At 32.8% G+C, this 144,179-nt stretch overlaps 4 protein-coding genes and 4 long non-coding RNA genes across 13 annotated transcripts in view; 6 read left to right on the top strand and 2 right to left on the bottom strand.

The window, feature by feature from the left end:
- Nucleotides 1-10,867, bottom strand: part of LOC139511432 (organic cation transporter protein-like) — a 19,897-nt gene extending 9,030 nt beyond the window's left edge. For 3 of the 5 annotated variants that reach the window (XM_071298176.1, XM_071298178.1, XM_071298179.1), the window contains exons 1-3: nt 10,568-10,867; nt 8,987-9,147; nt 879-1,071 (exon numbers count right to left, since the gene is read on the bottom strand). In XM_071298176.1, coding sequence (XP_071154277.1) covers nt 879-1,071; nt 8,987-9,129 — 336 coding nt within the window. In that variant the 5' untranslated portion in view covers nt 9,130-9,147; nt 10,568-10,867. The remainder of the gene's footprint in view (nt 1-878; nt 1,072-8,986; nt 9,148-10,567) is intronic. The other 2 variants (XM_071298177.1, XM_071298180.1) reach the window with 1 other exon arrangement.
- A 16,684-nt stretch (nt 10,868-27,551) lies between these two features.
- LOC139511430 (multidrug resistance-associated protein 1-like) lies at nt 27,552-84,655 on the top strand. Its single transcript, XM_071298175.1, has 30 exons — nt 27,552-27,845; nt 37,410-37,589; nt 38,221-38,346; nt 42,133-42,261; nt 43,392-43,520; nt 43,865-43,926; nt 44,730-44,864; nt 53,516-53,755; nt 54,903-55,083; nt 56,470-56,790; nt 57,558-57,695; nt 59,453-59,599; nt 60,082-60,166; nt 63,231-63,300; nt 63,578-63,704; nt 65,121-65,297; nt 66,139-66,306; nt 66,955-67,141; nt 67,986-68,082; nt 68,401-68,497; nt 69,024-69,255; nt 75,012-75,322; nt 75,659-75,858; nt 78,289-78,409; nt 79,285-79,386; nt 79,731-79,874; nt 80,358-80,516; nt 80,789-80,955; nt 81,778-81,972; nt 82,452-84,655. Exons 1-30 carry the CDS (start codon nt 27,804-27,806, stop codon nt 83,230-83,232), a joined length of 5,250 nt encoding a protein of 1,749 aa, XP_071154276.1. The 5' UTR covers nt 27,552-27,803; the 3' UTR covers nt 83,233-84,655.
- On the top strand, nt 50,127-51,244 carry LOC139511431 (uncharacterized). The gene is made up of 2 exons (XR_011662022.1): nt 50,127-50,245; nt 51,151-51,244. It is a non-coding gene; the product is annotated as an uncharacterized lncRNA (long non-coding RNA).
- An 11,821-nt stretch (nt 84,656-96,476) lies between the features above and the next one.
- On the top strand, nt 96,477-121,470 carry LOC139510120 (vacuolar protein sorting-associated protein 16 homolog). 2 transcript variants are annotated; one of them, XM_071296424.1, is made up of 22 exons: nt 96,477-96,647; nt 97,870-97,961; nt 98,898-98,998; nt 99,632-99,760; nt 101,852-101,996; nt 102,505-102,623; nt 103,874-103,993; nt 104,321-104,376; nt 104,793-104,867; nt 105,009-105,103; nt 106,501-106,577; nt 107,131-107,256; nt 109,393-109,520; nt 110,095-110,239; nt 110,947-111,081; nt 111,606-111,714; nt 115,188-115,285; nt 115,919-116,023; nt 117,403-117,650; nt 118,384-118,480; nt 118,791-118,894; nt 121,247-121,470. In XM_071296424.1, the coding sequence occupies exons 1-22, from the start codon at nt 96,604-96,606 to the stop codon at nt 121,389-121,391; spliced, it is 2,493 nt and encodes an 830-aa protein (XP_071152525.1). In that variant the 5' UTR covers nt 96,477-96,603; the 3' UTR covers nt 121,392-121,470. The 2 variants fall into 2 exon arrangements, with proteins under 2 accessions (XP_071152525.1, XP_071152526.1); XM_071296425.1 differs by having other exon boundaries at nt 96,525-96,647; nt 99,505-99,760.
- A 5,822-nt stretch (nt 121,471-127,292) lies between these two features.
- Nucleotides 127,293-131,279, top strand: LOC139510131 (uncharacterized). The gene is made up of 2 exons (XR_011661837.1): nt 127,293-129,554; nt 130,527-131,279. It is a non-coding gene; the product is annotated as an uncharacterized lncRNA (long non-coding RNA).
- On the bottom strand, nt 127,330-137,429 carry LOC139510123 (heat shock cognate 71 kDa protein). The gene is made up of 8 exons (XM_071296433.1): nt 137,163-137,429; nt 136,319-136,519; nt 133,050-133,261; nt 132,426-132,631; nt 131,833-131,985; nt 130,815-131,370; nt 128,927-129,328; nt 127,330-128,070 (listed from the first exon to the last, which is right to left on the bottom strand). Exons 3-8 carry the CDS (start codon nt 133,255-133,257, stop codon nt 127,631-127,633), a joined length of 1,965 nt encoding a protein of 654 aa, XP_071152534.1. The 5' UTR covers nt 133,258-133,261; nt 136,319-136,519; nt 137,163-137,429; the 3' UTR covers nt 127,330-127,630.
- Nucleotides 137,430-137,953: 524 nt separating this feature from the next.
- Nucleotides 137,954-141,336, top strand: LOC139510477 (uncharacterized). Its single transcript, XR_011661889.1, has 3 exons — nt 137,954-138,303; nt 140,874-140,952; nt 141,207-141,336. It is a non-coding gene; the product is annotated as an uncharacterized lncRNA (long non-coding RNA).
- LOC139510476 (uncharacterized) lies at nt 138,543-139,755 on the top strand. Its single transcript, XR_011661888.1, has 2 exons — nt 138,543-138,801; nt 139,606-139,755. It is a non-coding gene; the product is annotated as an uncharacterized lncRNA (long non-coding RNA).
- Nucleotides 141,337-144,179: the final 2,843 nt, after the last annotated feature.

The following is a 144,179-nucleotide window of genomic DNA, read 5'->3' as shown; positions in this document are numbered from 1 at the left end:
CACATGTTGTATTCTATAATCTGAAACTAGGAAATTGTGAAAATTTTAAATAGTAAATGTTCAATAGATTAAAAAAAAACTTTAATTCTAAATATTTGATTAATGTTTGCGGCCTTCAATTAATTAGAACCAGTATTCAAAATGGAAATTTAAATGAAAAATTTAAAGACGCAGTTGTGTTTACAATAGTAGTATAGAACATAACAGAATTGTTACAGAAAATCTGTATTGTAGCACATTGGATGGGTCAAATCTTATTTCACCAGACTTATATCAAATGAATTTTGAAAGATACATCCGTTGTTTTGCTCTTTAAGTTGGTGTGTTCCTCACGGTTTAGTTTGAAGCCGCATTTATTTATTTCTCTTAATCGATTTACGACTTTTGATCAGGGGTAAACTACTGTTTCCTTTATTAGTCACACTTTGGTATAAATATATGTAAAATGAAAGAGATCTTTAATGTATTACAGAATGTCACAAATAAGGAATGTCGGAGTTTTAACAATCCTTTTCAGTCGGTATCATTCAACTATTAATCGAATAGCCTGAAAATTCAAGCAACGGTATTTTTCCGCACATTTTTTGTGACAGATATAGATGGGTTAATAGAACAGAGCAATATGAAAAGTCTTTTGAGCATATTATAAGATGGAAATACGCTTTGAGTATCTTTTTGGCCAGCTGAAAAGTTTACAACGTTCATAGAGCTATTAATCTAAATCGTCTTCCTCCTATTAGGCAACCCTGCAACAATTTGAAATCGTTTTTATTTCCATTATATGTTAAAGTTGACTTGCTTACTGTTTTTTCTTTTTTCTTCATTTTCTTGGCGTATGCTACATATTGATGATTTACAAAATAGTATATCTACTATACCTTAGATATGATGGTTTCTACAAATACACTTTGGTCATATACCCAGCTACTGCATTTGGTTTCAGATCCATTTATCATTATTGAACATTCTGTCGCATTATACCCGTGATCAGAAACTACTTCAGATGTATTATCAAAGTATATTTGTGTGTGTAGAGATTCATTTCCTTCCAGATCATGGGGCGTTTGACATCTGTGTAAAAAAAGTAAATACTATTCTTAGCAACACATATCTATTTTTCAATTAGTCAACAACTGCCAACTTCAGGTCTTCAATGATCTTTAACTTCGTACTTTATTTGACCTTTTTTTACTTTTTTGGATTCGAGCGTCAGTGATGAGTCTTTTGTAGACGAAACGCGCGTCTGGCGTTTATACAAAATTTAGTCCAGGTATCTATGATGAGTTTATTTACTACGTTCCAAATTGTTTGGACAAAAAGTAAAATAACAAAAGAACGAACTCCAAGGAAAACTCAAATCGGAAAGTCCCTTATCAACAAACTCATCACAAATAACAGGATTTAAATTTTATATTTGGGCCAGACGCCCGTAATCAAATTGCACTATCAAAAGCTCAAACACACCAAATGAATGAAATGAATGGAAAACAACTGTCATATTCCTGACAGGCATTACTATATGTAGAATCCAAAACATAGTCAATACACGTCTCCTTCAATACGTGTATTACTCGCTATATAAATACACACTTATTCAAAATGTTACAATCAGATATAGAACCTACAATAACATATCAAATAACTTATCTGGGATCTTATACAAATATAAGACCACAAAAGCATGTCGCTAGTGAGTTGAGACACGCATCGTTGTAAATATAACGGAATTTCATGCGATTATCATATAAGTGAGAGGTTTAGTGCTATAAAGCCAGGTTCAATCCACCATTTTCTACATTTCAAAATGCCTGTACCAAGTCAGGAATATGACAGTTGTTGTCCGTTCGTTTGATGCGTTTTGTCATTTGATTTAGCCATTTGATTAGGGACTTGCCGATTGCATTTTCCTCGGAGTTCAATATTTTTGTGATTATAATTGATACAAACTTAGATTCCCAAGACGGAACATTATCTAGTTCTTAAATGAACGTATTAATTAAAGAAACGAATATCAATTTGATGTTACCAACATTTGGTTTGTTTTAGTAATACTGGTGATAAACTTAAATATCTACTTAAAAAAATTGAAGGTCAGTTTTATATTTCAAATAATATATAGTCAGGCTGACCTTTTTTTTTAAATATTTTACTGCTCTTTTTATTTTTTTATCATACAAAAGGCCCCATCGTTTTGTACAGTTGTTAGGACAGGAGAATGCTACATCTGACTCACAAAAGAAAATAGTATACTCTTTTAGATAAAGAAATATGAAGAAGAAAAAAAATGGAAAATTCTATAAAAAAAATTCTTCGTGTAACACAATATTGTTCAAATGTTGGTGTTTATCGTGAGATAGGATATAGCCTTGTAACCCGACATTATCGTCAAGATGTTATTGTATTGGTGTAACCTTGAGGAATTTACCTGTTTAACATTTGCAAAAAAGCATGTAAATGATATCAAACTAATTATACAGCCTCAGGAAACGTAAATAGAAAATTGTCTTAGTGACTACTAGTGACCTTCTGCTGTCTTATTGTTAGAATAAAATAACTCATAAACAATACCAGTATGCCAGTCGCACGTTTCATCTAGAAATAATAATACTTTATTTCCGCCGAATCCGTAACCAAATACAGCTTATTAGATAAACTAATCATAAATACCAGCTACGGTAATCTATGCCTGAGGTAGAAAAGCCTTAGTATTTCAAAAAATCAAAAAAATTGTAAACAGTAAATTTATAAATATAACCATATCAATGACAATTCATGTCAGCACAAAAAATGCTGACTACTGGGCTTATGATACCATCGGGAAAATAAATCTCCATCAACAGTGGCATCGACCCAGTGGTTGTAAATAAACTCATCATAAATACCAGGACTAAATTTAGTATACGCCAGACGCGCTTTTCGTCTACAAAAGACTCATCAGTGACGCTCGAATCCAAAAAGTTAAAAAGGCCAAATAAAGTACGAAGTTGAAGAGCATTGAGAACCAAAATTCCAAAATGTTTTGCCAAATACAGCTAAGGTAATCTATGGCTGAGGTAGAAAAGCCTTAGTATTTCAAAAAATCAAAAAATTTGTAAACAGTAAATTTATAAATATAACCATATCAATGACAATTCATGTCAGCACAAAAAGTGCTGACTACTGGGCTTGTGATACCCTCGGAGAAATAGATTTACGCTATGTAAATATCCAATAGACAATATACAGTCTCGTTAGTTACGATTGAATAAAAAAAGTTTAAGACTGAGCAGTAAAATGTTGTTAAATGGTGCTTTAAACAATATTTTCTAAAATATAATGCAATATTTAGTCTTCAGCCAATCATGATGAAAGTTTATTTAAGATGCTCACATCCACTCTAATTTTAAGTTGAAGGTTGATGTTTGCCAATTGGCATACATACATGTACAACATCTCATTTTTATACGCCCGTCAAAATTTTGACGGGACGTATTATGGCATACAAATGTCCGGTGTCCGTCTGTCCGTCTGTCCGTCTGTCCGTCTGTCCGTCTGTCTGTCCGGCGTAAACATGTCGCACCGTAACTTGAGAACGACTTATCTAAATTTCATGAAACTTAATATAGTTGTTTTTTATGATGGTCAAATGATCTGTATACTTTTTGGTGAAAATAAGATTTAAACTTTTTGAGTGACGGCACTTTGTAACTAAAACAGGGGGGGTGGTTTTTTTTCACATGTCGCACCGTATCTCAAAAACGATTCTTGATTATTGCTTAAAACTTTACACACTTCTTAGTTATATTAATCTTAATATCTGTATACTTTTTGGTGATGATTCAAAATTTCATTTTTGAGTTATTGAGTATTTTGTAAAAAAGGGGGAGGGTTTTTTACATGTCGCGCCGTATCTCAAAAACAATTTATGATTATTGCTTAAAACTTTACACACTTCTTTGTTATATTCATCTAAAGATCTGTATACTTTTTGGTGATGATTCAAAATTTCATTTTTGAGTTATTGAGTATTTTGTAAAAAAAAGGGGGAGGGGGTTTTTACATGTCGTGCCGTATCTCAAAAACAATTTATGATTATTGCTTAAAACTTTACACACTTCTTTGTTATATTAATCTTAAGATCTGTATACTTTTTGGTGATGACTCAAAATTTAATTTTTGAGTTATTGAGTATTTTGTAAAAAAGGCGAGTTTTTTTTTTTACATGTCGCGCCGTATCTCAAAAACAATTTATGATTATTGCTTGAAACTGTACACACTTCTTTGTTATATTAATCTAAAGATCTGTATACTTTTTGGTTTGATTCAAAATTTTATTTTAGTGATATTTGTAAAAAGAAAAACAGGGTTTGGGGGGGGGGGGGGGTTCACATGTCCCGCCGTGTCTCAAAAGCAATAAATGGTAATTGCTTAAAACTTTCTCAAAAACTATTTATGATTATTGCATAAAACTTCCACACAAGACGTCGGGCGTATCATGCGCTCATGGCGCAGCTGTTTATTTTACATGTCGCGCCGTATCTCAAAAATAATTTATGATTATTGCTTAAAACTTTACACACTTCTTTGTTATATTAATCTAAAGATCTGTATACTTTTTGGTTTTGATTCAAAATTTTATTTTAGTGATATTTAGTTTTTTGTAAAAAAAAAAAACAGGGTTTGGGGTTTCACATGTCCCGCCGTGTCTCAAAAACAATAAATGGTTATTGCTTAAAACTTTCTCAGAAACTATTTATGATTATTGCATAAAACTTCCACACAAGACGTCGGGCGTATCATGCGCTCATGGCGCAGCTGTTTATTGTTTTAAAGAATAATCATTTCAAATTCTAGATACATTTAAGATTCCAGTCTATTCGTTGAATTGGAATTTGAAAATAATCTTGCCGTGAAAATATTCTAGATAAACAAGTTATGCTTTCTATCTCCTGATTCGTAACCACAGTCTCTACATAGAGCGTGGTCAATATGACAGAAACTTAATTTTATCACTAATTCCTTGTCCGGATTTAGCAATACGTCATGTCTCCTTTTTTAAAAAGCTCTTTAAATACGAAAATATGAAATATTGCCATGATATATAAAAGCCATTATTTGATCTAAATATTTGGATGGCTATACATTCTGGGTTTTTTTACAGATATGTTCGCTCAGTATGTTCGCTTCTAACACCACTGAAGAGACGTGTATGTCGAAATTTACACCTTGTGCAGTAAAATGGGTACATTTAATGTTTTCAACGCTGTTGCGTGTTCAAGGGTGTTTATGTGAACAGGAAGTGGAAAATCAAAGGAATTGAAAACGATTAAGAGGGGTTCAACCAGATGATACCACATCTTTTTATTTTAATTGTTTAACAATGCGACAAAATGTGTAATATACGGAATGTTGGACGTAAACTAGTGTAGCCTCCACTCATTTTGAGCTAACGAAAGTATTTGTAATATTTGTTCTGTTGGCTAAACATGCTAAATGTTAAGAAAAATATGTTGATGATATATATCGAAAATGTTCATGCTTGTTTTTTTAAATAAGTTAAATACAGGAGAAGGTATAACATATACTAGCCATTATTTGCACTCGGGATTAATCGCAAAAAAATGTTACCTAAAAGATTATTAAAAAATATCATCTTCTTTGAATCAGTGACATATTGTCTAAGGTCTTGGTTCGTATCTATATATCATGATAAGATCTCAAAGTAGACTTTCTGTGGCAGTTTTAGAAGTTTTAAATTAATTACAAGAAGTTTAAGCCCTTAGGGTGACAAAACATTGTCTTGTGATTTATGAACATCTGAAAAATGTTGTAATTTCAGAAAAGGATTAATTTTCTCCCAATCCAGGTCAGTAAAAGACAAACAACGTTTCTCCTGTATTACAGCAAAATTCATTACGTGTGTAGCTAAAGATAATATCTTGAATTACCTTGCTTGCTAGCTGAACCGTGAAATCATTATTAGGTTAGGTATACTACCCTCTGGTGTCATCCTGGTTTGCCCACTTTTAATTACATGTATATGTAAACATAGAGGGAATTGTTGTTTTAACAATTATAGTTTATTTCTGAATGATAGTCATGATTTTTACCTTTTATTTTACCTGTAAATTTTTAAAAGAATATTATATTCTGCTATTAAATTAAGGAAATTGTGCAAAACTTTTCTATATTTTATATATCTTTAGCAGGAAAATGTATTTTTATTTATAAAATGAATAGGAAAAATGTGCACTGAAAATGAATTATTATTCCAATTTATCACCAAATAGTTTTAATTATTGGTACATTCTGAAAAAAGTAAAAAATAAAAGAATGAAATTAAAGATTTATTAGAATAAATCTCATTTGAATATCTTTGACGTTAATCAACTTAATTTTTTTTTTAAATCTTAATAAAATACATTGTTCTGAAATTTAATATAAAAATATCAAATTAATTCTAACAACTAGAATATAAATGCAACTGTTCAGTAGCCAAGCTATAAATATGACACAATTTGAACAGTAATCTGCAACCAAGATAGCATTTTCTTTAAAATAACAACAACAAAAAAAACCAATTAAATATCTTTCAATTAATAATCATGAATGCTAACAACACCAGTTAGAACTTCAACTATGACGACTATTTATTGACTATGAGACAGCAACCAACAACGCGATACGAACAGTGTGGCCAGGGGTAAATGTGAAAGGCTGCTTCTTCCACTTCACCCCGTGTATTTTGGCAATAGGCACAGAAATGTGGACTACAGTCCAATTATAAAGAAAATGAAGACATAACTCAACTGATACGAGGGGCCGCAGTACTACCTCTTGTTCCACCCCACCTTGTTGAGGATGTTTGGCTATTGGAGAAGCTGAAAACATACTCGCTACAACTTCATTTACAGAATACATGACATAGTTCTGGATTTAAAGCTACCGCTTTCTATGGAATCACTATTACACAGAAGGACCCCCACCACAAATCACTGGGAAGGATGGCACAACAAACTTAAGAAGAGACTCAAACATGCCCACCCAATCATCTACGAGATCATTGAGCTACTGAAGGAAGACACAGGCACTAACAGAATGCAACATTATCCAGTATGCAGCACCAAAAAGACGACGATACAGAGTAATAGACATCAGACTCCAACTACTGAAAGACCGATACCAACAAGGACTCATCAACGTGGTAGATTACTCTGACGCAGCATCCCATCTTCTCCATTTGAACTGAACAATTAAGTGAACTATTGTAAATTGTGACTTTGTAAATATAATGTTTTGCGACTTTTGATGTATATTTAAAAGATTGTATTTCTCCTCATTTTACATATTTCCTTATGCAATGCATTTATAAAATTGACTTAATTTATTAAATTATGTTTGCAATAAAAGAGATCTTGTATTAATGTCTTTATATCATGAAAATCATTCAGAACTATAAAGACATTTTTGTAACTGAATATCATTTGTTTGTTATTTGTTGTGTGCATGTATGTATGTTGAATGAATTGAACGAATTTATATTAAATTATTGAGAAAAAATATTTGATTCTTTAAATAATTTTTCTAAAAAAAAATAAACCTGAATATATAGAAAACACTTACAATCTATATACCTAAGTTGGAACAGACTATACAATTGTATGCTCATTAAACCTTTTGTCTTTTTTGTTTTCTTAATAATAGATAATTGGTAGAATTAAAAGTGGGCAAACCAGGAGTAAACCTACCCTCTTTTCTGATTAGTCTAGTCTTACAGACATATAGATTGGTTATATGTTGGACTAGTCTACTCTTAAATGAGGATTATCGGATAGTATATCTAACTTAATTACTAATGACTTCACGATTAAGCTTGCAAGCAAGCTATCTTTTTAAAGGTATGTTGCTGTAAGATTAAATTAGAGTTATCTCTCTTTGTACAGTTGGTACCAGGATTATAATGTACAGCTGACGCCTGACCTCAACTCTAACAATATTTTGAAAAGATGTGTGTCGATCAGTGTAATATTTTTTTCTTGATAATATGTTTGTTAATAACTTATGACTTCTATGATTAGGACATTTATGTGTAATACATGTGTAATGAATACCGGGAGAATAAGCGGAAACAAGTTGTCACATCTTCTTTTGTTGTGGTAGAATTGTAAATCATAATTAATACTTAACAAGGAGCATGAGTTTTTAAGAAGGTCAAGAAACAAGTAATTATAAGCAATAAAACTAACCTTTTTTTTGTTTTTTGTTTTTTATTTTTTGTTTTTAATTTATCTAGATTTTTTGTTTTTTGTTTTTTGTTTTTAATTTATTTAGACGATCAACATCTATACATATTTGTTAATAAACAAATGCTTACGCATGTAACATTAAAACGCTAGCTGGTGATATTCTTGTCATATTTTATATAGTATCACACAATATAGAGCTACACAAACTGGCTTCATCGGGTGCATGCAGTCATGTAGGTAAACTTGGTTACAAATATGAATTATGTACACAGCTAACTGCGCTGTGTAAACAATAAGACGTCCAAGCCTTATTCGTTTGGAATTTTATCATAAAACTGTTCCTCATATTTTTAGTCCATCAGGTTAAAGAGGACATAGTGACAACAAAATTAAAACAGCTTATGAATCAAAGTATATCTTATCAATGAGGGTCTTGACAGGGGGTCTTCGTGTCTGTATTCTTTGGTTTTTTTTAAGCCAAGGCTGGGTACTGACATGAATTAAATTATATTTTTTAAAATAAATTCAAGATCATGAAATATTTTATTTTAATCAGTAAAAGCTTCATCTGGCAAAGTAAATTGACCGTTTTGTCACAGTTGTTTGGTTTAAATGCTTGCAAGTTTATTTCTGTACTGACGACTCGGGTGTTTATGGAAATACTCAGGTTTTCTAACCATTGTATCTCGGGCTTACCTGAAGTTTTTTAGGAAATAACATGCACATTGGAATGGCTATCATACAGATTTATTTTTTCTTACCTGTGTTCATGCTCTCCAAATGTAAAATTCATAGCAAATGTAGTCAACGCATTAAATATGGGTGCTATAGACAGGAGGACGATGATCATCTTTTGATATTTACCAAATCCACCAATTTTGTTTACAATGGCGTCGTATTCCATGTTTCTGAATGTATTTACCTAAAAATACAAATTAAGTCTTTCAAATTCAGTGTATCTAGCGTAGGCGAAGCAATTATTAAAACGTTTTGCTCTTCGCAGCCTTAATCCAATTAAATATGACATCTGGAAAGGCTTTGCCTAGTGTTATCCCGTTACGCCTTTGTGTGCTGCTGTAACGCCTTCCTGCGCAGGAAAGTCTCAGCAAAAAAAAAGTCTTTCAATACTTCATAATTATTTGGAATAAACTTTAGCCCATGTTATTGTCATAGAGAATTGCTATCTCGAGATTTCTTGTATAATGAGGAGAACTACTACAAATTCTTGTTCTAGTTTTTATCTTTTTTTTAATATACTTTGATATCTATTTTTATAAAATCGACCTCATTACACTACACACTTTATACTGTAACCATATCATACATATATTGCTCATATTTCATTTGATTTCTTTGTGTATTGTAGAGCTTATTGTTGGTAATATAAACGTTTTCACTTAGTTACTCTAGCTTTAAAAATATCTTCTATGGAAGTTAAAACAATGATATGTGCACTAAATGCTCGTTTTTGACTGTCCAAATTTAAACATTTAAATATCAAAATCCCGGGGGGGCCACTTCAAACTTTTTTAGGTAGGGGTGAGCAGCTGAGACATCAAGTACCCCACCCTTTTCATATAATTTGTTTATCAAAAATATATACCTTGTCATATATTAATGAACAAAAAACAGACCTATAGATATATTTGGATATTTTTCATCTTCTGATACATTAGAGTTTACAAAAATTTTGAGGTCCCGCTCATTTTACGTTTTTGTTTAGAAGCAACGCAGTCGCAATAATCACACATTGCTTTTCCAATAAATTCTTCACTCTTCTTTTTGCCAGTGCTATTTGCCCCTTTTATACCTTTAATTATGAAGAAATTTCAATTTGAAAAGACAATAGATAATGTTTTATCAGATAATTGTAGTAACACTTCAGATATCATAGTATCACTTTTACTGAGTTTACATTAATTAAAAACTGATTTGTCATTCCCGCTTGAAGGATGCTGACACTATGCTATGGAATTTCTTCTAATGTTTCATGTATGCAAACCTTTCAATGTTAATAAGGTGGAAATGTCAAAATGATTGGATTTATTGCTCCTATATCTAACCTCAGTGGAAATACCACATTGAATAAATAGAGTTTAATAGCTGATGCATTTACGACTGTGGTTTAACCGCATTAAAAATAAACAGGAACATTTGATTAGTTTCAGATACTTATAATATATATCCAGCAAGTGATAATATCAACCTATTGATATATTTAATCTGAATTTCTCACCCTTTTCATATATCATGAAGCATGAAATAGTGACCTATTCCAGCGGCTCATCCCTACCAGTCATTACATAGGAAGTGGCCCCCCCGAGATCAAAATGTTCACATACCTTATTCGATATCACTGTATAAACTACCAGTTTGAGGAATTATATGTGAAAGCGAATATTTTACACTTGTAACTTTTATTTAACTGAACGTCTAATATCCTATAATGGTCTGACAACCTCTGAGGTGTCCTCGGTTTGTAAAGATTTCAAGCGAAAAGATAGATTACATTCAACTTGTCATATGGCGGCTTTGTTAATAAATATAAGGCTCATTTTCAGACGCCACAGGAAGTAATAAACGAATCTTGATTTTGTTGTATTAGCGTTTCCACTCCACTACACGCATCCTACAAACCGGTACAAACTTGAACAAACCAGAGATCGATCGATATGAACATACAAAGCATTGCATATGTTTAAAAGTGTAGCTTGTTTAGAAATAAAAAAAAATAATGTTTTTCATTAATAGATACAGGCTTTTATTTTATATATATGTATATACATATATAAATGTGTTTGGTTTTTATATGTTTTATTTTTTTTTAACAAGGCAATGTCTTCATTTTCATCCGTTGTGTGTAATCTTTCCATCCATGACCATTCCTCTTTAAAAATTGTAATATGGGTTGAATTACATTTTATCTGCTTCATCTTTATTATACTTAAGGGTGTACTTAGGTGAGATTTTGGAATTTGTGTCAGCTAGATGTTTGGTTTCCATGGTGTTTTCCCTTCAATATAAGGTAACATATTTTGCCTCATAACACCCATTTGCCTTTTCATATAAGACTAAGGGTGCATTTGAAGGGACACTAGCTACGAGATATAGGTAAAAATCTAAAATACGATTGTTTTGTTCAATTGTTAATGAAAGTGAATAGTGTGAACTAAGCAGCCAGTATGGTTCAATCTTGTCAAAATAAGATAAGAAACATTGATGATGCATTTTTCACTTGAAAGTGAATAGTTCGACCTCATTGAATCCATATTCATGTGAACTTCAATAAAAAAATTTAACCATTTAACTAGAGAGATTAATAATTAACGCATGCACTGTCCGTGTTAAGTTATTTACAGGAAAAGAATGTCAACTTTGAAAGTGAAACAAAGGTTAATCATTTTATTGACTAGTTTGAACCACAAAAATCATTCTTAATCAGATAAAAACGATGATTAACATATTTTTTTAATCTATAATATAAAATAATACAGACCTAGAAAATCCAATTGTACTAGTCTATATACCTATTTGTATCTATGTTGATGTTAATATTCTTATATGGCCATCGGGGATCCACGGTCGTCTAGGCTAAAAAAAAACACACACAAAAAGAAGCTACGTTTTATCGAGCCTTTGCCCTGTAAATTGCTTGTTTTATACATTTTTATAATTTGAATAACAATTTTACATTGTTATAAATCAAATATGAGAATTTGAGTCAAATCGGTGAAAATGAATTTGAGAGCTAGCGTCCTTTTAATAAATCTTAAAAGGTCATTTACCAAAATTTAAGCAGAATCTTGATTTTCTTTCTTTGAAACCCACATAAAACAAATGCAAATTGAAATATAAGGTCAGGCCGAGTCAGCCATTTCCGGCCATATTTTAAGAAAAGGGGCTCCATGACCTACCTAATTTTGATTCTTAACCAATGCTCTTCTGGCATATAGTATCAATTTAAAATTTTTGATTTTTTAATTTCACTTAAGTACATCATTAAGATGAAGTTTGTGATTATCGTCTGTAGATCGTCCAAATTCACATTCGTGTGTGTGTGTGTGTGTTTTGAGGGGGGTAGGAGGGTAGTTAACTACTTCATACTTGGATTAATACATGTTAAGGATGTGTAACTGGCTAAAAACATCAAAAATAATTAGGAATGGTAAAGTTAATCATTAAATTTAATAACATTTATCTTTAAATTTGATGTTGAGACGTCTGCAAAACTGTGACAGATGCATTTGATAAAGGGGGTTCAGACCTATAATCCGACAGTCCTGAAGTCCGACAGTCCTATAATCCGACAATCCGATAGTCCGACGCGTAGTCACTTGTCTCTAAAAAAAAATTATGCCTATATAGACATGGAAAGTTTGCAAATTGATATAATTTTTCACACAAAAAATTATCAGTCAGTATGTATAGGTCACAGGCACTTGTCTCAGATTTTTTTTATCCCTTAATATAACACAAGGTACTTAACTCGCATTTAAAAAAAAATGTCAGCCGGTGGCGAAATTCCGTTGTATGCAGATTTCTCGACTGTCAACCCCACTAAAACTTAAACGAAAATTTAAATTGATTTATCTACACAATGGTGTGTATAACAAGCCTACTTTTGCTGTCGAAATCATCCGTAGCAATCCTACCTAAGTATGTCAATCGTAATAATAATTTCGTTAGTACTAAACGAGGGTGTTTCATGGTCGCGATGTGTATGGTTAGATAAATAGTCCTTTGATAAATGAAGCTATGCAGAGTTTTGGTTTTTAAATCATTGTCACACTAAAACCATCACGAGTTGGTTGACAGTTATGGAATAACCGTTTCACAGACGACATCAGATATGTTCCTTATGTCGTAACTAAAATACCCTTCCCTTTTCACGAATATGACCTACCGAATTAGACTATTTACCGGATTTGTAATAACATAAGCAACACGACGGGTGCCACATGTGGAGCAGGATCTGCTTACGCTTCCGGAGCTCCTGAGATCACCCCCAGTTTTTGGTGGGGTTCGTGTTGCTTAGTCTTTAGTTTTCTATGTTGTGTCTTCTGTACTATTATTTGTCTGTTTGTCTTTTTTTTTTAGCCATGGCGTTGTCAGTTTATTTTCTATCTATGAGTTTGACTCTACCTCTAGTATCTTTCGTCCCTCTTTTTTAACATGAACCTTGACAAAAAGTCTATAATTCAAGGTAATACATTGAAATAAAGTAGTCCCTAATCACATGTCAAAATCAAATGACAAAAACACAACAAACGAATGGACAACAACTGTCCATATTCCTAACTTGGTACAGGCATTTTGAAATGTAGAAAATGGTGGATTGAACCTGGTTTTGTAGCGCCTAACCTCTCATTTGTACAACAGTTTCATCAAATTCCGTTATATTTACAACGATGCGTGAACAAAACAGACATAATAAATAAAATAGTCAAAATATGGGTACAGCAGTCATCACTGTGTTACAATCTTAAAACAAACAATTTTACAAAAAAGCACAAAAGCATCTATCAAATTAAAAATACATTCATTGCTTCGCGTGTCTGATGTCAGAAAATTTATACCTCAAATAGGAAGAAATTTTGTCGTTCAATGTTTATACAAAACAATTTTATAATTTCACATGGGGAATGTTGGCATACAGGGTTAAAAAATCAAAACTATGTTAAAATTTATTTCAGAAATAGACTGAGATTTAAAATTGTCCAAAAGTTCTTTAGAATTTCTAAGAATCCACAAATGGTTAATACCACTACGCGATTAAAATAATTTTGTCGTTTGTCGTTCAAAGTATTTTCTAAAAGAGGGACGAAAGATACCAAAGGGACAGTCAAACTCATAAATCTAAAACAAACTGACAACGCCATGGCTAAAAATGAAAAAGACAAACAGAAAAACAATAGTAAACATGACACAACATAGAAAACTAAAGAATAAACAACACGAACCCCACCAAAAACTAGGGGTGATCTCAGGTGCTCCGGAAGGGTAAGCAGATCCTGCTCCACATGTGGCACTCGTCGTGTTGCTTATGTGATTACAAAATTTTAATCCGGTAAATAGTCTAATTCGGTAGGTCACATTTATGAAAGGGAAGGGAATTGTAGTTACGACGTAAGGAACATATCCGATATCATTTGTGAAACGGTTATTTCATAACGGTCAACCAACTCGTGATGGCGTCCGTAAAATTTACGAAGGGATGATTTCAACTTCACCATTTGGAACTCTTGGTTTAATAGCTTTCTTGTGAGCAGCAACCCTCTATCAAGAAAATCATGATAGGAAATGCAAGCACGGGAATATCGTATCAATTGGGAGATATATACCCTGTATGCAGGTGCTGCTGGAATGTTGCTACTTAGAAATGGAAAGTTCATAATTGGAAAGCTGAAATCATCTCTTTTGTCGTAAAGTTTTGTTTTCAACCGACCCTCATCGTCAATTTCTAGATGTAAGTCAAGATATGAAGCCGACTTAACTGTATCTGTAGTATCCTTTATCTCTAGTTCGATGGGATAGATGCGTTCCACATAGTCACAAATTTTGAATTGTTTAGTGAAAGAACATCATCTATATAGCGGAAAGTAGAGTTAAAGGATATTGCTAACTTTTTATCTTTCTTCCTAAGAAATTCCTGCATGAAGTCAGCCTCATAATAATAAAGAAACGAGTCGGCAAGTAGAGGGGCACAGTTTGTTCCCATTGGAATGCCGACAGTCTGTTGAAAAACACGTCCTCCGAACGTAACAAATATGTTGTCAATCAAGAAATCAAGCATCTTGATAATATCAGTTTCAGAGAATTTTTTGTTTGAATCAGAGTGATTCTTTACAAAGTAGGATTTATCCCTCCCTAATACAAGATACTTGTATCTACGTTGGCCATTCTTTTTTATGAAGCAAAGTAATACCAACTCTTTCAATATGTCTTTTAGTTTGGAATGTGGAATACTTGTGTAAAGAGTAGAAAAGTCAAATGTTTTAATACTGTTACAAGATGAAAGAGAGTTAGATTGTATGTACTCTAAAAGATCTTTGGAATTTTTAAGTATCCACATCTGATTCACGCCACCTCTAGAATAGGCAGTTTCACAATAACTTTGAAGCCCGTCTTTGATTGCTGATAAAATAGATGTTAATAATTTAGAAAGAGGTTTCGTGGAGCACTTGGAAGACCCAGCAATATACCGTTGTTTGTAAGGACACTTATGTAGTTTAGGTATCCAATACAGTGATGGAAGATCCAGTTCTTCATCTTTGGTTGAAATTCCAAAGGAACATAGAAAAGACCTATGATTATCCAGGATTTCTTCTTTGGTAAGTGTCGTGAGGGTATATGTTGAGTTTCCAAGTGAATTGTCAATACCTAATCCGTTTATCAAGCAGTTAATGTAATGACTTCTACACACAAAAACGATGTTATTTGGGGCTTTATCTGCGGGACAACAACATATTTGTCATGGAGGTCGGATAGGTCTTTTGCAACATTTGGGTCTTTAAAGATTGACGTAGCATGGGACTGCCTTAATCCATTCGGAAAGAGTGTCTACGTCTTCCTTCTCGCGCTTAGCCCATTGCCTGGTATAATCCTCGACTGAATCCATCAAAATTTTAAAGTTGTATTTTCAATTGATGGACTTAGGCTCACGATATTTCGGACCTTTCGATAACACATTTCGTAGAGAAGTGTTATTAACAATGTTAAGGTCACCGGTAATAACGTGGCCAGCAGGATTATATGTGAATTGGGAACTAGCACAAGTGCAATCAGGAGGTTTAGACTTATATTAGATCTATAACATAATGACATATAATAGAATAAAATTGAGAAAGGAAATGGGGAACCATAACATAATGACGGGATCTTTGAAAGTACGTTATAAGAACCAAAGAAACACAAAAAGTCGCATATACAAAACACACTAGCAAAAAATAAAAGATAATACAAACACATTGACGGGATGTATAAGTACCGAGCCACGTCAAATGGATATAACAGAAAACAATCCAAACATTAAAAGTATATATTTGGATCGTTTTCTGTTAATATTAATAATAGAGCAAAGACAAATGAAAGAACAATATAACACGTTGTTAAAATGATAAACAACGTCAGTACGCAGAATCTATACATCAAGACCATCATGTATTATTTGTGAAGTTGATACGGAATATTTATCAACAAGGTCTTGTTACCTTCCGACGAACTTTTTTAGAAAAAGGACGAGACGTTTTTTGACATACCGATCAACTTTCTGCTCAGACAATGATGACGTTTTACAAAGTCTGAGTAGGAGCTGCAAGCTCTTTAATATCGAATTAGTTGGGAAATGTATATCCCATATGCATGTGAAGTTACTATAACATAATGACATATAATAGAACCATAGCATAATGACGTTATCTTTTAAAGTACGTTATAAGAACCAAAGAAACACAAAAAGTCGCATATACAAAACACACTAGAAAAAAATGAAAGATAATACAAACACATTGACGGGATGTATAAGTACCGAGCCACGTCAAATGGCTATCACAGAAAACAATACAAACAGTAAAAGTAATATTAATAATAGAACAAAGACAAATGAAACTTGAGAACAATAGAACACGTTGTTAAAATGATAAACAACGTCAGTACGCAGAATCTACACATCAAGACCATCATGTATTATTTGTGAAGTTGATACGGAATATTTATCAACAAGGTCTTGTTACCTTCCGACGAACTTTTTTTTAGAAAAAGGACGAGACGTTTTTTGGCATACCTCTGGTTCATCAACTTTCTGCTCAGACACTGGTGACGTTTTACAAAGTCTGAGTAGGAGCTGAAAACTCTTGAATATCGAATTAGTTGGGAAATGTATATCCCATATACAGGTGAAGTTGGTATATTGCTACTAAGGTTGGGAAATTTATAATTTCAAAATTAAAATCGTCTCGTTTGTCATAGATTCTGGTACTGTCTGAGATGACTGTTTATGTCAAATTCGAGATATAAGTCTAAATATGAGGCAGAGAAAGCCGTGTCTGTTGTTTCTTTAATTTTTAGTTCTGAGGGATATATTAATTGAATTTTGATTTATTCATATCACTAAAATGGGCATTTATGATTACATCCTTATTGATATCTTCGATATGATGAGATTCCCCATTCAACTATACTTCACAAAGAAGTAACAAAATAGAATAAATATACTTAAAAGTACCAAAATATTATTTTCTTTTTCTCCTAAAAATCCATACTTAAAAAAAACCTGTTGTAGTTGTATGCTGTCTAGTATGCTACAATCAAATTTGTAACCCAACAAGATAAACAACAATGTTGGAGGGAGTTTTCATGTTGCACATGTAATTAACTACTTGTTCAGTAGCGGAAATTCAATAAACCGACCCGATGAAAGAAATATGTATTTTGATTCATCTTGTTTTAAATGTCAAATCAGATGTTTTGTTTATATCTTAGTTTTTTAGTAAAGCATCATGCCCATTTGAATTAAACTAATTATTCCCTCGCGCTAAGAATGTGGCCGGGCTATTCAACTTTTCCATTCTTTCGTCGTCCGTCACTAGGTGTTTTCGAAAACACGATACAGACACATTTTTCTCGGATACTACATGCAAAACAGAATTACTTCGTATATTTGGTCAGAAACGTGACAGTGATGATTTGTTACAGGTTTCAATGTATATAAAAACTGTCGTCAGACTGTTACCAAGTATTCTAATGAACAGAGTGACTGTCGTCAGACTGTTACCAAGCATACTAATGAACAGAGTGACTGTCTTTATAGTTGGTAAGTAGTCCATAGTCCTTCGAGAAAACAACATAATTAACGCGCTTCTCAGTCAAGTCAAGTAGTCCAGTTCATATGGCAAGTCCAAGAGTGCAGTCCAGATTTTATATTTTCCAGAGGTCACGCCATTAAATTTAAACAAGAAAAATGAGACCAATATCTGTGTTTTGGAGGAGTATATTAACTAAATGTTTATAGTGTGAATATTATTGCCTCTCTATACTTAGTAACGAGGGTAGCGAGAGAATTAACTGAAAATGTAATTTATAAGCTGGATATTACTTTGAATGCAAACTGGGGAAATCGCTCTAATGTTGACAGATTTATGTAAATAAGATAACCATCAAAATATATCACAATAAAATTGAGAATGGAAATGGAGAATGTGCCAAAGAGACAACAACCCGACCATAGAAAAAAACAACAGCAGAAGGTCACCAACAGGTCTTCAATGTATAGCGAGAAATTCCCGCACCCGGAGGCGTCCTTCAACTGGCCCCTAAACAAATATATACTAGTTCAGTGATAATGAAAGCCATACTAATTTCCAAATTGTACACAAGAAACTAAAATTAAAATAATACAAGACCAACAAAGACCAGAGGCTCCTGACTTGGGACAGGCGCAAAAATGCGGCGGGGTTAAACATGTTTGTGAGATCTCAACCCTCCCCCTATACCTCTAGCCAATGTAGAAAAGTAAACGCATAACAATACGCACATTAAAATTCAGTTCAAGAGAAGTCCGAGTCTGATGTCAGAAGATGTAACAAAATGACAATAATACATAAATAACAACAGACTACTAGCAGTTAACTGACATGCCAGCTCCAGACTTCAATTAAACTGACTGAAAGATTATGATTTCATCATATGAACATCAGGCACAATCCTTCCCGTTAGGGGTTTAGTATCATACCATCATAACATATATGAGAAGAACATAACCCGTGTCATGCCAACAACTGGTTTTTGAATAAATGTGTTTAGTTCCGATGCAAAGACCCTACAAGTGAATCAATATTAACGCCAAAATATGCAATCTTTAATGACCTGACAACAGTGTCCCTTCTTAATAAGTCTGTTCAAAAGGTTTTGTTAGTTTTTGAGGTGAATACTGACACCTTTGCGCTTTATAAAGAATATTTCCATAAAAAATTGGATGTGAAATACCTGAACGTATAAGAAGTCTGCATGTTGAGCTATATTTACGAATGATGTCCTTATACCGATGATAAAATTTAGTAAATGTTTGAGTCTGAGTCAGTGACAACTCTACAACAGATGTATCCATCGGATCGCCATCAATGATGGTGATACATGGCTGTGTACATAATGTATATACAACTCGTCTAAACATCAACCCAAAAATGTTAGATCTGTAAATTTGCTTTCGCAAATTGTTGGTTCTTCCCTCGCCGGGATTCGAGCCCATGCTACTGTGATATCGTGACACCAAATCGCCGGCACTGCAGCCGTCCCGCTAAACCACACAACCACCTGGGCTCTAAAAAAAAAAGAGCTTTCGCTGGCCGTGTGTTACCTTTCCTCGTCAGTTTTAATCTAGCGACGTACTACAGTACGTGATATATAAGGCATGAAGATGTTATTGTTACAGATCAGCTAAATTATCTATGTAAAGGATCCTACAAATTAATGTAATATACAGTCACAGAAAATAATTATATTTATAAGTACGTCTGAGTCAGTGACAACTCTACAACAGATGTATCCATCGGATCGCCATCAATGATGGTGATACATGGCTGTGTACATAATGTATATACAACTCGTCTAAACATCAACCCAACAATGTTAGATCTGTAAATTTGCTTCGCAAATTTTTGATTCTTCCCTCGCCGGGATTCGAACCCATGCTACTGTGATATCGTGACACCAAATCTCCTGCACTGCAGCCGTCCCGCTAGACCACACGACCACCTGGGCTCTCAAAAAAAAGAGCTTTCGCTGGCCGTGTGTTTCCTTTCCTCGTCAGTTTTAATCTAGCGGCGTACTACAGTACATGATATAAATTATAAGGCATGAAGATGTTATTGTTACAGATCAGCTAAATTATCTATGTAAAGGATCCTACAAATTAATGTAATATACAGTCACAGAAAATAATTATATTTATAAGTACGTCTGAGTCAGTGACAACTCTACAACAGATGTATCCATCGGATCGCCATCAATGATGGTGATACATGGCTGTGTACATAATGTATATACAACTCAACCCAACAATGTTAGATCTGTAAATTTGCTTTCGCAAATTTTTGGTTCTTCCCTCGCCGGGATTCGAACCCATGCTACTGTGATATCGTGACACCAAATCGCCTGCACTGCAGCCGTCTCGCTAGACCACACGACCACCTGGGCTCTCAAAAAAAGAGCTTTCGCTGGCCGTGTGTTACCTTTCCTCGTCAGTTTTAATCTAGCGGCGTACTACAGTACATGATATATAAGGCATGAAGATGTTATTGTTACAGATCAGCTAAATTATCTATGTAAAGGATCCTACAAATTAATGTAATATACAGTCACAGAAAATAATTATATTTATAAGTACGTCTGAGTCAGTGACAACTCTACAACAGATGTATCCATCGGATCGCCATCAATGATGGTGATACATGGCTGTGTACATAATGTATATACAACTCTTCTAAACACCAACCCAACAATGTTAGATCTGTAAATTTGCTTCGCAAATTTTTGATTCTTCCCTCGCCGGGATTCGAACCCATGCTACTGTGATATCGTGACACCAAATCGCCTGCACTGCAGCCGTCCCACTAGACCACACGACCACCTGGGCTCTCAAAAAAAAGAGCTTTCGCTGGTCGTGTGTTACCTTTCCTCGTCAGTTTTAATCTAGTGACAACTCTACAACAGATGCAGGCGCGGATCCAGAGGAGGGGGGGGTTCCGGGGGTTGTAACCCCCCTTTTTTTGGCCGATCAATGCATTTGAATGGGAGCATATAGCTGGAACCCCCCCCCCTTTACTCTGGGTTGGGAACCCCCCCTTTTTAAAATGGCTGGATCCGCCCCTGAGATGTATCCATCGGATCGCCATCAATGATGGTGATACATGGCTGTGTACATAATGACTCTAAAGTGCGATGGGGACGCTAAATTACGATAGTCACGCTACAGTGCGATGGTCTACGCTAAAGTACGTGGTTCCATACGCTATTTTAAAAGTGCGATTAACAGTTTTTTATACAAATTAAAAATGAGCTTACCGGAAAATATCTTAGGAATATTTGATTAACAATTTTTACACCATATGTCCATGACTTACGAATAATTGATTGAATTTAACCGTTCTTTGTCGGCTGAATCACAATGTTTATTTTTTTCGAGTGTTGGAAAAAGGACTTGTATCCTACAGTCGACCATTTTACTATATAAATACAAAACTGTATACGCATAATTGTCCTGCTTCTATTTGAAGCGAACGGATACATTCGAATCATTGTTTATGTGGCAGTTTACTTTGTGAACCCCGTTAAAATGCCGTCAATTTTAATGAAAAGTAACGTCGGTATAATAGAGATACATGTTTTCATGCGTTAACTATAAATTGTCTTCTAAAACATAAGTTCGTACTGTATATTGTAGAAAAATATGCAAAAGGAGAAAGCTCGGCGAACATTGCATTTCTCAGTCTCGTATTTAGATTTAAGCTTATGTACATATTCCGACAATGAACGAATTAGGGATTTTTAATTTTCAGACAAATGTAATAGGAGGTAGGTTGTAACATTAGAGTGAACGGCAATCTACACCAATTATCAAAATATTCAATACGCTCCGAATTTTTAAAAATTCATTTTACATGAAATATAATATTAGCAAAACATAAATTACCTTTATAGCAAATTATTACTTGGTCGGACTTGTTAATTTAGAAGCAATTACTTCCGCCTACCGATGTACCGGTAAATTGTATAGCCTATCACATATGTTATACCTTAGCATAATATAGGGTGCGACTTTTTACCCCAATATACCCCAACATACCCCAATATACCCCAATATACCTCAAAAAACAGTTTCAACATTATATTATTGAATAAAATATCATTTAAGGCATTTCTATGTTATTTTAACACCAATAATATTTTATTTTATAAATATATTTAATTCTAAATCACTTTTTTCATTGAAACTTGTTCTGTTCTTGTCAGCCGCTTACGATCACAAAATGACTTTTTACCCCAATATACCCCAATATCTTCCAATAAAACGTTTCAGTACAATATTAATGTTGTGGAATGATATTTTACCCATGTTTATCTCAAAAAACAACTCTATCACATTTGTGTGTATTTAGAAGCTTTTAAAACTCCAGTAAAACTCGATCACTGATAATGGTAACACTAAAGACCAGAACGGACCTTAAAATATACAGGGCAATTTTTAAATTGCTATTTCTTTTTCACTCCTCCAAATTTAAGTTTTATTCAATAACATTTGTATTTTCTTAATTAAATTTGAAATGTTTATCATACATCCATTAATGAAATTTTTTACTTATGTTTTGAAATATTTTTTCAATTTTGATTTTTTTTCTCATATTCTTGAAAATAATGCCTCAAATAAAATTTGAAAATGTTCTTCTACATGAAATAAGATTTTTAAATTTTCATTGAACAAATTATGTTTAATAATCACATGTTTAAAATTACGTAAACTTGGACGGACCAGAAATTACAAAGTTGGTAGTTTCAAATAAACTTCAAATTAAAAACTTGTAAAAAATAAAATTTATTAAATTCCATTCATCTAGACGAAAAAAATAATTTCTGATGCCACAACCCCGGCCTGAATGGGAAGATTAAAAGACTGGAATGGACATCAATCTTACGGTGGGATTCAGTTAAACTTGAGAACTATTTATTCAATGGATTGCTTTCTTATTTTAAAGTCGAGGCTAGTCATTTATCAAAATCAACCAAGTTTTAAAGGATTATATGTTTGTGATATCAAGGATTTGTATAGTTAGACTATACAAATCCTTGGTGATATATATATATACATATATACAACTCGTCTAAACATCAACCCAACAATGTTAGATCTGTAAATTTGCTTTCGCAAATTTTTTGTTCTTCCCTCGCGGGATTCGAACCCATGCTACTGAGATATCGTGACACCAAATCGCCTGCACTGCAGCCGTCCTGCTAGACCACAAGACCACCTGGGCTTCACAATAATAAAGCTTTCGGTGGCCGTGTTTTACCTTTCCTCGTCAGTTTTAATCTAGCGGCGTACTACAGTACATGATATATAAGGCATGGAGATGTTATTGTTACAGATCAGCTCAATTATCTATAGTAAAGGATCCTACAAATTAATGCAAGATACAGTCACAGAAAATAATTATATTTATAAGTACGTCTGATATATATATAAACTTGACCTAAATGATAACATTAAAAGACATCAAGTCAAGAAATTCCGTATATTTTGTTAATTCGTTTATCTTCATAATTTATTACTAATTCCAGACCGACTATGCAAGGGTTGTATAGTCAGCCAAGGTCGTAAAAAACTTCCATTTGTTGTCTCATTCCAGCCTTTAGTTAGGATTGAAAACGAGAAAAAAAAAACATATTTTTAGATAGGAGGTATATCTAAAAAGAAAAGCCTCAATGGTCCCGAATTCTCTATGTGCATTGAAAAGGGGAACCAGGAAATCACTCGAATATCATAAAATACTAACAAACTAAAAAGCATAAACACGATAAATTTTGAATCACTGGCATTTATAGCCACAGATAAGTACTCAGAATATGTCACACTGTGCCCTATGTAGTTTCCTTTGAAATATCTAAAGCATGGCACTGGCTGCGCGTAGTGCGGACCTATGATGTAGATGATATTTGTCGGCATCCCCCAATAGACTTATTACTTATCAATTATATCTAAATTATCGGGCACTCGTCTTATCAGCCGATAATTAATATACGATTTGACTGAACGTATAAACTCTCTAAACTGTGGCGTGAATATAGATGACTTCAAATTGAGTATTCTCTTGTACGCAGACGATATCGCATTGATAGCACCAGATGAGAACAGTTTACAAAGTATGCTAAACGTGGTGACAGATTGGTGTTCAGAGTGGAAATTGTGTATCAACATTAATAAGACTAAGATTGTTCATTTTCGACCACAATCCTGTAGTAAATCAAACTTTATATTCCAATGTTCTGATAAAGTAATCGATTATAGTGACAGTTACAAGTATCTTGGAGTTTGGTTTGATGAACATTTGACTTTTTTTTTAAACGCAAAAGAATTGTCAAAGGCTGCTAGTCGTGCGTTAGGAACGTTATTTGCAAAAGTAGTAGAGACGGGAGGTATGACGCATAAAGTATATACCAAACTATACTCCTCTACAGTAGAACCGATATTGATGTACGGAAGCGGTATTTGGGGCACAAAGGAGTTCAGTTGTATCACTGCCGTCCAAAATAGAGCTTGTAAATACTTTCTTTCTGTCGGAAGGCATACCTCAAATATTGCGACAAGAGGTGATATGGGATGGACATCGTGTTGGACTAAACAACGCATAAACTTTTGTCGACTTCTGTGCAGACTTTCACGTACTAATGAAACTAGAAAATCATATAAAATCTTCAAGTGGATTTCACGTCGAAACCAGATGCTCCGCAGGGCGCAGCTTTATACGACCGCAGAGGTTGAACCCTGAACGGTTGGGGCAAGTATGGACACAACATTCAAGCTGGATTCAGCTCTAAATTTGGATTGTGATTAAATAGTTGACACAGCATAGGTTTCTGACACAGAATGAATGTGGTCTAATGAACTTAAAAATTTTTTTTTGCCTTTGAGCAATTCACTATGCTGTTGAATATTAATCCTCTCAAAAAAATGTTTGAAGAAATTTTCTTTTTATTTATGAAATCTGAAATGAAAAAAATTGACCCCCCAATTTTTTTTTTCACATCCCCCTTTCCCTTATTTCAAAACTGATCTCAATTCAAATTTCTAATGAAGTTTGCAACAATAACTACTCATTTAAATACATCATAAAATACTAAAATGTAAAAAAAGTGCTTGTTATCACTGAATGGTAAAGATTGTTTTAATCTATCAGTTGGTAGTAAAACTGAATATACATTGTATATTGTATAAAACAATGATTTAAGTTGATTCAACTACTATTCTGGACAAAGAAAGATAACTCCAATTGAAATCCAATTGGAATTTCTTGCTATTGCACAATATTGTGCAATTAGATATTTCTTGCTATTGTGCAATACTGTGCAATTGAAAATATTTGCTATTGCACAATACTGCGCAATTGAAGATTTCTTGCTATTGCACAATACTGTGCAATTGAAGATTTCTTGCTATTGCTGAATACTGTGCAATTGAAAATTTCTTGCTATTGCACAATACTTAATATAATAATTTTGGATCCTGATTTGGACCAACTTGAAAACTGGGCCCATATCTAAGTACATGTTTAGATTCAGCATATCAAAGAGGCCCAAGAATTCAATTTTTGTTAAAATCAAACTTAGTTTAATTTTGGACCCTTTGGACTTTAATATAGACCAATTTTAAAACGGGACCAAAAATTAAGAATCTACATACACAGTTAGATTTGGCATATCAAAGAACCCCAATTATTCAATTTTTCATGAAATCAAACAAAGTTTAATTTTGGACCCCGATTTGGACCAACTTGAAAACTGGGCCAATAATAAAAAATCTTAGTACATTTTAGATTCAGCATATCAAAGAACCCCAAGAATTAAATTTTTGTTAAAATCAAACTAAGTTTAATTTTGGACCCTTTGGACCTTAATGTAGACCAATTTGAAAACGGGACCAAAAATTAAGAATCTACATACACAGTTAGATTCGGCATATCAAAGAACCCCAATTATTCAATTTTTGATGAAATCAAACAAAGTTTAATTTTGTACCCTTTGGGCCCTTTATTCCTAAACTGTTGGGACCAAAACTCCCAAAATCAATACCAACCTTCCTTTTATGGTCATAAACCTTGTGTTTAAATTTCATAGATTTCTATTTACTTATACTAAAGTTATGGTGCGAAAACCAAGAAAAATGCTATTTGGGTCCCTTTTTGGCCCCTAATTCCTAAACTGTTGGGACCTAAACTCCCAAAATCAATACCAACCTTCCTTTTGTGGTCATAAACATTGTGTTTAAATTTCATTGATTTCTATTTACTTAAACTAAAGTTATTGTGCGAAAACCAAGAATAATGCTTATTTGGGCCCCTAATTCCTAAACTGTTGGAACCAAAACTCCCAAAATCAATCCCAACCTTTCTTTTGTGGTCATAAACCATGTGTCAAAATTTCATAGATTTCTATTAACTTAAACTAAAGTTATAGTGCGAAAACCAAGAAAATGCTTATTTGGGCCCTTTTTGGCCCCTATTTCCTAAAATGTTGGGATAAAAACTCCCAAAATCAATCCCAACCATAATAGCTTTTGCAAAAAGACTTTTTAAACCTCGATGTTTTAATACTTCGAATCTTACCCTTTGGACCATCACACTTTAGCGTGAGACACCATCGTACTTTAGCGTAGACCATCGCACTTTAGCGTGACCATCGCACTTTAGAGTTCTACATATATATACATGTAATATAAATAAACGAGTCTAAATTGAAAACTACGTTCAAACCTATGATTGCGTTGGATAAAAACCGCAATTTTTATACGTGTGCATGTAAAACAAATTTCGTTGTAGTTGTCTAAATACAGCACAAATAACAGTTTCCAAAAGACCAAAAAAAGTGAAAAAGTATATTTCAACAAAACGCATTTGACTAACAGGTCGAACAACTGATGTTCTTTAACCCTGCTGACTGCCATTGGCGATTGCCAAATAAAATTGATCACAAGATGTTACAACTTTGAAAATGGATCTTAATATAAATTTAATACTAAACACAAAACAATTAACTTGTGGCCACGATGTTATGCCACAAACATAAGGTGTCAAGACCAAAATGACACAGACATTAACAACTATAGGTCACCGTACGGCCTTCAACAATGAGCAAAGCCCATATCGGTCATATCGCATAGTCACCGCTATAAAAGGCTCTGATAAGAACATATTTCACACTTTAGTAGTGAAAGTTCTTCAGTAGTTTTACATAATCTATTTTTCTAAAAATGAAATGAATGGTACGTCATTGTATATGTATATATCCTATCATTTTCCGATGCATGTATGCCTAATCATAGTTAATACAGCAGTAGTCGAAAAGATTTCCTTAGAATAGTCTTTTTTTTTTATATATTTTTTTTTTTTCCATCTTATTTTCTTTCAACAATGAAACTTCAATTAAAGCTAACAAACCAAATGTGCTCTATCTCGTTTAAAATTTATTATACAACCCAAGATACCATTATTCTCTATTCTTTAAACCCCTTCCAGACCCTCGGATCTATATTTCCCGCCATTTTATACTGGAGTTACTAAGGGGAGGAAACCTATGTAATAAACCAAAAAATAAAAACAAAAAATGGCACACGTGATAGTTTTTACCCCGTGATAGTTTTTACATATTTTTCGTGTAAACCAAGCGTGACATGAACTTATTATTTATGCTATAACCACAAGAAAGCCGATGCAGAAAGAAAGTATAAGTTCATCAGAAAGGGGACCGACAAGAGATGCATGAAAAAACTGCGGAGTCAAACTGAAAGTGAAAGTATACCGACGACAAAGAGAGATGTCAACATTTGAGGAATTTTGTGGTAATTCCTCATTCTGGGTAAAGTTACTTTTTATCATATCTTTAATTTGGAGTACAATATTTATTTGTTTGCTGACACTATAAGTCTTGTCTGATATCATGGATATAAATCATCTATGATCACAGGCACTAGACGTTCTGACAATAGTATAAAAATATTGGCAAATTTGCTTCCAATTGCCAATATTTTTATACTATATATTATATATATGGACACTATTTTCTTCCAATTGCCAATATTTTTATACTATTGACAGAACGTCTAGTGCCTGTGCTCAGTCATTCCCAAAAAATGGGTACAATTACAAAATTACAGTGTCGCCGGCAAATAACCACAAAATGCAAGCTTATCATATGTCACAGATAATCTTTTTCGTGTTCTAAGTGATTAATATGTATACTAAAATAAAATTATATTCTTTTGTGATGTAAATCGTAAATATATTTGTGTGATTTTCTATTCAATATACGGAAATCACACGAATTCCGAATGTCGCCAAGAAAAACTCCAAATGTCGGTGTGAATTAAAATACTTTATTTCATCTAAATCATGATTAGATTTGCACTTTTTATTTGACACTATATTGATTTTTATCCACAAAAATATTTTAGAATCAAAAGTTATAATATACACTTTGATTTACCCATTAAACCAATGTCGCCGATAAACGTGTAACCTACCGTAACGTATCTTTAGGTACAGTCAAAACATATTTAAATGATTGGAAATCATGCCCAAAGTGACTTTAAGCAAAGTTGATTCATCAAATTTTAAAATCCTGCCTTTAAATTTTATTGCAATGAAACGAAAAATGAAAAAAAATCTTCTTTTTCTCTTTTTTTCGATTGTCGCATATAAGAATCTAACCTACGTAACGCGTATTCTGGAACGCACTAACCAAGAACAAATCAAAATGATGATTATTTCATTGAAAGCACCCATAAAGCTTCCCAATAATCAGTTTTGAGAAAGCAACTCAACAATATTGTTACATATTTCCATGTATAATGTAAATAAAACTAACCTCCGTTTAAATAACCTCCGTGACGCAGTTATTTACAGTTAAGTTGTCAGACTTTTTTTATCAGTATCAGCGGCTGCTGACACTGCCGAAAGTCATTTTTTGTAGCAGACAGCATTTATTATAAAGGAAACAGACAAACAAAATACAGATTTTGAGAAAAAAAATGTTGTTTTGAGAAAGATAGGTTAACTTGTTTTTCCCCTATGATGTGAGCAACATTATAACGTTTAATAAACGTTATATCAGCCATTTTCTTAGATTTAAAATAGTCTACAACACAACTTGCGTAATTACGACGACAATCATAACTTTAACAGCGGTTTATAGCAAACATTTTCAAGATTATTTAGGACCCATCAATGTAACGGAGGTTATGCAAATAAAAAAATTCTAAACAAGCATGAAAACACGATCATACCAATAGAAATTCTTGTACATTGTTATAGATACCAAATCAGTCCATCAATTATCACTAATAAATATCAAAAGGTGATGTCAATCATAGACGACATCATTGATTTACGTTACGGAGGATAGAAATTTAAGGGAAAAAAGTTTTTTTTCTCTAACAGGACTTTACTCTTCTTCGATAAGGATTTACTAAGAAAAATGTGTAATTCTGTTGTCTTGTTTGTCATTTAATTCCAATATTTACATTCATTTATATGTTTGATGTTGGTAAGAACTTGAATTGTCCGTTATGGAGGTTTTAAATGTCGTTACGGAGGATAGAAATTTTCGAAATGAAATTATTTGACTCCAAAACTTCATAGTTGAGTATAATATATACATTATAGTGTGAAGGAAGATGGCAGCATCTGTATAGAGCTAATAAAATTAAGTTGAACATTATTCGGTTTAGGTAAAAAATATTTTTGAGTGAAAGTTCATGAATCGTTACGGAGATTTTGACAAGTACAAGTCCATTTGACTAAAAGAAACATATAACTTGATTGAAAACAGTTTTTTAGTTTGTAATGTCAATAAATTGTTTAGAAAAGCTATCATTAAAGAGTTAAGTGTTACTATGTATCAGTATTTAGATACTGGTTTGATATTAACCTCCGTAACAAAGATGGGGGTGTGGATTAATACAAGCATAAAAAATACATACAAGTGATTCAAAACATATATAATAGGGTTTTTCCTGGAAAGCTGTATTATGAAAATAAAATATTATACAGCATAACAGTTCATTAGTTTAAATTCATTACTAAATAAGTTGTGAAAACTACTAATTTGAATTATTCTTTAAACGCTATATTAATTCAGACCTTAAAATTGGTATTTGCTTTCAATATATACAGAATAATACGTATAAACCAGTGTGCTATGATGGTAAATGTTTCCCATTTCACATGAGCCTTGATTAAAATCTTGTGTTTTTCTCTAATGCAATTTTTAAGATGACTTTATACAACACTAACCTCCGATACGTTCATACTTACCTTGTCTAACAAAAAATGCTAAAACTTGAAAACAACTAAAATGGTGTAAGTAAAAATTAAAAAAATGACAGACTAGATATAGACACAGAAGAAAACAGCACTCTCTCTCTGCTCAGTTGAAATTTATTTTTCAACAGTGTCTACATTCGAATTGTACCCATTTTTTGGGAATGACTGTGCTATGATCATCTATTTTTTTTTTTTATTTGTATATAACTGACCATAACTGGTGTACAATAAATAAGGAAACATTTACAAAACACTTAATAGATCCTTAAATAAACGTAGGTGGGGAAAAAAACTGTCTAAAGAGGTGCAATTGTTGCCTTCTTTTTACACATTTGCTATATTAAAGTTTAAAATAATAAATTTGAACATAGTTGATTATGACTATAATATTCTATTATATTTTTGATTTATTTGATGTGACTTCTTCAATATAATATTCATTTAATGTGCTAGTAGGATCATAGTGCAATATATCAAGTAGATTAGCATATTTAAAGGCAAACATTTTTGGTACTTTCAACTGACAAATTCTGGGTGCTTATTTAGTCCAAAAGCAAAGGAGTATGTTCGATAAGGTCCTAAAATGGCCCCCTTTTTTAGCGTAAATTTCAAATTCGGATTTATCGACCAATATCAAGATAAATTATAGCTAATACATTGACTAGCTAGGATATAAACCATTTTGTTGACAATTTTACGTTTCTGCGTTTCATTATGACATCACAAGTTGTACTCATATTGATTTTTCACGAAAAAAATCAATGAAAATGGGTAAATTTCCATAGATTATTGGACAGGAAACATAGAGCACATACGTCGACAACAAAGATCTTTTAAAATAATGTTTATGAAGACATTTCACATGTCTTATTTGAATCTTAAGCTTGTCGACGCCTGCGCTCTATGTTTCCTGGTCCTTTATTTGGTTGAAATCTAGCTGATTTTGTCAAATTTCACCAAAATCCCTTATCTTGACCATTTTTGGATGTAAAAATCAACGTGTTAGAATTAAACTTTGACAAAAACAGTTCTGTTCAACATTCTAACATGTCTTTAAGGCAACTTAAAACATTTATTGTCTTGTAACTATGAACTTTATAATTGGGGCCAAATATGGCCCTTACCGAACTTACTCCTTTACATATGATGTGTTGCGGCGACATAGAAATACAAGGCGTCCATCTGTCTGTGCTTGTCCATTCAGTCAACCTTGATTACATTCTGACATGTACTATTCTTCCCAATTTTTTTATAAACAATTTCTTGAACTTCTTAATTTATGCTCCTTTGAAATACTGACTATATTATTTTGTTCCTAATATTGCTTTTTGTTATTTTTTATATGTTATTTGCTTTAATAAATTCCAATGTGTTGCATTATCCCAAAAAATGAAAACTGAAAATATTAAAAAATGGAATAAGATTGTGAAGACGTATCATGCCTCATCTTTTATGAAGGTCGTTAAAAACTTCCATATATATCTACCTTAAAAGAAAAATATTCAAAGAATCCAATGTTAGTTACTACATGTATTATCAATGATCCAAGTCCTTATGCCAAAAAAAATATTATTGATTCATGCTATTAACAATAATAAAAAAATTTGTAAGGGTTCCGCGGAACCCAGTGTCTCGCCTACTTTTGCTGAAAATCACAGGCTCAACAAAAATGAGGAAAAATATCAATAAAAATATTCCTTTTGATACTATCTTTTGATTGTAAGAAGCTTCTGTCCAAGTTTGGTAAAAATCCAGGATAGTTTATGAATCTAATAAATGTTTAAAAACTTTAACTGCAGACTATATGTAATTAAGTCCATTTATAAGTAAAATACAGATACACAGGTACAAAATATTAACAAAATTTCCTTCTAAATACTAGCTTTTGATCATAAACAAGCTTCTGTCTAAGTTTGGTACAAATTAAAAGTAGTATAAGAAAGTTATTAATTTTTTTTAAAATTTAACCAGAGTGAATGTGTTGTTTCCTGGCAGAAAATCTAAGTCCATTTAAAAGTAAAATACGGAAAAAACGGATTTATTTTTTTACAAAATTTACTTCTGTATATTATCTTTTGATCATAAACAAGCTTCTGTCCAAGTTTGGTACAAACCCAGGATGGTTTAAGAAAGTTATTAAAATTTCAAAAACTTTAACCACAGAGTGAATATTTGTGGATGCCGACGACGACGGAATGTATGATTGCTTAGTCTCGCTTTTTCGACAAAAGTCGAAGGCTCGACAAAAATCACAAATTTTCCGTTTGTCAATAACTTTTTGTTTACATACAAAATTAGAAAGTTTATGTCAGAGAATGTCAAGGTCAACCTATTTCTTACCAATATTTTTAGCTCACCTGGCCTAAAAGGCCATGTGAGCTTTTCTCATCACTTGGCGTCCGTCGTCGTCGTCGTCGTTAACAATTTTTCAAACATCTTCTCCTCTGAAACTACTGAATGGATTTGAATGAAACTTAGCATGATTGTTCCTTAGAGTATCCTGCACAAAGTGTGTGCTTCGATTTTTGATCCGTCAAAAAACATGGCCGCCGTTACTTAAAATAGAACATAGGGGTCAAATGCAGTTTTTGGCTTGTATCTCAAAAACGAAAGCATTTAGAGCAAATCTGACAAGGGGTAAAAATGTTCATTAGGTCAAGATCTATCAGCCCTGAAATTTTCAGATGAATCAAACAAACCATTGTTGGGTTGCTGCCACTTAATTGGTAATTTTAAGGAAATTTTGCAGTTTTTGGTCATTATCTTGAATATTATTATAGATAAAGATAAACTGTAAACAGCAAAAATGATCAGCAAAGTAAGATCTACAAATAAGTTAATATGACCAAAATTGTCAATTGACCCTTTAAGGGGTTATTGTCCTTTAATGACAATTTTTCACAATTTGTTCATCATATTTGCTAACTTTAAAAAATCTTCTCCTCTGAAACTGCTGAATGGATTTGGATGAAACTTAGCATGATTGTTCCTTAGATTATCCTGCACAAAGTGTGTGCTTCGATTTTTGATCCGTCAAAAAACATGGCCACCGTTACTTAAAATAGAACATAGGGGTCAAATGCAGTTTTTGGCTTATATCTCAAAAACGAAAGCATTTAGAGCAAATCTGACACAGGGTAAAAATGTTCATTAGGTCAAGATCTATCAGCCCTGAAATTTTCAGATGAATCAAACAAACCATTGTTGGGTTGCTGCCACTTAATTGGTAATTTTAAGGAAATTTTGCAGTTTTTGGTCATTATCTTGAATATTATTATAGATACAGATAAACTGTTAATAGCAAAAATGTTAAGCAAAGTAAGATCTACAAATAAGTCAATTTGACCAAAATTGTCAATTGACCTCTTAAGGAGTTATTGCCCTTTAAAGACTTTTTTCACAATTTGTTCATCATGTTGACTTACTTTAAAATAATTCTCCTTTGAAACTGCTGTATCAATTTCAGCCAAACTTAGGCTAAATGAGTTTTAGAGTTTCAGAGTATCTAGTGTAAATTTTATATTTCATTTCCTTGTATGTCAAGAAACATAGCTCCTATGGCTAAAATAGAACATAGGAGAAAATGATTTTTTTTTTGCTTTTGAAGAAAATAGGACGATTCAAAGAACATTTAAATAAATTGAAAAGCCAAAATAATCATTGATATGAGATTAAACCAAAAAAATTCAGGTGAGCGATTCATAACATTTTAGACAGCTGAATTACATTTGTACTTAGGTAAATAGAATCTGTGTTCCCAATTGCTATTTAAAAATCAATTTATTTGGATATTTAATGAATAACAGATTTTGGTTTATGTTTCTATTACAATACAATTTTGTTCAGTAGATTTTGCTTTCTGTTGCCTATTACATATAAGTACCAATATCAGGTAATGAGGAGAGCATGAAAGCAGGTCAATGCATTCCATTAGGTAAAATGACCTTCAAGTGTCCTAAATTCAGATTTGTTATAAAACTCAAGTTTGCATTTATGTAACTTTTTAAATCTTGACATTTTATTATACAAAATTAAATAGAACATGTAAATGTTATACATATATAAAAAAAAAAAGAAGAGAAAAACTTTTTGAATAGGATGAGACCGTCACATGTTCTCATGTGATGTTCTTGTCTGATGGTTTTCTTAAAAACAGTCATATGAATGTTCATTATTGTATAAAAATTAGTCTATTAAAACAAATTCTTTTTAATTTATGCTTGATGCAAAACAGCTAACTTATATAATTAAAAAAAATGAACTACCATATTTTTAAGTCAACTGATGTTAACATGTTACAGACCTGGATATATAATAAAAAAAAATCATTTACATGTACAAATATATGCATATTTAACTGTTTATTTTTCCAAAAGATGCAGATAAATTTACAAACAATTCAGGAACCTTATCAGCTGTTGTGATTTGTCACTTTTTGCTTTACATCTCAAGTGCTTGTGCATATACGTGTCTGACTGTATTTGTTGACTTTATTTGGCAAATTATCCCAGTTCACAGGGATTGATTTAAAAGCTGAAAAATGCTATACAAACTATATTGTTTTAATCCATCCTTTGACTTGAAACCATGCATTGGCCTCCATTTTTGTTTGTTATACATTATTGTTTAGGTGGTGTATGATATGTTTTCTTCATCTCCTGTTATTTACACATCATTTTAACAGAAATAGGTCAGATTTACCTATTTTTTAGGCTTCTTATTTTTTTGTATGTGTCATTTAATTTAGTCCTTCTACTTTTCTGTGGAAAGACCTATTGGTTTTGTTCTGATTATTTTTTTTCCCACCAATTTTTTTTCTTGCGCTGTATTTTTGTTTCAAAAGATGACGCTTATTTTTTTGGTATAGTCATAATATCATACAGTCTATACGCTTTTGAAACTGACCCTGTTTAACTGAACACTTTTCTGTGTAAGAGATATCTCCCCAAACATTGTTTTTCTTGGTATGAGATCTTCTTTGCAACCGTAAAAGAAAGCGACAACTTTATTTTTCTAAAATGCTCATTATATCCTCAGGATGTTACGTTTTATTTTGACAGAAGCTATCCTGAGACTTCATGAGAGTTATTCTCCCTTATGCATTTGATATAAGTAATATGCATATCTAACTGGTAAACTTTAAGTGATAGAGGCCTAGTTTTTTTTTATTTTAGGTCCTTGGTCCCAAAAAAAATAGAAAATTAGGTCACGGTCAGAGGTCAAGATCATATTTTAAATTTAGATTTTGGCTAATTTTCACTTCCTTTCAAAAACCGTATAAGATACAGACAACATATTATTACCTCATTGTTAGGTGCAACATGTTGTAACACATACATTTTGGTTGAAAAGCTATGCTTACATTAAATTGGAGTTTTCTCCCCTCTGATATTTAAAATTATGTGTGTTGTGATATAACTCATTCACCATATATAATAAAGACCTAGTGTCTTTTGATTTGAGGTCCTTGGAATATGACCTTCAAATTGAACTCAAGATCATAGGTAAATTTGACGTTCTTGATTTTGATGCTTGCTTTTAACTTCATAAGTATGCATGATAAAGCCATGGGACTCTTAGGTTGCAAGCCATATGACCTTTGAAAAGCTAACCCGAATTGATCTTGTGTAAACTGGAAGTAGCTTTTTTTTTCGTACATGTGTAATGTACAAGTGTAATGTACAAGTGTATAGAACCATATATTTTTGGAATCAATGTCAAGTAAACTTCAAATAATACCGGAAGTGAAAAATTTCAAACCGGAAGTAACAAATAATCTCCCTTATTTAAAAAAAAATGTCTAGAAACCATATATATTTTTGAAATCAGCATATCATAAGCTATCATTTAACGCTAGAAATGACATTTTAAACTGAATTTAATTATTTTTGAATCAAAAATGATCTTTTCAGGTTGAAATTAAATAAAGACCTTCAATTGTAATCTGTGTAGTACAGAGAGCTATTTTTTTTCCTAAAACATATAATTGTTGTCACAGACAGCTAAAAGTGTTTATTAAGCTGGGTTTAAGTTGCTAGTTGAATATATGTTAAATAACAGCTATAAGCTTGATGTGATATAGGGTTAATGAGATTTTAATGTAATGTTCAAAAGTTGGGACAAAATTTTGTGTAAAATTATCAGGTGTCAACCATAATAATAGGACCTTAACTTCCATTGTTTCTATCCTGTCAAAAGATGGACAACTTTAAACTATTTGAATAATGATTTAACTCAAGAAATTGAATGAAGTGGTCTGATATGGTAAAGATAGTAATTTTCTATATTTGTCTAAAGTTAAAAAATAAAAAAATAAAAAATTTGGGTACATCTTTCAGTTTCTCTTTGGGTGTCTATATCTTCAATCTGTCACTTTTCATAAAATGTTCCCTTTGAAATCACATAACGTTTTTTAAAACGAACTGGACCTTATGGGAATAAGTATAAAAGAGGGGCGAAAGAAACCAGAGGGACAGCATTGTTCTCTATTAACTATAAAGTTTGTGTCTGCTTTCCCATGACTAAAAATAGTTCATAACACAGACTTAAACACTTAACTGCTGTATTTGTCTTATTTATTGAAAACATTAAAAATCAGAGAAAATGCAGTGGTGGATTTGTGGATTTATGTTTAGGGGGGGGGGGGGGGAGAACATTTCTTGATCCTTCACTGAAATCTTAATTAAAGGGAAAAGGAAAAAATTATCAGAATGTCACAAATGTAAAACTACATTTTATTAATAACTACATACTTTATCAGAAGAGTGCAATATGAGTTATTGCCCCGTAAAGACATTTTTTTTTCAAGTTTAAATTAGAACTTAAGCTATTAAGTATTCATTATGACTCTTGTGAATAGTGATCTCATTGGCAATCATATCACTGAATCTCCATATTTTATAAATATGGGCAATTGAGTACAATCACAAAAAAAAATTGTAAATACATTATTAAAGTACCCCCTTGCATCATTTAATTATAAAACTGTTATTCTATTTATTTATGAGTCATGTTAGTTTAACAACCAGGTTATTATTTGGTTACAAATATATCTATATATATGTTTATATATTATGTTTTATCTTTAATAATTTCACAGGATGACACAGGATTTTCTGACAACAGTACATATCCAAACTTCACTAAATGCTTCAGGAACACAGTATTAGTATGGTTACCATGTGGCTGGCTTTGGTTAACTTTACCAGTAAATATTTATCTAGTCAGGACAACCAAAAATCAAAGATTGCCTGTAACTGCATTTAATATGTCAAAATTGGTAAGTTTACAATGGGAATTTCTGTGATAGTTAAAGTTGTTAGCTTGATCCTAATAACTTGTGATTGATCAATAATAGTTTGTATGAATTTTATATAACTTTCAATACATATCAGTTTGACAACTCTTTTGAGGCCATACCCCTAGGCAATAGTCCAGTTACAGAAAACTTAACATCAGCAATTTTGAATGTTAAGTTTGCTGCTTACGTAATATTGATAGGAGCAGTAGAACTGTACCTGGTGATAGATCAATGATATTTTGTATGAAATTGCATTGCTATCAATACATATCAGTTTGACAGTATTTTGAGGCCTTGGTCAGTAGGCCATGGTCCTGTGACTTTCAGTCAATTAACAATTTTCAAATTGATAAGCTTTCTGATTAAGTTAGTTTGATAGGAACTACAATAGACAATATCTTTTATAAAGTTACATTCCTGTCTGTACATCTCAGTTTGTCAACCATTTTTAGGCCCTACCCTCTAGTTGGTCCAAAGACTGAATTTTACATTGACAGACGAGACATATATCTGTGTCAACAGTTTATTCTACACAAAGTTTTTAGTATTCTGAGTTGTATTTCCTATTCACAAGTAATTTTGTCTCATTACTTTCTTTTTTTTCTTCTAGATATTAGTTTTAATATTGGTTGTCATGACTGTAATTGATACTGTAAGAGAAGTATCAGAAGAAAATCTCAGTTACACAGCACCTAATGTTGTCATTGTTACTGGCTTGATCAATGCTGTTTCTTATGTAAGTCAATTTTCATTTATTTAATTGATTATATTTAAAAAATAATTCATGGCAGCCATAGATTTGTTTTCATTTAACCATGGGTTGGTCATTTATATTCGAATATTTTACCCTAAGCGTTTTTCAATTCTTATAGGACAAATTCGGTAATTTCGTTAACCATGATAGCTCTATACATACGATACTGTTTTAGCTGTTCCATTTTACCCAATTTTGATAATATTAGTAATATTATATAATTCAATTATTATTTTTTGTTATCACATTTTTCACTTATATATTTTCTTTCAATGTAATTTTATTCGTTCTGAGGCGTACAAGAAGCTCTTAAACGCCTGGTATTTACATTTGATTTTTTTGTTTACAGAAACATACTTGTGAAGTCACCATGTTTCGTTGCCATGCTAAGACAAAACATCATTTCGCGGAATTTTCGTTTTATGAAACTTTACCATGAAAAATAAAATGAAATGGACTGATTAGTTTATTTTTCTGTAGAATAGAGATAAATATATTGTATCTGAATCTTGGCCTAAGTAAACTAGGTGCTTTGATGTCGAACATTGAGAATATCTGGCAGAATAAATGAGGGGGGATAGGACCTTTATCAGGACTTCGGGATCAGGTGGTTTTAAATTCGGGATTTCAGGATTGACCCTTTCGAGATCCGGGAATTCTTTTTTCTAATTTCAGGATTTCGGGATTTAAATTTATTTAAATTTGGGACCTCAGGATATCTTGTTTAAGCCCAGGTCTCAGGATCAGGACCCCTCCTACCCTAGCCGTTTTTGTGTAGATATATTTGATTATACTGGTTGACGATGATAAGTCGTCATATAAGAATTGATATTTTATATCATGACTGTTGTATTCACCCATCTATTTATATCATGAGCATGTATAATTAAGTGGTCTACAACTGCTTTGGAAGTTTAAGGAAAGTATTTTCTGCAATATCCCCAAAAATTAATATATGACAAAATTTGATACATATCTAATCATTCATTACTTAGATACTATTAGTTACATAGTGTGCTAGTGACCTAATACGGTATATATGGGGTCAGTAAATTCCATATGGGGTGAGAGCGAAGCTTGAATCCCCATATGGAATTTACTGACCCCATATATACCGTATTACGTCACTAGCACACTATGTAACGAATTTATCTTACAGACTATCTTAATGTGTAAAATTTAGACTAGTGACCTATCAAAATGAGCAAGTCTTCAATACAGTAAGCAATAACATGATTAAGAAACTACTTCCATTGATCCTACAAATACAGATGCCAACAATGACAACTTGTTGGATTTAAATGTGTTTTATGAATTTATTTCAATCTTAATCATCAATTTCTTTGTCTGTTGAAACCTTAGATTTTTTCTCAGTACTGTTTTGTTTTTTCTAAAGGGACGTAACACTATTACTAACCGTGTATGAAATAAGCCCAGCCTCCCTACTACCTTATATGGAATATAAAGGGACGCAACTCCACTGCTAACCGTGTATTGAATAAGCCCCGCCTCCCTACTAACCTAATATTAATATACACGGTTTCCACGAGGATGGTTTTAACCAATCACATTCCTAGAAATGTATAGGAGGTAAGATTAATGTATTTACACCTTTATTTTCATATTATTAAAAAAAACCTGATGTGTTGAAACTATATAGAAGAGTTATGCCACAGATTTGATAAATTTTAATATGATTCTGAAATTTATTTTGTACATACTGGTTGGTATTAATATTACATGTTTATTGACTATATACATATGTTTCAAATGGTATTATATTGTATTTCATGTACATGTTCCAAGTTGTATTTTAGTTAGAATACATTTTTTGTTTTAAATTATTTAAATTATTTTGTTTAAGATTTACCTGCAAGGAACCTCATAAGATAAGTGGTTACCTTTTGTCATGATTTGTATAATTTAAAGAATCTATCTATTATCTGAAATCTGTGATAATCTCAGTTAATTATATATAAATTATACACTTTTTTAGACGGGGTTGATTTAGATGAATTGACCTTCAATTCTAATCTTTATTTCAACATCTAGTTATCTTTTTTTGTAAGGGGAGAGGGGGTGGACATTTCTTTTCATTCAAGTTTCTAGACTGAACATTTTTTATTTAAAAAGGCAAAATTGTAGATTGATGAATTGTTACAAATTGGAAAAGTAGGGATGAGAATATTTCAATGTTACAATACAATGTCTTGACTTAAAACAGTTATAACAATCTACAAATGTATCAATACTAAAGATAAAGCTTAGCTAGAAACTTAAAAAATGCAAAAGAACTTTTCTGCAGATCATTCGACTGTTTTTCTTAAAATGGAAAACAAGGAAATGTCATTAATGAGAAGATACACATAATAACTGTCTTGTAAATTTTGTATGCTTGGTCATGATTTGTCTATTATCAAACTATTTATATCACAAATACTAGTTGTTGGTCATTTAGAGGTACATACCTAAAATGCTTTTATCCTGTTTATACTATATTGTCAAGGTGTACACTGAATATCATTTTACAAATAGTTTATTTGTATGGATAGTGTAATTTGCTATATGAATCGTGCACACAATACAATAAAATCAGTAATTATAGTTAAAGGTAAAACATTTGTACTGCTATATGATTAGACTTGATTCATCTGTCCTTAGTTTTCCAAAAAATTTCATTAATAAATTTTCTTTAATTTTTTGCTTTTCCAATGTACTAATATTTGTAAAAATAACATAAACCAAAAATTTGCATTAAAAAGCAAACAAAAGAAAAAAGTAAACAATACAAAAGATTTCAGTATGGCAATATGACAACCTATTACCAATATATAATTCTAAAGTTCTTTACCTTTGTAAGTAGACTTGTGATTGTTGCCCCCTCCCCTGTTAATAGTCCATTTTCAAATTACAAACTTTTGACTCCGGACTTTATATTTTTTTGACAGGTTACCTTCTCTGTGGTAGGACATCCTCGTTCCTCGGTCAAGCAAGAGCAACTTAAATAAGTAAACTCAAGATTTAAATTGGTACAATTTTGAAGGAAAGTTAACTGTTTAATGCATTCTATACATGGCTAAATCAATGGAAAAAAGTAAACATTCCCCTGAAATTGCACGATAATATAATTTTAGTTCTTTTGGTTGCTCATAATTGACAGAGTACCAGGATGCCCTACCACAGAGTATGTAACCTGTTGAATAAATGTAAAACCTGGAGTCAAAAGTTGGTAACATGAAAATGTTCTATATGTTTTCTGTGCAGTATATGCAAACTATATCCATACATACAATTAACAATTGGTATTTGAAAAAGCTGCAAATAATATTTTTGTTCTAAAGTTCTTTTACATATTGTGATTGTTATCTCCCCTGTTTAAAGAGTTTTATTGTTTTCTGTGCAATAAATACAATTTATATTCCTACATACAATTTGGAATATGAGAATTGGTCTTCCAACTGTTAGTATATGTATCTATAAAGTATATGACAAATCAGAAATTTTTAAAAGATGTAACAACATATTTTATTTTTAGGTTTTCCTGCTATAGAAAAATTGGTTAGAAACTAGATGTGTATACTTTTCTTTACAATTTCAAACCGTGAGTTAATGGGGACCACAGAAAATTTTATCACTATTCAATACAGAGAATGGCAATGCAATCTTAAGGGAAGTCATTAAGAGGGGAAAAAACTAAGAATATGTATGTACACTCTAAAAACGGTTTCTTTTTATTTTGGCCTTACATCTTCCGTATTTGTTTTGTAGGGACTGGCTGCAGTGTATACTCAGTTAGACAGAATACGAGGGAGCATAACATCGACCTCTTTGTTTGTTTTCTGGTTACTTAAGGTTGTGTGCAATATCGTTGACTTTTACACAAGAATTGTTAATCATGTAAGTTTTAATATGATCACATGTAAAAATATATAATGAGAGTGAGGCCAAGGAGTCATCTACTGTGGATTCATTTATTTTTGTGGGTACCAATTTTTCGTGGATTAAGGAAAACTAGCGTGTTTGTGGATATTTAATTACGTGGTTTTGATGAAGTCTACATAAAACTTATCATTCGTTGAACATTTAATTTTGTGGTTCATCTGTTACCACGAAATCCAAGAAAATTGGTGTCCAACGAAAATTAATGAATCCACAGTATGTGAATAATAGACAGGTGAACATTCGATCAGCACAGTCCTTCAGTATAGAAATATGATGGGGATTTAGTATGATTGCCAATGAGACCAAAAAGACTGAATAAGTTTTTAAATCAATCAGATTTGCTTTTTGTGAACGTCAAAACTTAATCATTTTAGTCCAGTAGAACTATAGCACACATTAAATTTAAGATGATTTGGTTTGCCTCTCATCAACCAGTTTTAAAGAACTATTGGTTGATAAAAACAACATTTGACTACCTTTAACCTGCATTTATAAATATTTTATTGGTTAGTGTTGAAGATCTTCAGCATAATTGAAGATGAAGTACAGCAATGAAACCTTCATTTAGTATTACAAAACTTAAAAATAGGTTCTTCATAATCAAGATGAAGTACAGCAATGAAACCTTCATTTAGTATTACAAAACTTAAAAATAGGTTCTTCATAATCAAGATGAAGTACAGCAATGAAACCTTCATTTAGTATTACAAAACTTCAAAATAGGTTCTTCATAATCAAGAGATAGCACAGCAATGAAACCTTCATTTAGTATTACAAAACTTCAAAATAGGTTCTTCATAATCAAGAGATAGCACAGCACCCTAATTAAAAAAATATGTTTCTTAATTCTTCTGATAAATTATAAGACACTGACACAAAAATTTTTTTTTTTTGCAATCAAAGCTACATTTGCATACTGGCAGCAGCAGCAGTTGCAGGAAAGACCCACAGTCCCATTGAACCCTCTAAAAAAAAAATCTGAATGAACTTTTGTTTAAAAAACAAACTGGAGACTTTGTTGAAAAAAATTATAACAAAAATTGTATTTGCTAACATGTTATTTATGATATGAATTTCTTTTGCAGACTTATGAAGAGAACCTATTTAGATTTATACTATTTTATATTATATATTCAATTCTGTTAGTGCAACTAATCCTTCATTCATTTGCTGAAAAACAAAACATTGTTAGTGAAGATGGAGACAGTCGTAGAGTAAGTTTGTCAATCAGTATTTCATGTAAAAGACAAGTTGGCCCAGTGTGTGAAATTAGCAAAAGACCCATTGCAAATGTCTATTAATTCTTGCTAAGGTCTGCTATAGGACTAGTGTTCATTTAGATTTACATGTATAATCCATGACAAATTTCACTTAAATGCTTATAAAACATTGCGAATGTTCTTAATATATTTTTCATTCAGCAAAAGTTCACTCTCATGCATTTGCTAGCAGTTTCAGTAAATAACAACATCAATAGCACTATTATATTTCGTCCTCGATCCACAAAGTATTGGTACAAACAAATAAATTTACAGTACTTATGAAATTTTATTTTCAGGAAAATTGTCCTGAAGAAAAAGCTTCTATACTCAATCTTTTATACTTTTGGTGGATGAACTCGTAAGTATGAACAAGAAATGGTGACTAATGAAATAAAAAAACTATATCAAATACAGAAGTGGCTGCATAGGGGTTAAAAGTTCTTTCTTTGACTGTGGATACAGGAGTTCTAAGTTTGTTATGCCCCCGCAGCAGAGGTTGATCTTTACGTCCCTCTGTACGTAGGTCTGTAAGTCCAGAAATTAGTTCCTGTTTTACTAATTTTTGTTTTCCTCTACCAAATGAAACTTGTACACAATGCTTATTACCCAAAAACACAGATTGAATTCTAATTTAAGTCGCATCACTTTTATCATTCTTGAGTTAAGTCCCTTTATAACATATGCAAGATAAGACATCATCTTTGTGTGCCATGGAAACATATTCCATTTATTTAGTGCTATGTATTGCAATGATCACCTAGTCCCTCCATTCATCTGTCTATCTGTCCAACAAATACTTTCATCTCTCTTTTCTCAGGAGCTATTGAAGAGAAAAACTTCATATTTGGTCAGGAGCTTGATATGGATGATATATTATGTGCTTTACTTGGGAGCTTGATAGGGATGATATATTATGTGCTTTACTTGGGAGCTTGATAGGGATGATATATTATGTGCTTTACTTGGGAGCTAGATAGGGATGATATATTATGTGATTTACTTGCAGACAATTCTGTTGATTGATACTGAATTCTTTAATATGTTTAAAAGAAAAATATTGTCTTCACATTTTTCTCAGCAAATATTTAATAGAATGATTTCATATTTGGTCAACAGGTTGACAGTAAATAATTGTAACACATGAGTTCTTTTTTTTAAAAGGATTATTGTAAAAGCTTATAAGAAGCCATTAGTAGAAAAAGATTTATGGCCTTTGATGTCTCGGGATCAAAGTCAAAATGTAGTGAAGACATTTGATAGTAACTGGAGATATGAACTTTCTAAAGCTCAGAGCAGGTAGGAAACAATTACAGTATGCCAATAATGAAAGTTATGTTTTACACCAATATGGCAATTTTATTTATAAAGCAAACAAGTTAAGGAATTGTCCATTAAATCTTTTGTTTTTGTCGAGCCTAGAAAGCTCGACATATTGGATAGTGATCCAGCGTCGGCATTAGCTAACTTCTTAAAAGCTTTATGTTTTAGAAGTCTGAAGACCTGGATGCTTCATACTTAGTATATAGATGACTAATGTTTCCATCAGTCACATGTCCAATGTCCTTGACCTCATTTTCATGGTTCAGTGACTTCTTGAAAAAAAAAAAAAAAAGATTTTTTGTAATGTTAAATTCTCTCTTATTATAAGTAATAGGATAACTATATTTGGTATGTGCATACCTTGCAAGGTCCTCATGCCTGTCATACAGATTTCACTTGACATTGACCTCATTTCATGAATCAGTGAACAAGGTTAAGTTTTGGTGGTCAAGTCATTTTCATGGTTCAGTGGTTATAGTTAGTTTTTGTGTTTTGGTCTGTTTTTCTTATACTGTATGCAATAGGTCAACTATATTTGGTGTATGGAATGATTGTAAGGTGTACATGGTCAACTAGATGTGGTGTATGGAAATATTTTATGATCTATATGTCAGTTGTGCAGGTGTTATTTGACCTTGACCTCCTTTTCACGATTCATTAATTGCTCAGTGTTAATTTTTGTGTTCTGGTCTGTTTTTCTTAAACTATAAGCAATAAGTCAACTATATTTGTTTTATTGAAAAATTGTTAGCTGTACATGTCTGCCTAGCATGGTTCATCTGACCTTGACCTCATTTTCATGGTTCATTGGTCAATGTTTAGTTTCCATGGTTAATGTTAAGTTTATGTGACAGTTGTAATAAAACTTTATATTTAGGACTATCAACTAGGGATGTCAAAAGATCTGAAATTTAATACTCGGATACTCTGTCATGATACTCGAGTACTCGCGAGTACTCGATGAATCTTAAACCTCTATTGAAAAGTTTAGATTTTAGGTGGGATGCAGTGTTTTTGTTAATGCCTTTCATAAACATAAGACAAAGGTACTACAAACATAGCTTGATCCTCTGTTTTTTATTGTGTCAATTAAACAATGAATTACCGACCGCCGTTTCTACAAATAACCTGTCATAATAGCAATTAATGTTTTTTTATAATACGACATGTCCATTAATTCAAATTACTTGTGCTTTTTCGTGTTGCTCAGTCTTACTTTTTCTGTGTTTTGTTTTTTACACTATTGTTTATCTGATTTCCTTTCTTTTTTTGAACCATGACGTTGTTAGTTTATTTTTGACTTTTGGGTTTGATTGTTGCTCTCGTACTTTTGCCTATCTTTAAATTGTAAATTAAACAACTAATATAGTTAAGTTTCAAATACAGAGTAATTAAATTAATTTAAATGTACATCTCATACCAATCACGTTTACATAGAAGTCTTGATTAACAAACAAAGGTAACTTTTTACGGGTTGTGATGAGTTAATTATTAATCCATGAAAGTGTTGATCCGTGTACAAACACCGTCAAAATTTGTCTCTAATCAGTTGCGTAGGGTTCACCGCAGGTCTCTTTGATTTTGTTCTTGTTTAGAAATATGATCTGGTCAACAAATTTCAGACGGAAGACTGTTTGACTTTCTATTTTTTGTAACAAGTAGTGCACTTGAAAAGAATCCCTCGGACGGAAAGGACATTGCTGGTACCACTATAACAAATAGTAGCCTCAACCCAGGAAACACATGACGTCCTTGCGACGTTATGTATTGGTCGCTGGAAGGTCATGGCTGACGTTACGTTAGTACGACGTTGTTGCAACGTTGTGAGAATGTAATTTTACGTCACGTCAGATACGACGTAGAACCGACGTCAGGACAACGTTATTATTGTTTTTAATAACGTTTATATTACGTTGTTGCAATGTCATATTGCGACGCATCTGTCACGTATCTGTGACGTTATAGCAACGTCGTCATATTTTTGGTCGATAAAGTATTAAGTTGATTTTTACGCTATTATAAAAGAGGAACCATGTTTTTGTCATCAATAAAACATCGTAATAACAAAAAAATAAATAAAAAATAATTGCAATATGTACTGTACATCGATCAAATAAATCACGTAATTAAAACGTTGTAGCAACGTAATTGTCGACATCCCTAAAATTTACAATAGCAAAATTTCTTCTTTTATTATGTACTAGATTTAATTTGTCTTGTTTGTATCGGTAGAACTAATGAACAATATTTGATATGAGGCAGGCATTACCTGTGAAAGGGGACAAAGTCTGTACGAATTTATTCATGTTAAAAAAAAGATACGGAAATACCGTAACGTTTCCGATTTTGGTTCCGTTGTTAGGGCTTTTAGTTGTGACGCTATTTAAGTGGTGACGTCATATTCAAAGTAAACGCCATTCACCAAGCCACTGCACTTAGATCCAACGTAAGTACATTTATCTGTATTCTTTAACTGTTCTTTTTTTCTTCTTACTTTTTATAAAGTTTCTATTATAAAGGAACAGAATGATGTTCCCGTAAAGTTTTGACGTCATAAAACAAAACATCTGACGTCACAATGGAAAAGTCATTGTCAAAAGTTAGAGCGGCCGGTATATATGTCAAAATACAGGATTTAGTGTTTCATGCATGATTTTTGTGTTCCAACCATTATCACTACCAGCGACGTCACAATGTGCAAAATGATGTGAGAGGTGAAATTATCTGAATCGTGACAATGCAGGTTTTCTTCGTATATATGTCGGAAAATATCAGCCGCTCGTCAAAAAGGTTCACATTGTGCCTCGGGGCTGATATTTTTACGATATCAGCATGTAGAAAACCCGATAATTTATACATATCGCACCACTATTCTGGTTTTACAACACGTGCATGATGTAATACATAAAACCATTTTAGAAGAGAGACATGATAGATATGAAATTAAATTTTGTTGTACTCTTGCTTTATAAATTATTTTAAAAAAAAACTTTTGCTAATTTCGTCTGCAGAAACCTTACACACGGGTAGCTAATTTGATTATAATTGAGGTCAGGATAGCGAGCTATCAGTGGTATGTATTTGCCATGTCATGTTAACTTTATACACAGACACAGTGATGGCATACCTTGAAAATAACTCAAGTGTATTTACAATATAAAGTCTTGTGCATTGAACTCATAAACTAAAGAACTGATAAAAATTTAGTATGAATAAATACAAAAGATTTTTTACAAAAATCAACTTTGTAGTTTTTAATTTCTGTGTCATTTTGGTCTCTTGTGGAAAGTTGTCTCATTGGCATTCATACAGCATCTTCTTTTTTATATTTATATTTCTGTTTTTAAATTAAGGTTATGTTTTTTTTTAATTACATATTTTAATTTTTATTATTATTTGAAAAATCCGGATAATTTTAAACATTTTTGACATTTTACTATGTTTTACAATTTGTATTTGTTAAATAGGTATATATTTGTATATAGTGTCTCATAAGCCTATGTAGGATGGGTATTTGTCTTATCTTACTATTGTGCAATGTATATTATATAATATTATCTGTATCTATAACATCAGTAGACGAGTATGTGACACTTTAATAATATAGGGTTATTGCATGAATATTGGGGAATATTGTCCCGAGTAGAATTTTATATTGCACGAGCTTGCGAGTGCAATATATGTTCTACGAGGGACAATATTCCCCAATATTCATGCTATAACCCTTTTATTGTATAGCAATATAATATTTGGAAGTAAAAACTGGTTTATACTAAGATTTTGACGTTGATGACGTCATGAATTTGAAGATTTATTGCACTAGTGCAATATTGGAATTTATTGCACTCTAACTTTTGGTTACTTTCTGTGGGACATATTATATTGCTATACAATAAAATAAATAATTATTTATAATTATTTATTTTTGCAAGGGACAATATAATTTACAAAAAAATCATACCACTACTCCTTTAATTATTATTATGTATATAATGACTGAATAAATAGTCAACGATTAATCTGTATTATATAATATATGTTCCAGACCGTATCTATAAGTTTTTGGACCGTATGCTTACTTTTTCAAAATACTCATACGGTAGAACTAATATAACATGTATAAAGAAGTTGTTCAAGTTTAATGCAAATGCATATATAAACAGATCAAGATAACTTAACTCTCAAATTTATATAAAAAAGTTCAAATGTAATTGAAATAAAAACTTTATATTTTAACTATTTAAAAAATTCGCGCTAATAAATCTGTCAATTTCTTGTATGTCTTAACATGTCGACCAGTAATACATTAATTGAATTATATGATCACTGAAATTGAAGATATCGGAAGAAAACATAATGTGGGAGGACACTATTTAGCAATTTTAGAAAAAAAAATGTAAATGCAAGGGAACATGCATGAACAGCACACATTTCAACTCAAAAAAAAAATACGTCCATCTAATTGTAATAACAATTTGCAATACTAAAAATAAAGATTGTGATAATGGTTGTCTAAATGTAAACCATATGATCCAATAACATTAGGTCAGCTCGTACTGGACCATACGCGTATACTCATACGGTCCGACCGCACGCGTATGATCGGACCGTACGAGTATACGAATATACGGTCCGAACCGTACTCGTACGGTCCAAATACTCAATGGTCTGGAACATATATATGGCAAATTTGTAAATGTAAAACATACATTTATGGTCATAATTTTCAATTATATTTTTTTTTTATATTTTGGCAGTGGCTTATTTGCCGGTGAAACAGTAATTATATGATATGATTATAATATCTCGATTAAAAGCGAGCTATAAATAGCTATAGCATAATTCAAAAGTAATGGCTATTTTGCCGGCGCTGACAATACTGTGAATTTGTTTTTTTTTACCGGTTCTTTGTGGAGTTTAAAAAGATATATCAGTCACAATGAAGACATGGAGTTTTTTCTTAAGATTTCCAAATTGATGAAACAAAATATTCTGTTCGAGTACAGGACAAAAAATATTCTGAATCCAGATTCCACCCATACCTTATAGTGTTAGACTTAAAAAAAAATAATTTGATTGATATCGTTGAAAAATTAAATAAAATTGTTTGCACTTCACTGACTCAAGCAAAAACCATGACCTTCCTTGAAGTTAAATTGTTGCTCCCTGACAGTCTACGGTTTATTTTTAAATTATATTTAATATCACTATGCAAATTTTATCAATGTCAATTTTTGTAGAGTCTTACATGAAGAACTACATGTTCAAGCTACTCAGCAAGGACATCAGATATTGAAGAATTGATTGGGGAAACCCTAAAACATACACCCCCAGAACCAGGCGGAACACGCTATATGGTAAGAATACCATTATTACCCCGTATAGTGCAACCTATATTGGAATATTTCCCAAAATTATTATTGTTTGTATTCTATGTTGTTGTTTTTTTTAATTCAGTACGAAATTGTTATTAGGCCTAAAATTTTGTCTTGTTCTGCTGTCTGTTTGTTCAAGAATATGCGATGGAATGGCAACAAGACAATGTATTACTTTATAAAATAAAATAAGTCTGGTTTTTAAGCGTCTCTCAGCTAGTGGTGGCCATTTTAACTGATTTAGCATGTTTGTGACACTGCTCGTGTAATCGTAGTTGTTGTGTACATAACGAGCAGCACGTCTCTGTACCTTTTCTAATTGTATCTGTTGTTCTTTCATATGGGGGTCCCAGACACTACAACTATATTCCAGTTTGGGTCTTACTAGTGCCTGGTATGCTCTTGATTTTGTTTCTGTGTATGATGTAGAATGTGACATTGACGGTTGACCCCTTTCAAAGAAACCACCAGCATGTACACACAACAATACTGCAATGCTTTAGACAACATTGATCTAGAGACTTCATGATTTACATGTATAAAGTTCTTAAATGTTAAAAAAAAAAAATTTCCCTACCTACCTACCCACCTGCTGATAGTGTGGGTCGGCTATGCCAAACACACAATTTTTTAAGGGTGGCCTTATAGATATGCATTTGTAACTAGCATTGTGAAGATCAAGATACTCTTTTGAGACATTAAATTAAGGGGAACATTAAATTTAACTGAATATATAATTATGTGGTTTATGTGTTTTTCAAGGAGATTTGGAAAGCCACGTCTTACACACAGCTACATAGATCTAGTATTTATTTGCAATAATGTTTGACCTAGAATAATTACAATTTAACTTTTTGTACAAATAAGTTTTTGTATTGTCATTGCAGGAACCAACTGTTAAGAGGACAATTGCAGCAGCTCCGGAAATACCACTACCAGGGACCCAGGAGAACATTTAAAATAAACAAAGTTAACGATCAATTCTTCACTTTTTGATATACAGATATAGGAAGATGTTGTGTGAGTGCCAATGAGACAACTCTCCGTCCAAATAATAATTTAAAAAAAAGTAAACCATTATAGGTCAATGTACGGCCTTCAACACGGAGCCTTGGCTCACACCGAACAACAAGCTATAAAGGGCCCCAAAATTACTAGTGTAAAACCATTCAAACGAGAAAACCAACGGTCTAATCTATATAAAATTAAAAAAAACGAGAAACGAGAAACGCGTATAAATTACATGAACAAACGACAACTACTGTACATCAGATTCCTGACTTGGGACAGGTGCAAACATTTGCAGGCATTATTTACTTTTCATAAACTTTTTTTTATAACTTTCATGGGTGGGTATTTAGCTAGCCAGATATTATATTCAGAACGTGAACATGCTTAATGAGAAATGTATACTACGATGAAATAAATTGAATATAAAAAAAGAAGATGTGGTACTATGATTGCCAACGAGACTCTCCACAAGAGACCAAACGACACAGAAAATAACTATAGAGGTCAATGTACTGCCTGCAACAATGGGCAACTCCCATATCGTATAGGCAGCAATTAAAGACAGGTTAAAGAGACCGGCGCAACATCCCTCTTATAGAGTAACATATATGATAAATGCATATTATTTTTACAAGCACTATCAAGAACTGCATACGAATAGGCAGACACTCAGCTATAGATGGCCCTAGGAATCATTTCTGTTATATCACAATTACTGAAACAGTAATTCGATTGAAGCTACAAAAAAAAGATGATGATGCAGAATATACGAATTCCTTCAGAGAATATAACCAACATATATGGTCCGAGAACACAATTAATTCGTAGTGCATTTCTTTTAGAACATAAATGAAAATTAAAAAAATCCCACCTGCGCTTTCTCAATGAAATTTTCACAGTGTGTTGTACTACTTTTGGGACAAATTATATCAAAATTATAGAAAACTTCATCGTCTCTAACTCAAAATATGGACAAATTTATCTTTAGGGCGTCTTGAAATCTTTTGACAGCTTCCGAAGTGTTATTTTTCAACCTTTTTCACCTGGACCAAATCACTACTTTCCTTTAAAATTCTGGACCCAAATTTTTTTACAGTGTAATTTCACCCCCCTACTTACAATTTGAGGCATTAAACATGGAGAAATAAACTTGGAAGGAGTATAATAATTAATGGCAAGTAACCCACTGTTAACAATAGGGACTATATTCGTGAACAACGAAAATCAAGGGACGACAATTGTGGTCTCGGACCATATCATCTAGAGATCACCTCATGGTCCCAAACACAGTTGATACTATGTGTTTGTATATACGATAATTTCTTGGCCAACTATAAAGCAAAATATAAAAGTGCAAGTATATTACGTCGACATAATGTGATATTAACGTTGTAGAAACGTAATTTTACGTTTTACGTCACCACAACGTTAATGTATAATGTTGCGATAACGTGATATAAACGTTGTTGTAATGTCAGGAATAACGTTGTAGAAACGTAATTTTACGTCACCACAACGTTGATGTATGACGTTGTGACAGCATCGACATAACGTGATATAAACGTTGTTGTAATGTCAGGAATAACGTTGTAGAAACGTAATTTTACGTCACCACAACGTTAATGTACGACGTTGTGACAACGTCAAGAAAACCATACACTTTTACGTAAATACAACGTAATAACCTGACGTCAATGCGACGAAAACATGACGTTGTCACGACGTAATTATGACGTAACATTGTTAGCTGGGAAGATAAACATATTTATGTTGTTAATTGATTTTATTTAGTATTACGAAGGGGGATATTTCAACGGAACTAAAGTGAGTGGAAATGTAAAGAGAAATATCTCAAGATTTAAAACAGGCAAACGAGTATCCAAGTACTAAAACTGTACTCGAGTACTCGGCCTTCCAAGCGAGTACCAGAGTACTCAGGTACTCGTTGCCATCCCTACTATCAACATAATATCAATGATTGATAAAGAAGGCGAGACATTTCAGCATGTGCACTCTTGTTGTTTAATAGACATATAAATAAGATTTTAATTATGATAGTGTTGTTAAATCATTGCATCATGTTTTTTTTGTTGTTGATGAAGATCAATTACAAAATTTTGAAGTTTGAAACAAATTTTCTAAAAATATTTTTAAGAGTTAAGTGCTTTTCTATATCCACCTGTATATTGTTGATGGTAGAATATATACCTTTTGATGATCTTCTGATTCTTTCTTATTTAGAAATGCCAGAGAGAGGACTCAACATGTGTATGATATTCAACAATCTACCTCAGAGACGGAGAAAACACCATTACTTCAAACGAAGCTGTTACCCACCAAAATAAATGTCCAAAAATCAACAAGACATAAAGGATCATTGTTCAAGGCCTTGTTTAATAGTTTTGGCTGGACTTATTTACTATCATTGTGGTTTAAATTTATATCTGATATTCTTCAATTTGTTGGACCTATACTCATTAGGTAAGTACATTTTATTTTAAGGAAGCTCGCTTGTCATGTTTAGGAATTTTGGTCAGATTTTTGGAATCCTCTGGTTTTATCCATTTGAATGCCTTAACAATTTTTTTCCGGATACCCCCATTTTTCTTTTTATAATTCTTTCACATATATAATGATAAGCTGTCTGTTAAAGTCTAATAACATTTTTATTATTTTTTAATAGTTTTTTAAGGACTTAAACTTGACAAAGCTATGAAAAGTCGAGAGAACATTTTCCTGCCAAAATTTCAATGGCTAATATCTCAAAAACAAGCATGGTGACCTATATATTTTTTATGCTTTTTTGTTTCCTTTATTAATCCCCTATCAATAAATGCTAGTGTTTTGAAAAGTTAATTATTTTGAAACTGAGAAGCCAACTCCCTTAACTGAAACTGTTAATAAAAAGAAAATAGATTTACTTACAGTAAATGATTGTTCACAGTTTATTAAAAAGGTCATTTATATGTTTTTGACAATAGTTTTTATAAAACTCAGATGTATACAAATATTTATCTTAAAATTGTAGCAATAATCTTGTATTTTAATTTTGATTTAGTTTTTGGGACTATATGTGAAACTAGTTTTTTTTAACATTAGTCTAAAAAAAAAATTGAGATCGGAAATGGGGAATATATCGAAGAGACAACAACCCGACCAAAGAGTAGAAAACAGGTGAAGGCCACTAATGGGTCTTCAACACAGCGAGAACATCCTGCAGCCTGAGGCGTGCTTCATCTGGACCCTTAACTAAAATGTGTACTAGCTCAATGATAAAGACTACCTCAACTACATGATTGTATTGACTTTCAGGTTTTCCAACATGTTTTTAACAGCTGTTATTATATGTAGTAATTGAAATTCAAATTTATTGAATAAGAATGCTAAATATTTAATCACCTTGCACTTAAGAGACTTAACTGTGGCATTCTACAGCAGTTTGTTAAAATTTCTGATCCCTTGAACAGTTTGGTTTGATAAAACAAATTGTAATTGTGTCAGAACTTTGAATGTCTCAACTGCAATAGGTGGAGAGCTGCAATTACAGTCAAGTCACATTAAAGCAGTTGTTAAATATATTGTTGTTGATAAATGTTTTATTTTAACTAATAAATTCCTTTTGCAATAGTTTTTTAATAGCCTATGCAGATGATCGTGATAACAAGCCATCATGGAAGGGCTATCTCCCTGCTGTTGGATTATTTGTCAGCGGAATGATACAATCTGTGTTTTATCATCAGAATTATAAGCTGGGAATGGCTGTCGGAATGAGGGTCAGATGTTCTCTTATATCAGCAATATATAAAAAGGTACGCTTACTTTGGTGGTAGAGTGGTCTATGTAATTAGGAGATAACTGTATTGTATTATAAGCTCTGACGGTATCAATTGGTGAAGTCAGTACATGGATATTTGCCGCAGGGAGAAAGAAGCAGTTAACAGCTAACAGTTGTATCTGAAGTCTTTGTCAAAACTGCACCTTTTTGGGATAAGAAACATTTTAGATAACTACAGTCGACTCTCGTTATCTCAAAGTCTGCCAGACCAGAGAAATATTTTTAGATACATGTAGTTTTACTCAAATGAAAACCGGAAGTTTGACAGACAAAGGGACACAAGTCTTGGTTAGCTTGGTAAAGCTAAAATAAATCTGGATGAATATGAAAAGGGGATTGATATTCTGGTATCAGATCCAAGTATTTGTATGTCATGGTCTTTCATTATTATAATAACATTATTTTTACTTATTCGGTTGTTTCAGCTACAATTTTTTCCTATGGTTTTTATCTGAGAGAGTAATTTTCAATCCATCTTAGCATTATTTAGATCATTCAAAGAAGACAAAAATTATAATTCTTAGATACAAGAGATTTTAGAAAATATAGATTTCTTTTCATTTTCTTTCATCTCACTCTTTCTTTTCAAAAGAAAATACAAGATTAAAGATGCCGATTGAGTAGTTTTTAGGTGATCAACAACGGAAGTCTTAATCCCCACTTTATACACATCAGTGTCAATCACAATTAATTGTTTTTGTAAACAGTTTAAAGACTCTGTCATGAACATAAACTTATATTTTTTATAAATTTTTTATAAAAGATAATCTTAGGTAAACACTTAAGATACTTGGAAATAGCATGTCATAAATCAATTTAAAATTTAGGTCGACTCAACTGAAATTTTGACTCATCCAATTTCAACTTAATAGTAGAAATACATACATTCATATGAAACAAAGTTCGAGACCATGTGAAAACTTCGACTCATCCTAAATTTCAAGTCAACCGAGTTCGAGACAACAAGAGTCAACTGTATTAGTTATATTACATGACTTACTGACCTTTATATTGTTTTTAGAATAGAAGTTAAACAACTTCAATTTTCCTGTCTTAACTGGTCTTAACTACAGTTAAAAGATTGCTGTCTTAACTTAATACATACATCCAATAAAAAGAATAAAAAGTACAGAATGATTACATACAAATCAGATCATAACTTTTCTAAACTAATAGAGAGATTGACATACTTTAAATACATACATTTTGTGATGTTTTTTGCACAAAAATAAATTTTCAGTATAGCAGATGCATAAATAAGCATTCATAGTTCATTGTTTGAATGTTGTCTAATTTAATATATGTTTCCAACATTAAATTTGTTAATATCCTACAATTTACCGATATGTTATAATTTTAGTCATTAACAATGAACAGTGATGCCAAAAAAGAGACAACTCTAGGTCAGATAGTCAGCCTGATGTCAGTGGATTGTCAACATTTACAGGATATGTTTACCTATCTATCCACCGTAATGTCAGTACCTGTACAAGTAGCTATCGGCATGTACCTCCTCTGGGGAACACTTGGCATTTCTTGTCTTGCTGGGTTAGGGGTACTGCTTCTACTGATACCGCTTAATTCCTTGGTGGCTGCCAGACAACTTACTCTCACAGCTGATGTTCTGGCTCTTAAAGGGGAGAGAATCAAATTGATGAATCAGATTCTCAATGGCATGAAGGTTTGTATCTCTTTTTCTGTCTTATAGAAATAGCAAAATTTCATACATTCTTTCATTTCAATCAAATCAGAATATAAATATAATGAGTGAAATACTTTTTATGCCCCACCTACGATAGTAGAGGGGCATTATGTTTTCTGGTCTGTGCGTCCGTTCGTCCGTCCGTCCGTTCGTCCGTCCGTCTGTCTGTCTGTCTGTTCGTCCGTCTGTCCCGCTCCAGGTTAAAGTTTTTGGTCAAGGTAGTTTTTGATGAAGTTGAAGTCCAATCGACTTCAAACTTAGTACACATGTTCCCTATGATATGATCTTTCTAATTTTAATGCCAAATTAGAGTTTTTACCCCAATTTCACGGTCCACTGAACATGGAAAATGATAGTGCAAGTGGGGCATTCGTGTACTGAGGACATTTTATTATGAAATACTGTATAATAGTTATAAATATTAGTGCTTTTTGTGATATCTATCTAGTTTGATTGTTACAATGTTTATGCATGAAGATTATGATTATAAAGTGCTGCACTATGTAAACTCTGACTTGTTTTAAAGTTTTTTTTCTCTGATTACTGAGTAGTATGGAGGAGTGGGTTTAAAAAAGTATATTTAAACATTCATTTGGGTTGTTTGAGTTTCTGGTACAAATAAATTTGTTTTAATGCATTTGTTTAAAAGATAAAGATAAAAAAAAATTATGCTTCCAATGAGAACTATTCCTTTAAGTGAAGTGTACTATTTGTTTGATTTTATACTTGAAATATATAAATTGTAGGTTTTGAAGATGTATGCCTGGGAGCCTTCTTTTACTTATCAAGTATCAGTGATCAGGAGAAGGGAGCTTGACAATCTAATGAAAGTTGCCTATCTGCAGGGAGTAGCAACATTTGGGTGGTTACTGGCACCATTTGTGGTAGGTCATCTAGAAATAATAATACATGTTAATTCAACCAAGGAAAGCTAACATTTTATTTTTTTACCTTTTTGACCATTCAATGGTATTTATTAGAAGAATTACCATATACTGTATTGTGCAATAGTGACATACAACATACAGATTGCAATTTTAACATTTAGGTGTGGGTTTTTTTTCTTTCAAAAGTAGGAAAATGTTTCTACCTGGTTTATAATATACCCTTTAAGAAACTATCAAATTCTGGATAATATTTTCAAAAGCATACACCAAAATGTTGCCATTAGCTAACAATGTTCTCAACAAATTACCATATGGTAAAAATTAAATTATTTAATACCCAAAAAGGTGCAAGCCAGGGCTGACTGTGCAAGGGCTGTATAGCCAGTCAAGGTTGTTAAAAACTTCCAACAATGGGAATTCAACCAATGGCATTACATTATTTTCATTTTACGGTAAAAACAATGAAATTCCCCACAATCCTTTAGATTCTGAAATGATGAATTGTGTACTTTAGCGGAATAGAATAAGTTGAAATTGTCACTTGTAGTGACATAAGGCCAATTAAAATTAATTGATAGATTTTCATCCCCGCCCGCCCCTCTGAAATCGCCCCGCCCCGAATTTTTTTATTTTATAAAATTTACGATTTCCGGATTATGTTCATTCCCGTTACCGGTAACCGTTAAAATCTCGTTTCATTCAATGCTTTCTGTTTTAAATTTTTTGTACCTCGAGTAAATCGAACCAAAATGATTAAGCCGACCTTTCCGCTGCTCTATGATGACAACATCATCTTCCGAGAGTGAAGATTGATAACGAGAATGACATAAAATATTGGTGTTACGAGAAAAACGCTGTTTCCAAGACTGCAAATCGCAGTATGTCACAAATTTCTGTGATTAGAAAACTGCGGACTTTTTTATTTATGCAATGACGTTGTCTCAGGAAATTTAAATGGTAAATGGTACCCAAAGCACAAGATTCGTGGAAACAATTGATACAGAAAACATGACTGGATTATAGATATTGAAACACAAGCACGAACTTGTTAGATTTATGACCGTTTATTGAATTTAAAAAGTCTACTAACATATGCGCATTTTATTTATGCAAGCTCTTTGATTTTACCCATGGCTGTCTTTTTATGTTGACAAACAGCAAATTTCCCAATACACCCAAATTTAAAAATACTCATTAAACAACAACTTTTTTTATTATTATTAAGTTCATGTTTTACATGATAATTATATTTCCATCTGGCATATAAAGTACCAACCCTATTATTTTCAACACTCTCTGAGTTTTCATTTTATTCTGTACTCATAATAATTGTGTTGCATACCAATGCATTTGCTTCATTTAATGGTAATACAAACCATTGTTTAGAAACCCAAATAATTTTGTGTAGGTAGTCTAACTGAAGAGAGTATTTCTCACACGTTTTTGTTGTTAAATTTTTAAAGCCGCAATTAGATATATTTATTTAAGGATTTGAAATATTATGTAAGATTCCTCATACTTGTGTATACATGATATAAGCTTATTATTACACTTGCATATATGAAGAACTCGTCACAAAAGGGTTTCATATGAAATAAAATTTAAAAAATAAAATCCTCCCACCCGCTCCATTATTTTCAAAAATTTGGATGAAAATCTACTAATTAATTTTAGTTGGCCTAAGTTATGAAATCAATGAATGCTTAAAAAATACTTTTTTCCACAATTTACGATGTTTTATATTGATTTTGCAGGTTGCTTTGGCAACTTTTGCCACATATGTCAACATCAGTGATGACAAATATCTTAGTGCTAGCAAAGCTTTTGTTTCTCTTGCCTTGTTCAACATTTTACGTCTGCCAGTCATCCTGTTAGCACAGTCAATATCTGCCATTATACAGGCAAGTTTAAAGTCATTCATTGTTTCCTGTCATACCATAGTTAATGACTACTAAGCATCTTGCTGTTTTCCTTTAGTCCATTTTTACCTCATGAATCAATTATAAATGGGGAAATGAAAAAAGGAAGAAAACTTTTAACAGACAAATCTAATAATTTGGTTTATCTGATAAGTCTTTTCACTTTAAATTAGATGTATGAGCATTTTGTTCTATTGATCTTAAATTATAATTGATTTTTTGCAATCAAAGGAGACACCAAAACGGGCAAGATATGTGAACAAATAAACAAGGTTGAGATAAGTATGAATTTTCCAAAGAATTTCTAGAACATTAATTGTTATCGCAGTACTTCGTTTTTGTAAAAACGTATTTATATTGTGTTTGCACCAAATTTCCATTAATTTATCCAAAAGTTTTTTTAAAATACATTGTTGACCTAAACTATAACAAAATTATTTAATTATATATATTATTAAATTTAGGGTAAAGTTTCTTTGAAGAGAGTTGGTAGTTTTCTGTCGAGTGAAGATTTAGATCCTAGCAGTACACAGCATGTCTTTGATACAGGTAATGATTATAAAGAGATTAAGGCATTCATTAAGTATTTTGTCTAGTCGCCTTTATTGGTAGGCTGTTTCTGGCAGCACCTGCAGGTTCATCAACAATATATAAGTTTGTGATTAGGTCAGTTAATGGAAAACCACTAGTAGGAGTTGTTCATTGATATTTGGTACATGGAGAATATTTTACCCTCAGTCATGGTCTATCAACTTTATAACTTTTGCAGAGTTTGTGTGTATTAGTTTGTGATTTGGTTGGTTTATTTGCCTTTCAGAATCTAATGCATCCTGGGTAATATTTTCAAAAATGTACACCAAAACGTCCTGATTGGTTAAAAATGTCATAAACAATGGAAATTTAACCAATGATGTGACGTCATTTTCATTTTGGGGTACGAACAATTAAATTACCCATGATGCTTAAGATTCTGAAAAGGCCAATTGGGAACCACTTGATGTAGGACATAGATATTTAGCATGCAACCTTATTAGCATTGGATCTTATTTCCATGAAGATTATTTGGCCAGCCCACTCATTCATTGTTCATTGACATTGAAAGTTTTGCTTAATTTAAATTTATTATTTTGTGATAAGGTCAGTTTATGGGGAACTGCTAGAGAAGGTCAATGATATTTGACATACAGTAGTATAAGCATTTGCACTTCTAATTTCCATAGAAATAATTTGGTAATGCCCCCTCATTGACTTTGACTATTTTGAATAACTTACAAATTAAAGTATTACTATTTAATTCAACATTTGCATTTTACTGTGAGAATAACAAAGAACACAAGACATATCTCTAAATTTACAGTTAAATTGATTGCTTGTCCATTCTTTGTCCTAACATTCTTTCTATTGGAGACATCCATAACTTGAAACCATCTTTTTTATGAAGAAAAAAAAACGAAAATATAAAAATATATATTGCAGCTGTGCTATTTGCTCAGTCAAATTGCATTTACCATATATTCATATATGATAAACAATCACTGACTGTATATCACCTTGTTAATGATGTTGACAATGTGTTTCCGTAGAGTTTTATTTATATCACCTTGTTAATGATGTTGACAATGTGTTTCCGTAGAGTTTTATTTATATCACCTTGTAATGATGTTGACAATGTGTTTCCGTAGAGTTTTATTTATATCACCTTGTTAGCTCACCTGGCCTAAAAGGCCATGTGAGCTTTTCTCATCACTTGGCGTCCGTCGTCGTCGTCTGTCGTCGTTAACAATTTTTCAAACATCTTCTCCTCTGAAACTACTGAATGGATTTGAATGAAACTTAGCATGATTGTTCCTTAGATTATCCTGCACAAAGTGTGTGCTTCGATTTTTGATCCGTCTAAAAACATGGCCGCCGTTACTTAAAATAGAACATAGGGGTCAAATGCAGTTTTTGGCTTATATCTCAAAAACGAAAGCATTTAGAGCAAATCTGACACGGGGTAAAAATGTTCATTAGGTCAAGATCTATCAGCCCTGAAATTTTCAGATGAATCAAACAAACCATTGTTGGGTTGCTGCCACTTAATTGGTAATTTTAAGGAAATTTTGCAGTTTTTGGTCATTATCTTGAATATTATTATAGATAAAGATAAACTGTAAACAGCAAAAATGATCAGCAAAGTAAGATCTACAAATAAGTTAATATGACCAAAATTGTCAATTGACCCCTTAAGGGGTTATTGTCCTTTAATGACAATTTTTCACAATTTGTTCATCATATTTGCTAACTTTAAAAAATCTTCTCCTCTAAAACTACTAAACCAAATTCAACCAAACTTCAACTGAATGATCAGTAGGGTGTATAAAATAAAGTTTGTGCTTTATTTTTTATTTCGTCAAAAAACAAGGCCGTCATGGCTAAAAATAGAACACAGGGTAAAATGCAGTTTTTGGCTTATATCTCAAAAACTCCAGCATTTAGAGCAAATAAGACAAGAAGTTAAAGTATTTATTAGGTCAAGGTCTACCTGTCCTGAAATTTTCAGCCGAATTGGGTAACTGGTTTTTCAGGTATAATGCCCCTGAATTGATGATTTTTAAGAAATTTTGCAGTTTTTGGTTATTATCTTGAATATTATTATAGATACAGATAAACTGTTAATAGCAAAAATGTTAAGCAAAGTAAGATCTACAAATAAGTCAATTTGACCAAAATTGTCAATTGACCTTTTAAGGAATTATTGCCCTTTAAAGACTTTTTTCACAATTTGTTCATCATGTTGACTTACTTTAAAAAATCTTCTCCTTTGAAACTGCTGTATCAATTTCAGCCAAACTTAGGCTAAATGAGTTTCAGAGTATCTAGTATAAATTTTATATTTCATTTCCTTGTATGTCAGAAACATAGCTCCTATGGCTAAAATAGAACATAGGAGAAAATGATTTTTTTTTTGCTTTTGAAGAAAATAGGACGATTCAAAGAACATTTAAATAAAATGAAAAGCCAAAATAATCATTGATGAGAGATTTAACCAAAAAAATTAAGGTGAGCGATTCAGGCTCTTGAGAGCCTCTTGTTAATGATGTTGACAATGTGTTTCCGTAGAGTTTTATTTATATCACCTTGTTAATGATATTGACAATGTGTTTCCGTAGAGTTTTATTTATATCACCTTGTTAATGATGTTGACAATGTGTTTCCATAGAGTTTTATTTATATCACCTTGTTAATGATGTTGACAATGTGTTTCCGTAGAGTTTTATTTATATCACCTTGTTAATGATGTTGACAATGTGTTTCCGTAGAGTTTTATTTATGAAGTCAATAAAACATACAGGTTCTCTGAAATTTAACTTTGTCCGATCCAAATTACAAAATGGTGTTTTTACCCTAAATATTTAATTTAGAATAGTATATAAAGAATAACCATACATTGTCTCGCAATATAAATGTTATTTTTACTCGGCTCTAAACAGTTAGAAATGCTCAGCACAGCCTCACTTTCTACCATTTTATAAGCCTTTTACAAAATATTATTTATATTGCACGACAATGTAAGATTATTTTATATATATATATGCAGTAAAGAAGACCACATATTTTTCTTTCCTTTTAGATTATGCCATTAAAATTCAGCGAGGTACATTTACATGGGATAAAGAAAATCCACAGTCTACACTGAGAGAGTAAGTAAAAAGAAGTAAGATAAACCTTTGAAACAGAAGAAAAACCATTGATCTATTAATGATTTAACGAATAAAGAAATGATACAAAACTTTAATGAATATATATCTCAAATACAATGACTTCACCAAATTATCATGTAAACTGCAGTCTTTAAGTAATTTTATTTAAAAACATGCAGGTGTTAATTGAACATCTGTCTATTCATAACAAAATTTTCAATCCCATAAGATTTTAGATGGGTTTCACTGTATTTGAATAGCACTCCCTTTGTTGTAGCATAAACCTTACAATACCTGATGGACAGCTGGTAGCAGTTGTAGGTCATGTTGGGGCAGGCAAGTCTTCACTATTTTCTGCAACACTGGGGGAGATGTTGAAAATTGATGGCAGTGTAGCACTTAAGGTAATACTTTTCTAATACTTTGTATAAATTGCTTATTTCTTGACCAATTTCAATGGGGAATTCTTGGGGTTCTTTAATATGCTGTATCAAACCTTGAATTAAGTTTTTTGGAATTTGGGCCCGTTTTTAAATTGATCTGCATGAGGTCCAAAGGGTCCAAAATTAAATTTTGTTTGATTTTATCAAAAATTGAATTGTTGAGGTTCTTTGATATGCTGAATTTAGATTTTTAATACTGGGTCCAGTTTTCAAATTGTTCTACATTAAGGTCCGGAGGTTCCAAAATTAAACTTAATTTGATTTCAACAAAAATTGAGTTCTTGGGGTTCATTGATATGCTGAATCTAAACATGTATTTAAATTTTTGATTATGGGCCCAGTTTTGGGGTCCAAAATTAAACTTTGATTTGAACAAAAATTGAACATATGGGTTCTTTGATATGCTTAATCTAATTATGTATTTAGATTTTTGATTTTTAGGCCCTGTTATCAAATTGGTCCATCCACATTGAGGTCAAAAGGGTCCAAAATTAAACTTTGTTTGATTTCATCAAAAATCGAATTATTGTGGTTCTTTGATATGCCAGACCTAACTGTGTTTTTAGATTTTCAATTTTTGGTCCCGCTATCAAATTGGTCTACATTAAGGTCCAAAGGGTCCAAAATTAATTTTGTTTGATTTTAACAAAAATTGAAATATTGGGTTCTTTGATATGCTGAATCTAAACATGTATTTATATTTTGGATATTGGACTATATTAGGTAAATTTAGATATTTTAAGTTGATTAGACCACATTCATTCTGTGTCAGAAACCTATGCTGTGTCAAATATCACAATCCAAATTCAGAGATGTATCAAGCTTGAATGTTGTGTCCATACTGGCCCCAATTGTTCAGAGTTTGACCTCTGCGGTCGTATCAATCTGCTTATGAAACTTATACACAATGCTTATTACCACAAAACTCAGATCAAGTACAAATTTGGGTAGCTTCACTTTTGCTATTCTTCAGTTATGTCCCTTTATAACTTTATAAGATGGGGCAAGCAGGGGCATCATCTGTGTCCCTTGGATACATTCCCCATTTAATAAGGTAACTTTCAAATCCTTTTCATATTCAAAAAGTACAATTTTTTGTCAATAGCCTGTATCAAAATATACTATTAAGCTTTAATGTTAAAACAAAAGATTATAAACAAACATTTATAGATATTTTAGGAGAATGATGGTTGTGGTAGTGTATATTATCAAAAAAGATGCCAGGTACATGCATACATCAAAGGAACAATAAACCAACAATACAAGGTTCCTTAAAACAAAAATGTTAAACAACGATTGATTACTTACTGAACATTTTTGAAAAGGATTTACTTTAATTGTAAAACTCAGACAGTTGATTTTACTATTTCTTTGAAGGGCTCAGTGGCATATGTACCACAGGAAGCATGGATACAGAATGCCACATTGATGGACAACATATTATTTGGAAAAACATTCATGCAAAAAAAGTATAAAAGAGTGCTAGAGGCATGTGCTATGACCTCTGACCTTGACCTTTTACCAGGCAGAGATCTAACAGAAATAGGTGAAAAGGTAAAATTAGTTAAACATGACTTACAGCACAGTAATTGTTATGGTAATACATACACAGTTGTTTTGACCAGCACTTGATTCCACAAATTGTAGATCTGATGGAAATATGTGTAAAGAATAAGTGTACTGGTCAAGACTATAATTTAGAAATCAGATGATGTGCTTTTAAAAGGAAGTTTCCTGCTCAGTTTCAAAATAAATACCTTTCCATAACACTAGTCTATATTGATAGGGGACTAATTGAGGAATCAAAAAAGACAAAAAATATAGGGGTCAATGTGCTTGTTTTCGAGATATTAGCCATTGGAATTTTGGCGAGAAAATGTTCTCTCTTGATTTTTCATAGCTTTATCATTGTCCAGTTAAATTAGTTCTCAAAAACTATCAAAAAATGAATAAGATTTTATAAGACTTTTACAAATGGCTTATAATTATACATGTAAAAGATTTATAAAAAGAAAAATGGTTGTCCATTGACAATTTTTTTCAAGGCATTCAAATGGATAAAACCAGAGGATTTTGAAAATCTGCCAAAAATTCCAAAACATGACAAGCAAGCATCCTTAAATGCAGAATACTTGTACATTTTAAAAGCAAGAAGAAAAGAAAACTAACGAGAGTTTCTTGCTACATTGAAGACCCATTGGTGGACTTCGGCTGTTGTCTGCTCTATGGTCTGTTTGTTGTCGCTTTGACACATTCCCCATTTCCATTCTCAATTTTAACAATGTTAAGGTTCTCCAAACTTGGTATCCAACCTCCAATACACAACCAGAGATTTCCTGGTCCAACTTTTCTCCGTTTAGTGCTACATTTTAAGCATATTTCTTGGATATTTTAGGGTATCAATCTAAGTGGAGGACAGAAGCAGAGAGTTAGTTTGGCAAGAGCTGTATATAGTAATTCTGATGTTTATCTGATGGACGACCCTCTAAGTGCTGTTGATGCTCATGTTGGCAAACATATCTTTGAAAAAGTAATTGGAAACAAAGGCTTGCTGAAAAATAAGGTATACTCTTTGTTACAAAAATCTCTATTTATTTTGATATTCCTGACAACCATATCCGTCAATGGATAATAATTCTCTGCAAAGAAATTTTTATGTATATATAGAAATCACCCTGTTTGTCCATTTTATTTGTAAGTACAAGTTCTCCTAAACTGGTGAACAGATATTGATGAAACTTTTAACAGCTGTACAACACTACCTGAGGATATTCATTAAGAAGTATAATCCTTTTCAACAGGGGAGATAATCAAATTTATGATATGTTGGTTGTGCTATAATGAGTTCATTTATAGTTTATGGTAGTTGTTACTATTCTTCAAACTATGAACTGTTGTCTCATCATATTTTACATGCCAATAATACAAGGTGAAGTGGATTGTGTCAACATCAAGTGACAAATATTACAGCCATATTCAGGGTAACGTATTACTGCTTTACTAACATACCAGACTTTGAAAATAGATCAGCACTGTCAGATTATAATGTGCTTGGTCACAATATATAGTATTTGATCCTTACAGAACACACTTTTATAACTGAGCTGATAGAAGATAGCAACATTTTTGACCCCCTTGAATGTTTTGATTTAAAATGTACTTGGAAACGGAAGAATTGAAAAATCCAGAATACATATATATTTTATTATAGACACGTTTACTTGTAACACATGGTATCCATTGGTTACCAATGGTAGACCACATAATTGTAATGACTAATGGTAGAATTACGGAAGTTGGAACCTATGAAGATTTAATCAACCATGACGGCCCATTTGCTCACTTTCTGAAACAGTATTTTATAGAAGAAAATGATGAAGCTATTGATGACCCAGAAAGTAAGTATTGTGAAAAATTAAGTGTTTAGAATAGTTTACTGCATTTTATTTGTCTTATGGAATGGCTGATTTCAGATTGACCTAATTATCAGGTTTTAACTCATGGAAATTAAAAACATAAATAGCCGTTGTGTAGGCTAATTGTTGAGTATAAAAAAAGAAATTGTAAGATGTATATTCAAATGGACAATAGCAGAATGGAATTTATCCTGAGCAAATATGATTTTAACTAACTTTTGTTTAGCAGACCTATTGCAAGATAGTTTTGAACAGGTTTCAGATTGGAAATTGAACCCATGGTTGTCTAAAATTGGGAATCTTTCAAATCATTATGGGTGTCTGAGACTGAATATCTAAGCCAAGGAATTACAACTGGAAATATTGATTGATGTTATTAAAGACTGGTAATCATTCTGGAGGGTGTCAGAGATTGAAAGTTTTACCTATGGTGTCTGTGACTTAAAACCTACTGTTGATGTTTCAGATTTAAAATTTTATTTAGAGAAGGGTGTCCAATAGACTGGAAATGTTGTCCCACTGTGTTTTAAATCAAGTGGAAATATTTCCAAGATTGTAAGTGATGTGAATATATGTAAAAAAAGAAGATGTGGTATGATTGCCAATGAGACAACTCAGTCCACAATAGATCAAATGTTACAGAAATTAACAACTATAACCCAGTTGTTGCTTATACAAAAAGTCTTTCATACCTACCCAGACCTAACAGGTTTTATATTCAATTAGTAAGTGACATTATATACAGTTGCTACAGTAGTATCAAATATTTTATTTACAATTTAACCTAAATTTTTTAAAATTATTATAACCTCTATTTTTTTAACAGTTCAACAAATAAGAAATATGATATTAGAACAAGTTGAATCAGTGACCTCAGATGGACTGACCTCTGATGAACCAGCACTAAGTCTGATCAGAAAACAGTAAGAATATTAATATATTGAAATGATTCTGAGGTTTTCTTTTTGTATTGTATAATGTACAGTTCTTGGTTATATGGACTTTTAACATTACAAAACCAGACAGAGGATAAAAGTTAAAAATAAAACTGCCTTTGATTCATTAGGCGGAAACATAATTTACAAAGGTGTTGATGTGGACCTACAATTTGCTTCATTGATATTCATGTATACTAAAATTCTTTTAACAATTGAATGAACTAAATGTTTTGTTTGAAGAAGTTAAGTTTGTAAAAAAAATAATTTAGAAATTCACACTTATTTAACATTCAATTGTTTAAGAAATAAAGAAATAAAGAAGAAAGAGTATATAGCAGAAACCCCAGCCTTGTTACTGCAGACAAGATTGACACATGATGAGCAGGCTGAGACTGGTGGGGTAAGATCATACCAGTAGCTGTCACCAAGGGTCTGAAAACAGACATATTTACCAGACAAATCTGAAAGAACTATGAATGAAACTATAATTTTGATTTCGGTCTCTTACAATCCAGGAATAAATTTGGTTTTTTCATTGGAATGGATTTTCTTTCAATGAACAATTTGCAGTTATGATTTAATTTAGTTAAATCCTTGTTACTTTGGAAAATGTTATATTTTATCATTATCTAAGCTTCTTCTTTGGCCTTAACCTTAGTTTGATAATTCTTGCATTGTGGGATTTGGTGAAATTTAATATCTTCCACTTTATTAATGGTACTAAATTTGAGATTAATGTGAAATATCTGTATATTATGACTCTTGAATTCGTGTTGATTCTATATAACTCCTATTATTGTGAAAATCTATAAAGTTCATTAGTTTGTTTCAATTGTTTTATTTTTTAGAATATTGCAGAAGAAATCTACCTAAAAACAACCAAATTATGGTACATTCTTTAATAGGAAGTTGGTGTTTTTTTCCAGGTAAAATGGCCAGTGTATAAAGCCTACACCAAAGCACTAGGGCTAGGAGCATCCATTATAGTAATGTTTGTGTTTTCCATGTACCATGCTGCCAGTGTATATGCTAACTTCTGGTTGACTTTCTGGACTAATGATCAATATCTGACCAATCAAAACAACACTGGTATGGAAAAGTTCATAGACCAAACTAACTACTATTTACTGGGATATGGGGTACTTGGTATTATACAGGGTAAGTCAAAAGATTTTTACTAAAGGGCATATGGTATTCAAAACGGGGTCGCCCCGATATTCCGACACCCCGTTAGTCCGACACTCCATTGGTCCGACACCCCAATAGTCCGACACCCCATTAGTCCGACACCCCGTAAGTCCGACACTTTTAACATAGATAATGATATATATATATAACTTAAACTACGCAAATGCATCAGACACTAACCTACCAACAACAAGAATACGAGCTAAAATCAATATAACACCATTAACAATCGACCAAAAGGGACTGGAAAAACTACTTAAAAACACCAACCCAAATAAAGCCTCTGGACCAGACAACATCCCAAACCGTATACTCAAGGAATGTGCTGAACAACTCGCACCCATCCTACAAATCATAATGCAATGCTCGCTAGACACAGGTGAACTACCAAAAGACTGGAGAGACGCAAACATATCCAGTATCTTCAAAAAAGGAGACAAACACCTGGCAGAAAACTACAGACCTGTATCCCTAACATCTGTCATCAGCAAAATTCTAGAACATATCGTATGCAGGCATATCCTAAAACATCTGGAAAAAAACAAAATCCTAACCAACTTAAACCACGGCTTCAGGTCAGGATACTCATGTGAAACCCAACTCATAACTACCATCAACGACTTCCTACAAGAACATGACAAGGGACATCAAATCGACGTAGGCATATTAGATTTTTCAAAAGCTTTCGACACAGTACCACACAACAAATTATTACATAAATTAGATCAGTATGGAATAAAAGGAAATACACACAAATGGCTTAAGAACTTCCTAACTGCAAGATCAATGAGAACCATCGTGGAAGGCGAATCATCTGGCGAAACAACAGTTGACTCTGGGGTCCCCCAGGGCACAGTCTTAGGACCAATCCTATTCCTATGCCACATCAATGACCTACCAGACAGTGTAACATCATCAGTAAGACTATTTGCTGACGACTGTTTATTATACAGAACAATTAAAAATAGCCAAGACCAACAAAAGCTACAAACAGATTTGGAACAACTAGAAATCTGGGCCGACAAATGGGGAATGCGTTTCAACGCCAAAAAGTGCTATGTTCTATCCATAAACAAAAAAGCAGACAAATTCTACACGCTTAATAAACACATCCTACAAGAAGTACAAGTGAACCCCTACTTAGGACTCCAAATCTCAAACGATCTGAAATGGAGCTTCCACATAAATAACATCAGCAAGAAAGCCAACGCCACCTTGGGCTTTCTTCGGAGGAACTTGAGGAACGTACCAGAAGCATGTAGGAAAGTAGCATATATATCCCTAGTAAGATCAACAATGGAATATGGGGCAACAATCTGGAACCCATACATGAAAGGGGATATTGACAAACTAGAACGTATCCAAAACAGAGGCATACGATTCATCAAGAAAAACTACAGGAGTCGAGAAACAGGGTCGATAACTAATATGAGACGCCAACTTGAAATGGAGACGCTAGAGGAAAGAAGACACAGCCTCCGTCTTATCCTGATTTACAAGGTGGTTGAGGGTCTGGTGCCGGCTCTACCAGCCGACAATTTTGTCATACCAGCAAGACCTAAACGAACAATAAAAGCCAAAACTTATTCAAACTGTGAAACTGACAATATTATCGAACGTCAAGTTATCAATAACACCAAAGGACTTAAAGTACCAAATAGCAACAAACCACAGTACAAACATTCATTCTTTGTGGAAACAACTATTTACTGGAACCAACTACCAGATAAAGTTGTGCATGCAGGTTCTGTAGAGGCATTTAAAACCGCTCTACAAGAACACCGCCCATAACATCGGCGCTCTTCTCCACCGTGTATAAAAGCCTAAACAGGATTCTACACGTACCACTACAGATACAGATACACTCAAAAACGCAATTGGCTTATGAATTCCTAAAAGGTGTTTCATATATCCACTTGTTGAAGCCTACCTGAAAATTAGCAAAATCATAAAAAACTTTAATTGAGGAACGTCGATTTTGTTACAATACTATCCTCTGATTTCTTAACTTTTACTTCAAATTATTATTTATGTTATCAACTACTCCTTAATTCTATTCAATGATAATCAAGCTGTTCATTAGACTCCGTGTAATATGACTATCATATGCTAATAAACAGGTACAGTTTTAGCTCACCTGACCTGAAAGGTCAAGTACTTAAGCTTTTCTCACCTCTTGGCGTGCGGCGTCTGTCGTCGTCTGTTCACTTTAACGAAAATCTTCTTCTCTGAATCTGAATGGCCCAATTTCAACCAAACGTGGCCACAATTATCACTAGGGTATCTAGTTTAAAACATGTGTCCGATCGATGACCACGCCTACCAAACAACATGGCCGACATGGCTAAACATAGAACATAAGGATAAAATGCAGTTTTGGCTTATATCTATGAAACTAAAGCATTTAGAGCAAATCTGACAGGTGTCAAAAATGTTTATTGGATTTAGATTTATCTGCCCTGACATTTTCAGACGAATCCGACAACCCCTTATTAGGTTGCTGCCCCTGAGTTTGTAATTTTACGGACATTTTGTAGTTTTTGTTATCATTATAATATCTAATATTTAATACTATTAATTATGATTTTAACCTTATTTTACATGATTCTCTAAGCATCAGTAAATGCAGGTGAGCGACACAGGCTCTTTAGAATTAGTTGAATTATGTAGTCATGAGGTGACAGTATTTATTGTCTATGTATGTTATAAACTACTAGATATAAACACAACTGGTGATAGTTTTCAAAAGGAAAATGCCTGTATAAGTACATGTACTTCCGTAACATTATGTTAATAAGGAGCATGCATACAATTCTTGTAATGCATTCGCGTGCATTATGGTCAATAAGACGACCCATGCATCTAGGTACCTGCGAACGCTATTATGCGTTATATTATCATGACTATGATATGCATGATTTTTACTCATATATATTTCTCAAGAAGTTTGAACATTTTGACAAAGAAATGTTGTATGCTCTTTGATTGGGTGGTTGTCGCTTTGACATATTCCCCATTTCCATTCTCAATTTCATTAAAACAAATATGCTCTTGACATTTTATTGGTTATATCAATATACCGTAAAGCGGGTTATTTTCGCGGGTGTAACAATTCACGATTTTCATTGAATAAGGTATACATGCGAATTATTTTGGAAGTTGTTATTTTGGCGGATTCATAACTTTTATCATACCTTTGCATGATCACTTGCGGAATTTAATTTGGAGATTTTATTCTATCCGCGAAAATTTACACCCCGCAAAAACAACCCGGTATACGGTATATGAAGCGATAAAGAACTGCATTTTGCATTCGATGACGTCAGCGTATGTAGATATGCGCAGCAATACTTGTTTAATGAACAGCTGCGCCATGAGCGCATGATACGTCCGTCGTCTTGTGTGTGAACTTTTATCAATTATCATAAATTATAGTTTCATACATATGGGGTGACATGTGAGAGCCCCCTCTTTATAAAAATAAAAATCAACAACTCTAAAATAAAGTTTGAATCATCACCAAAAAGTATACAGATCTTTACATGAATATACCTAAGAATTGTATAAAGTTGTAAGCAATAATCATAAATTGTTTTTGAGATACGGCGCGACATGTGACCTTCCCCCCCCCCCCCCCCCCCCCCCATTTTTACCAAAAAAACAAAAAGTATATAGATCTTTAGATCAATAAAACTAAGAAATATGTTAAGTTTTAAGCAATAATCATAAATGGCTTTTGAGATACGGTGCGACATGTGAAAAATTACACCCCTGTTTTAGTTACAAAGTCCCGTAACTCAAACAGTTTTAATCTTATTGAAAAAGTATACAGATCTTTTTATTATCATAAAAAACAACTATGTTAAGTTTCATGAAATTTGGATGAGTCGTTCTCAAGTTACGATGCAACATGTTTACGCCGGACAGACGGACATTTGTATACCATAATACGTCCAGTCAAAAGTTTGCATTTGACGGGCGTATAAAAACAAACACAGAACTGCCATAACATTACATTCAATATTTGAACCTGCATTTATTTTGTTGATACATTGTATTTTGATACCTTGCCTAGCTAGATGCTTTTTGTAATAATATACATGTACTTGGGTTTTTTTTCTTGGTTCCGTGAAACTACTATAATTGCACAATGTATACCGGTACCAAGTAGAATATAACGATCTTCTGATGAGACTTTCTTTGTAGTGTTGTTTATATCCTTCCAGATCACCTAGTTACATTTCAGGTTGTGAGTGCGATTTTTTGTTCTGAACAACTTTTATTTAATAGTCCAATTGAGTATGGAAATGGGAAATGTGTCAAAAAGAAAACAATCAGACCAAAGAACAAACAACAGCCGAAGGCCACTTATGGGTCTTCAATGCAGCGAGAAACTCCCGCACCCGGATTCGTGTTTCAGTTGGCCCCTTAACAATACTGTATAGGGATTGTTTTACTTGAACATTTGTATTGTCCTATTTTCTTATATACTTATAGGTCGATTTTTTGTTGCCTTTTATATAGATACTCTAGGGGTAGCCCTTGATCTAAGTCGCAAAATTCTTTAATTAGTGTTCACTTTTATTTCAAATACAACAGATCTATCTGATAGGACAACTGAGTTGAAGCTGAAGATTGTTGTTTGCATCAACCGCAATGGAGGGGTGAGGGGTAAGCAATTCCGTTCGAATAGCGGGTTAATTGACAAGTTTATTGATGTGGAAAGTGTGTGTTCACAGTTTCGGTATGCAAGTTATCTTATGTTGTTCCTCGTAAAGATAATGCTACAACTCTTTGAGTGGTCCATAGGTGGCCTGTTGCAAGGCAAAATTTCTGTCCCTATCCAATGTACCCTTATTTTCCAGTGGCAGTCCAAATTTCCCCGACCATCATCCCAGATGGCCTTTGTTGTGACAATACCTACCTATTGTATTTATTGTGAACTTGTTCTCCTCCTGAATATGCATGAAATATTTGCCACTGGACATTAAGCAACCAAAAATCAATCAATAAATCGTAAAGATAAACATTTACATAACAGTACTATCGATGTGTCCCTGGTTCCTCTCTAAAAACTGGTCTAACACTAGGTTCACAACTAGTAAATTTCTGTGTATCAGCTTACTACTATTGGTCGGGATTAATTGTATTGTCGGACTATTGGTGTGTCGGATCAATGGGGCGTCGGACCAATGGGGTGTCGGACTAGCGGGGTGTCGGACCAATGGGGTGTCGGACTAACGGGGTGTCGGAACATCGGGGCTGCCCCTTCAAAACATACAGCAATTTGTGGTAATACTAGAGCTTATTGGTTTTCTCTGCACTTGTATCAACCTGCATGGCATTTCCTTAAATTCGATATCATGGCCTTTTAATATCAAATGTGTTTTACATGACCTTAAAATTTTGAACTTGATACTACATGTATACCTATTTCATAATATTTGAGCTGAGGTTTAACTTAAATTATCATGTCATGCTACTAAATGCTTTAAAGTTTTAAAAACAGAATTGACTTATAGTGTCAAGCAGCAAAACCTTACTAATACTGTTCATTAAGACAGTTATATATATTCTTTATAGTGAAATATCTGCTGATCTACATAATATCAAGGTTAATTAATCTGACTTGCTGTGTCACTCTGTATATATCTATATGGGTAAATACAGGATGGGTTCCCTAAAGAAAATTGAAGACCCTATTTTTTGTTCTTATTTTATTGTAGCTGCCTTTGTTTTGATATATGCCACCCTAGTGTCAGTGAAAATGGTTCAAGCAGCTGGAAAAATTCATCAACACATGTTAGACAAGATAATGAGAGCTCCAATGGGATTCTTCGATACGACACCGCTGGGCCGTATAATTAACCGATTTTCAAGTGATGTAGAAATGATGGATACGGCACTGCCATTGACCTTCCGTATCACTTTGAACTCACTTTATCTAGCAGTAACTACAGTTATAGTCATCTGTATCAATACTCCAATAATACTAAGCACAGTTGTACCTCTTATGATCTGTTATGGAGTAATCATGGTAAGTATGGGGACAGAATTAGTTGTCATTTTACTTCATTATTTTGCTACATCACATGTATTTATTCATTAAAATTTTTATTTTATTTTATCATTATTCGAATTAGAAATATGGAGTGGGATCAATATTTATTTATGTTGGAATTCATGAATATTTTTTATCCAAAATATGATGCTGAAAAAATCTTTTTTATACATTATATAATAAAAAACATTTTTTATACATTTAGTTGGGAACCAAATATTTAAGAAAGGGGAAATATTGCCATTGCTAGTGTATTTAATTTGTTAATGTCATCTATCTGCTAACAATCTGTTAAAACTTATTTATTTGTAGAGATTTTACCTGCCTACCTCCCGTCAGTTAAAGAGATTAGAATCTATACACAGATCACCAGTCTTTAACCACTTTAGTGAGACCATAGCTGGTGCTATAGTGATTAGGGCATACAAAGCCTCAGAGAGATTTATGAATGAAGCTCTGAAGAGACTGGATAAAAATATGGTTTACTACTATGCTTTCTTCAATTCTGCAAGGTAATTTTAATGTATATTTTTAGTATTTAAACCTTTTAACTAAGACAATTGATGACAAGTGGACAAAAGTGGGAGATTGAATAATGCTATGTCTTTAACAGCTGCAGAAATTATGCAAAATTTTAAACTTCAGTCATTTGCCAAAAAACTTGTGCACAGTTAGTGAAATACTAGATTTTTACATTTGATTACAAAGAGATTACTTGGAAAATTAAGACTTCCATTGAAATTATAGGGATACAGATATGTGTAAGGCCAATCAGTTTTAGTTAAGGGTTGTCTATGGGAGGCCCCATCCATGACCATGTTTATTAAATATTTTAATCCAGGGAAAGGGTATGCCTCAAAGCAAAGCAAATACATTGATATATTCACCAGATGAACTAAAGTGGGTTTGGAGCTTGACATATTGTACAGACACCTGTTAGTTGTTGAACACTGCCCTCTGGATGTCTTGCATGTAGTGATTGTTTTTTTAGCCTTCGACTGCGGTTGAAAAAGCAAGACATAGCGATCCTACATTCCGTCAACGGCGGCAACAGTGTCCACAAATATTCACTCTGTGGTTAAAGTTTTTGAAATTTTAATAACTTTCTTATGATCATAAGATAGTATCCAGAAATAAATTTTGTAAAAAATAGTCCTGTTTATCCATAATTGACTTATAAATGGACTTAGTTTTTCTGCCGGGAAACATTAAATTCACTCTGTGGTTAAAGGTTTTAAAATTTTTATAACTTTCTTAAAATTTCCTTTATTTGTACCAAACTTGGACAGAAGCTTGTGTATGATCGTAAGATAGTATCCAGAAATAAATTTTGTAAAAAAAAGTCCTATTTATCCGTATTTGACTTTTTAGTGGACTTTGTTTTTCTGCCAGCTAACATTACATTCACTCTGTGGTTAAAGTTTTTAGATTTTAATAACTTTCTTAAACTCTTCTGTATTTCTACCAAACTTGACAGAAGCTTGTGTATGATCATAAAATAGTATGGTATTCAGAAGAAAATTTTGTAAAAAAAAAATCCTGTTTATCCCTTTTCGACTGATAAATGGACTTAGTTTTTCTGCCAGCTAACATGACATTCACTCTGTGGTTAAAGTTTTTAGAATTTTAATAACTTTCTTAAACTCTCCTGTATTTCTACCAAACTTGGACAAAAGCTTGTTTATGATCATAAGATAGTATCAAGAAGTAAATTTTGTAAAAATATATTTCCAGTTTTTCCTTATGTGACTTATATATGGACTTAGTTTTTTTTCCAGTTAACATTACATACAGTCTCCAGTTAAAGTTCTTAAAAAATTAATTACATTAATAAAGTAGGCAAGACACTGGGTTCTGTGGAACTCTTTACAAATTTGTATAAATGGATTGCTGTCTCAATGAGATATATATATACCACATATTTTTATTTAATTCAAAATTTAAAACTGCTAATACTTTTTAACCGGATTTTTGTGACAAAAATGTCGGTTATTGATTTGGGGATGTACGGCGGGCGGTCGGGCGGTCGGGCGGGCGGGCGGGGGCGGGCGGCAATCAAATGTTGTCCGTGCATTAACTCATGAACCGTTCAAACAAAGCTTTTAAAATTTTAATATGTTATTCCTGACAACTATACGAAGGTCAAGTTCAATAATGGCGATTTTGACTTTTACCGTTCAGGAGTTATGGTTCTTGAAAGATTGAAAAATGGAGTTGTCCGTGCATTTACGCATGAACTGTTCTACCAAAGCTTCCCAAATTTTAATATGTTGTTACTAATGAAAGAATGGAGGTCAAGTTCAGTAATGACAAATTTGACTTTTACCGTTCAGGAGTTATGGTTCTTGAAAGATTGAAAAATGGAGTTTCCAGTCATGTCCGTGCATTTATGCATGAACTGTTCTACCAAAGCTTCTGAAATTTTAATATGCTGTTACTGATGACAAAATGGAGGTCAAGTTCAATAATGACGATTTTGACTTTTACCGTTCAGGAGTTGTGGTTCTTGAAAGATTGAAAAATGGTTTTTCCCGTCGTGTCCGTGCATTTTCTCATGAACCATTCAACCAAAGCTTTTGAAATTTTAATATGTTGTTACTGATGACAAAATAGAGGTCAAGTTCAATAATGACGATTTTGACTTTTACTGTTCAGGAGTTATGGTTCTTGAAAGATCGTAAAATGGCGTTTCCATTCAGGTTGTTGCAATACTCATGAACCATTCAATCTAAGCTTTTCAAATTTTAATATGTTGATACTGATGTCAAAATGGAGGTCAAATTTGATATTGACGATTTTCACTTTCACCATTCATCAGTAATGGTTCTTGTGATATTGCCAGGACACAAATAAATGTTAATAAATCCGGTTTGCTGTCGTTGTGACAGCCTCTTGTCTCTAAATATAGTGATACTATTCAATCTATGATTCCTTAATTTTAGGTGGCTTGGTATCAGATTGGAACTATTAGGTAACATCTTTGTGATAGCAACAGCTTTGTTTAGCATTTACTCTGACTTGGATGGATCTTTTGTTGGTTTATCTGTTGTTTACGCAATTCAGGTTTGTATTTACATATGCAAATTATAGAGCATTATTTCTATATTTTAGTTTAGCTTTTAAACACATAATGATGTTTTTTCCTGTATAATCCATACAACATGTGTCATTTTGTCACAACCAGTAGCTTGAACAGTTACCTATCATTTTATTATATTTTTGAACATATATAAAAAAAAAAAAAATATTTTGGCAAAGTATTAACAAATTTTATCATTTTTAATTTACACACCCATACCACCTTTTTTAAGCATTAAAAAGGAGGATTGGGGAGTTGATATATATACCAAAGCAGTATTAGATCAAAAATCTAAACAAAAACAGAAAAAACATTTCAAAGGAAAGAAGATAAACAGGCAAAATACTACAGAGAAAACTAAAGACTTAGCAACACAAATACATTCAAAAACAAGGAGGGAACACATTTATTTCTCAAGTGATGACATAGATGTCATTTTGTCAGTCATGCAGATGTGCATCAAAGTAGGTTTGAAGAAAATGAAACTTCATTCTGAGGCAGATACCAAAATTATCTCCTTTTGAGAAAACATCATACAGTCAGTTGTAATAACAATTTCTTTAAAATATTAAAGAAAATTCACATTACCGTAGCTTACATAATACAATACTATTCATAAACAACATAGTATTTGGGGACAAACTGATAGTAGATTACACAAGGCTGATTTTATAATTGACCAACCTCAATTTTTATGCAGTGACCATAGTAGAGAGCGTGATAGTGATATATGAAAGCAAAGTTAATGCCTTACAAGCTAATTGATAATATTGATACTGAATTCACTTCAGGTCCAATAATGAGACTCATGACATTGTATTGTTTAAATACTGTACATATATGACATTGTATATTTTAGGCTACTTACATACTGAATCTACTTGTGATAAACATGAGTGACCTTCAGAGCAATATTGTGTGTGTAGAAAGGATAAAAGAATATACAGAAATTGATTCAGAGGTAAACATCTTTTCCTATTTACCCCATCTTAGTCATAGAGGATATTTATGGTACAATAACTTCCACATGTAAGTTAATGTAAGACTTCTAAAATTCAGTTCTCAAAAACTAGTTGACCTTCAAACCAATTATGCCAAGATGCATGTTTTAACACAAATCATAAATTAATAATTTTCTCAGAACTGCAGTGTGATAAAATAAGACAAATCGTTTTACAAATTCTGTTTTATATTCAATTTGGACCACTTTGACACCTCACTAACATTGTTAAAATCATCACTGATAAAATGAAAATTTAACCAACACAATTTCCAGCAATAAGAATACTTTAATAATGATTTTAGGCTAATTGGAGATCTACAAAGAAACCACCTGACAACTGGCCAGAGAAAGGTGAAATTATCTTTACAGACTTTAGAATGAGATACAGAGCTGGTACAGAGCTGGTTTTACATGGAATTAATCTAAAAATACATCATGGAGAAAAGGTAATGTCAAGGAAGAGGGTGTGTAGGAGGGGGTCTCGTCCAAAATTCCTGAGATAATAAATGCCAAATCCAGAATCAATGAAATCAGGTCCTGCATCATGATAGAATTAAATCTCAAAATCCTGAATTCATGACAATTTAATTGGCTGTTCCTAAATTCGTGGGCATTGTAGGGCTCAATTCTGATGTCATGAAAAATGTCTCTCTGCAACAGAATAAAAATGTATGAAATAGATAAGGCAATTTTTCTTAAAAAAATAAATGAAAGACAGTTTAATGGCAAGATCAACTGTTGCTTTACTCTATCTATATGATGTTCACTTCATGATGGTTGTAACAATATTTATAATTGAAACCAATGAGGCATTGTTTGTAAAAATAAATGAAGACTGTTTTATGACAAGTTCTACTGTTACTTTACTTTGTCTATATGATGTTCATGTTAAATTAGTTATATATTTATAATAGAATGTCATTATATAGATTGGCATTGTTGGAAGAACTGGAGCAGGGAAGTCATCATTAGCTTTGGCTCTTTTCCGTCTGATAGAGGCCGCCAGTGGGGACATCACTATTGATGGAGTCGATATAAAAAACATTGGTCTACATGATCTAAGAGAAAAAGTTACAATTCTACCTCAGGTAAATTAATAATTTACTGTTAATAGGGTTTGAATTATTGAGAATTATTAGTATTAAGTGTTTTGGTCAACATGATTTGAAATAAGGTTTTCTCATTTGACGTAATTTTGTAATTTGATGATGAAGTTTCTAGTCTAGGAAAAAGTTGTAAATCTTAAACTTTGATGTTATGTCAAGAAGCAATAAATATTACACTTTTTTTAGAAAATAATTTATATTGAATGTGGAAAAACTATTTTGTAAAAAAAAAAGGTTGTATATATATATTAAAGGATCCTGTCCTATTTTCTGGATCTCTGAGGCTCAACCTTGACCCTTTTTGTTGCTATGGTGATGATCAATTGTGGACTGCTCTGGAGCATGCTCACCTTAGAGAAAGTGTAAATAATTTGCCTGGAAAATTGGATTTTCAATGTGGAGAGGGTGGTCAAAATCTGAGGTGACTATATGAACAAAAGAATATGTTGAATATCATCTAATGAGACAGCAGCCCAACAACACACATTTATCATTCAAAATTTACAATATGGCATTAAAAATGACTAGTTGTTCGTTGTCTGATTATATTTTACACACATAATTCAATTGATAACAGCAGATACCTATTTAGGTATTGGGATAAACATAGGGTCATCCTTATTAAAACTTCAACTTATAAGTGATGTCACTGTAAAATAGGTTTTCATCTGATTGAGAGGGGCAATATAGGTACAAACATCATTGGATGATTTAGAGGGGCAATATAGGTACAAACATCATTGGATGATTTAGAGGGGCAATATAGGTACAAACATCATTGGATGATTTAAAAAACCAGGGCACAATTACCAGTTAGTATGTTGTTCACCAAAATCAAAACTTTTACATTATTACATTTTTTTTTACCTGGGGAACTGTATATATGACATGAAAAATAAGGAGATGTGGTATGATTGCCAATGAGACAACTATTCACCAGAGTTCAATAGGCAACTGAACTGCCTTCAACAATGAGAAAAACCCATAGTATTGTTGACCATAAAAGACTCGACAACAAAAAATTATGAAATATTTATAAATTAATGGTATTACCAAGATCATGAATATTACACAGAATAGCAATTTGGTGAATTTTAAACCTAAAACAAAAATGGATATAACTTGAACATATTTTAGGTTTTTGGCAAATGTTGAACTTGTGATGATGACAATAAAATCAAAGATTTATGTCTGCAAAGCTATGCTACAGATAACTCACAAGTTAAATTGTTATTGTTTACAGTGTAGGACAAAGACAGTTGGTATGTCTGGCTAGAACGTTACTGAAGGAAACCAGAGTTTTGGTTCTGGATGAGGCTACTGCTGCTGTTGATTTGGCTACTGATGATTTGATACAGCAAACAATCTTCAGAGAATTCAAGGATTGTACTGTACTAGCTATAGCTCATAGACTGAAAACCGTTCTAGATTATGATAGGTAATTCAAGGATTGTACTGTACTAGCTATAGCTCATAGACTGAAAACGGTTCTAGATTATGATAGGTAATCTCTATATTCTGAAGACTTCAAACCAAAAAATGATAAAAAAAAAAAAGTAAATCATGATAAAACACATGCCCTACTAATTTGTATTTTTTTCACTGCTGGAACACATTATTAATATAGCTTCAACTAAAGAAAGCTCTTCTGAATCTACTTTGTTTACAGACCTTTTGGTGTTTGTATACTCTTTTAATTTAAGGACTAAATATTAGCTTTCATCTTAAAAACCAACACAGAATGGAAAATTTTTTTTGGTTCTTAAACAAACATAGGTGAAAATAACTATCAAAGTAGGTGCAATTGGAGTATCCTAAAGTTTGTCATATCTGAACTTTATAGTACACAACTTTAAAAAAAAGTTTGCAGGTATGTAGTCAAGTATTGGCACTTTATATATTTTCACACTTTTGTAGAATTGTTGTAATGGATAAAGGAAGGATAGTTGAAGTTGACAACCCGAATAACCTGTTAGCCAATGAAAAGAGCATTTTTTATGGTCTAGCTAAGGAGGCGGGTATAGTGAATAATGGAAACGGCCAAGAGCAGTTGAAAAATTCCATTAGGTATTTGACCAATCAGCAACCAGTTCAAAACGTAATATCATCCAATAGAAATTCACATGACAACCAGATAGGAGATGTTATATCACAAAAAGACAAAGAAGATAATATGTCAGAAAAAAGTTCAAATGGTTGGTCTAGTTATTCAGGCAGATCTGGCAATGAGGGGAGTGCTGAATTATCAAATGGTCAAAGGAAAGACGTTAAACATTTTGTGGATAACATCTCTGTTGATTCAGTCAGGTTTGGAGATGTTACTATAGTTACTCCACAACAAATTTTACCTCCATCTTTAGAGAGTGAAATATCTGAAACTACTGCCGATTCTGAGACTGGTTCTGAGTATGGTGAATCAAAAGAGGAATTAGAAGATACAAAGAGAAATGATTCTGGCTCTGACAAAACTTTAAAACATCATGTACCAGTCAAACAAGGACGGTCCTTAGAATCATCATTGAATGGGTCAGAGAGTAAAGGCAGTAGTGAAAAATCTGAGTATTATTCAGCTGATTCACAATGTCCTGATGAACTTTTAAATCAACATCTAGTCCGGCAAGAAGGGGAGGCAACTCAAACTCATTCATTTGAGAAAGAGCCTCCTCATGAGAGTACAGAGAAGACAGATATGTGTTAATGTTCTTTATAACAGACAATATCATCACTTGGCAGCCTGTATCATCTGTTGATTTTACAGAAATATTACACCTGATTTCACTGTCCTAGTTGTACAGGAGGGGGTCTCAACATCAGATTAATGGCTAAGATTTATATTTTTACATGAAATCGTATGGTTCAAAATATTTTTTACAACAGTAGGTCAAATGTAAATTTGATCTTAATAGTCCTTAGATATATATAGTTAATGCATGCTTATGTTCGTAGTGCCATATAAAACAAAGATTCAGTTAATGAATGCATTGTATTATATAATTTTTAAACTCTGTTGTTGTGAAAATTAATCCATATTCACAAAAAAGTGTAATAAAAATTGAATGTCTGATGTGCTGATAAAGTTCCAAAGATTTTTTTGTATTATTATAATGATTAATTTTTTTTAACGTCCTTATTGTAAAATTAAATATAAACCCATTTTCAAAATGGACAAAAGGAGGAGATACACTAAGAGAATTAATTCAGTTATTGCAGAGTTTTAAGATTTTGATCTACAAATACTTTAAAAAAAAAATCACAAATTTATTGTAATCTTCACTTTTTCTACATTATGTTTTGGAATGTAGTAAAACTTTAATAAAAATGAAATACCATGTAGATATGAGCATATAATTATTTTAAATAATTATTCAACTTACTTTTTCTGGAGATTTCTCTTTAATACAGTCTTTGTTATTTGTGTTTTCCTCTGTTGATCAACGTTAAGATATGTCTTTTTTTAAGCCTTTGAACTTTGCAATCTAAAAAAATATGCAGTGGCAGATCCAGATTTTTTCATAAGTGGGGGCCTACTGACTACCTAAGAGGGGTGTCACTCCGGTCATACTTCAGTGAATCCCTATATAATCAATCAATTTTTTCAAGAAAAGGGTGGTCTGATTTGCAACTTGTAATACCAGCTCTTGTCATTTTCTGTCAGCTAAGCTATTTTACTAGTTATTGACCAAATAGTATTGGAAAGGTCAATTTTCTGTTGAACTAACTTGAAAGTCCTTTGTACAATTTAAACCACACTTTGTACAGTTACAGATTATGATGTATCAACTTTGCAGCTTCTAGGATTTTATGGAATATTCTTGATTATCTCAGAGTGAAGATAAAAAAAATCATATACATGAAGTTAATCAATTACAAGAGGGAGGAGTGTGATTACAGTGATATTTATCTTTCATATATAGTTTACATCATATCATCAAAGGTCCCAAACACAGGGTACACATTCATTTTGTCTCAGCTTATGTTGGTTAAATTTAACAATTACCTGTAATATGTGATAGTTATTTATAGAAATAGATATTTTTGTAAAGTATGTTTATTTAGATCTGTGTGTTTTTATATTTATTTAGCTTTGTTATTGTTGTTGCTTTTTTAATAAACTTTGAATTTATGATACTTTTTATCTTTTTTTTACCAGATATCAAATGTCAAGGTAAAAAAATGTGTGTTTTAGTTGACAACCCCATGTCGGTCCCTCTGTTCCAAACTGTGTCCACTCTTAGAGAACCGTTATTATTTCATACTTTATACTTGACATGTATATTAACCAACACCAGAGGGTGTGCCATAATGTTTGTACAACTTCCTAGGTCAAAATTCAAGGTCAAAAACTTTAGTTTCAGTTGACAACCCCATGTCCTATGGTAAAGACTGTGTGTGCTCTAGAGAACCATTATGATTTCAACGTTTATTTTTGACTTGTTTGTTGAACAACACCAGGGGGGGGGGGGGGGGGGGTGTCATAATGTTTTTATAACTTCCTAGGTCAAGGTTCAAGGTCACTTAGATTTCATTCAACAACTCAATGTCCTATGGTAAAGATCGTGTCTACTCTATATCTCGAGAACCACTATGATTTCAAAGTTTATACATGACATGTATGTACAACTTCCTAGGTTAAAGGTCTAGGTCAAACACTTTGGTTTTGGTTGACAACCCCATGTCCTATGGTACAGATCATGTCTTCTCTATATCTTAAGAACTGTAATGATTTCAAAGTTTATACTTCAACTCATATATCCATAAGTCACCTAGTGGTCAACAATGAATTCACACCATGCAGTCATATCACTATTATACTATGAAAGAATATTTATCAGTATAATCAAATTGCCCAAAATATCACTCTAACTTAAAAAAAAAAACCTTTGACAGTAGTAAAAGAAGTTCTCTATGTGCCATCCTTAGAGCAGATGGTGTACCATGAGAAATAATCATCTTAATAAAGCTTTCTACTACAACCATGATGAATGATGTGTATTACATAATGGTCAATAGTCAGTATGGTTCCTAATAAAGAAAATGATTGTTAGTACATGTAATTCTACATTTCTTATTCATTTAAAACATAATATAGTTTTACTGTGTCCTGTCTTGGCTATATGAGTATAGTTATATCATCTGTGTCAACAGATTCTATCAGCCTCGTAATTTAAATGCATGCTAAGCTTTACTGATTGTTAAAGACCGTATGGTGACCTATAGTTGTTAATTTCTTTGTCATGTTGGTCTCTTGTGGAGAGTTGTCTCATTGGCAATCACAACACATTTTTTTATAAATACAAGTAGCCGAAAAGAAGGGAAGAATGGAAGGCACGTTTGCAGCACCGAAGGAAATAGTTGTCCCTAAACAGGCTAGGATAAATGAATTCAAAGTTTAGTCACTGATGATCGAATTTAGCTCATCGAAATGCCTTTTACATCGACTTACATTTAAACAAAAATTGACAATGAGGGTCAGGTTGAGAACAAAACTACGAGAAACGATTTGGAGTTCATCTTACCAGAGACATATAATACAATTGTATTATATGTCTCTGATCTTACTAAATGTGAACTTTTAATTTTTTTTAGTAGCAACATATTCCTGTAGCGCCTGAATATTGAGTTCATATCCCTCAATTGACACGACATGCATTACCTTGTATTTTCAATCATTATTTTCTTGGTGAAGGTTTGCTCTTCAACTTTATACTTGTTTGGCTTTAAAAGATATTTTGATATGAGCGTCACTGATGAGTCTTATATAAATTTTTCGAAAAACTAAGGATTTTCTTAGCCCAGACATAGATTACCTTAGCCGTATTTGGCACAACTTTTTGGAATTTTGGATCCTTAATGCTCTTCAACTTTGTACTTGTTTTGCTTTATACTTATTTTGATATGAGCGTCACTGATGAGTCTTTTGTAGACGAAACGCGCGTCTGGCGTACTAAATTATAATCCTGGTACCTTTGATAACTATTTACACCACTGGGTCGATGACACTGCTGCACGGCCGACACTCGGCTAACCGAGAGATTGGTCGGTTAATCTATATTGAGTATGCGGCTATATCGGCGGTGGGTCTGTTAATCGGGTTGGCTAAAGTCTGTTAATCAGGTGTTATCGAGAAAATCATTGAAAGTTCAGCATGTTTCATTGTATAACTTTCTAAATATATTTTCATTATAAAAAGTATTCATGTCTAACAAAACAATTCAATGTACTGAATTCACTGGTGTAATTATTATTTTCCTAGCTTCGATGTACGATCTATAAAATGAAAAGGCGGATTACTCATCAATAAATTTATACACATTTTACACACATAAAATGTACACAAAATGACACATTGGTTAAATTTACTTGCATTCAATATTTTGAACATCGAAAAAAGAAAGGCATAATGTTTGTTAACCATATTGATATCATTGTGTGAAAAATCTACACGAAAATCTGTATTTTGGTGACATAAATCAATCTTTATTTAAAACCTGGTCTGTTAATGGGTCGGATGTATAAAATCCGGTCTGTTAAGAGTTATGAATGGCAATAAAAGTATAATTTTATTGCTATATGGGGTGTTATCGGATCAAATGAGTAGGACCAAGACGAGCGGTTAAAATATACGAAAACAACACATGAGCAATGAAACATAGCATATACGAAAACAACACATGCAATTGAAAATTGATAAAAATGGTTTCAAAAAGAGTAATATTAAAGTAATATTAATTTCATCCAAGAATAATCGCATATATCATGTTGATTTTGTTTAATTGTCATGAATGACACAAATTTGTCATCTACATTGGTAACCAGTATATAAATCAGAGATAAACGTCGTAATGTAACTAAACATCAGTAAGTAAAATATATTGGGATGACAAAATATGAAAAAATAAAGAAAAAATAATGAGTAAGATAAATAAAATGTAGAAAAAAATGACATAACAATTTAAAAAATACAGAAATAAACAATATCCCCAATCCGGACCCTCATGGTATACACGAGAATCTGGATGGAAACGCAGAATATAGAATAATATATAAGGACAGTAGAGAGTGATACATTGCTAAAAACGAGAGAAAAATAATACTTGTTTAAGAATACACACATGAAACACCGATGGCTGTTGAAACAGTAACGGAGGATTGCGATGTACTTATATTGGTGACAAATTTGCTTGCGTTTCCTATCATGATTTTCTTGATAGAGGGTTACTGCTCACAAGGAAGCTATTAAACCAAGAGTTCCAAATGGTGAAGTTGAAATCATCCCTTCGTAAATTTTACGGACGCCATCACGAGTTGGTTGACCGTTATGGAATAACCGTTTCACAAATGATATCGGATATGTTCCTTACGTCGTAACTACAATTCCCTTCCCTTTCATGAATGTGACCTACCGAATTAGACTATTTACCGGATTTGTAATCACATAAGCAACACGACGGGTGCCACATGTGGAGCAGGATCTGCTTACCCTTCCGGAGCACCTGAGATCACCCCTAGTTTTTGGTGGGGTTCGTGTTGTTTATTCTTTAGTTTTCTATGTTGTGTCATGTGTACTATTGTTTTTCTGTTTGTCTTTTTCATTTTTAGCCATGGCGTTGTCAGTTTGTTTTAGATTTATGAGTTTGACTGTCCCTTTGGTATCTTTCGTCCCTCTTTTCTAGAAGTTTACATGCGGACAACTATAGTAGCAGGTTAATGCCATTTTGCGTTTTAGTGTTTTCGCCTTACATATTCTTTATGGCGAAAACGCGAAATTGCAAAGTCGAAAACGCGAAAACGCGAAACCGATTTCTTGTTTTCGACTTCGCGTTTTCGCGTTTTCGACTTCGCGATTTCGCCTTTTCGCGATTTCGCGTTTTCGCCCTATAGAATATGAAAGGCGAAATCGCGAAAACGCGAAATGGACTTCAGCGGCCACCATAGACAATTGTAGTTCTCCTCTGCTCTTATGTAGAAAGGAACTAAACGTGAAACTTAAAATAACCAAATGTAGCTGCATTCGCTCCTTTCCGTTTACTTCTTTAGAGTGATTTGTAAACAACATATGATTAAGTAATAGAAGAAAAGAACCAATTGGATGATGCTGACGAATTAGGGTTTAACGCCCAGTGACAAATATCATGTTCATATGTGAACGAGAACACGTTATATGTACCCTGTGTTGTATTAGAAAGACACATAGTCGGAATTGAGAACGTGCTATTTCGAACAGACACAAAAATTAAGGCTGATTGAAAACGTCAATAAAAAATTCATGCATATTCCAGAGGCCAATCCATATCACGCTATATTGAAGTGACACACCCTTCAATAAAATGCAAAGAAAATCAAAATAAAAATGCTCTTTCTAGGATACTGTGGCACCGTATTGTCAATTTTGTTTACTCAGGAACATCTCATTCTTAAATTTTTCAAAAGGAAAATATAAAGGTAGCAAAATTATTGCCGTGGCTAAATAACTCTTAACTGACACAATTTTAATTGTCCAACCCATTTACAGACTTTATTCCCATAATATTCACTAAAACGTGGTATTATTCACGTTATTTTACAATTATGAAATATTTACTAATGTCAATTTATTTTTTTGAACCACAGTACTATTTTTTGTCCTTTAAATGATATCTAAATTTGTTTGTTTCGCCTGTTATTAAAAAAATTGCTATGCGTATAAGCATACATACACAAATATTCGAATTATTTGATAATAACCGCCATATTTCTGACTTGGTGCATGACATTTTTAATATAATAAATGGTGGTTTGAACCTGGTTTTTATGACTTCCCAAACCTCCTGCTTGTGTGGCAATGTTAAAATAAACTCATCATAGACACCAACATTGATATTTTGTTGTTACGCCAGACGCGCGGAACGCAAACCTCTACCAAAACTCATCAGTGACGCTCGAATGAAAAAAGTTATAAAAAACCCAATTAAGATACGAAGTCGAAATTCCTAAAAGTTTTCCCAAATACAGCTAAGGAAATCTATTCCTGAGATAGAAATGCCTTACATAATATGTCGAGAAATCGAGAAATCTATTTCATTTCCCGTTTTCGGTTTCGCGTTTTCGCGTTTTTGCTTTCTTGATTTCGCGTTTTCGCTTTCACGCTTTCCCGACTTCCCGATTTCCCGATTTCCTGATTTCTCAATTTCTCGATTTCGCTTTTTCGATTTCCCGATTTCTCGATTTCGCGTTTGCAAAGTGAAAGGAGAAACGCGAAAAGGCAAAAAGGTGAAATGACCGCTTCCAGCCACCATACAAAAATCTAAGTTTTGTAAACAGTTTATGTATAAGTGTGACCATATCAATGATAATTCAAGTCAACAGAGAAGTGCTGATAATCTCGGGTAATATTAAAAAAATCCACCAGTGGAATCGACCCTGTGGTTGTACATTGACTCATCGTAGATACCAGGATACGTGTATTGAAAGAGCCATGACATTTGTTTTTATTTACAGCTATTCATAGATTAATGAAAAAGTATATTGTACCCTGGCAGATGTTTATTTACTTTAAAACTGTTCAATTTCTTGACATCCAATCACAGCGCTCCTATTAAAGTTGACTTCCTTCTCCGTTTTCCCTTAAGGTAACTGCATTCGGGAAGATATCGGCGAATTAGTGTCTGGGAAGTCAGTAAATCATAAATTGCATATTTATGAAGATTTTAATAATGTAAGGGAATTTCTTTTTAAAAAAAGGTTGACCTTCACTTCTTTTAGAGTAAAACTTGGCCATTCAAGTATATAAAACATCATATTCAACTTTTTTTTTAATTTGAAGTTCCATTTAACTTTAATGAATGTAGAGAAATCAAAATGGTAAAATGCTGTTTGTTTATGTTTATAAATAAGCAACACGATCCGCGCCAAAATCCTGATATGGTCTCGGGTGCTCTGGGAGAATAAGTAGATCGTGTTTTTCTTGTGGCAACCGTCTTGTTGCTCATGTAAGTTCAAATTCGGCAAAAAAATCTTATTTGATGATGCTATATTTGAGTATATGTGGACGGAATTGTGGTTACGACAATTGAAGCATACGTCATTATCTGTGAAACATATATTTCATAACAGGCAACCAACTCGCACGTCATCCGTAAATTTTTCGAAAAAGGTGATATCAACATTACCACTGGGAACTCTTAGTTTAAATATTCCTTGTAAGCAACAACCATCTATTAAAGAAGTCATGATAGGAAACTAGTTCTGAAATGATGTTTCAACTCGAAGATATATCCTCCACATGGAAATAGGTAAAATAACAAAAATACCAAACTCCGAGGAAAATTAAATACGGAAAGTCCGTAATCAAATGGCAAAATCAAAATATCAAACATACCAAACGAATTGATAACAACTGTCATATTCCTGGTGTGGTACAGGCATTTTCTTATATGTAGAAATGGTGGATTAAACCTGGGTTTATAGCTAGCAAAACCTCTTACTTGCATGACAGTCGCATAACATTCCATTGTACTGACAACGTTGTGTGAATAAAAAAAACAGACACAATAGGTAAAAATGTCAACAATTGTGGTACAGCAGTCAACATTGCGTTATAATCGTAATCCCTATAAAACAAACAAATATGTAACAAAGAAACACAAATAAAACGTTATATGGACAAAGCACATTAGCAACCAACTCGCACGTCATCCGTAAATTTTTCGAAAAAGGTGATATCAACATTACCACTGGGAACTCTTAGTTTAAATATTCCTTGTAAGCAACAACCATCTATTAAAGAAGTCATGATAGGAAACTAGTTCTGAAACTAGTTGCGAAAAACAAGAATACAAAAATTAACCATTGCAGTGGAAGCGCTGTTGGAATGTTGCTAAATGAAACAAATTTCAAAGTTAAGACATTATAAGTTATATATACCGTCCTCGTCCTGGCAGATGTTTATTTACTTTCAAATTGTTCAATTTCTTGATTTTTTTTTAAAACTGAGTCTGTTTAAATACTTTATAACATATCAAAATAGATGAAAGAACTATTTCATTTATGCTTTGATTTTTTACCTCAATATCAACGTACTAATGATTAGTTAATTTGAAGTAAGGCTGACCTTATACTGAACGAAAATCGTAAAAGAAAAACTTATCTCTAGAGTTGTCTCCCATTTTTAGCTAACTGTAACTTTATGTTACGACAGTATATGTGGATACTAAAAAAAAAGTTTCAAAGACCTGTTAGGAAACATACAATCTAAGTCTCTTTCATCTTGCAATAGTATCTATAAATAATTTGAACTTTATAACCTTGCACTTTCAATGCATGTAAAAACAAATCGAAAGAATGGACCAAACTTTGTACCATTAAAGAATGGACAACATTTATTTTATGGACTGATAAATCATACTTTTGACATTTCAAGATGATTGATTTCTTGATTAAAAAATACTTGTTACGTTTTGAGGATATGTTTTTTTTAATCGGCATTCCTATGGGAACAAACTATGCATTTGTTCTTGTCGGTTTATACCTTTATGTATATAAAGCAGATTACATACAGAGCAGAATAGAAAGAATATTGTTAAAATTCAAGTTTCCCTAAAAATGTCCTCTTACTTGATAATTCAAAGTGGTGGCTAAGTTAAACACATCCGTATTCCATCGATTTTGAAATAAAGGTAAACACTGATGAGTGTTGTTTTTGCACCCCTATTTGGGACATTTTTTCCTATTGCATCTGTTTGTTTTGTTCACTCATCGTTGTCATTATAATGAAATTTAAAGCGACTGTCGTACAAGTGAGAGTCTTGGCGCTATAAAACCAGGTTCAATCCACCATTTTCTACATAAGAAAATGCCTGTACCAAGTCAGGAATATGACAGTTGTTATCCATTCGTTTGATGTGTGAGTACTTATAATTTTGCAATTTGATTAGGGACTTTCCGTTGTGAATTTTCCTCGGAGTTCAGTATTTTTGTGATTTAACTTTTTTCTGATACAGTTAAAGTTGTATCATAGTTTAACTTACATCTAGACAATGACAATAAGGGCCGTTTGAACTAAAAAAAACTAAAACAAATTGTCGACAACAGAGAGCATTTTAGATTCCCTTTTGCGAACTGTCCATTTCTAGAGACACATGTATACATGTAAGGATGAAGGTTGGTACCTATTAACGCGTTTAAACCCGCTGCATTTGTTTGCGCCTGTCTTAAATCAGGAATCTGGTGTTCAGTAGTTGTCGTTTTTTTATGCGGTTCATAAGTGATTCTCGTTTCTTGTTTTTTTACGACCGCAAAAATTAAAAAAAAAATTGGTCGTATATTGGTCTCACGTCGTCGTCGTCAGCGTCGTCCGAAGACGGATTGTTTCCGGATAATAACTTTTCAATAAAATTTTAACACAATGTTTATAACCACAAAAGGAAGTTTGGGATTGATTTTGGGGGTTATGGTCCCAAAAGTTTAGGAATTAGGGGCCCAAATGGGCCAAAAACAGCATTTATCTAGTTTCAGGACAAAAAGTTGTGTATTAGTTTTTCAATTGTTCTGAAATTGTACCACAATGTTTATTACCATAAGTTGAAGGTTGGGATTTATGTTAAGGGATTATTGGGCAAACAGTCAAGGAATTAAGGGCTAATAAGGGGCCAAAAACCGGCATTTTCTAGTTTCAAGACAATAACTTGTGTGTAACTGTATGGATATCTCTGAAAGTGTACCATATATTCAAGTTACAGGGAAGGCTGGGCTTCAGTTTGGGGTTAATTTTCCCGAGGAATAAGGGACCAAAAAAGGGATAAAAAGAAGCATTTTTCTAGCTTACAGACAATAACTTGTGTTTAAGTGAATGCATGGATCTCTATAAATTTTCACAAGAAGGTTCAATACCAATAAAGGAAGGTTGGGATTGATTTTTTTTGGGGGTGGGGGTATGGTCCCAATAGTTTAGGAATTAGAGGCCAAAAAGGGGGCCCAAAATAATCATTTTGTATTTTTCAAACAATAACTTATGTTTAAGTGTATGAATCTCTCTGAAATTAAAGCACAAGTTTCCATACCACGAAGGGATGGTTAGTATTGACTTTGGTAAATTATGGCTCAATATGTTTCGGAATTCAAAAAGGGGAAAAACTAGGTATTTCTGGTCAATGGACAATTAAGACAATTTAAAAGCAGTGTTAGAGAGGTAATTCTAAAACATTTAACATACAATGTTGGGTATGTTCGCATTAACCTCCCTTACACTACTTGTATATTATGTATAAAGAAATGTTAGGTTTTGAACTAAAAAATAGGGGGGTGGTAGTTGTTTTCAATTTTTTTCCCAAATTTCTCAAATTCAATATTTTTAAAAAAAAAGTTAAAAGGAGAAATCTTTAATTGCACAATATTGCGCAATAGATGTGTCAGATCTTGACATTTGTTTTGTGTCAGAAACTCGTTTTATGTCAAAAATTTGATCGCAATCCAAATTCAGAGTTGTATCAAGCTTGAAGGTTGTGTCCATACCTGCCCCAACTGTTCATGGTTCGACGTCTGCTGTCGTATAAAGCTTCGCCCTGCGGAAAACATGGTTTTTATATAGATTCAACCGTTGGTTTTCCCGTTTGAGTGGTTTTCGCTAGTCAATTAAGGGGTCCTTTATAGCTTGCTGCACGGTATGAGCCAAGGCTCCGTGTTGAAGCTCGGCCGTACTTTGACCTTTAATGGTTTACTATTACAAATTGTGACTTGGTTTGAGGGTTGTCTCATTGGCACTCATAACACATCTTCTGATATCTATGATCATCTATATATATTATATAGTATAATAAACTGAAAAGAGATCAAATTAATCAACATAACAAAATAGTTACATACAACTATTAATGGGTTCTTGAAGTCACCAGTGAATGTAATTTATAAACCAATTATTGGTGTGTTCATTTTCAACAATTTGGTGGTTAAAACAAAAGTCACAGACGAAAAGGTGGAAAAATAAATTACTGGTTTTATCTGTCCTGTGATGGCCTGCATAAACGTACAGGAATGTGTCCGCTAGTACTCTGCAAAATCTGGAAAACATGTAGTTCCAAGATATCTCTATGGTACGGAAGTACACTGAATTTGCACAAAAGCTGACATACTAGTATGAGCTAGAAAAACTTCAGAGAAAAATATTTAAACAATTACTTAGTCTACCCAACAGGACTGCATCCTCTGTCCTGTATATTCTCCTTCAAACTATCTCAGACATTAAAAAAAATCTTAAATAAATATAATTTTCCAAATCAAAAAGATATTATAGAAAAACCGCCATCAAAATACGAATGGAAAAAAAATGCCGAAAAGAGCCATTAATATATACAATTCAAACATTTTGAAAAAGGAATGCCGAACAAAAACAACAATTAAATACTTGTCATTCCAAGAAAATCCTACTGAAAACCCATAACATCTGGAAATCTGTCAGAAACAATCAGAATGACATTCGAAAAGCAGAAGTCAAAAGTAGGCTAATAACCAGAACATATATGCTTCAGACAACTACAGCAAAATTTATCAAAAATCCAACATCAGGGAACATGTTAACTCTGTACCAAAGCTGAAGAGGTCATTACTCATTTTTGCTGGAATGTGAGTGTCTGGAGAGTGTTAGACAAAAACAGATGAACAAACTTCTATCTGTAACCGTGTTAAAAGGGGGAGGTAATAGAGCTAATTATAAAGAGGTCCGGAGGATGTGCTTCAAATTATAATGGACTACTCAAAGTTATCAACATCTACTTTACATTATCTCATCTAAAAGCAGATGACCTCATAGAAATAGAAAAATGTTCTCAAAGTTTCTGTCACCAAATGCATAAGAAACGCACCGGAATTTTGTTTTCAATTTCCTTTTTTTTTCTTTTTTTTTTTATATTTTGAAATCTTTTAATTTATTAAACATGTGGTAAAACTGTTAGTATGATAATCCTAAATCATTTTAACCAAGGTAGATTTTTAAATGATGTATATAGCACATAATTTTAAAAACTTGTTTTTGAAATTCATAGTTTCACCTGTATATAAAGTTTTTTAAACCTAAGGAGAGGGAGGGTAGGAGGGGTCCTGATCCCGAAATCCCGGGCTTAAAAACACGAAATCCCGAAATCCCGGGCCTAAAAAAAAACGAATCCCGAGGTCCCGAAATTCGAAAAAAGAATTCCCGGATCCCGAAAAGGTCAATCCCGAAATCCCGAGCTTAAAAACACCCGATCCCGGAGTCCCGATAAAGGTCCTATCCCCCCTCTAAGGAGGCTCGCGGTATAAAAATTTCCGCAAAAAATTAAACATTTGTTTTTTTTCATTACAAATTTTATTTATTACACTATTAGTTATTACTTTAAGATATGGTACAAAAATCAACCATAAAAATCGATTCTGTTTGGCTTTAGATGACTTTTAAAATGTTTATAGCATTTAAAAAGCTCCAAAGTATCTCCCTTTGGTGCGAAAATGCCTTTTTTGCATTAAAATTGAAAATATCTTTTGTAACGAATCGGTAACCTACATGATTTTTTATTATTGTTTTCAAATACGCTGTACATAACTAAATAATTGTAAAATTTATGCGATTTCTGTAATTTAGTATTTTTTTTTATTTTGATATTACCTCTATTTCTCCTTATGATTAGTTCAACAGAAAAAAAAAGGACATTATAAAAAAATGTATGCTTCTTTCGGAGGCAGATTGTGAGCTTAAATGAACGGTGACCCCATTTTTTATTTCATTTTTCAATTAAGAATATGATAAAGTTCATTTATGAAAAAATATAGCGAAATCCTATATAAGAAAAAAAAATGTCATTTATACCCGCGAGCCCCATCACCACCTTCAACACTTTGTAAATATCCTTGTAAACATTTGATTAAGCATAAAAGCTATATCCCACGTGGGTGTGCACCGATATATAACGGAGGAAAACACCTGTACAGTACAGGACAGAACAGCCCTTCTCCTCACCCGAAATTGTTTTTGGTATTTTAATACTTATTTACATTGATGCAAGGGGCGGTTGGAGAAAGCAGAAGAAAACATATTTAGCAAGTGTCAAAGGGTTCTTCCTTAATGGCAACAGCCGACTGGAACCCTCTTGGGGACGTTTACTTAAGGTTATTCTTATATTGTTTGATTTAAATTTAAACTGTTCTAAAGAATGAAGTATAATTTGGCTTATTATTTGAGGAAACAATTTCCTAAGTTATTACTTTAAGGTTCATCATAAGGAATTGAAAAATATGGCCGTGTTTACACCTCCAAAATTACTATGAGTACAGACAAACTGGAACATCCAGGAAAGTTTTAAGGCATGGCAGGAACTAGATATATAAAAGTTATATGAAGTCTACGTTTCAGAAAATTAAAAACTTACCTGGATTTTGATGTTCATTTTTTTCCAGTCTGCAGAAGATAGCAAAATAAACAAACACCCGAGTTTCATTTGATACGGTCCGCTCAGTTACACAGTTTAAACCTGTTAAATCACCTATTGTTTACAGGTGTCTATTGTCCATCTATTGTCCATTTAAATCAATACTACTCACAACATTGATTATATGAGGGGAGCTTCTCAATCGTTTTCACTACTTAGTTAATTTTTGCACCTTCTGCAGGAACGAAAAAAAATGGATAGCAAAATCTAGAAAAGTTTATAATTTTCTGAAACATAAATTGCATTTAAAATTTATATATCTAGTTCCTGCCATCCCTTAAAACTGTTGCAGGTGTATAGGTTAGTCTGTACTCAGAGTAAAATTTGGGGTGTAAATACGGCCATTTTAGCCACAAGGTTATGATGAACCTTAAGTACACATACACCTTATCGCTATTTGACAGCCATTTATTGACATCACACAGGTTCTCGTAATTTTTTTACAACATAATACAAAATATCTGATGCCACAATAGAAAAATGATTGTTGTATAACGTCAATAGTTCAAGCAGGACAGATTCTCAGGTCAGCCGGCAATGCCAATAGCTACATGTAAAACTATAGTATAAGTGTATTAGAGCAACACTCCAACAGAGGCCGTAGGCATAGCACATTTTCAATAGAGCTTAGCTACGTCTCTTTTTTGTTTGAAATTCAAAAGGCCAAACAAAAAATATATGTCTGTTTAACATGTTTAAGGTTACATGCTTTGAAAAAATGTAACCCTCCTCCTCAGCAATATTACATCTCGTAGTATAAGTTACAAATGTGTATTCTTTTTTACTGGATTCCTGCTTTTGCATTATCATGATAATAGAGACACTCACCAGACAGTGTCAAAACTATGAAGCAGAAATTTGTTTACAACAGACAGTTAAATTATATTAATATTTATTTTCAGAAAGACTGAGCTGTATTCTATGGGATGGGCTGACATAGTAGATCTCAATAAGTTTGTAGCCGTGGCATCATGTCAGTATGGTGGCCCAATTGGTAAGTAAATAAAAAATCCTGTAAGAATATTTCATAATCCATTTCTACAGTTTAGAATCTATTGACCCACACATTGTTAATGGGTAATGTTGAGGTAATTTATTTAGATGTTTTACAGATTCCATTATGATTTGGTTGTCTAATACACATGTACATGATATATGGAATAGTTTTGTCACCCATTTGACCATACTAAGTTTAAGTTTGCCTTAGTCACATTCCCATTCTCCATGTCTGGTTTATTACTTTCACTGAATTCAACAATAAAGTAAATCACCATAAATTTACGTAACACTAGTCCATAAACCCAATGGTTGACACTATATTAGCAATGGACTAGAATTTTTTGAGCTAGCTGATGTAGTGATGAGTTTGAAGAATTAGTTTGAAACTTTTGTGGAAACACATTACATTTGCAATAAGTGGAGTTATAAAATTAACTAAACCTCAAATTTTTTAAGCAGCAGAAATCTAATGATTGGGGTTTTCTGTCCAGTAATCTAATGGTTGGGGTTTTCTGTCCAGTAATCTAATGGTTGGGGTTTTCTGTCCAGTAATCTAATGGTTGGGGTTTTCTGTCCAGTAATCTAATGGTTGGGGTTTTCTGTCCAGTAATCTAATGGTTGGGGTTTTCTGTCCAGTAATCTAATGGTTGGGGTTTTCTGTCCAGTAATCTAATGGTTGGGGTTTTCTGTCCAGTAATCTAATGGTTGGGGTTTTCTGTCCAGTAATCTAATGGTTGGGGTTTTCTGTCCAGTAATCTAATGGTTGGGGTTTTCTGTCCAGTAATCTAATGGTTGGGGTTTTCTGTCCAGTAATCTAATGGTTGGGGTTTTCTGTCCAGTAATCTAATGGTTGGGGTTTTCTGTATATTTTCAATCATGTTGATACCTGTAGCTTTATCTGAAGTTCTGATAGTTATGCATTTGTTTATAGCATTGTTACGAGATGATGCACAAACAGCTAGGGTACAGGTCAGCACTAAGCCAGTTATCACAACATATACAGCAGCTGGCTATCAGATAGGACAAATGAGGGTTAGTATCTATTTCAATTACAATGCAGAAATATATGACCAATCTTTTTTTTAAGAAACTTTTACAAAATGGTGGAAAGAGTTAAAATATTATTAAGCTTTGCTCTTTTTATATCACCAGGGCAAACAATGGTGAATCCGTGAACTTGCTGTAACAAATCCCTAGTAAAAACCCTGACATCAACATGACTACAATTCTGTTTGTTTATTCTCCTTCATCTTAGCTTATTGTTTTCTCATAGAGTTGGGGGGAAAATCATTTTAAAGATTTGCACCTATTCATAAATCAAAGCAGCTAAAGTATTTGGCCATTGTAGTAAATGTGTATTTAACTTGTAATACTTTTTTTGTATTTAACAAACCCTATGTCATGTATGTTGTGACTTGTAATTGTGTACATCTTTGTTCTTTTTGGGCTGTTTTGATAATTGTCTCATTGGCAAGCATAACACTCCTTCTTATATTTATACCTGTATCCTATATTTAACTTTGCCCTTGTTATTACAGTGGAACAGTGGACAGTTACAGAAGATCTGCTCTGTGTACAGGATGATGGTGTTGTCTTAGTCTAGATACCACATCTCCTTATATTTATACCTGTATCCTATATTTATCTATATCCTTGTTATTACAGTGGAACAGTGGACAGATAGTGAAGATGGGCTGGACAGTTACAGAAGATCTGCTCTGTGTACAGGATGATGGTGTTGTCTTAGTCTATGACTTCTTCCTAAATTTCAAAAGAACATTTGGATTGGGACAGGTAGTTAATTAACTTAATTTTACTAACTTTTATATCAGTTTGCTAATCTGAAACTCCTTGAAAACAGCATGACAGAAGTCCAATATGACATTTTTCTCTGTGATGAGTTTGTGCATCTGCAATATTAATATTTGATCTTAGTGTTATTTTGAGGTTTTCTGTACCTTATCATGAGCTCAAGTATTTGTCTTTATTGAATTTGCAGATTTCTCAACTAGATATATTGCTTCCTTACTTTTTGGGGAAAGACGGCTTCCCTAATGGGGTTGGCCAGAGTATCATTCCCTCACGTCAATCATTTTGTTTTGATAGTTTGGAAACCCCCTCAAAATGTCATACTGAAATTGATTACAAGGAGAACAGATTGACTTTAAACACATTTTTTACACATTTCCCTTCTGTTTCTCGTGAAATTATCGTATATTGAGCTTTCCCTTACACTATATACGTTTCTTTTACAGTCCGGAAAAATCAGTATTACGAAATATTCTAAATATATCTAACCTAGTGACATCATTGTTGGAATGCCACACTACACAGGGATATCCTTTATTCATTATAAAAATCATTCACAGTATTTGTATACTAATTAAAAATCCGTATTTGTTAAATGTAAACCTAATGATGTTTGCTGTAGTGTAGATGATTCACACACCAACATGCAATGCTTTAATCTGAGGCTATAATCAGATAATTTGTAGGTCAACTTTCGCGGTAAACAATGTCAATGGGGATACATGAGATTGGGGAGAGAAACGTCAGTTTTCATTGTTTCTGTAAAGTTCTGTTTTTAGAATCTTCCTCCAATTCAGAAGCACCTCAATTGATGAGTACATGTACACTAAAATCAAAGTAAATGTTTCTGAACACTTAAAATGTGACATTTAGTATATGATAAGTAGTCTTCTATATAAAAAAAATGTGTGTACCAACATAATTATTGAAATGGTTAAAAAAAAATAAAAAAAAAAAAATGTTGCTTTTTGTAGTTTATACCTATTGAGATTGGGGAGAGCAACTACAGTTTTCATTCTTTCTGTAAAGTTATGTTTTTAGAATCTTTCTCCAATTAAGGATCACCTCAATTGATGAGTAATTACCCACTAAAATGAAAGTTAATGTATCTAAACACTAAAAATGTCACATTAAGTATATATATGATAAGTAGTCATCAATTAAAAAATAATTTTGCGTACCAACATAATTATTGTAGTGGTCATTTTTTTTGTCATTTTTTCTTTAAATATTGCTTTTTCTAGTTTAAAGCTATTTATTCATGAATTTTACAAGTATATCAAAATGTGGGATCTGGAAACAAACTTTACACAGCTTATATCAATCATATTTGATTTTATAAGTACATGTATCCCTGTGATGAGAGTTGTAACTGGGAATTTTATCAATGGAAAATTAAAACTGAATAGATTTTTCAGTCCTCACTTTCTTGAGAATACTGTCACAAAAAATTGAGAAAGGTCTTAGCCTGCCCTTCAGTTGTACATAATTAAAATTCTAAAATACATTGTAGTAGTTGTTAAATTCAATTGAATTTTAGATAATTAACTCCCAACTTTAATCAAATGTTTTGATTTAGAAGGTGCAGATCTCATTGGTCCAAATTTTCTGTATGATGAATTCTTGACTAAGGAAATGAAATAACAATAAACAACAATTAGTTTCATTATTGTCAGCCTTTCTATATGTTCTAGCTGTTCTTTTGTTCATTTTTTGTATGTAGACTATCAAAAGATACACCCCTAAAAATTGAAACAATGGCTGTCTTTTCCCTCAGAGCTCTTCAGCTCTTTGATTTAGCAATATTGCTTCCTAAGTTTAAGGGTATAAGATATACATGTACCAATCCTTGTACTATTGATATTTCTCCTTTCCAGATGTAGCTGCTCACTAGCACTTTAGATTTATCATCAGTATTGTTTGTGCTCCTCTTTTTTCCACAAAATAGTCTCATTCAAATTCAATCTACCAGAAATTTACAGTATTTATAGAAATTAATTATGCGTTTGATATATGTAAGTGGACATTAATCACCAATCAGTCAATATTCTACCTTCTTGTATACTTGTGTTTAAGGAAGCCAAAGATGTGAAGGTGATAGACTGTCAGATTTTTAATAGTTTCCAAGGAACTGGGATAGCCATTCTAACCAGTACATTTAGAATATTTATAATCAACAGTGTGGATGATCCTAGGATACGACGATTGGCAGAAGTTCCAGGTAAGTACTGTTCATTTTTTAATTATTTGTGGTGTATTAGGGTGAACCAAAAATTTAAATGTTCATTAATGAAGTCCAAACTTTCAAAAGATTTGTATGCAGACTTTGGCAAAACTAGAAAAAATAGATATAAAAAAAATATCTTTTTCTCAATCAATAAAACTTTGTTTTAAGATCATTGATAAGCATGAGCATGAAATGTTTGTAACTGCCTATGGTTAATGAGTTTTTATATAAATGTATTTCTGCACAATACAAAAGTTGGAATAAGGCCTTGTTTTAGGTTGTAATCTCATTTAATTAGACTAGTAACATGACTGCTGATTGAAAGTTAGACACTGTTGCTATCAACAAAAACATGGTCAGTTAACTTTTGTTCTCCATGAATTATAATGGCATGTTCCTCAATACTTTTTATGGTAGGTTTTGAAATTTTGAACAACAAATTATTGATGTGTGCATTAGACAATAGTTGATATAAAATGTATTTCTAATGTGAATATTTCAGGATTGCAGACAGAACCTAGTAGCTGGACCATTATTAACTTAGATCGTCAGTCCCGAGCACTTGTAGCTAAAGGGAAAGAACTCTATTTAATTGATCATGGTGGACAGTTCCAGTATCAGGTAGATGACGTATACCTTTATTCCTTCTTTGCTTTATTCCCCATTTTTTAGCTCACCTGGCCCGAAGGGCCAAGTGAGCTTTTCTCATCACTTGGCGTCCGTCGTCATCCGTCGTCGTCGTCGTTAACTTTTTACATTTTGAACTTCTTATAGAGAACCACTGAATGGAATGAAACCAAACATGGCATGAATGTTCCTTATGAGTTGCTGACCAAGTGTTGTTACTTTGTAGCCGATCTGTCATCCAAGATGGCCACCAGCGGGGGGACTTAGTTTAACATAGGACCCTATAGGAAATGCATACAAATGACTTCTTCTAGAGAACCACTGAATGGAATGAAACAAAACATGGCATGAATGTTCCTTATGAGGTGCTGACCAAGTGTTGTTACTTTGTAGCTGATTCATCATCCAAGATGGCCGCCAGTGGGGGACTTAGTTTAACATAGGACCCTATGGGATATGCATACAAATAACTTCTTCTAGAGAACCACAGAATGGAATGAAACCAAACATGGCATGCATGTTCCTTATGAGGTGATGACCAAGTGTTGTTACTTTGTAGCCGTTCCATCATCCAAGATGGCCGCCAGCGGGGGACTTAGTTTAACATAGGCCCTTATGGGAAATTCATACAAATGACTTCTCTAGAGAACCACAGAATGGAATGAAACCAAACATGGCATGAATGTTCCTTATGAGGTGATGACCAAGTGTTGTTACTTTGTAGCTGATTCATCATCCAAGATGGCCGCCAACGGGGGACTTAGTTTAACATAGGCCCTTATGGGAAATGCATACAAATGACTTCTCTAGAGAACCGCAGAATGGAATGAAACCAAACATGGCATGAATGTTCCTTATGAGATGCTGACCAAGTTTTGTTACTTTGTAGCCAAATTTTATCTGTTTTTATATGATTTCAAAAAACAAAGTAGAGTCAGGTGAGAGATACAGGCTCTTGAGAGCCTCTAGTTTTAACTGAAATTATGGTAAAACATATTGGAAGCATATAATGGTATGTTTCCTAAGATCTGTGATTTCCAATACACTATAAGTGAATTGAGCTTTTACTTTTATTTTTTATAAAAGAAATTTGTAAAGATGAGATACAGCCATTTTTGTAAGAATTCTTAGCCTAGAACATTTTTCTGAGAACTTACACACATCAAATCAAATGTTATTTAAATGTTTACATGTCTGACGTAATTACATTGTATTACTAATGTGCAGAACCTTCCAATTTACAGAGTCCCCAGATTTCAGCAGAGGTTAATGAATATGTAATGATGTCAGTTTCTTACAGTAATAAATACCTGGCCATGTTTACTGATTCAGGTGTAATCTGGATTGGCTCCTCAGATTTACAGGTAAATACCAACAAATATTTACATCACACTTGTCACAGAAACAACTGAACAGAATGCCTTTATATTTGGTCAGCAGATTTAAACAATGATGAGTTGTAACATGAGTTTCTTTTTTCTAATCTGTCAGACACCTACTTCATGTTTTCTGATACTTTGAATTATGATTAGGGTATGCTTAATTTGACAAAACTTCGTTTTTTTAATCATTAACGAAAGGTTTCCAACAGACATTGACAAATCTTTTGATATTGAGCTGCCTGAAATAATGCTATTAACTAAGTTCAGTATTTACATATTTGAGATAATTTAAATGCTTATTTTTTACAGAAATGTTATTGTGAATTTAATACAAAGTCACCACAGTGTCCACAACAATTAGCATGGTAAATACTGTTTATATAAATGCAATGTTTGTTATCTCAAATACTAGATGTGATTTGAAGTATTGTAACCGTGGATACAAGGACAGTCAAATAATTGAAGCTTTTGATGAAATAATTTATGCACTTCATGCATATGTAAATTAATGAATTGATAACTAAGAAAAGGTTTTTAAAATGTATAGAAACTGATCTTTAGGATATGATATATTTTCCTGTTAACTAAATGCTTTTTTAATAAACTCATCTTTTTCTTCTAATGGTGTTTCATAAAAAACATATGCGGTACCAAGGGAAGACACTTATATATCTAAACTATGGGTGGTGGTCCAATCCTTTTTGTAACTTAATTCCAATGGTAGATTCCTTTAGATTTTTCTTGTTGATCGTATAAGTGATAATTGCTGTTTTGGTTGAAGGTGTGGCAGTGGAGCTGTTGTAGCAATGTGGGATAAAATCATGTTGGTGGTGGGACCAGATAAAGATTGGATCAAGTAAGTAAATTGAAAATTGTTATGTAATGCTTTTTGAGGATTTGTCAGATTTCTTACTGTTTTCTGATATTTTAAATTAGAAGTGGGGTAATGGTTGAGGGTGACATGCATGCCTCTTGATCTAATTTAACTTTGTTTTAGATTTCAGTTTGATTCCCCTGTCCACCTAACACAAGAGGATGATGGACTTCGCATTATACAAAATTATCAGCATGAGTTTTTACATAAAGTTCCAGGTAAAATTTATTAAACTTTTAAAATCTTTTTTTTTAAATTAAGAAATATATTAAACAATGCAGTTATTAATAGCACTCTTCTGACACATGTAACTAATAGACTTGAATAAGTCTTCAAAAATAACAAAAATTCTGAAAAATTTGCTAGTTTTTTTAAATGCCCTTCAAAATTTTGACTGGATTATTATGATATACAAATGTCCGCCGTCTGTCCGGCGTAAACATGTCGCACCATAACTTGAGAACGACTTATCCAAATTTCATGAAACTTAATTCAGTTGTTTCTTATGATTGTCAAACAATCTATACTTTTTGGTGAAAATAAGATTAAAACTTTTTGAGTTACAGGACTTGGTAACTAAAACTGGGGTGTGTTTTTTAACATGTTGCGCAGTATCTCAAAAACGATTTATGATAATTGCTTAAAACTTTACACACTTCTTAGTTAATATATTAATCTAAAGATCAGTATACTTTTTGGTGATGATTCAAAATTTAATTTTTGAGTTTTTAAATATTTTATAAAAAAAAAGGGGGGAGGGGGTTTTCACATGTTGCGCCCTATCTTAAAGAGGATTTATGATTTTTGCTTAAAACTTTACACACTTCTTAGTAATATTAATCTAAAGATCTGTATTTTTTTATTTGATTCAAAATTTATTTTTTAGAGAAATTAAGTTTTTTGTAAAAAAAAAAAGGGGGGATTTCACATGTCGCGCCGTATCTCAAAAACAATTTATAATTATTGCTTAAAACTTTACACACTTGTTAGTTATACTAATCTAAAGATCTGTATAATTTTTGGTGTTGATTCAAAATTTTATTTTAGAGTTATTGAGTTTTTTTGTAAAAAAAAGGGGGGGCACATGTTGCACTGTATGTCAGAAACTATCTATGATTATTGCATAATATTTACACACAAGATGACAGGTGTATCATGCGCTCATGGTACAGCTGTTTATTATTACCTGTGTCACCAATGGTGTAAGCTGGAACAGTAACCACTCCAACCAGTCTGTAGATGTAGATGGGTTTCATATTTCAAATGTTGATAGCCTTACATTTATGAGTATGCAGTACTTCCTGAAACTGCAATACATAATCTGGCATTTCAGTCCATTGTTCTGAATGTATAGTTCATAGGTAAACTTGATACATGAATTACAACCCACAGTGACCTTTATGTCATTTAGTCTCTGGTGAAGAGTTGTCTCATAATTATCAATTATACTGTATCTTCTTATTATTACATGCGATATATACTTAATGCAGAATTTGTGAAAACAAATAATTAAGTTTCCACAAAAATTTAATTAAACCTAAATTTATACAAATGAAAATGAATGAATTCACAGTATACTGTCATAATGTAAAAATATCTTATATAATTATTTCAGATGTAACAGAGAAAATATTTAAGATAGGATCTATGGAACCAGGTGCCATGTTGTATGAAGCTAACAGAGAATTTATGGTATAACTATATAGTATAAAATTGTATACTATATAATATATGTGAGGCCCCTCATTGGGGTGTCCCAAGTAATCACATTATCACAATTTTTTTCCCAATTTAATCACAAAACCATTTATTATTTTTTAAACAAGTTAAATCAAATAATCAAAAATACAGTTCTAGATAATCAAATTATCAAATAATCATGAAATATTTGGTTTGGTAATCAAATAATTACTATAAAAATGGCCAAGTAATCTCAAATTCCATAACCCCAATGGCTGTGCAGGATGAAAATATAATTGAAATGGGGATGATAAATATGATGCCTTGCCAAACTCTGCATATTTTAGAATCCATGTAACAATGCAACAACTTTCAAAGGGATGCCCTAAATTACCAATTGTAGTCATAAGTTCCTCCCTTTCATTCCTATCAACTTACTTTGCATCACCTGCCTATTGTATTTTAAATCGTAAATTTGATCTGACCCTAAACTTTTATGAATTATGTGTCACTGGTCATCAAACAAGTAACAACTTCTATCTTATTGATTTAATTTGTTTTTCAGAAAGGAAGTCAGAAAGCAGATGAGTATGTCAGAATGATCAAAGACAAACTAGATATCGCTGTAGACCAATGTATCCAGGCATCAGGTCATGAATTAGAACCAACAAAACAGAAACAGTTACTAAGGGTAACAATATATATATCCACTTAAAAAGTTGTTTTACTGTTATGTCACTCGCGCCATATTTTTATTTATTTGTCAAAGCTCTTATCATCATATGTGTAAGTTTAAATGTATGCAGTTAAATAATAACGAGTTACACTCATGTTCTTTGCATTTTTCTCCAGTTGTTACACTTTTAAAAGAATTATGGCACTTGGACTTCATGAAGATTGCTCTTATTGCAGACCTTTTTGTGCTGTATTTGGAGCATATAGTTTTTGTCACTAGCTCCATATCATATTTTCAAAATATTTATTTGTCAAAGCTCTTATCATCATATGTGTAAGTTTAGATATATGCAGTTGAATAATAACGAGTTACAATCATGTTCTTTGCATTTTCTCCAGTTGTTACACTTTAAAGGAATAGAATTATGGCACTTGGACTTCATAAAGATTGCTCTTATTGTAGACCTTTTTGTGCTGTTGATATTGAATGGTTTATTATATAACATATAGCATATAACATATATTAACATATTTACCTGCAGACGATATCGGGATATAGGTATTTAGTCAGATCTTTACATGTACTTGTGATTTGTCTACAAACCGGTATTGGTAAAAATAAACAAACAAATGTCGAAATGTTCAGGACTTAATTAAATCTGTATTTGGGTAAGATGATGAAAGCATATGATTTTTATTGCGTCTTACACTTTAAGAAGCAAATAATCTTTAACTACTTTATTAAAATATTGTGTAAAAACGTTAATTATGAGCTATGAAAGTTCTATATATATATATATCTTTATTCTCAATAAACCATATACATAGGTATAGAGAAGACATGCAATTAAGTCAAGTGGCCCGAGCATTTTTCTGAGGAAGTTTAAAAAAATTTCAAAGAAATATTTACAGTGGGTTAACTTTCATTAGTCTTCACTATCCTATAGATTAACAACTTTTGGTTATATTTATAATTTAGAATCTTCATTGAAGGTGGAGCAAGAATGCACGATTAATTAATTATATTGATGTGCCATTTGTATGCAAGAGTGACATTCCTTTGTATTATGTGCTGATTCGAAAAAAAAAGTTTTGCAAGTATTGTCTCCCTTTAACAGGTTCATTATTTTATAATTATTAAGTATAGGTTTTTGATATAATTTTGAATAATTACAAAATGTATCAATTCAATATATCTAAGTTTTTGTTATTGGTGTATTAAAAACATTGATGTACGAATATAATTTCATAAATTTGAAACGTTTAAAATGATTACATACCAATATAAAGAACCGTTCATCATTTTTGAAAAAGACTATAAATGAAAGTTGAAATATTTATCTCCCCTTCATAACAGATTGATTGGGAAATTAACCAGATTTATCTAATATTAATCACAGAGTGGGACTAGCAAGCAATTTTTAATTGTAGCTTATTTAACGTTAAAACAATTTTTCCACTATAAACGAATGTTACTTTATAAAAATATAAGGACTTTGTAAGCTAAATCTACAAATTTTATTAGATATTATGAATTTTTATTACAATAGATTAATATGCTACATATATAGTAGATAAGTAAATATGATTCATATAAAAAATTATTTCCAGATCAAGTGTGTCTATCTTTCCATATGATTTTTTTGTGTGCTTAACTTACTACATTTAGACTAAGGAAATTCTTTAAATTTTTACTTGTCTAAATTAATTGAATTATGCACAAAGAAGTTGCTCCAGAATTTTGCCATATTGGTTCATAATAATTTATGAAATTTGCTTGGACTTATGTTTTGTTCTGTTGTTGATGGAGTTATTGCTCCTTTCAGTTGCATAAGGCAGGGCTTTAACTTGTGATACTCTCTGATGTAAATAACAACAATAAAGGCAATAGTAGTGGCAAACACATGTATGTCTTATTCCCAAATTCACTTAGAATAGCCAAATTTATAAGGAGACCTTCTGAACTACTCATCACAACTTGAACTTGACTTCATTATTACAATGAGGATTCTGGTTAAATAATACTAGATATTTATTTACTAAAATAGAGTCTGTATTATAGCTCACACTATGAAATACCAGAGCTTTCAAACATTATTGTTTCAAAGAAAAAGAAAGCACTTATTGGATTTTTTTATGTTGTGTATTTCAGGCTGCTTCCTTTGGAAAATGTTTCTTAACAGATTATAATCCACAAGCCTTTGTTGACATGTGTCAGATGTTACGAGTACTTAACCAAGTCAGGAATCATGCCATTGGAATACCATTGACATATACACAGTATCCTGTTATAAATAGATTCTGTTGTCACTTATCTTTGAAGCAGTGATAAACATCAAGTTGTCATTAAACTTCTGCTTTTACTAAAAAACTTGATACAAGGAGATGTTGTTTAATTGCCATTGAGACAACTATCCAATAGAGTCTAAATGATGTGGATGTCAGACAATGCTTATATTTATATCTGATAAAATGAAAATATTTTTTGGTAATTTGCTTAGCAAGAAATTTTTATTATAAATCATGCTGCAAAAACATAGTTTCATTTAGAAGGGTTTCAGATCATAACAAAAACATTGTTTCATTTAGAAGGGTTTCAGATCATAACAAAAACATTGTATCATTTAGAAGGGTTTCAGATCATAACAAAAACATTGTATCATTTAGAAGGGTTTCATATCATAACAAATTAGGTTTAACTTAAGCTGCTTATGATTTAACCCGTAGTTTTAAACAGTTGAATTAGATTTCAGAAATAAAACTATTTTGAGAAAACGAGAGAATTTAAATCAAATTTAGTAAAGAAATAGATATAACCAGTATTAAGATTGTATTTTCTTAACAAATTATCCAGATTAGAAAAATTAACAACAACTGTTTTGATAGATAGACTAGTACTGAGGAAATTCTTTGCATATGCTATCAAAATAAGTCAATATTTGAAGATACCAGAAGCTGAAGGAAGTTCTAGAATACTGGCCCATTGGGCATGTTATAAGGTACTCAATATATCAACACATTATACAATCAACTGTTATAGTGGAAAATGTTTTGTAGACTTCAATGTTTAGGAATTCAGGTTTTCACAGAATGAAATGAAAAATTGTAACACTAAAATGTCTTTTCTTTTTAATTTATTGACTATTTGTTTATTCAACAGTTTATTCTCCTGGATTTATAGATTTTTGGTGGAGGCTTGATTTTTTGGGGGGTCAAATTCTGCAAACAATCATGAAGGAAATTTTGTTTAACACTTCAATTCATTATTCACCTCTAACCATGAAAATTAGTGAACAATAAAGATTCAACATGGTAGGTTATTAAAAGAGTCACTTTCTAAACCAACAGTTTGATGTCCTTATTAACACATTTAAATGATGTTCTATGTTAATTTTAAGCCAATATCAAAACGTGGAAGTTAATTTATTTGGACCAAACTCTTTGTCTGGACAATATGCTAAGAATTAAAAAGAAGTGATAATGCATATTTTGTACACATTATATGATCTGCGTCAGACAGAAATCGACCATATACAAGAGCATATATACATGTACATTGATAAGACTTTGATTAATTTTGGAAAATTAAAATACGAAATAAAAGCTGATAAGTGGTATGTTTTGTATATGGTTTTATATCATGTAAATGGCATCAATTTTCAACAGTTTCTATCCGACCCAGCTCATTTGTTGATTCTTTGAATAGGTTAAGCAGAAGAATCAAGATGATGAAGTCATTGCGCGAGCGATTGCCCAAAAACTTGGTGATACACCAGGTGTCTCTTACTCAGAAGTAGCTAATGAAGCTCTGGAATGTGGCAGAGAAGAACTAGCCATTAGAGTAGGTACTTTTATAAAATAAATAAGGTTTCAAAAAGATTGAAATGGTGAAAAATAAGCAGAATTGAAATATGGAAGTGTTCTAGCTATAACACTATAGTGTATGTAGTTATTGTTGTCCCATGAGCCAGGCTCAGAACTGTTTACCAGGACGGGACGGTCAAGACGCTAGGATTGTCCTAAGTGAATCAGCTATAGCCTTTGTAGCCACTAAGCATCCAGATGCTACCACAAGCTTTATAAATACTACTTCAATTAAACATAACCTGATATATTACCATATTTTTCCAAGATTTCCCATTTACCAAATTTGCACAAATATGTAGAAAATGCCAATTAAATACAAACAAGCATTGAGGACAACTTTTTTTTAAAATTTTTTATTCAACAACAAATTGAACTTTCTGCTGTTAACAATATACAACACTAGTCCAGCATTGAGGACAACTTAGTAAGTGATTACATGTATTTGACACACAAACTTTCTATGCTTTTTGACATTTCGACATATCATTGTATTTTCAGTTGTTAGATTATGAACCAAGAGCTGCCCATCAAGTTCCACTACTGATGAAGATGCATAAAGATCAAATAGCATTATCAAAAGCTATAGAAAGTGGGGATACAGATTTAGGTAAATTGATAGATCAAATAGCATTATCAAAAGCTATAGAAAGTGGGGATACAGATTTAGGTAAATTGATAGATCAAATAGCATTATCTAAAGCTATAGAAAGTGGGGATACAGATTTAGGTATATAGTTAGATCAAATAGCATTATCAAAAGCTATAGAAAGTGGGGATACAGATTTAGGTATATTGATAGATCAAATAGCATTATTAAAAGCTATAGAAAGTGGGGATACAGATTTAGGTATATAGTTAGATAAAATAGCATTATCTAAAGCTATAGAAAGTGGGGATACAGATTTAGGTAAATTGATAGATCAAATAGCATTATCAAAAGCTATAAAAAGTGGGGATACAGATTTAGGTATATAGTTAGATCAAATAGCATTATCTAAAGCTATAGCAAGTGGGGATACAGATTTAGGTAAATTGATAGATCAAATAGCATTACCAAAAGCTATAAAAAGTGGGGATACAGATTTAGGTATATAGATAGATCAAATAGCATTATCTAAAGCTGTAGAAAGTGGGTATACAGATTTAGGTAAATTGATAGATCAAATAGCATTATCAAAAGCTATAGAAAGTGGGGATACAGATTTAGGTATATAGTTAGATCAAATAGCATTATCAAAAGCTATAGAAAGTGGGGATACAGATTTAGGTATATTGTTAGATCAAATAGCATTATCAAAAGCTATAGAAAGTGGGGATACAGATTTAGGTATATAGTTAGATCAAATAGCATTATCAAAAGCTATAGAAAGTGGGGATACAGATTTAGGTATATTGTTAGATCAAATAGCATTATCAAAAGCTATAGAAAGTGGGGATACAGATTTAGGTATATTGATTCAGCAAATAGCATTATCTAAAGCTATAGAAAGTGGGGATACAGATTTAGGTATATTGATAGATCAATGGCATTATCAAAAGCTATAGAAAGTGGGGATACAGATTTAGGTATATTGATAGATCAATAGCATTATCAAAAGCTATAGAAAGTGGGGATACAGATTTAGGTATATTGATAGATCAATAGCATTATCAAAAGCTATAGAAAGTGGGGATACAGATTTAGGTATATAGTTAGATCAAATAGCATTATCAAAAGCTATAGAAAGTGGGGATACAGATTTAGGTATATTGTTAGATCAAATAGCATTATCAAAAGCTATAGAAAGTGGGGATACAGATTTAGGTATATAGTTAGATCAAATAGCATTATCAAAAGCTATAGAAAGTGGGGATACAGATTTAGGTATATTGTTAGATCAAATAGCATTATCAAAAGCTATAGAAAGTGGGGATACAGATTTAGGTATATTGATTCAGCAAATAGCATTATCTAAAGCTATAGAAAGTGGGGATACAGATTTAGGTATATTGATAGATCAATAGCATTATCAAAAGCTATAGAAAGTGGGGATACAGATTTAGGTATATTGATAGATCAATAGCATTATCAAAAGCTATAGAAAGTGGGGATACAGATTTAGGTATATTGATAGATCAATAGCATTATCAAAAGCTATAGAAAGTGGGGATACAGATTTAGGTATATTGATAGATCAATAGCATTATCAAAAGCTATAGAAAGTGGGGATACAGATTTAGGTATATTGATAGATCAATAGCATTATCAAAAGCTATAGAAAGTGGGGATACAGATTTAGGTATATTGATAGATCAAAAAGCTTTATCAAAAGCTATAGAAAGTGGGGATACAGATTTAGGTATATTGATAGATCAAATAGCTTTATCAAAAGCTATAGAAAGTGGGGATACAGAAATAGGTATATTGATAAATCAAATAGCTTTATCAAAAGCTATAGAAAGTGGGGATACAGATTTAGGTATATCGATAGATCAAAAAGCTTTATCAAAAGCTATAGAAAGTGGGGATACAGATTTAGGTATATTGATAGATCAAAAAGCTTTATCAAAAGCTATAGAAAGTGGGGATACAGATTTAGGTATATTAATAGATCAAATAGCATTATCAAAAGCTATAGAAAGTGGGGATACAGATTTAGGTATATTGATAGATCAATAGCATTATCAAAAGCTATAGAAAGTGGGGATACAGATTTAGGTATATTGATAGATCAAAAAGCTTTATCAAAAGCTATAGAAAGTGGGGATACAGATTTAGGTATATTATTGATAGATCAAATAGCATTATCAAAAGCTATAGAAAGTGGGGATACAGATTTAGGTATATTGATTCAGCAAATATTGAAATGTTATTCGTCCATTATAATTATACCCCCGCTTTAAAAAAGGGGGGGGTATACTGTTTTACCTCTGTCTGTCAGTCCGTCTGTCCGTCAGTCAGTCCGTCCCATGAAACTTTCGTCACATTTTTCTCAGGAACTACACATCCACCCTTTCTGTAATTTGGTATCAACATTTATATATGTCAGCCATACCGTGTGATGCGTTTTCAGATTCATCACTTGACAACTTCCTGTTTACCGAACACTTGTCTGATTTTACACATGATAGCCAAGTTGAAAATTTTCGTCACATTTTTCTCAGGAACTACAATACAAGGATTTCTGAAATTTGGTTTCAGGATTTATATAAGTCAGCTATACTGTTTGATGCGTTTTCAGATTCATCACTCGACAACTTCCTGTTTACCGAACACTTGTATGATTTTACACATGATAGCCAAGTTGAAAATTTTCGTCACATTTTTCTCAGGAACTACAATACAAGGATTTCTGAAATTTGGTTTCAGGATTTTATATAAGTCAGCTATACCGTGTGATGCGTTTTCAGATTCATCACTCGACTACTTCATGTTTACCGAACACTTGTATGATTTTACACATGATAACCAAGTTAAAAATTTTCGTCACATTTTTCTCAGGAACTACAATACAAGGATTTCTGAAATTTGGTTTCAGGATTTTTATAAGTCAGCTATACTGTGTGATGCGTTTTCAGATTCATCACTCGACAACTTCCTGTTTACCGAACACTTGCATATTTTTACACTATTAATATTATCCACTTGCGGCGGGGGTATCATCAGTGAGCAGTAGCTCGCAGTTTCACTTGTTGTTAAATGTTATACAATAGGTGAGTTATGAGCTAGTTATGGTTTTAATGTAGAGACCAAAAAAGTGGTATCACATGACATTTTTCTAAGCAGTTTTTACAGGGGTGAATTAAGCAAATGTAATGATTTAAATACATTACCACTAAAAAAGGTTGACCAATCTGGTAATTTTGACCTTAAAATGATGAGAATCGACTGTAATGTAACATGACCCATATGTTGATGTCTTCATACAGACAATGTTGTATTGAACCAAAGACTACATACGTTTCTGACATTAGCACATGATTTGTGTGTACAATGAAATTGGACACGCTAAAACAGACCATCTCGGAACAAAAGTATGAACCACTTTATTATAATCAAATCTCCTTTTATTCACTTTTATTTGTAATCTTACTTTTCAGTATATACAGTACTTCTGAGATTGAAGGAATCCATGACACAAGGTGACTTTCTGATGTCTATTAGAAGTATGCCTATATCATATTCCTTGTTCTTACAGGTAAGTTATAGAAGTATGCCTATATCATATTCCTTGTTCTTACAGGTAAGTTATAGAAGTATGCCTATATCATATTCCTTGTTCTTACAGGTAAGTTATAGAAGTATGCCTATATCATATTCCTTGTTCTTACAGGTAAGTTATAGAAAACATGAACTTTAGGTAAAATCTCATTTAATAGTTAGGAATACATGTATTAGAAACAGTATCAAAACTTTCTAGATAAAATAAAATGCAAGGTTTGAATGAAGTTGTCTTGTAACAAATTCTCCTGTCAGTATTCTTATTGATTGCACTGAATCAAGTCTGCTAAATGATGATGTAGTTTTTCATTGCCATAGCTTGAAAAATATTTCAATAAGACTTTTGTAAGTTAATTATTGGTATACACATTGTACCTACTTTTGCTGTAAGATCTCAACTTTTGCACTCATTTTCATTAAGAGCTAGAATTCTTATTTAACAGGGTAATACAGGACTTGATTACTTAGATTTTACAATTAAGGTTTGAATCCATGCATTGGTTTAAATACTGCAGATAGATATCAATAGGAAAATATTTTTGTATTTATAGTTTTAAATGTATATTATTTGTATGAAAGTTATTATTTTCACATATTTTCTTTTGTGCAGTACTGTAGACAACAGAACCCTAAGTTACTGGAAGATTTATATTACCAGGAAGATAATTTCATAGAAGAAGGTAACTGTAAAGTCACAAGGAGCTTTGATGATGAGGTAAGAATTTAATAAATGGAGCAAGGAAGAGAGTACCTCAGTGATATGGAATATCATCTTTTTTGCTCCGGCCCATGTGAGGTTATGCCATCACTTGGCATCCGTCTTTATCATCTGTCGGCGTCGCCAATTGTCGACTATTCAAACTATTTCAAATCTTTAACTAAATGTTCCTTATGGTATCTAGTTTATAAGTTGTATCCAAAGTTTTGATCCATCGACAGACATGGCCACCATGGCTAAAAATAGAACAGAGTTATACATTGTATCTCAAAAACTAAAGGTTTTAGAGCAAATCTGACATGGGGTAAAATTGTTTAATTGGTCAACATCTATCAACCCTGAATATTCAGACGAATCGAACAACCAATTGTTGGGTTGCTGCCACTGAATTGGTAGTTTTGACGAAATTTTGCAGTTTTTATGCGCCATTTATGGGCATTATGTTTTCTGGTCTGTGGGTCCGTTCGTCCGGGTGTTCGTTCGTCCATCCCGCTTCAGGTTGAATTTTTTGGTTGAGGTAGTTTTTGATGAAGTTGAAATCCAATCAACTTGAAACTTGGTAAATATGTTCCCTATGATGTGATCTTTCTAGTTTTAATGCCATATTAGAGATTTTATTCCATTTTCACGGTCCACTGAACATAGAAAATGATAGTGGGATGGGGCATCTGTGTACTGGGGACACATTCTTGTTTGTTATTATTTTGAATATTATTATAGATAGATATAAACTGTAAACAGCAATAGTGTTCAGCAAAGAAAGATCTAAAAAAATTTTAGCATGACCATAGTTGTCAATTGATACCTTAAGGAGTTATTGCCCTTTAAAGACCTTCTTACAAAATTTATTCATCAAGTTTGCTTACATTTAAAAATCTTCTCCTCTGAAATACAGGTGAGCAATTCAGGCTCTTGAGAACCTCTTGTTTCTTAATCCTGAAAACATTATAGAATTGAGACATGTATATGTACATATATTCAGACAAAGACGGTCAACCAAAAATTTTAGACAGCGCTTTAAACAAACAAAAAATGAAAACTCTCACCTGAAACAAGGTTAAATGGTGTCACATGCTATGAAGTAAAATCTGTGTACATGAACATTTATTGGAGATGTCTGATTTTAAATAATTTAATTTTTAAGGTTTAAACGACTCAATAGATAAAACTGTGTTGTTAAATAATCTTATGTTTTTAAATATTCTGACCTGTGATCTAACTTCTTGAGTCAAGAAAATCTGTTTTTTGTCCACAAAATTGTCAGAAACATAGGCTTTTTTTCACAATTAATCTTTAATCAGAATTAGTTGTTAATTACCCTGAAATATTCTTGACAAACAAATGTTTATATTCAATATGTTGGTGTTATTTTCCAGCGATTGGATGATAGAACAGAAACTCTGAACCAAGCTATTAAATGCTATCAGAAAGGCAGACATGATTTTGTGATAAAACAGACTGAGGATCAAATTAAACTATTAAAATATCAAAGACGTTTAGAGGAAGAATTTAATCGACCATATATGGATTTGTCATTGCATCAGACTATTTATAGATTAACGGTAGAAAACAACTTTAAAGTTTCAGAGCAGTTGAGAAAAGAGTTTAAAGTTCCAGATAGAAGGTATATATTTTCTGATTGTTAGCCTACATGCAGCAGAGGAAAAGTGTCCCTAAATGCCATCACTTAGTTTCCTTCCACTGTAACAGGAGAACATGATTCTTATTATAAAAATGACATGGTCTCCTTTATGTGTAGAACCCTTGATTTCTGCGCTTCAAGTCAGGGCTCTAACTGACTGAGCTAAAGAAGCACTTACCTAGCTCAACTGCTTACAACTGGTTTAGTATCAACTACTTAAAAGGGAAGCAATCACATCATATCCTATGGTTACTTTTTTTTTTTACTTGTTCAAAATGTCCTAAAAACAACTGGGCCTATACTAAACCTTCACTTGCCATTATGGGTCTTCCATTTATCTATTATTTAGATGTAGACTTAACAAAAATGCCTTAATATATTTGATCAGCAGAGAAGAGGCAGGAAGTGTTGCCCTTGTCCAAACATACCGGTATGTCTCAAAATTGATTGCTGTTATCTAACTTTAGTGTGCCTCAACCAAATATTATAGAATTCATACACAATGCTTATTACCACAAAACTCAATTTTAGATTTTGGTATTGTCACTTTTACTGTTTTTTAAATATGCCCCTTTTAAACGTTATACATGTTATATGCAAGTGGGGCCATCATCCGTGTCCCATGGACACATTCACCATTTATTTTTTTAATGTATTTGTATTTGGAGGTGAAATTTTCTTTTCCTTTTAATATACTTTTTTTTACTATTTTCAGATACTGGTGGATAAAAATCCAAGCTCTAGCAGAGGCAGGGGAATGGGTGGAGCTAGATAAATTCTCCCGCAACAAGAAACCACCAGTTGGAATGGAGGTGAGTAATTGTGCATTTAACAAACAGTTTGTAGAATTTATTTTGTTGCTTAGGTAATGAATTAAACCACTTGAGTCAGACTTTAAGAATATTACAATTTAAAACTTGTTTTATGTACCGTAATCTTATTTGCACTAATTTATATATCCAAATTGGATGCATGTTTTGCCTAATATTGAAGAAGTGGTTAAAGTTTTGCGTTAAATTTTATTTCCACTTTCGACATAATCACTTACATTTTGAATAAGTATTTTGTGGTCTTGTTTAAATTATACATTTGATAAAAAAAGAAACCTTATTTTATTTTCAGGCTTTTGTAGAGGTTTGTGCAAAGCACCACAATGTAAACGAAGCTATGAAGTATATGTCCAGAGTCAGTCAAGAACAAAAAGTTAGATGTCTTGTAAAAGTAGGGTAAGTTATGAAGTATATGCCCAGAGTCGGTCTAGAACAAAAAGTTAGATGTCTTGTAAAAGTAGGGTAAGTTATGAAGTATATGTCCAGAGTCAGTCCAGAACAAAAAGTTAGATGTCTTGTAAAAGTAGGGTAAGTTATGAAGTATATGTCCAGAGTCAGTCCAGAACAAAAAGTTAGATGTCTTGTAAAAGTAGGGTAAGTTATGAAGTATATGTCCAGAGTCAGTCCAGAACAAAAAGTTAGATGTCTTGTAAAAGTAGGGTAAGTTATGAAGTATATGTCCAGAGTCAGTCCAGAACAAAAAGTTAGATGTCTTGTAAAAGTAGGGTAAGTTATGAAGTATATGCCCAGAGTCAGTCCAGAACAAAAAGTTAGATGTCTTGTAAAAGTAGGGTAAGTTTAATCAAATATTTCAGATTATCAAACTTTTATTGTGATTTGTTTGGACAATGGACAAAAATAATTGATTTTTGGGTTTTAGAAAATTCTGCATACAAATAATGTTTAATATCAAATTAATTGCCAGTTAATATTTCTGCAAAATGTAATTAAAATATGCAAAACTTAGGGTAACTATTGATGCTTAGCTCACGCTCACTATTAACCTTAATATTTACTTTCATTTTTTGTTTGTTTTGGATATGTGCAAGCCAATGCATTATTGTGTAGTTGGTAGCTAAGCCACTTTATTCCATTATAAAACTTTATTATTACATTGAGTAAACATAACTGGGTCATTTTCTTCCTCCTTTCATGCAGTGAGCTAGTATCCTTGCAATTTATAATTAAAGTTATATATGTGAAATTGTTGGGCGTTTTTTTTAAACTGGTAATGTAATTTTATTATGTTAAACAACTATTTTATTCATAGGCCACACCAATCTGATTCCTTGTTCGACGGATCCGCCCGCACCTATTTTTTTCTAAACAGAATTTTTTTATTTTTTTTATATTCCCGCTTCCCGCATCCGGAAATGTAATCATGTCCATTTCCCGCACCGTTTTTTTTTGTAAATATTATAAAAAGATATCAACATTTGTTTTTAAAATCACAGTCTAACCTGTATATAACGATTTTAAACATAAAAGCACCCCACCACACTTTGTAAATATCTGTGAGAATATTTGTTTCAGCATCATGAAACATATTTATCCAAAGCGGGAGTGCTCCGATATAAATTTGTAATGTTTGTTCAGAGGAAATACCTGTAAAGAACAAAAAAATGGTTACTTTCCCCCTTACTTATATTCCCTATCAAAAAATGTTCGTTGTTAGAATAAAGTACAAAGAACTTCTGAAGGATTTGCCTTCAACTGCAATTATATTGTATGCTGGCGAAACAAAACTATCTATAGCCGCTGCATGTTTATGCACCTGTCCTGATTGATTGAGGGGCCTGTCGTTCAGCAGTTATCGTTTGTTGATGTTGTTCATTGCTATTTTCCCGTTTGGATATATATAAATTAGATCGTTGGTTTTCCTGTTCGAATTGTGTACTCTAATAATTTTGGGGTCCTTTATAGCCTGCTGTTTGGTCTGTATCAAAGCCCTGTGTAAAAGGCCGTACTTTGACCTGTGTTTGTTATTATCAGGTTGAGAACAACCCTCCCTCAGACAAGGGGTCATTTTACTGATGTAGAAAAGAAAATAGAAATATAAAGGATTTGTAAAGTTCTTCTATACAAAACCTTTGAAAACTTAGAATTTTGTACTCAAAAAGAGGAGAGTTCCATCATATTTTAAACAACTTTTTCTAAAAGAGGGGTCCACTTATTTTGAATAATATTAAACTGTTAAAGTAAATGTGTTAACATGGTTAAAGTCCAGGAATATTACAAAATTCTTGGACATGTTTTGACCATTTAATACCAGATAGATATGTAGTTCTTTGAGAAAATATGAGCCCTTTTGTACATATATATATATTATAACTTATATTGATCCCTCATAAAACATGTAAAAGGGATATTTATAATATTAAGGGGTTGTCCCCAAACTGATTATGACTTGGATGGAGATTTGTCTCATTGTCAGTCACACATACATAGACCAGATTTAATTATTTCTTGGTGAACAGGGAAAAAATACTTCAGAAATTAAAGAAATGTCAAAGTACAAGTGATAAATCATGCAAGCTTTAATATTGTCAAAACCTACTATTTTATGTTTACAAAAAAAAATTATAATCGCTCGCCTTTACTTTTAAAGCTGCGCCTCAAAAATTTGCAAATTAAATATTTTTTTATTAAAATTTTCAAATCGCTCGCTCGCCCCAAATTTTGGAGTCCAAAAATCCGTAGAACAAGAAATTAAATTGGTGTGGCCATATCAATTATTATAATTAACAGGAACAAGAAAGCAGCAGCAGATACAGCGTTTGAAAACAGAAATGAAGAGGAATTAAATTTTGTTTTGTCGAAATGTGGACATTCTGATAGACAGTTGGTAGAGAGTATCAAATCTATGAAACAACAGTTAGGCTTAAAAAGATAATCAAAGACAATTAGCTGTATTTATTTATCATACCTGTGCAATAAACATTTTAATATTAAATAATATTTATACACAACAATTTAAAGTGTCATTTGATAGCTACAGAGAACTTTTACACAGAATATATAGAGCATGACTATATTTACTGAATATTAATTAGATCTTATTAATTTTTGTTGATTCAAACAATTGTGTGTTGAAGAAAAAACTTCTTTTTTTTTTTAATTGAAACTGGTTTTTTTGGGTCGTTTTGATGTTTTTTTGGCCATGCTAATTCACAGAAAAATAAACTTGTGCATGAAGCCATTACCCCAAGAATGCCTTTTAATAAATGTGAATATTAGCCCAGCCTCATATTGTAACAGGCAGATTTTGTAAAGATAAGTATCGTCTTACTGGATTAGTTGGTTATTTTTATAGTAAAAGGTTTTTGTTTGAATGGGTGTATGTGATCGTATGATGCAAACTTTATTGGAGATCCCACCAGCCAAGATAGACAATCTGTGTGCCACCTCTATGTGTTATCCCACCAGCCAAGATAGACAATCTGTGTGCCACCTCTATGTGTTATCCCACCAGCCAGATAGACAATCTGTGTGCCACCTCTATGTGTTATCCCACCAGCCAGATAGACAATCTGTGTGCCACCTCTATGTGTTATCCCACCAGCCAGATAGACAATCTGTGTGCCACCTCTATGTGTTTTCCCACCAGCCAGATAGACAATCTGTGTGCCACCTCTATGTGTTATCCCACCAGCCAGATAGACAATCTGTGTACCACCTCTATGTGTTATCCCACCAGCCAAGATAGACAATCTGTGTGCCACCTCTATGTGTTATCCCACCAGCCAAGATAGACAATCTGTGTGCCACCTCTATGTGTTATCCCACCAGCCAAGATAGACAATCTGTGTGCCACCTCTATGTGTTATCAATTCAGTCAATGTTTAATGAGACATATCCCAGGAAAGGAAATTCTTATTTATTACAAGGAAAAGAACCTTGAGAGGTGACCAATATTTATTTTTTTCAAATCATGTTTCAAGAAGGAAATGTGCATACAGGTACGATATTGTATCCTGGTGTTTCGTCTTTAAGACTTCACCCCCAATCCCGACTGTAGTCATGATTGCAACTACCATTCTTTGATGGCTCTTATGTCCCTCCATACTTTTTAAGAACTGCCCCAGCTGAACTATCTTCTTGACAACAGGGAGTTCAATCATGTAATTCATGGTCTGTAAACTCTTCCCAAATGTGTGTTTGTAAAAATATGATAAGTGAAAAATAGCCATAATCAGGTGGCGGTAGGAGTCTTTTGCTGACCACTATGTTACTGGTAGGGGCTGTAGGTATTTACTATTATCATAGATACATGCATAAAGGGCACAGGAACACTAGGAGTTATAATATGGCCATAAGATATTTGGTCTGTTAAATATACTAAAGGTCACTGTTTTGTCAGTAATCTGTAAAATCAGACATTACGACAGACCTGGCTCCCCAGCAAGGCCCTAATAAAGTCACATTTACTTCCAGTCAGTATAAATGGACTGCTGTAACTTTAAGGTAATAATTGAATGACAAAGAAACACATTGACCAATGTTCACCCTCAAGGTCAATTAAAATTAAAATAAATGACTGAAAGTACTATTTTTCAGTAATGTTGGGTTCAACCCATTAGATATTTCTTGCTATTGCGCAATACAGTGCAATTGAAATACTTGCTATTGCACAATACTGTGCAATTGAAGATTTCTTGATATTGCACAATACTATGCAATTGAAGATTTCTTGATATTGCGCAATACTATGCAATTGAAAATTTCTTGCTATTGCACAATACTGTGCAATTGAAGATTTCTTGCTATTGCTGAATACTGTGCAATTAAAAATTTCTTGCTATTGCACAATACTTAATATAATAATTTTGGATCCTGATTTGGACCAACTTGAAAACTGGGCCCATAATCAAAAATCTAAGTACATGTTTAGATTCAGCATATCAAAGAAGCCCAAGAATTCAATTTTTGTTAAAATCAAACTTAGTTTAATTTTGGACCCTTTGGACTTTAATGTAGACCAATTTAAAAACGGGACCAAAAATTAAGAATCTACATACACAGTTAGATTTGGCATATCAAAGTACCCCAATTATTCAATTTTTGATGAAATCAAACAAAGTTTAATTTTGGACCAACTTGAAAACTGGGCCAATAATCAAAAATCTAAGTACATTTTTAGATTCAGCATAACAAAGAACCCCAAGGATTCATATTTTTTTTTAAATCCAACTAAGTTTAATTTTGAACCCTTTGGACCTTAATGTAGATCTAGACCAATTTGAAAATGGGACCAAAAATTAAGAATCTACATACACAGTTAGATTCGGCATATTAAAGAACCCCAATTATTCAATTTTTGATGAAATCAAACAAAGTTAAATTTTTTACCCTTTGGGCCCCTTATTCCTAGACTGTTGGGACCAAAACTCCCAAAATCAATCCCAACCTTCCTTTTATGGTCATAAACCTTATGTTTAAATTTCATAGATTTCTATTCACTTATACTTAAGTTATGGTGCGAAAACCAAGAAAAAATGCTTATTTGGGCCCCTTTTTGGCCCCCAATTCCTAAACTGTTGGGACCTCAACTCCCAAAATCAATCCCAACCTTCCTTTTGTGGTCATAAACCTTCTGTTTAAATTTCATTGATTTCTATATACTTATGCTAAAGTTATTGTGCCAAAACCAAGAATAATGCTTATTTGGGAACTGTTGGAACCAAAACTCCTAAAATCAATCCCAACCTTCCTTTTGTGGTCATAAACCTTGTGTCAAAATTTCATAGATTTCTATTTACTTATACTAAAGTTATAGTGCGAAAACCAAGAAAATGCTTATTTTGGCCCTTTTTGGCCCCTAATTCCTAAACTGTTGGGACCAAAACTCCCAAAATCAATCCCAACCTTCCTTTTGTGGTCATTAACCTTGTGTTAAAATTTCATAGATTTCTATTTACTTATACTAAAGTTATAGTGCGAAAACCAAATGTCTTCGGACTACGACGACAGCGCCAACGTAATACCAATATACGACCAAAAATTTTTAAATTTTTGCGGTCGTATAAAAAATTACTGAAAAACAAATATGTAACGTCTCATCTAAAAACCGCCACTGAATTACAAGCTCCCGACTTTGACAGGCACTCACCTACAAAATGTGGCGGGATCCCAACCCTCCTCTTAACCTGGGACTGTGGTTTGGGCTTTGCACATTGTTGAAAGCTGTACAGTGTCTGTGACCTATAGTTGATAATCATTTGGTCTCTTAAGGAGAGTTGGCTCATTGTCAATAACCGACTTTGCAAGGGCTGTATAGCCAGTTAAGGTAATTAAAACTTCCATTTGTTTGATTGTCAATTAAACCACATCTTTTTTATATTACCCATCACAACTGAACCATGAAAAGGTCAGATGACACCTGCAGTTAGACATGTATACCTTACAATCCTTCCATACAACAAATACATTAACCTATTGCTTATAGTATCGGAGATGTGGACTTGACCACCAAAATTTATCCTTGTTCACTGATCCATGCAATGAGGTCAATGTCATAAAATGGGTCAGACAGGCACGAAGACCTTGCAAAGGTACCGAAAACACCAAATATAATTATCCTAATACTCATAAGGAGAAATTGATATTAAAAACAAATCTTCACTTTTATTCCAAGTAGTTGCTGAATCATGAAAAATGAAGTCAAGGTCAATGGACATATGACGGATGGAAACTTCACATCATAAGGCATCCAGGTCTTGTGCTTTCTAAAACCAAAAAGTATACAGATCTTTAAATAAGTATAACAAAGAAGTGTGTACAGTTTCAAGCAATAATCATAAATTGTTTTTGAGATACGGCGCGACATGTAAAAAAAAACCTCCCCTTTTTTACAAAATACTCAATAACTCAAAAATAAAATTTTGAGTCATCACCAAAAAGTATACAGATCTTAAGATTAATATAACAAAGAAGTGTGTAAAGTTTTAAGCAATAATCATAAATCGTTTTTGAGATACGGCACGACATGTAAAAAACACCTCCCCTTTTTTTATAAAATACTCAATAACTCAAAAATGAAATTTTGAATCATCACCAAAAAGTATACAGATCTTTAGATTAATATAACAAAGAAGTGTGTAAAGTTTTAAGCAATAATCATAAATCGTTTTTGATATACGGCACGACATGTAAAAAAAACCTTCCCCCTTTTTTACAAAATACTCAAAAATGAAATTTTGAATCATCACCAAAATGTATACAGATATTAAGATTAATATAACTAAGAAGTGTGTAAAGTTTTCAGCAATAATCAAGAAACGTTTTTGAGATACGGTGCGACATGTGAAAAAAACACACCCCTGTTTTAATTACAAAGTGCCGTAACTCAAAAAAGTTTAAATCTTGTTTTCACCAAAAAGTATACAGATCATTTGACCATCATAAGAAACAACTATATTAAGTTTCATGAAATTTGGATAAGTCGTTCTCAAGTTACCGTGCGACATGTTTACGCCGGACATTTGTATACCATAATACGTCCCGTCAAATTTTGATGGGCGTATAAAAACTTTACATGGGACCTTTTTACCATAAAAAATAGATCATGGCCAGATGTTACATATGTACCTCTTACAATCACTCCATTCACAGTTGACCTACATGTATTGCTCATAGAACTGTGAACAGACAAAAAAATCCACTTTACTTGGCAATTACACAATAAAAAATCAGGTCAAGTCAGATGAAACCTGCTGGACTGAAATGAACACCATACTGTCATTCCATACACCAAATATAGTAGACTTAATGCTTATAGTATTTGAGAAAAACATTGATCACCGATTCATGAAATGAGAGGTTAGGTAACGTCCCACAAAGGTTTCGAAGAACCCATTTGCTAAATAGTTATCTTATTTCTCAAGCGAGAAATTCACACGACAAAAAAGTTTACAAAATGTCATAAATTTTCTCACATTAGGTAAAATGCATACAAGGCAAGATGTGATTAGGTCTTGCACCTTTGAATTGAAATGTAAACTTTATATTAAAACACAGCTCAATAGTTATTACTATATACAGAGGCGGATTTAGGGCCCACCCAACCCTCCCCCCTTTTGGGAAAAAAATTGGTTGCTTATATAGGGAATCACTGGAGCGGGCCCCCACTTGTGAAAATTTCTGGATCCGCCACCGATATATCTGAAGGTTTTAAAACATCAGACATTCTGTTGATTTTGAACCGACCTTCGGTACTCATCTTGTGCTTTTTGTCTTGTTTTTATGCCAGTGTCCCTCTTTAGCCAACTGATTTATAATTTTACCTGTCCCACTACTGACTAGTCCCAAGTTGAGGTTTGCACAATAACTATTTTTGTTCTCTTGTGACATTTTATCACTAGCATCTACATTATCTGAATTCTAAATGAATAGTTGTCAGAATAGTAATGAAACCACATGATCACATTTTCATATTGGTCACGTTCTGCAAGAAAAACCTGATCACCTTTTAGAATGTATCATACCAGATGGGAACGTTTAAGACGCAATTTTGAAACTATACACCAGTGACCTATTTAAATAGTGCCCAAATTAAGTTCCAATTGCTGATTTGGCATACCGGTAATAGTCTCAGAAAATGTTTTTGCAAAAGTAAAGACGACAACAGGCAGTGCAAAGTAATGAGCAGCATACATCATGCCAAGATCATAACCAAATTGTCTTCTAGTAATTTAGCGAACTAGGCAACAGAAGGTGAAAAGAATCCCTCATTGTGACATTGTGAAACTCTCCATGATTTATTTTATTTGACCTTGAAAACTAACATCACTGTAGTGGTTGGAAAAAAACATTATGTAACAGAATAAAACAAATAAATGTTCATGATTTCTTTAATCAAGCACTGACGCATCAAAAATGTAACAGTAAGACAACAAAATGTGTTGACATAACAATTTGTTAGTCTGCTTTCTATTTTATTCTTTCTTATATGCAAGTTGTAAGGGATGAATGTCTATTAGTGTTATCAAAAAATAACAATGCCAAAAATGAAAAAAATAAAGCTTATGAACAATGGACAACATTTGTATTCATTTTGTTCTTAAAAAAATTTCCAATGATTTGTTTATCAAGTCCAATACACCAGTGTTTGAAGTGTTTCTTAGTTTTTGTTCTTTAGTCGACCTCTTCAATGGTTGGTCCACCACTTCCACCAGTGCCTCCTGCTCCAGGTGCACCTCCTGGGGGTCCACCAGCTCCTCCAAAGTTTGGCATACCACCACCTGGGGCTCCACCAGCAGACTGGTACAGTTTAGTGATGATTGGATTACACACTCCCTCAAGTTCTTTCTGTTTGTGTTCAAATTCTTCTTTCTCGGCCAGATTGTTGGCATCCAACCATTTAATGATTTCGTCACATTTGTCCATGATTTCCTTTTTGTCACTTTCACTGATTTTATCCTTGAGTTTTTCATCTTCAACTGTTTGTTTCATGTTAAATGAGTAGCTTTCTAGACTATTTTTGGCGGTGATACGATCCTTCTGTTGCTCGTCTTCTGCCTTGTATTTCTCAGCATCATTGACCATACGTTCAATTTCTTCTTTGCTCAAACGACCTGAAGTATAAAACAAGTCAAACATATCAGATCTGGTTCTTTCTGTAAATAACTTGTATGCATGAGATAGACTACATGTAGCCAAGCCAGTATGGCCAAGAACTGCAATAGCTTACGACCTTTATCAATGATATATCTCATGCTACCAACATTACAAGTCTGAACATACAGAGGTTTCTTGCTCAACTAATCGCAATTTAATTTTTTTACTGAAAATACAAACAGTTTCTTTTAAAGTTTTTGTTAAAATAAGTGGTCAAACAGAAGTGATGAGAAAAATGTATATGTCTTTTCGAGTAAGCTGGTGAGCTAATATTCACCATTACAATATTTCTAACGTGTTCAGTTGCTATCCTATTACTCATAATAAGTGAGAAATTCACACAACATAAACTGGAGATATGACAGACAGAAACTTCTCAACATAAGTCATCTGCATACAAAGTAAATGTATGAAGCATCCAGGTCTTCTACCTTCTGAAAAATAAAAGCTTTAAACAAATAGTTCACACTGTCGCCGGATTGTAATCTGTGTGTGTATCGAAGGCGAGACAATCTATTTTCAATATGATTCCTGGTTTGCTTAATGTCCAGTAGCAAATATTTCATGCATATTCAGGACGACAATTTTTGTAACCTAAACTAGCAGTTTTTTTTCTTTCAATGAAGACAGACAAAAGATGAAAAGAAACTTGGAGCAAGTGTGAACAATGTTGACTCAGACTTCCAAGGAAGGTCTAGACACCATCACATAGACAACAGGCATGTCCTCTGGTGGAAACCGCGAATGAATGGTTGTTGTATCATCATCATCATACATTGTCACACTTGAGATTTAGCAATCACAAAATCTTACCTTTGTCATTAGTGATGGTGATTTTGTTCTCTTTACCAGTACTCTTATCTACTGCAGATACATTGAGGATACCATTGGCATCAATGTCAAAGGTGACTTCAATCTGGGGCACACCTCTTGGTGCTGGAGGTATTCCAGTTAATTCAAACTTTCCAAGCAAGTTGTTGTCCTTGGTCATAGCTCTCTCTCCTTCATAAACCTGGATTAATACACCAGGCTGATTGTCAGAGTAGGTAGTGAAGGTTTGGGTCTGTTTTGTTGGAATGGTTGTATTACGTTTGATTAAAGCTGTCATCACACCTCCAGCTGTTTCAATACCGAGAGACAGAGGGGTAACATCTAACAATAACAAGTCTTGTACCTCTTCTGACTTGTCACCTGACAAAATGGCTGCCTGCACGGCTGAAAAAAATAGTAATCTATGTAATCTCTGTACCAAGCAATACATGGCTTGTTGTCTAGTTAATGTGCATACATGTCAAAACTATTTGTACCTTTTTCATTTTTTTAAGAACACTATTACTTTCAAACTAAATATACATCCTGGACACATTATACTTCTATTGACAATGTAATGTTTAAACTTCCTATTAAGATGACACAAAATGATCCCTTTTTTAAAAATCCAGTTAGGCTTAAATTAAAATATTGTTTGTTTGCCCTTTACCGACCGACCCTATCAATTCGTTCCGCCTGAAAATCTTTTATTTGTATTTACCAGCAAGATTTTATTTTATTTTATTTTTTCGTTCCTACCAAAAATCTTATATTTGTATTTCCCGCTCAAAACTTTTTTACCGGAATCCTCGGGTTTTATCTTTACGTATAAGGTCCAGTCCGTTTGGTATCACCTGAGCGTTTGACATGAACACTTGCATTTGAAGTTTCAAAGCATTTGTTTGAAATCGATGTTGAACGCTTTCTGAAATCGTGATATGAAGTACGTTACTCTGTACCTTTAAACTTAAAGAGCAGGGTTTATTTACAAAAAAGTTCGTTTGATACAAAAGTATTAACGTGTGTACAATTTGTAAACGGACGTTGTATTCTATGTAGGGATGGCCTTTTGTGATCCGCATATCAGAATGATTATGTTAACGATGCCGCTAAATTATTTATATATGACATAAACCAAAAGTGACTAAACCCTGTAAAGTGGAGAATATCTGGCAGTAAAATCGCCAAGTTTTCCATACAGATCATTTATAAATGTGATGCTAAATACGTGACAATTGAGTTTTAAGTCTTATAGCATTTTTATTGGGAAAAAAGGCACACACGAAATTTGTAACACTCTAGGGACTTTTTCTACTAATGTAGTAATATAAGTCTGCCCGGACATTATCTTACCAGTACAAAGTTATCTCTTATATATTTTTTTTTCAAAACTAATAGTCCCAGCGGAAAACTTATTTGCAAAAACAAAACGGACAAAAAAAATGACATTATGCAGATTTTGTATCTATAAAATACCCATAACAAATAATATACCGAGCCAAGTTATTTTTTTTGGGAAAAAAATAAAATATTTTACCTACCTACCTACCCTGTTTCAAAACATTGGGTCGGAAAAGGGCAAACAAACAATATTTTAATTTAGGCCTTAATATGATTGATTGCTTTTGTCCAGTGGCAAATATTTCATGCATGTTCTGGACCATAATATAAATAACCTCAACGTGTGGTTAAAGACAGACAAAAGATGAAAGTAACTTGGAACCATGATGATTCAGACTTCCAAGGAAGGGCTAGATACCATCACATAGACAACAGGCATGTCCTCTGGTGGAAACCGCGAATGAATGGTTGTTGTATCATCATCACCATACATGGTCCAAATTCCTATCATTTAACACTGATAAAAAGAACATAATTTCAAATGTTATACCTGCACCATATGCAACAGCTTCATCAGGATTAATGGATTTGTTCAATTCTTTGCCGTTGAAAAAGTCCTGAAGTAACTTCTGGATTTTTGGAATTCTGGTTGATCCACCTACCAAGACAATTTCATGGACAGCAGCCTTGTCTAGTTTAGCATCACGTAGAGCTTTTTCGACTGGTTCCATGGTTCCTCTGAAAAGATCTGCATTCAATTCCTCAAACCTGGCTCTTGTGATGCTTGTATAAAAGTCAACTCCTTCAAACAGAGAGTCAATCTCAACACTTGCTTGTGTGCTTGAAGAAAGGGTTCTCTTTGCCCTTTCACAAGCAGTTCTAAGTCGTCGGACAGCACGCTTGTTTTCACTAATGTCTTTTTTGTGCTTGCGTTTGAATTCTTGAATGAAATGATTGACCATTCTGTTGTCAAAGTCTTCACCACCCAAGTGGGTATCACCAGAGGTTGATTTAACTTCAAAAATACCATCCTCAATTGTAAGGATTGACACATCAAAAGTTCCACCACCCAAGTCAAAGATGAGTACATTTCTTTCTCCACCTACCTAGATGAACCAAATAAATTCTTTATTAATAATAAATCAATGCAATCATAGCACTTTAGAAACAAGGTTGAACTCAAGTTTAAGCTTTTCAAAGGAAAAACTATCACTACTCTTAAGGCTTTTTCATGTATGCAAGGGAACCCAAACACATACTTTTAAGAGGCTAAACTGATATTTATTCTGACAACTTAATGACATTCAAACATGTATATTTGTTATATTGAAACAATATCTCGAGCCAAATAACCAGTGTTTTCCCCAGGGCCTTTTACCATCATGGTAATGTGATGCTATAATTTCTAATAATAAGATGGTATCTTAAAATGCTCTGTTTACCAGGATGCTATATGAAATTTTTGGGGAGAACACTGATAACTGATACAAGTTAATGGACAACACAACATAATCTCCCATTATTTTTATTTACAGAAGACCTCTTAGCGTAGGAAAAATTCTACTTACTTTCTTATCCAAACCATAAGCAATAGCAGCTGCAGTTGGCTCATTGATAATACGTAGAACATTCATTCCAGAGATGGTACCAGCATCCTTTGTTGCTTGTCTTTGTGAATCATTAAAATAAGCTGGGACTGTAATGACACTGTTGTTGACTAACTGTAAGAGAATCAAACATTTAAACATTAATCTAAATAATTTAATCTCGGAATTTTGTGGAACTGTCATACAGGTTAGAGGTTAAGCCAGCTATAAAACCAGATTTAATCCACCATTTTCAATTTCTACATAAGAACATGAACAAGTCAGGTATATGACAGTTGTTATCCATCCATTGATGTGCGAGCTTTTGGTTTTACCATTTGATTACAGACTTTCCATTTTGAATTTTCCTCCACTATTTTTGTTATTTAATTTTTTCTGTGTGTTTCAGATCAGATGATGTCATTTATGGTTGCTTCAAGTGGCAACAGAAGGGTCACCCTCAAACTGATCCCTTGTGTCAACATGTGGACATGCCGTTTTCTTTCAATATTTCATCAAAAGATTCACTATATCATTATAAATTCTCAAAAAAACAAGGAGTTATTAACACTAACCTTTCCAAGATATGCTTCTGCAGTTTCTTTCATTTTTACAAGCACCATTGATGAAATTTCCTCAGGGAAAAATGTTTTTGATTCTCCTTTGTAGTCTACTGTAATTTTAGGTTTGGTGGCATCATTGACAACAGTGAAAGGCCAATGCTTCATGTCTGATTGTACTGTAGCGTCATCAAACTTTCTACCAATTAATCTCTTGGCATCTGTTAGAACATACACAGAAAGGTATGGTTAAACTGCAATTTTTACAACATGATTGATTATGGTTTCAACTTTGTTTAATGTCCATTGGAAAACAATTAATACATGTTCAGGACATTATTTTTAATAATTGTATGATTTTATAAAGACTGACACAAGATGAAGAGAAATTTGGAACCATGATGATTCAGACTTCCAAGGAAGGGCTAAAACCATCACATAGACAACAGGCATGTCCTCTGGTGGAAACCGCGAATGAATGGTTGTTGTATCATCATCACCAAACATGGTCCAAATTACCTTCATTTAACACAGATAAAATTCAAATTTGAAGATTCTTTTATATATTTAACATAATGTGCATTTAAATAATATAATGAGCATTTTCAATGTACATGCTATCTATTTAAAATAGCTTACCAAAAACTGTGTTGACTGGGTTCATTGCCACTTGGTTCTTGGCAGCATCACCTATTAATCTTTCGGTGTCTGTGAAGGCGACATAGCTTGGGGTTGTTCTGTTTCCTTGATCATTGGCAATGATTTCAACTTTGCCATGCTGGAATACTCCAACACAGGAGTATGTAGTTCCAAGATCTATTCCAATTGCTGGTCCTGTTTTTGCCATGTTGCTGTAATAAAGAATATTTCATAATTGTATTTAACTTGATTAGAAATGAACCCATCAGAATATAAATCGTCTTGACATGCTTGAAGATGAAATACCTTAATTAATTTCCTTTTTCCAATTTCATTGAAATTTTCTGATTTACATGTACAGATGATGATTTAGGACAACTAAAACCTTTGTAGACACCTCAGGTTTCATTTGACAAAATTTTGGCAAGAATGACTTCCCTTTAATTGCCCTTTTCGAGGTCAAAGTGAGCATATTCCCTCATAACTCTGCCAATTTCAACTTGCTATAGTGAAAGTTGTTTTAATAGACAACTTTCGAGTTCGATGCATTTCCGTCAAAAACTCTGGTTTTAGTGAACGTCATTTGTGCGTTTAGGGGCGTTGTCACTTCCATTCCAATGTTGAGCGAGTGGTTGGAAAACAATAATTCTATATTGTACGAATTATACGACAAATTGAATTCTCAAAATTGACAATCAGCATTGATGTCATTAGGGAATTGTCATTAAGTACCTACAGAACAACCATTACTTCTAGTTTATCCTGCACAATGACGATCACCAAGATGCTTGATGAACGTAAATGGTGCAGGGATACAGGCGACCCCCTCTATCTGGTAAATGACGCCATAAAGGCGCGCATAATTGACGAGTTTTTTCCGGTGACGGATGAACTCGAAAGTGGTCTATTAAATTTGTTTCAACAGAAAACTCATCACTATGTGTAGTGTTCCCAGATTATTTCGTTCATAAAAACAGGACATGACAAATCAAATAGAATTCTTTATTTCCTAATCACAAGGCCCTTCCTGTTTCAGACATTACAGTACAAAATTAAACACAATCGTTCACATTTCCCAATCTTTTTTGCTTCACTCACAAGTTAATGAGCTACAGTACATTAGAACATACATAAAAGACATACAATACATGTACAATGACTTTGAATTAAAAATGCTGGGCTACTCAATTTCATATATGGCTTTTGGTTCCTTGTCAGGAATTATATAAATAGAAATCACAAAGTACAATGTGTAAATTTATGCAACATGTTTTCTATATCTTCAACAGCATTATATTTTATGTTAACAGGGCTTTCCCTTGAAATTGAAGTAGTAGGCTCAATTAAAATTATAGGCGGCTGTAACATGTGTTCGGCGAAGCCAGACGCCCACCAAGCTGTAAGCTTGGTGCCTTACGGCAGGGGGTATGGGGGCCGCTCAAGGCCCCCAGAAGCTCTGGCATAAATAGAGCTAAATCCTGCATTCTCGCAATCTCCTGGCATCTAATTCCATCTTTCAAAGGACCATTTTTATGTATAAAATTAAAGAAAGAAAAAAAAAATCTCGAAGAAATTTTTTTTTTTTTATGTTATAGTTTTTTATTTTTATTACCTTATGCTTAAAATTCATTCACTTTTGAAGGAGTTCTATTTATATAATAATCCGGTTTGTTAGAAATCTTGATCGATTTATTTTGCATAACTACATTTTTGTACATGCATTTGTAAACAAATGACCCCCTTTTCTTTCTAAAAACTGTTACGCGCGCGTATTTAAATCATACAATTATTTCTCAAGCATTGACAGAAAATTGATATATCCTCTGATTTTCTCTTTTTTTTTGTAAACTGTTCAATAAGTCGGGTACATAAATCATTTGGAAATGTTATTTATTTGAGGTCGAGTCGACAATATTCTACTATCGGTTTTTACCTTGATTGAATGATTCTCTGAACACCACGTGGGCTTTAAAAATTAACTTCAAAAGATACTGTTTTCCAGATTCTGAACAATGAGATCTACTACACTTTCTTCAATTGACTGATGTTATTCCATAACATAAGCTTGTCATCCTATCTGATTGTCTTCACGTTTTAAAAGCCAGAAAAATGCCAACGAGTTAATGACCATCGGAACGTTTCTATTGTTATCGTTCAATGATCACCGGAACGTCTCTCTTGTTATCTTCGAAAAGAAACGATGCATTATGACTTTAAATAGACAACCAATCAGTGACCTGAATTCATGTGATCTATACTTAGCCCAAGGTAAACACTGACTTTTCATCCCTTGTTAATCGCGACCGCGACTTTGCGACAATACGTCTCTCGGCTAGCTGTAAACATTTGAAAAAGATATTTTTTTTCTTTTTGAATTTATATTTTTGTCAGTGAAGTAGCCGGCACTTGAAGCCACCGCAAACGGCGGATTTCCGCCGGCTACCGGCTTCAATGGAAAGCCCTGTGTTAATAACAATACATTGAACTACATGACTGTAAATTAACTATGTGTAAATATCTGTTTTGATTGTATTGTCATTTGTATGCGAGGGCCTCAGGGAAGATTAGTTTATTGTAACTAACTGAGTTTACCCTCTTTAATAAAGAATTTATTATTATTATTATTATTATATCATTTTGAGAAATATTTTAAAATTCTGTTTTTTTTAAGCTTATTAAACAGGTAGTTGGAAAGGTGTCATCTTGTTTAATAAAGATAGAAATACTTATATAAGGAAATATTTCACATTTTCCTTGTACAGAATTTTTACCGTACAAGCACATGTTTTAACCCCCCTTTTTAAAACTGAACAAAGGCCAAGAATAGAAATTTTGATCATTTAAATTCATTACACCAATCCGTTGATGTTTATTTGTATTTAGTTAAGCAATGTACGAGAGCTTCTTCCGAGACCATAAATTATTTACTGCGACGCAATTTCCTTGAAGTTTTAGAAAGGAATCATTGGAAAACGTTCGAGACGAAAATGATCAATAAGCTCGTTGGACTTATATTGTAGTGTATAGTATTGCAGCTACTGAGCTATGGCAAATAGTAGTCCACAGCTGAAATCGAATCGTTGTTCTTTCACTTTTTAAAATGTAAACGATTTGCACGGCACACAAAGGCATGGAAATAATTTTATCATGGAAACACGTGTGCCGGCCGGTATCCGTCGTTCTTTTGAATGAAAATGTTCGTAAATACTTGTTTTACACTGACAACAAAATTCAGTAATATTCATTACTTGATAAGAAACCAAATTTACCTTAATGTTTCGTTGGGCTTTGTTCTTCCTTGTTCTTGTACGCCCTGTGTCTCTTATTCTTGGAACACGCGTGACGCTGTACCACAGTTTTATCGGGAAAGGAAGTGACGTAATTCAGAATATTCCAGAAAGGTTACAGGAGTCTCAACCAATCATTGTTAAGTTACATTAGCAACTGTAGGTCACGGATAGGGGTCACTGCTGCAAATATTTGATAAATCATTAAAGTAAATTCGAGAAAACACGATAACGAAACTAGATGATCCTAGATATTTGCAAATATTTTGATTAATCATTAAAAGTAAACTCGAGAAAAAATACGATAACGAAACTAGATATAATCCGGCCTACAGTAGATTTTTTTTATGTTTAAATCTAATCCGGCCAGGTTTTAATAAGTTAACTCCTTTTTGTTGAAAATAATTAACTTTAGAGGAAAAAATCGTTCAGCCGGAAAGAAAAAGTAAAATCACAAATATACTGAACTCTGAGTAAAATTCAAAAAAAGGAAAAAATTCAAGCTTAAAAGCTCAAACACATCAAACACTGGCTGACCGCATAATTTTATGTATTTTATTTTATCCGTTTTAAATTCATAATTTTACCGTAATTAGATATAGGAAGATGTGGTGTGAGTGCCAGTGAGACCGCAACTCTCCATCCAAATAACAATTTATAAAAGTAAAACATTATAGGTCAATGTACGGCCTTCAACACGGAGCCTTGGCTCACCGGGCACCGATCAACAAACTAACTCACTTGACGACACATGTCTCACACAATTTGTTGATGTCCCTACACGTAAAGACATGCAATATTCTTGATCTGATAATTACAAACTTACCAAACCAAGTACAGCGTGTTGAAATTATTCCTGACCTATCTGATCAGTGATATTGTGTTTGCCGAATTTGCAATAGCTTCATCAAAACTTAAACAAAAGCCAAGAATAATTCCATTCTACAAAAAAGCAAACTGGAGCACAATTAAACAAGAAATAAACACCTTATATAAACTTCTCTTTGAAAATCAGCAACATCTTTGTGTAAATGAAAAGTGGAACTGTTTTAAAACAACAATAACAAAAGCAGTGAAAGATCACATCCCACATAAAACAGCAAAAACAAAGGACGGTCACCCATGGGTCACAATGGAAACAAAACGACACATTAGAAAAAGAGATAGACTTTAAAAGGGGGGCGCTGACTGGCATAAGGGGGGCCCGCTCCAGTCATGCTTCAATGATTCCCTATATAATCAACCAAAAAAAAGTCAATTAAAACAGGTGTTGTCGCTTTGACTTCGGGTTCTTTGTTTCTTCTTCAAAAATTAGCACGTGGTATGCATGCCGTCTTCGGCCTAAATGTGTTGTAATTCTAAACGTGTTTAGCATGTTTAGGAAAGTGTCTTAATATTGAAAGTGCTTAGAATTTAAACACGTTTAGGTTCAAATACTTGACGATGTAGCTAAACATGTTTATTGCAAAGTGCTGAGAGCCAAAAACATGTTTAGTGCGAAGTGCTGAGAGCCAAAACATATTTAGTTTTTAATGCTTAGAAATTAAACACTTTCCTAAGCACATAACACTTGCAACACGTTTAAATTCTAAGCACTATTTTTACAGTGTAGAAAAATCCATGACCAAAATATCTGTTTGTTTACCGTTTTCCATGTTAAGTGAGACATCGTCTATAAATTATAGTAGTTGTGTTTCGCAGGATCGACCTAGAGCTGCAAAAGCCATGCTGTAGGGGATATAAAATGTTATGATTATCTGCATGTTTCATGATGTGTTTAACTACGATGTGTTCTAAAAGTTTGCAACAAATATATGTGAGTGATATAGGACGGTAGTTTTCGGGGTTATATTTTTGGCCTTTTTTGTATACAGGAGAGACATGGGCTGTTTTCCAGTCATCTGGAAGTTTAGGCCACGCTGTTAATTTCTGACCATAACTGACCGTAACTTAACTGTTTCAGAAAGGTAAGGAGTTATAATTATACTGATTTATACTGTGTACTGCCAATTTTAAATGATTATTGACAGTTATAAGTATTATTTACAAGTACACTACCGTATAGTCAATGCAGGAGAAGAAAAGGGGAACCATCCCACGAAACAAGTCCTTGCAAGAGCTTTTAGTGTTCAAACTATCTTGTATATAAGAGTTGTTTAATGTTCTATCATGCTAGCTAGCACTTATCATGTTCTTGCACTGAAAATCTAAATTAGTCACGATGACTATTCAGTTAGTCAAATATCAGCTGAAGGGTAGTCAAAAGCATATATGACTACCCATCAAGTCATTATGACTACCTGCATGGTCAATTGACTATGTTAGTGGTCACAGCACCACGTGGTGTAGAGTATCGGTTTTCACGCGCACTCTTTCGCGTTCCCTTTGTTCCATATACTGTGTAGATGTAAACAAACCAGAAGGCACGGAAACTGTTATTTTGTCATATAAACCAATTGTTTAAAGTAAGTATGATGTATGTTTGTTTTAATTCTAACTTACAAAAATTGAATTTAAGAAAAAGGAGTGTATAAATAAAAGTAATATCGGCACATGTTGACGTAAGGACAATAAAAAAGGGGGGATATGTATACGGGATATCAATTTTGATACACATACAACGTATTGTCGATTGAAAAGAGTATTTAGCGATATCTTTTTTTCACCTAAGCAAAAACTTTTAAAAATAAACACTGCAATCGATATTCACAACAATGAATTAAAAACTCAAGGTGGCTGTCAAGATCCTGGTGCTTACATTTCAATGCTGTGATATAGGATGGGTGGCTGTCAAGATCCTGGTGCTTACATTACAATGTTGTGTTATAAGATGGTTGGCTGTCAAGATCCTGGTGCTTATATTACAATGTTGTGTTATAAGATGGGTGGCTGTCAAGATCCCGGTGCTTATATCACAATGTTGTGGTATAAGATGGGTGGCTGGCAAGATCCCGGTGCTTACATTACAATTTTGTGGTATAAGATGGGTGGCTGGCAAGATCCCGGTTCTTACATTACAATGTTGTGGTATAAGATGGGTGGCTGGCAAGATCCTGGTGCTTACATTACAATGTTACAATGTTGTGATATAGGATGGGTGGCTGTCAAGACCCCCGTGCTTACATTACAAATTAATGGTATAAGATGAGTGATAAAATCACTAGATCAAAGATTTTAAAATTTGTTTTTTCTTTAAACTTTTAACATGACTGATAATCTTGTTTATTGTTATATTTTAGTTTCTAAAATGATACAATTATATTTTTCAGCAAATGAAGACTGCTATTTGTATGAACACAGCTGAGAGATTTTTTACCATAAAGAATACCACACTGACACATGCAGAGTTGTTACCGACAAAATATCTGAAATAAACACTTCAAATTAACAATGAGTTTTTAATAAATTTATTTTCTTTATTTGATTTTTAGACTTTAATATATGTCACTGAGTAATGGTTACACATAGAAACTTAAGATATAGGAAGGTTTTGAACATTGAGCACTTTGTGGTCCTATATACTATTAATTTGTCGTTGTTAGTATTGCTGCTGTGGTATTTTTAATGATATTATATTCCAGATGTATTTGTCAATCCCATGGAAGAGAAACAACAAAAAGTAGAATAACAGAAGAAATGAACCATAACAGAACGAAACGGAATGAAACGCACACAAATTAAATGGCAGAACAAAAAAACACAACACAAATTAAAATAACAGTCTAACAGTCGTGACTATTCACAGTAATCATGTTGACTAACCAACATGGTCACTTCCGACTATATCAATCAGTCATATGGACTACATTCAATTGTCAAACTGACAAATGTGCATAGTCAATTGAACAATCCAATTCGTCATAACGAGTATGACATATAGTCATTTTGACTTCCTAACGTAGTCATAATGACCACCCTACTCAGTCAAATGTGACTAACCATCTAGTCAAACGACTAAGAACATAGTCAAAATGATTAAAGTGCATTGTCATCTAGAGGACAGTCAAAATGACTAATTAAATTGGTCAAATTGACTAATTTAGATTTTCAGTGTGGAAAGGAGTTTGTGAGGACAATTTTCATTTGGTACTCCTCGGCAGATTATAATGGAACATGAAGGGAAGCGGAATCTGCCGAGTGCATCATTCGCAAAACCAGTGTCATATCGAGTTCATTGTTTTAGCACTTCCTAAATACACTATCGAGGGCCCTCATGGGGTTTTTGATTATGTGATTACTTGGCCGTTTTTTTAATGATTATTTGATTATTAAGCCAAATATTTCATGATTATTTGATTACCTAGGACTGTATTTTTAGTTTATGATTATTTGATTACTAAAGATAAGCAAATATTTAATGATTATGTGATTATATTGGCAAAAAAATGGTGATTATGTGATTACTAGGACCCCCCCATGAGGGGCCTCACTATCAACATTTGCTCAAAATAAATAAAAAGATGCTTGTTTTTTCTTCAATAGTTATAAGCGGTTGTGCTTTCTTATATTTTTATTGATATTTATTGTTTTATTCTAGATGAGAGAAGTGCAGAGGAAATCATTTGTCTTCACATGCTAAAAGAGGAGATAATGCACAGTAGCAACTATATTGCTAGGTAAGAATCCGAAGTGTATTTGATTTTAAAAATGTCAATGTATATTTGATCAAATGAATGATATTTAGCATGAAAAGAAGTTTTATATTAAAAATATCAATTGACTCATCAGTACATTTATGCTTTTATACCACGGTTCTAATGTTGTTATCTTGATTTTAAATCATGCATTTACTTTTTGGTGTTGTAGTTCGTATACTTATATTTTTAGATAATTCTACTTAGTTGCTTATCGATGTTTTTCTATCTTTCAGGCCAGTGACCAGCAGTTGGGTACTAAGAAAGGAGAAGCTCTTATTGACTTGAAAAATGAAAACAGGACACTTTCAAATTGTTTTGATTGGTCAATATTATGTATATGTACGGTGATATGAATTTATGATTTTATGAGTTTATATTTGATTGTGTTCAATGATTAACTGGAAATAAACAATTACATAAAATCCAATGTTTTCATATGTTGTAATTTTGTTTTAATCCTAGAATTAGTATAATAATAATTTCATTTCAAAAGTTCTAGACTGTTTAATGAATATTTGAAATGAAGAAAAAATGCAATAGTCGAATGTCGACAATTGAATTAAAGAAAATACTCATTCAGATTGAAAAGATATTAGTCACAATCAATTTGATTTGGAAATTCAGGTTTCTTAGTTTGATGCGTTTGGCTCCTTTATTTGTGATGGTATGAAAACATTTAGTATTGAGAGCTATCATACGTTTTATATACGGTCTAGCCTTCCGGAATATTAGTTTATTTGGGGTCTAATGAAATAACGGCTTATCGCTATAAAACGATAAACCTTTATGGTCTAAACATGTTTACATTCAAAACACTTCACAAATAAACGTGTTACCTGACAAAACACTTCAGAGCTAAACATGTTTCCAGATACAACACTTTACAACTAAACATGTTTACAGTCTAAGCACTTTTTAGCAAAACATGTTTCTAGTCTAAACACTTTACATCTAAACATGTTTACAGTCTAAGCACGTTATAGCTTGACACGTTTAGGCTGTTAGCACATTAAATATTAAACATGTTTAGATTTAAAACATGTCAAAAATCGGTTTCACAAATGTGTTTAGGAAAGTGTTTAGGCTCTAAACACAATTTTTAGAGTGATATAGCATTCGATAAAGTTTCATATTCTTTTTCAACTAATAAACTTCACCATTACGGGATACAGGGGGAATTAAATTACTGGATACAAAATTTTCTTAGCAATCGTAAACAGTAAGTAGTTCTAGAGGGGGGAAATCTGAGTATGTTGCAGTTGAGTCAGGGGTTCCACGGGGGTCAGTTCTTGGACCAAGTCTCTTCTTGTACTATATTAATGACATTCCAACTGGTCTAACATCCACATTACGTTTATTTGCAGACGACACAATAGTTTACTTGGCAATAAAATCAAATTCCGATGCATCAACATTACAAAAAGATCTCGACAAACTGGCATCGTTGGAAACTACTTGGAAAATGGCATTCCACCCAGATAAGTGTAATGTAATTTCAGTCACCAGAAATAAAAAAAAACAATCACATTTAACTACACATTACACAATCATTCATTAGAACATGTAACAACAGCAACATATCTGGAGGTCACCATCAGTTCCAACCTTAAATGGGATGTGCATATTAACAACATATGCAGGAAAGCTAATAGCACACTAGGCTTTCTAAGGAGGAACCTGAACATAAGTTCAACATCCATTAAAGAGCAAGCATATAAGTCCCTAGTAAGACCATCACTAGAGTATGCTTGCTCTGTTTGGGATCCATACTTACAACAAGACATAGATAGCATTGAAAAAGTTCAAAGAAGGGCTGCACGTTTTGTGTCACAGGAGGAAACTTACAACAAGACATAGATTGAAAAATGTACAATTTTTAAAAAATACGAAAAAGTTTTAAAAATAACATGTTTTGTATAATTAAGTGATTTCCCTGCTTCCGTAATCTCCTTAAGTGTATGAAATCCACGATCTTTGTGGGGATTTATGGATAAGGAAACAATAAAAACACATTTTAGTATATTCATTAGTCTTATAAGTGTTGTTCTCATTGCTCTTTCTCTTCGTAATCTCCCGGGAGTGTTTGTCAGAATGAAATCCACAATAAAATTGTTTTTTAAAATATTTTAACCTGATTATAATGGAACACCTTTCTGGAAATTTTAAAGGTATCTTCAATACCCAGACGTCCCTTCGAAAGACACCTTTGTAAAATTTTTGTCAAAGTGAACCATATCAACAAACGACAACTACTGAACATCAGATTCCTGACTTATGACAGGTGCAAACAAATGCATCAGGTTTAAACGTTTTAATGGGTACCAACCATCATCCGGGCTTATCTGAAACATTAGTTCAATATCAAAACATAATTAGACACAATATAAATTATCAATTGAAATGGCTTAACTCAATCAAAAGACATATTTACACAAGTGAACATACACTGAATTATCGAAAACATTTGATCTATGACACAATGTAAAACTTAGAGTGGACGTGGCCGGCTACTTGTATATCCCAACAACAAAAAGACTCTAAGCATGTCAGTTAACTGCTAGTAGTCTGTTGTTATTTATGTATTATTGTCATTTTATTTATTTTCTTTTGTTAGTAATTCGGAGTTTAGTATGACGTCCATTATCACTGTACTAGTATACATATTTTTTAAGGGGCCAGTTGAAGGACACCTACGGGTGCGGGAGTTTCTCGTTACATTGAAGACCCATTGGTGGCCTTCGGCCGTTGTCTTCTCTATGGTCGGGTTGTTGTCGCTTTGACACATTCCCCATTTCCTTTCTCATTCTAAGAGTATTCGCAGTTATTGACAGCGAATTAAAGCCAATCACAACGAATAAAAAAAGCATGAATCCCAGACTAAATCATCCATCATCATGATCATTACAACTGGATTTAGAGTAATGACGTCATAAACAGTCAGAAAAAAACCCCGTGTTCAATGCCAAGACACAGGAATCGACAGATTGTAGATCCATGAAAGTGCATATGTATATTGAAAATTACATTCAGTTTGTCTTTAATTAACTGATAACAAAATCAATATTAATACCAATAAAAACAATATTCAAAGATCTAATGAGATAGATAGGGGCCTCGGTGACCGAGTGGTCTAAGTAGTTACTAGTGTATTAATCACTAGCCAGTCAACACTGAGGTTGCACTCGACTCCAATCTTAATTGACTAG

The sequence above is a fragment of the Mytilus edulis genome, chromosome 2, assembly GCF_963676685.1.
Source record: "Mytilus edulis chromosome 2, xbMytEdul2.2, whole genome shotgun sequence".
Lineage (NCBI taxonomy): Eukaryota > Metazoa > Mollusca > Bivalvia > Mytilida > Mytilidae > Mytilus > Mytilus edulis.
The sequence above is the reverse complement of the archived record's forward strand: the minus strand, read 5'-3'. Positions and strand labels throughout refer to the sequence as shown.

Excerpts from the sequence above, each read along its gene's own strand:
- LOC139510123 (XM_071296433.1), bottom strand. The coding sequence starts at position 133,257 with ATGGCAAAAACAGGACCAGCAATTGGAATAGATCTTGGAACTACATAC. Across the intron at positions 132,632-133,049 it reads CCCAGTCAACACAGTTTTTG|ATGCCAAGAGATTAATTGGT; the intron begins GTAAGCTATTTT and ends ATGTTCTAACAG. Across the intron at positions 128,071-128,926 it reads CACCATCACTAATGACAAAG|GTCGTTTGAGCAAAGAAGAA; the intron begins GTAAGATTTTGT and ends TTTATACTTCAG.
- LOC139511430 (XM_071298175.1), top strand. The coding sequence starts at position 27,804 with ATGTCAACATTTGAGGAATTTTGTGGTAATTCCTCATTCTGG. Across the intron at positions 44,865-53,515 it reads CTTTCTAAAGCTCAGAGCAG|AAATGCCAGAGAGAGGACTC; the intron begins GTAGGAAACAAT and ends TTTCTTATTTAG. Across the intron at positions 68,083-68,400 it reads CTAAGTCTGATCAGAAAACA|AAATAAAGAAATAAAGAAGA; the intron begins GTAAGAATATTA and ends CAATTGTTTAAG.
- LOC139510120 (XM_071296424.1), top strand. The coding sequence starts at position 96,604 with ATGGCAACAGCCGACTGGAACCCTCTTGGGGACGTTTACTTAAG. Across the intron at positions 99,761-101,851 it reads GAACATTTGGATTGGGACAG|GAAGCCAAAGATGTGAAGGT; the intron begins GTAGTTAATTAA and ends CTTGTGTTTAAG. Across the intron at positions 116,024-117,402 it reads CAAGGAGCTTTGATGATGAG|CGATTGGATGATAGAACAGA; the intron begins GTAAGAATTTAA and ends GTTATTTTCCAG.